Source organism: Gopherus evgoodei, chromosome 4 (genome assembly GCF_007399415.2).
Source record: "Gopherus evgoodei ecotype Sinaloan lineage chromosome 4, rGopEvg1_v1.p, whole genome shotgun sequence".
In the NCBI taxonomy this organism is placed as follows: Eukaryota; Metazoa; Chordata; order Testudines; family Testudinidae; genus Gopherus; species Gopherus evgoodei.
In genome coordinates, this window is record NC_044325.1 from 59567006 (window position 1) to 59688901 (window position 121896).

Sequence of the window (121896 nt, forward strand, 5' to 3'; positions counted from 1 at the left end):
CCAAACTACAGCCATGTTTTGGAAACCATGGGTGAAGGAGCAGAAAATCACAATGGAGGGTGGGAACACAGACACTATTGTTTGTGGTCCAAGCAATTGAAATGAAAACTACCACCATCTCCCCTAGGTGATTCTAGCTGATATCACTCTCCTGAGGGTAACAAAGGTGGCAAGGGAACAGATGTTGGATCCTTATGCTGCTATGCGGTGTGCTGCAATGATGCCAGCTGAAGAAATAAGGCAGCCTTCCCCAAAAACCTGCAACAGAATACAGAGTACCTCCACATAAGTTTCCTGGAGATCTCTATGTAGGATTCCCAAGCCATTCCTGTGTACATAAACCATCTTTTTCGTGGGGCACCCCCCCTCAGTGGGAGGCAGATAGTGACATTGTCAATTTTAATAAAAAATAGAATATAAGAACATTTGACCCCCAAATATTACTTGAAATTGCATACTCATCAGACGTTCCTTCCCCAGCATCACACTCAGCCATGATGCTGTCCTGCGACCCGCTGGACTGCTCTGGGGTTACAAACAGCTCCTGGCTTTCTGGGAGAATGGATCACCTGCTTACCTGTCTCCCATTCTCCTCCTCTTCCTTGTCCACAACTTCCTTCTCAGTGTTGCCTGCGCTGGCCTGGGACTCCAGCTCCTCAGAGGTATTCATGCTGCTCTTGGGGGACATTGTGGGGTCGCCACTGAGAATTGCATGCAAATCCTCATAGATGTCTATGTTTCTACTGCTGGTTCAGAGCTGTGCCTTGTCATAGTATCTTTCCCCAATCTGAACCTTAGAGTCCAAAAGTTGGGGTACCAGCATGAATTCCTCTAAGCTTCATTACCTGCTTAGATCTGATAAGCTGCCACCAATCAGGAATTCCAGTGCCTTATACACTCTGGTTCCCCCAAAACCTTCCCTGGGGACACCCAAGACCCAAACCCCCTGGATCTTAACACAAGGAAAGTAAACTCCTTTCCTCACTGTTGCCTCTCCCAGACTTCCCCTCCAGGTGTTCCCTCCCTGGGCTCCTGGAGAGAGAGACAGATTCACACTCCGTGAATCTAAAACAAAGGGATTCCACCCTTCTCCCCTCCCTTGCCTTTCCCTGTTAAGTACAGACTCAATTCCCTTGAGCCTCAACAAGGGGAGAAAATCAAACAGGTCTTAAAAAGCAAAACTTTTAATAAAAAGAAAGAAAAAGAGTAAAAGTTATCTCTGCAATTTAGATGGTAAAAGTTACAGGGTCTGTCAGCTTATAGAAACTGGAGAAAAAGCCTCCTCCAGCAGAAATACAATTTAAAATACTTCCAGCCAAATACACATTTGCAAATACAGAAAACAATCAAAAGACTATAACCGCCTTTCTTACTAAATACTCACTATTCTGAATATATAAGAGACTGTAGCAGGGAGATTGGCAAGAAACCTGGTTGCACGTCTAGTCCCTTCCAGGACCCAGAGAGAACAAAGCCAAACCCCAAAAACACAAACAAAGGCTTCCCTCCACCGAGATTTGAAAGTATCTTGTCTCTTGATTGGTCCCCTGGTCAGGTGTCTGGTTCCCTGTTTGTTAACCCTTTACAGGTAAAAGAGACATTAACCCTTAACTATCTGTTTATGACATGCCTGCACAGCCTCTTCTCCTCACAGACCAAGAAGATCCACCACTTCCTATGTAGTCCAGGCTGTAGTGTGTTTGGAACATGGAGCCACCATGCTGAAAAAACAGGAAATGGAAATTCCAAAGTTTCTGGTCATTGAACAGAGGAAAGGCTGTTGCATATGTACCTGACTTCTGTGCAGCAGATAGAGAACAGAGTAGTCACAGCGGAGTATTGTGGGACACCTCCTTGAGGTCAGGTAAGTTGACGTAAGTAACACAGTGTCTACACTGTCTCTACGTTGACCTAACAACATCCAATTAAGTGCTTCACCTCTTGCAGAGGTGGAGTAATTAAGCTGATGTAGCAGGCATGTTACATTCACCAAAGTGACCCGGTAGTGTAGGCACATTCATTATTAGGTCAACGTAAAGCAGCTTACATCGACCTAACTGTAGTGTAGACAAGGCCTCAGCCTGGCCTGGCCAGAAGCTGCTACTGTTTCATTGAAAAACCGCAGCATCTTCAACAACAGCAATAGGCTTTCTCCTCAGAGATTATAATAGCAGCAAAGAGTCCTGTGGCACCTTATAGACTAACAGACGTTTTGGACCATGAGCTTTCATGGGTGAACACTCACTTAGTCAGATGCATGTGATTATAATGTATCTATTAAATAGGTATGGCATTGCCAGTTTCTCCATTCTAGAAGTATCTGGCCCAATTTTGTCCTAACATGCATGGGAAAACACCAATAAATTCAGGCCCTTAAGGTGAGAACTTCTTGTCATCTCTCCTTGGCTAAGACTGCTGACAAGGTTGCTAATTGTGTCAGTAAGACTTGTTGTTCTTACACTGTCGCTTTTCTAACAACTGCACCTTGAGTCAAGTGCCATAGCAAGATGAGTTCTTAAGAACACACTTACTCAAGGCAAGTGTTATCATATTTAAGGTAGATTAATTTAAAAGTCCCATCACTTTGATAATGTCACTGTTTCACACTGTATTTTAGGTTGCACTGTGAATCTTTTGGCCTTTTCCAGGTACCTTTTATAACAACGTTTCAAATTGTAAATTTTCATAAGGGGTAGCAATTAAACCTTATTTTCAGGTGACAATGTTTTTGTAGTTAAAAATATTGGGAAAACATTTTCTTAAAGCCAGATTCAATAAATACCATTCAAAAATTATGTCCAGCTCCTGAAACAGAGAGCCTGTACAAATATAGTGTGGGAAATATTCAGTCTTTCATAGCTTCTTAAACACAGAAGCCCAAAAGTATTTCCTAGTGAATCAGCCCCTAGTATGTTTTGTGTAATATTATGCCATGTGGAAATATCAAATTGATTTAATTTTTCTTTTTTTAGCTCTTCACTGCCCTCTCTGGGTAATACTTTATTTGCCGTTTAAAAAAATAAACACAAAAACATGTCATTTGTTACATTAACAAAGAAATCTTGTGCTTTACAAATCGTGTGCAAATACTTTCATGTTTAGTATTCATTCTCTGATTTACTAATTATTTACACCTCAACCCTCCCTGCACAGAAATGATACTTGTACGTTAAAAACTCAACTCCAGAAGAGGGCAAACCCAACACCGTAAAGGTTTGAGACTTGGAGTGAAATTAATGTTTATCTGTAGTAGCCCCTCTAGTGTGCTAGGTGCTTTCCAAATAGAAAAGACAACACAGTCCTTGCCCCGAGAAATTCACAGTCTAATTACAAACTCAGAGAGGATGGGAAGAAATGATTCAACAAATATAAATCTACATATAATAAAATAGACACACACATTGATTTTCAAAAGGGTGCCTTAATTTTTGCATGCTCAGTCTGAGGCTCCTTAAAGGGGCCTGATTTTCAGAAAGTTTTGAGAACCTACCCTCTGAAAATCAGCTTCCCTTAAGGTGTCTCAAGTTGGGCACTCAAACCACTAGTCACTTTTTAAAATCTTGGCCTATAAACTATTCTCAAACTATTCCTCAAGCTTGTCATTGTCAATCAGCAAGTTTCCTATAGTCATCATGGCAGAGAAGGGTCTTCAAGAACCTGAATGTGGAGAGGGTAAGGGGCTTTCAGGAGAGCTCCAGAAGGGTGAAAAAATATGTATTATATTTTCAAAAATGAAGTCAGACAGCAACAGTAGCTTAGATACCAGCGTCATGTGGGCTTAGTCACCAGCTACACTTGTATTTAGTGTTTAAATTCAGAGTGAATTTAATCCTTCCAAAGCTTAATAAAAATATCTGGGGACAAGGTTCCAAGATACAGCCACTGATTGTGCCCACACCTATATATACATACTCGTGTTAGCATGTTCAAATGGGTGCATATGTGCATAGTTAAAGCCCTGAACAATTTAAGCCCTCAGTATGTAAACAGTAGACACACTTACCAATCTATTATAAATCTTTACTATAAAATCTGGTTTGTCCATTTAAGTGAGTGAAATTGGGGTATACTAATTATGGGAAATTGGTGGTTTATTGCCTACTTATGTAGACACTTCAGAGGCTGGTTAAACAATAATGTGAATGCAGAACTGGGCTGTGAGCAGAAAACCTACAACCACCTGTCCCATTACAAATGATAATGCAAGGTCACTTCACTGGATGGTGACCACACAACAATCTGAACTAATGTGCTCCCCTTTCTAATATAATTTACTTTAACCCTCTCAAGAAGAATATGAGAAAAAGTAAGCCCTTTTACTGAAAGTCTAAATTACAGTGCATCCAGGTATTGAACTTATTTTTCAAGATATGATCTGTACCATATGCCCACAGAGCATTTTGCAGAAGAGGAATGTGAGTTACAGACTAGTAATTTGAAATAAATTATTTCTGGAGATGATCAGAGATGATATATCAAGCTCCAGGTTCATACAGTGGTGTTGATCACCAGAGTAGCTAAGCTTCTCTGTCTTGGAGTGAAGAAGGGGCCCTGGCCCAGATCCACAAGGAAACCTGATTTTGAGAAAGTGCTGAGAACCCACGCTCTGAAAATCATTCCCTTTTAAGTGGCAACATTGAGTGTAGTAATGTCTAACTTTTAGGTGGCTAGGCAAACAGTGGAATTCACAAACCCTGAGTTAAGGCTATGCTCCCTGTTTGATATATGGGGAGAGACAGATGCCTGAGAATGGGATCCATGGAAGTTAGCTTGCCAGATGGGGAGCTGCCAAAGCTAGAGTGACCAGATGTCCCAATTTTATAGGGACAGTCCCAATATCTGGGGCTTCGTCCTGTATAGACGCCTATTGCCCCCAATGCCCTATCCCAATTTTTCACTCTTGCTATCTGGTCAACCTAGCCTAAGCTAGCCAATGTCTAACACCAACAAGGAGGGGAGGTGTTGTAAGTCGGGCACCTAAATTCAGGCTGGAGAGAAGCACCTGTCTTTTCCTGCAATCCACAGTTGGGAACCCCTCTCCCAGAATCAGGCACCTAAACCATTTCTTGCAAAAACAGCAGCAGTTCCACACCTAGCTCCATTAAAAATGGGAGGGGGAGGAGGAGGCGGAGGTATCCTTTATAATTTTAAGCCTAGTAGTTAAAGCACCCACCTAGTGTGTAGGAGACCCTGGTTTAATTCTCCCTTCTGCCTCATGAGAGGGGATGTGAACTGAGGTCCTCCACCTCTCAAGTCTCTCTTTGGCCCAATGCATATTAATTTATTTACTCTTTATACAAAGTGGACCAGATTCAACATAAGAGACTGAGCACCATATCAGAATATCCCATAGTCCAGAAGCTAGGAGCAGTGGGAGATCCCTTTTCAATTTCCTTTTCCTCATCAGGCAGAAGGGGGAGTTGAACTAGGTTGTCCCAATCCTGGGTAAGTACCCTAACCACTTGGATAAAGGTTATAAGGGAGGCTGCCTTTCTCCCAGTCCACTGTGTGTGGGTTTAGGTGTGTTCTAAGTATTCCTCCCAGACTGGGCCCTGCATGCAACACAGGCAAGGCAATGGCTATCTTCTCCACCTGTTTCAGGATCAGGCTGGGGTTAGAGGGGAAATAGGCATCTGGATGCCTGCTTGAGGCAGCCGTGCATATTCCCAAAGGCAGAAACTTAGGCACCTAGGAGACTTTTACAGGAAAAATTTAGGTTCATAATAAATTCAGGCATCTCCAGGGACAGCACCAGCTGAGCAGGGATTTTGTGCATCACAGTGGGGCCAAAATCTGGGACTTTGTGGATCTAGGCTTCTCTCACAACAGTGACCCAAACAAAGCACAACGGCCTCAGGCACTGAAGTAATACAAAACAGATAGTAACTTGACACATTGGAAATCAAGTGTGTTAGTTAGAACTGAAGTGGGAAGGATTAAAGAGGGATTCTCAGGGCTTTGTAAAAAACACTGAGGACTGCCAAAGAGAATATTACAGAGTATTTACTAATTCATTAAATCTTAGGTTTGCTTTTGCTGTATTTTATAATCTTCTTCTATAAAGTTGCTGGTTGTAAGAGTTGCTGGTAAACTGTTGCCAAGGCATTCACATTTATTTCTACTTCAGAACTCTGCTACTAATTCTTAATGAAAAGATAATATTCACTATTCTTATACTGCATACAATTAATGTCAGGTTGTTCTAGGCAGGCAAAGAATACATATTAAAGGAAGCTTTGCAGGTGTATTATTTTAATGCACTTTGAGCAAGAACACAGTAACCTCAAACTGTGGCTTCAAAAGAATACTTTAATAGAGAACATATTAATTAAATACAAACAATGGCTGGTATAAAAATGTCAAGAGTGAAATAAAAGATCTTTCTCTCAATCCTTAGTATAGTAAGGCATATCAGGTCAGTTTACACTGGAATGTCAGATCACTGCATATTAAGGTAATTGTATTCAGATCCTTTTTCTTAAGGTCACTGCTAAGTAGCATACTTCTTGAAGGAGCCTAGTTTAGAATGTACAAACATTGTTCACTTTATGATCAAATTTACCAACTTCCCACACAACCAAGATGTCATGCTTTTAATCACTGACATTTATTAAAAATGGGCCCAAGCTGCAAAGTTTGGATCTGAGTCCCAAACTGAATCCAGACCTAAAATCCCCCAACGTGCAAAGTTGTTTGGACTCTGGGTTTATTTCAGGCTCATCACTAAATTATTGACATTAGAAATGCTGAATCTTGTAAAGGAGGTGATCCATAATTTTATCCATGATAAAAGAAATGAAAGACATCTTGTTTCAAGCTTCCTCTCCTGCTGTGTGTCATTCATGTATTATGAAGGCTAGTGTCGTGTTTCGGAGCCTTAGCAAACTGAGAGCCATGCCAGTTAGTTTAGGTCCAGACTCTTATATCCATTAGAATAGTTATAAGCTGGTGAGAAAGTCTTACAGTAGTTAAATATAACAGGACTCTGTTTGGAGGTGTTTTGGTTAAGGAAAACTATCTTCAGTGTAATAATACAGGGTAGGATTTTCAAAAGAAGGGGCCCACTGGGTGCTTAACTCCCTTAAATTCTTTTGAAATCCCAACTGAAAAAAAGAATAGCTATATGTGTTTTTTAATATGGAATCTGTAGCAGACTTATCTGTTGCTATTTGATTGTGTTCTTAACCCACCCATACTAGGGCCTGATTTTTAAACAAGGGCAATTTTGTGCCTATAGTTAGTTGGAACTGTAACTAAGGTCATGTCTACACTATCACTTATGACAGCAAAATTTACATTGCTCAGGGATATGAATATTCCACCCAGTGGGCGACATCAGTTACGCTGGCATAAGTGCTAGTGTGCATTGTGCTATTTACTGGTACAGCTGTGCTGCTGCAGCACTGTCCATGTAGCCATGCCCTTAGTGTAAGCATAAATGCTTTTATTTAGATGTTTACCTCATTGTGCTTGTAAATCAGGTACTTAAACATCTAAATGGTAGTACTTACAGCAGCAATTAGTTGTGCCAGCAAAACTGGAGCATGATTTGAGACTTCTTTTAAAAATTGGCCCTATACTATGCCCTGCATGATGCTACATCATCTCCCCTCTTTAATTATGCACCTTATTACTTCTTCACGATCCGTATTATTGCTGTAGAGATATTCTGTAGTTAAGAATCAATCCAAAATGGAAACAACTCCTTTAAAGACTGACTTCCTAATAAACTTTCAAAATTATTATGTTTGGTTTTGGATTTTTTTTTTTAAGATTGAACAAAATATTAGCCTGGAGATTAACAGCTCAGAGATTAACCAAAGAAACATGCTAATAATTCTTGAGTCTCACCATATCAGTGAAGGAAGATTAAAATTTAACTTAAGAAAAAAAACATAAAAGCAGCCAGCCTTGCAAAGCACTTACAGAACAACAGCTCTTGCCTTGTTAATTTATTGGATGTGACCTGAATTAAACAGAATCAGCCTCTGTAAAATGTCTTTTGTGCTCAGAAAACAATGAGTGGCATTGTCTAATCTTGAACAGCAAAAGTGACAGGATAGATATTTCCACAGTTGAAAAAAAAAAAGTTTAAAACTATGAGCCTGATTCTCATGTACAGTATAGCCCCTTTACACTGTCATAACCATCAGAACCAAACCTCCCATGGATCCAGAGAAGCATTGTGATGGATCTGCCTGGAGGTGGGGCAGAGGGTGGAAATTCCATTCCCTTCTGCACCCTGGTCCCAGGGGCACATTTCCAATTAGGGAACAAGAAAGATAAACCTTCATGGAGACTCAACTCTGTGATCAGATTTGAATGGAGTTCCCAATGATAAAATGGAAATTTAATTTTCTTTCATTTGTTTTGTACATTTTCGTTTTAGCAAGGAAACTTTGTCATGAATTCACTTCAAGCTCACATGACCAAAGGCAGAGTAAACATCTATCTTTAGTAAAGGCAGCCAATCAACCTGATATCTTGTTAATTTCAAAAAATTAATTAAAAGTAGTATCAGATACTACAACTGTCCTTCAGTGCCCCTGCATGCAGTGTAGTTGTAGCCGTATTAGGTGCCAGGATATTAGGGAGACAATGTGAGTGAAGTAATATCTTTTATTGGCCCAACTTCTGCAATTTTTTTGTATTTTTGTACATCACATTTTCCAATTTATTTTTTTAAATGTTCATTTCTTCTCTATGGCTATGTGAAAGACTCACCTAAACAGTAGAAACTCACTGACTATAAATGAGAAACTCTGCAACCAACATATACAAAGTGCTGTTGAATACATAAAGTAAACAAACTGAAATATATAGTGAGACTCATAGACTCTAGGACTGGAAGGGACCTCGAGAGGCAGGACCAAATACTGTCTAGACCATCTCTGATAGACATTTATCTAACCTACTGTTAAATATCTCCAGAGATGGAGATTCCACAACCTCCCTAGGCAATTTATTCCAGTGTTTAACTACCCTGACAGTTGGGAACTTTTTCCTAATGTCCAACCTAAATCTCCCTTGCTGCAGTTTAAGCCCATTGCTTCTTGTTCTATCCTTAGAGGCTAAGGTGAACACGTTTTCTCCCTCCTCCTGATGACACCCTTTTAGATACCTGAAAACTGCTATCATGTCCCCTCTCAGTCTTCTCTTTTCCAAACTAAATAAACCCAATTCTTTCAGCCTTCCTTCATAGGCCATGTTCTCAAGACCTTTAATCATTCTTGTTGCTCTTCGCTGGACCCTCTCCAATTTCTCCACATCTTTCTTGAAATGCGGTGCCCAGAACTGGACACAATACTCCAGTTGAGGCCTAACCAGCACAGAGTAGAGCGGAAGAATGACTTCTCGTGTCTTGTTTACAACACACCTGTTAATGCATCCCAGAATCACGTTTGCTTTTTTTGCAGCAGTATCACACTGTTGACTCATATTTTGCTTGTGGTCCACTATGACCCCTATATCTCTTTCTGCCAGACTCCTTCCTAGACAGTCTTTTCCCATTCTGTATGTGTGAAACTGATTGTTCCTTCCTAAGTGGAGCACTTTGTATTTGTCTTTATTGAACTTCATCCTGTTTACCTCAGAACATTTCTCCAATTTGTCCAGATCATTTTGAATTTTGACCCTGTCCTCCAAAGCAGTTGCAATCCCTCCCAGTTTGGTATCGTTTGCAAACTTAATAAGCGTACTTTCTATGCCAACATCTAAGTCGTTGATGAAGATATTGAACAGAGCCGGTCCCAAAACAGACCCCTGCAGAACCCCACTTGTTATACCTTTCCAGCCGGATTGGGAGCCATTAATAACTACTCTCTGAGTACGGTTATCCAGCCAGTTATGCACCCACCTTATAGTAGCCCCATCTAAACTGTATTTGCCTAGTTTATTGATAAGGATATCATGCGAGACCGTATCAAATGCCTTACTAAAGTCTAGGTATACCACATCGACCGCTTCTCCCTTGTCTACAAGACTCGTTATCCTATCAAAGAAAGCTATCCGATTGGTTTGACATTGTCATAAACAGATAGCTAAGGGTTAATGTCTCTTTCACCTGAAGCACCTGACCAGAGGACCAATCAGGAAACAGGATTTTTTCAACTCTGGGTGGAGGGAAGTTTGTGTCTGGGTCTTTGTTTTCTGTCTGCCTGCTTTCTCTGAGCTTTGGAGAAGTAGTTTCTGCATTCTAATCTTCTGTTTCTAAGTGTAAGGACAAAGAGATCAGATAGTAAGTTATATGGTTTCTTTTCTTTGGTATTTGCATGAATATAAGTGCTGGAGTGCTTTGATTTGTATTCTTTTTGAATAAGGCTGTTTATTCAATATTCTTTTAAGCAATTGACCCTGTATTTTGTCACCTTAATACAGAGAGACCATTTGTATGTATTTTTTCTTTCTTTTTTATATAAAGCTTTTAAGACCTGTTGGAGTTTTCTTTTCTGGGAAATTTCAGGGAAATTGAGTCTGTACTCACCAGGGAATTGGTGGGAGGAAGAAATCAGGGGGAGATCTGTGTGTGTTGGATTTGCTAGCCTGATTTTGCATTCCCTCTGGGTGAAGAGGAAAGTGCTTTTGTTTCCAGGACTGGGAACGGAGAGGGGGAGTCACTCTGTTTGGATTCACAGAGCTTGTGTCTGTGTATCTCTCTAGGAGCACCTGGAGGGGGGAAGGGAAAAAGGATTATTTCCCTTTGTTGTGAGACTCAAGGGATTTGGGTCTTGGGGTCCCCAGGGAAGGTTTTTCAGGGGGACCAGAGTGCCCCAAAACACTCTAATTTTTTGGGTGGTGGCAGCAAGTACCAGGTCCAAGCTGGTAACTAAGCTTGGAGGTTTTCATGCTAACCCCCATATTTTGGACGCTAAGGTCCAAATCTGGGACTAAGGTTTGACAGACATGATTTGTTCTTTACAAATCCATGCTGGCTATTCCCTATCACCTTACCACCTTCCAAGTGTTTGCAGATGATTTCTTTAATTACTTGCTCCATTATCTTCCCTGGCACAGAAGTTAAACTAACTGGTCTGTAGTTTCCTGGGTTGTTTTTATTTCCCTTTTTATAGATGGGCACTATAGTTGCCCTTTTCCAGTCTTCTGGAATCTCTCCTGTCTCCCATGACTTTCCAAAGATAATAGCTAGAGGCTCGATACCTCCTCTATTAACTCCTTGAGTATTCTAGGATGCATTTCATCAGGCCCTGGTGACTTGCAGGCATCTAACTTTTCTAAGTGATTTTTAACTTGCTCTTTTTTTATTTTATCTTCTAAACCTACCCCCTTCCCATAAGCATTCACTATGTTAGACATCCCTTCAGACTTCTCAGTGAAGACCGAAACAAAGAAGTCATTAAGCATTTATGACACTTTACATGCTAATCTCTTTCAGTAATAGGTTAAAGGTATTGAGACAGAGGTGCAGTTTTAAGTTGAAAATTTCTTTTTCTTAGAGGTTGCTTAGCAGATGGGCTTGTTTTAATTGAAAAAAGGAGAAAAAACATTGATAATGACAAAGTAGGGCCCTTATCCGGCAGACATTAATACATTTGAACAGCCTTGTGTGCATCTTTCTACTTGGGTTGAGCGCTTTCCCCTCTTTTGAAAACTGAGCTGAAGAGAGTGAGAAGGAATTTTTCAGATAAACAGCAGGTGGAAACTGACTTGGCAAGAATGACATTTGATTGAAAAGAGGCAACTGCCCAGTCTCTACCCAAGCATGTGCACTTTGCTTTCTGGAATGTGTAAACATTAGAGCTGCTGAAACTGAAAAATCTTTATATCAAAAGCTTGAACTTGGTTTGGTTTATGCTGGAATGTGACACTCCACTGCAGCAGATTCGGGGCAATTTCATAATGACGTCTTCAGAGAATGTGCAAAGGAGGCTTGTGAACTTCTCTGCATCAGTTATGCTTGAGCTCAGTAACTGCAATCAGTAACAGAAACTGTTAAAAACTAGTGTTTGTTCTGCAATTAGCTTCTGGTTTTTCAAGCAGGAAGTCTGCTTTAAAAGTGGTGGTTTTTCTGCAGCTAACATAGCCAAGGTTTGATCTTTGCAGGTTTTTAAACGGGTATTTTGATGCAGTCAGTGGATAGTTCTATAGCTCTTGAGCGAGCTGAAAATATCTCATAAAGCAGCTGAAGAAGTTAATAAAATGTGGTACCCAGGGGTGGCTCTAGCCATTTCGCTGCCCCAAGCACGGCGGCACACCGGGGGGGGGGGTGCTCTGCCGGTTGCCTGTGCCGTGGCTCCTGTGGACCTCTCACAGACGTGCCTTCAGAGGGTCGGCTGGTCCCACGGCTCCGGTGGACCTCCCGTAGGCGTGCCTGCAGATGCTCCACCGAAGCCACGGAACCAGCAGACCCTCCGCTGGCACGCCTGCGGGAGGTCCACCGGAGCCGCCTGCCACCCTCCCGGCGACCAGCAGAGCGCCCCCCCGTGGCATGCCGCCCCAAGCACGCGCTTGGTGTGCTGGGGCCTGGAGCCGCCCCTGGTGGTACCTGTTTAGGAAGAACTCTTCTACAAAATGCATAATGCTGTATTCAAATGCTGTATGCATAATGCTGTATTCAAATGTCTTCAAAGCCTGTAAATTTGTCAAAGGTTGAACCAAATGGATGGAATCAGTACACACTGATTTTATTTAGCTCATCCAGGCTCCCAACTTTTGTCTGTATGGCAGACAAAAGGGGAGTTTTTGCCTGTTTACAGATTGTGGGATTTCGACCCTCTACAGGAAAACTTGATTAGGTTAAAATAAAACCTATCTAGCCCACAAAGAGGAAGGATTGTCTTGTGGTTAAGGCACAGTACTGGACTGATGAGACCATTCTTCTGTTCCTGATTCTAGAGAGACTTCCCATTTGGGTTTGGACAAACCACAATCACCCTCTGTTTCTATTAGAAATGGCTCCTCCTATTTCTTTGTCTAAACTGCCATACAAATTACAATTGTATAGAACATCCTTTATTTATCTGGATTTATTCCTTTATTTTTATCCTTTATTCCTTGTTGTTTTTTTTAAGGAACAAAGGTCAGGAAGACATTTTATTGATAGAACTCAAGCTTCACAAGAGACTGTGACAATTAAGAGTTGATTAAAATTGGATATAGAGTGGGAAGCCTAGAATGACATGTAGAAGTTTCTCTTTGACAACCTTTTGGTGCAGAAGTATCACAACAAATAAGAAGAACCAGCTTGAGCCTCTAGGAAACAAGGTATCATCACCCATCAAGTGGAAGGCAGGTAATTCTCCTCAGATATATTCTTACTTGGGTCTGATCATAACTGATGGACAAACATGAGAGAGAGAAATATAAAAAATATTGCCCTTTCCTAAGGAAGCATGAAGCAAAATGCCATGTGCTGTTTTGAGGAACAATTTACTAGTGTGTTGAAGATGAATGAGAAATTAGAGCCCTTTATTAAGAGCAATGCTGTAGGAGTGAGTCCACTACAGAAACTTCAAGAATGGTGATGGATAGAGATTTCAAATATGAAAAGCAGCACCAAAAATTGCAGACAATAAGGTCAAAGTAGGAAATTCGTCAGTATAACCATAGACTCTTATTTACCTCTAAAGAAGCCATCTCAAAAAAACTATTTGATTTTTCTATTATGAAATGCGGTCTTCTCTTGTCTGCCTTAGATGCCTACAAAATAAATTGTTACTTCTCAATGGGAATTTCCTTTTAAAATAATTGAAAATGTTTATACTACCAGATAAACAGCTTATTAAAGCCTCGATCCAATAAACACTTAAATGTGCTTAACTTTACTGCCTTAAGTACTCCCACTGATGTCAATAAAATAATTCACAGTAGTAAAATTAATCATGTGCATAAGAATTTGAAGAGTTTGGGTCTTACTCTGTAGGATCTTCAAGACAGGGACCACCTCTTACTATATGTATATTCAGCATCTTGTCCAATGGGACCCTTCTACTATTTGTAATGATATTAAATAATTACTGTACTACAAACTATAAATGTGTCCCTATTATATTCAGCTAAAATCATGCTATCCTTCTAATGTGAAGTGAAGTACAATAAAAGCTTTTTTATCTGGCATGTTGGGGAAATGGGGGGTGCCAAGAAGTGAAAAATTCCAGTCAACTAAGAGGGGAAGGAGTTTGGGTGTGGGGAAAGGGTTGGGGCACAGGAGGGGGTGCAGGGTGCAGACTCTGGGAGGGAGTTTGGGTGCGGGAGGGGGCTCAGGGCAGGTTGTTGGGTCAGGGCAGAGGATTCGGGGTGCTGGATTCAGGCAGTGCTCACGTTGGGTGGTTCCCCACAAGCGGCTCCCTGTACCTGCTGCCCCTAAACAGAGGGATATGGAATTACAGTGAACTATAAAATAATCATCTATAGATCTCAAAGCACTTTAATAAAGATGGTGCCTTCTAATCCTGTGGAGATTAAATTACTTGCCCCAAGTCACATGGCAGGACAATGGCAGAGCTAGGAATAGAACCCAGGGCTCCCAGTCCAGTGCACTGCTCACGAGAGCACCAAGAAATGAAAGCTCAGCCCTTGCTGATTGTAGGGGAGAGTGAGAGAGAAATGGGCTTGTATAGAAATTCAAAATATTGAGAAATGCTGAGATACTACAAAGAAGGGTGCATATAGAACATAGGTAGATAGGGTACACTTGACTCTAGACGCGTGCATCAGTTACCAAGTTACTGATTGCATGTATGTTCCCTGCATGGGGTGAGCCTGAGCAGCAGTAGCAGTATCATGTCAATTCACCTGCTCCTTTTGTTTCCTCTAGACCTCCTACATCTAAAACTTTACAATGGCTCCCGTCCTATTTCTGCTCCAGTTCAGCTGGATACGCGTGTGGAAGTACCAGGAAACAATGAGACAGTACTCACCAGCATAATAGGCAGTGGTTTTAGCACAAAAAGAGCCGAACTGTTTTCCAGTTATCAAGTTTCCAGTATGATTACAAGTCCTAATGTGGCAATGGCCTATAAAACCACTAATCAGCCATGAAACAAAAGCCTTATATGTTACACTCATATGCTTTGAGACTGCTCAAGTTTTTTGATTTTTTTCTAAGAACCAAAGGATGCTCATTGTGTAGTTCATAGTTTTAAGATTAATTTCTTGCATAAAAAAGATTTTTAAGTCCTCATCAGGAAAATAACTTGAAATCTTAATATCTTCCATTGACAACCCCATTTGAAGAGCAATTTTGTAGCATAATGATCCCTTATTGCATAATTTGGACAGGCTTTTGTTCTCTTTGTAATTTTCCATACGTGTCTCGCTTTCCCATCTTCCCTTCCCACGCCGATTGAAAGGAAGAAATCCAGGCTTTGAATATTCCTATTTTGCTGCAGAAGAGCTGCAATAGTGTGTTAAACTGAAAGGCACAAATAGGAGAGGTGGACGTGAGACAGGGAGCTCACATCAAGATTTGGATCCAGATTTGGACTTTACCAGAACTCAGGAGGGTATATAGCTGGTGTTACAGGTCAAACTCATCTCTTACAGATAGCTCACCTATAACAATTCAAAAGTAACCACAATAAGGTCATCTTCTTTTCTTCAGTATTGTGAAGTCTTTGGAAATAGAATAGAATTTGGAAAAACTTAATTGTTTAAAAAAGTCCCTGAGGGAAGAGGAGGTAAAAGGAAAAATACTTCATAATTGTCTCTGTGGTAGGGAAAATGTCCCCACCTTTTTGTAACTTTGGATTGTTATGGTTACCTTCCAGGGTATGTCTACACTGCAAGGTGGGGCGGGGGCGGGGGCGAGGGAAGGAGGGTGACTGCAGCGCAGGTAGACAGACATACCCAAGCTAGCTTTAATCTAGCTAGCTCACATACCAATAGCAATGAAGCTGTAGCACCACAGGTTGTTTGAGCCCACCTGGGACCCTGGGCAATTGCTTGGACATCTAAGCCACACTGAAGTCCACTGCTATTGATACCCAAGCTAACTAGATTTAAGCTAGCGTGGGTATGTCTACCCTGTTGCAATCACAGATCCAATGGCAGAGTAGACATACCCAAGGAGTCACCAGTGTAAAAAGAGACTAATGTGCCCATAGACGCATCATCTCAGGGCTGTAATTGTATCAACTCTTATAAGATAAGCAGTGTTAGACTAGGTCAGTATTTAGATAGGAGTTCCCCAAAGAAAACCAATGTGATGCAAGAAGAGATGTTAAATCAACAGAAGGCACTTTTTCTTCTCAGTCAATTCTGTCACAAGTGTGCAATTAATGAGCACTGTGCTGCTAAAAGTGCCACTGGATACAATGTAAGACTCAACTCCTGGTCTCTTGAAAGATTCATGGGACTTTTCACCAAGCTAGGAGCATGATCTTTGGTGTCCCAACTAACTTTAGATATAGATTCTGCCTTTCTCAATTCCCTCTGTAGTTTCAGCTAGATAAAGTAGTCTTCCTGTCCTGTGCTGCATGTCAGTAGTGGGGGAGGTGAATCCTATATATAGTTTATAAAGCACTTTAGATGACAAATGCTCTATAAATGTAAGACATTATCATTAAAATTTTAATTTCATTTTTCACATCCAAAATTACACTGGTCTGAAACTTTTCCTTTTTTACCTACCCAGAAACTTTAATTCCTAAAACAATTAGAAATTCAAGATGTTAATGTGCTTTCTCAATAAAGATCTGTTGACATGAGGATTGAGCTGGAACAAAACAGATAACATCCTCTGTCTAGAAGAAACAGTACAGCTTTTAGCTGGGATTTACCCACATACATCCCATTTATTTCAAGGGGGGTTGTGTAGCTAAGTATCCTAGAGGGCTTTTAAAATCAGTTTTTGTCTTCCAAGTGTAAACACAAGAAAACGCCTTTCATCTTACCATTTTGGCAGATGTGTCCTCATATGAACATCCAAATGTGGTCATGGGAAGTGGAGTAGAGACATTCTTGCCACATATGTGCACCAATTTTAAAATTTGAACTCCACTCTATCCTCTATACCACCATCTGTTAACATGAGGCCTGCCAAAGGGAAAGGTAGGGTGGTATATAAGGCATACTAAAAGTGCAATTATCAACCATTCTACTAAAACCCAGGTGTAGCGGGTCAGTCACCCCGCTCCAGCCCTGAAAGGGTTAAAAGCCAGCCCTTGGAGAGGGCTGTGGTGGAGAGCCAATCAGAAAAGGCTGGGAGGCAGCCAATCAGGGCCAGGTTGGGCACTATAAAAGGGCTGCAGGGCCAAAAGGCACTCAATCTCTCTCCAGCCTTGGAGTGAGATGGACCTGCCTGTCTGAAAGAAAGAGAAAAAGGTACTTAGCTCAGCACAGTGCTGGGGAAGGGAAAGGAAGGGAAGGGAAGGAGGAGCTTGGGGAGCTCCAGCCTGGCAAACCCTCAGCCAGAGGCCTTGCTGTCAGGGCCAGAGGAGGTGCTAGGGCTGTGAGGGGGCAGCCAGGGAAGGAAGAGGCAACAGGTCCAACCCCCTGGCTGATGATGAGTGGCTACTTCAGATGCAGTTTCCCCTGAGGGAAAGGACTAGATGAAGACTGGCAGTGGGTCACTGAGGTGAGGTGGAATTGGGGTTCCCTGGGGAGGGGAGGACCCCAAGTGTGGGAATACTGCTGCGGGCAGTACCTGGAAAAGGGGCACTGTGGGCCAGGAGGAATGTGGGGCCTGAAGTATAGTGGTGGAGATTGATAATGAAAAGACAAGTAGTGACAGGAGGAGAGAAACCAGCCAGCAGGAGGTGCTCTGAGGCTGGGATGAGCTAATTCCTGGATGACCAGCAGGAGGCACTGTGGCAATGACAGCCCAACCTGTTACACAAGGGAATACCTTGTATCTTTAATGCACTGAAAAGGTAAATGTGATTTACTCTGTTAAAGAATTTTGAGTTTCATCAATGTGAAGAAAAAAATGTTGATTCTTGTTTCCCATAACCCATTCAAACTTTTTTCTTTTGTTGTGGTGGTTCTTAGCCATATTTCTTAGTGGAACTTCAGAGGACTCTTCTGCAAAGATCATCCTTGCTAGTCAATTGTTTAAAAAGACAGTTCTATGGTCTGTGATTAGCAAGAATGTTGAACCCCAAAATTTGATATCCCCAGAATCCTCATTCTCAAATAATAAAACAAGGACACATTAGGACTTGAGCATACTTTCAAAATAATTATAGTAAATGTGAACATACTTATCTGAAATATGTTAATGTTAGGGTGTGATGGGGGTAGTCTGCCCCTTAATTAGTGCAGCTCATCCCATCATGTAATGTGGCCCTTTAAGAGATATTGATAGAGAGGAAGTGGTCCTGCAAATGAGTGATACTTAGGAGAAAATCCTGTTACTCTGTCTTTAAGGGCTCAGGGCCAGAAGCTATGCCAGGTAGGCAGGGCAAAGTTCCCCTCTCACCCAACCAATTAGGGATGAGCTGGGACAAATGGACTGATATAAATACTGCCTCTTCCCTCATAGCAGGGTAGGTACTAGCAGCAGAAGTCTACTTGCTGAGTCTGGGATGAGTCTCTCAAAAAGAGAGCTGTGGGCTTTCCAGTACTGAAGTGGGAGCAAGCAGACAGCTTATTAAGAGGCCTGTATGAAGAAGAGGAGGGTTGTTTGCCTGCTGGCCCATGGGTCTCTCTCAGCCCTGGGAGTATGGACAGGGTTAATGAGGGTTCAGCTCAGAGAACATAAGTTTTCAAGTACATAAAAGGTTGTTTCTAGGAGGAGGGAGAAAAATTGTTCCTAACCTCTGAGGATAGGACAAGAAACAATGTGTTTAAACTGCAGCAAGGGAGGTTTAGGTTGGACATTAGGAAAAATCTCCTACTGTCAGGGTGGTTAAGCACTGGAATAAATTGCCTAGGGAGGTTGTGGAATCTCCATCCTTGGAGATTTTTAAGAGCAGGTTAGACACCTGTCAGGAATGGTCTAGATAATATTTAGTCCTGCTATGAGTGCAGGGAACTGGACTGGATGACCTCTCAAGGTCCCTTCCAGTCCTGTGATTCTGATTCTAGGCTGCAGTCAATCAGAATCTGCAACACAAATCTCAGGAAGGAGGGCTGCAAGACTACTGACCTGAGAAACTGAAATCTGTGTAACTAATTGGTACACACCAAGAGGTAGACTGTGCGAACCTGCGAAAGGCTTGTACTTGAGGGGCAAAACACTAGTTCTTCTTAATAAAAGGAGGCCCTTACAAGTTTAAAGTATTCTAGGTGGAGAGAATCTTCTTAAAGAAGCAGCTGGGGGAGTAGAGGGTGGTGTACCTGCAGGACCATGCAGTACCAAAAGAAGGCATGCTCCCATCCAGAGTCACTGCTTCCTGACACTAATTCACCCCTTCAAGAATTTAACAGCCTGAAGCTCTGTAGTCTCCACAATCCAAGTATCATACAAAAGGCTTAAATATCCTTTAAACACACTCTGGGGGGATTCTAGAGTCTGTGAAGAGGCTGGGAAAGAAAGGGGTTAACCTTTCCCTCTCTAGAGGAAAGATTGTTTGCCCTGACTTCAGAGATGTGCAGGGTCGCAAGAGAAACCAGTTGTAAGGGATAAACCAACTTTCTCCTCCCCTCTCCCACCAACATACTACAAGTGGGATGTGCTGAAGGAAGGGCTGATTCTCGTGTTAAAAGGCAGCATCCCCAGAAAGAGGGTTAGCGAGCCCTAGGAAACTGAGGAGTTGGCTGAAGGTGGGCCATGCTTTGGAGTTGGCTGAAGCAAGCAATGTCTTATTGCTTTGCTCTGGCTGAGGTGAATGACACTCATATTTTTAAGAACATGGGCCTGTTCAGAAAATTACAAGCAGAGACTTCCTTTCCTGACCCAGGGGATTGCCACTAGGAATGTTGAAATGCCAATAGTGATCCTGAGGGACCCAGCCTACTGCTAGCTCATGAAGCCGTACACTGGCCACCTCAACAGCACCAAGGAGAGATTCAACTACTGGCTCAACTGGTGAAGGGTTACTGGATTTGTTTACTCAAAGATTGGATCTTAGTGATAAAAATATGCCAGTGGTTCTAGCTGCCTGCTGTGTCCTGCAAAATGTATGTGAAGGAAAAGTGTCCACCAGAGTGGAGGGGCTGTCTGCTGAATTTGAACAGATGCAAGGGCTATTAAAAGAGCTCAGCATGAAGCTATTCAGCTCAGGGAGGCTTTGAAAGACCATTTTAACAGTGAGACAGAGTAGCATGTGGTGGTGTGGTATGCTCTGTCTGGCTATGCTCTTTCTTGGCCTGACAGGAATCATGTAGTGGTTGCTGTACTTGAAGGAACAGAACATTGTCAGTGCAGTTATTTAATGTTTGTGAATGAGCCTATGAATTATGTGATACTGTACAGTAACAGGTAACTGCTTTCAGAACTACTCAGCAGCATATGTTATGAGCTAATAAAGACAAATTATGGTCCCAATAAAATTTTATTTTGTAACAATCAGTGCAATTTTAAAACCTACATTACAAACTTAATAAACTATGAGAACATTCATGTTCATTTTAGCTCCATATACACCAACTGTGGCTTTCACGAGTCTGTATGTGAAGCCGTGATTGTCTTTAATGTCACGTGGAGTGGTGGGATAGTGGTGTCACCCCTGATGCCATGTGCAGTGTTGGGGGAGCAGGGTGGAGGTCCTGATATGGAGCTCTCAACAGATTGTAGAGCAAGGTGAGTCTGGGATTGTTGGACCTGTGGGTCCTCCAGAATCAGTAGCATCTGTTTACTGCCTGAGAAGCCCCATTCTGTCCTGATGCATCTCCCTCTCCACTTCCTTCTGGGACTCCTGGGCTTTTCTCCTCTCCATTCTTAAGGCTGTTGGCAATTCATCCTCTAGGCCCTGTGGTCTCCTGCAATATCATTCTGAATCCTTTTTTTTTTTTCTTCCTCCTCTCCTCCTTTGGCTCAGGTGTTCTACTGGTGTGGAGGGGAAGACCTAAGGCTGCAGTGATAGCACAGAAGATAAAAACAGAGGTATTGTGAGCACATTCACAAAAGAAAGCAAAACTCAAGATGCTGAACTCACTTCCCTGAATTTTTAGTCACTATGTTCTCAATTCTGCTTGGGCCTGCTTGTGCACAACACTAGTCATTGCACCAGCCACGCTGAGTATGGCCCGCAAGGGTTGGGGGTAGGAGAAATGAGGAGGGAACACCTCCATTGCATGCTTCTAGCATATATAGGACAGTTGCACTGAATACTGGCACCACTTTCCCACTTTATTGTTTTCAGAGTGGAGAGAGGTAAACAGTGGTGTCCCCCAAGGGTCTGTACTGGGCCCAGTCCTATTCAACATATTCATAAAGGATTTGGAAAAAGGGATAAACATTTTCAGATGGTACCAAACTACTCAAGATAGTTAAGTCCCAGGTGGACTGCAAAGAGCTACAACAGGATCTCTCAAAATTGGGTGATTGGGAAACAAAATGGCAGATGAAATTCAATGTTGATCAATGCAAAGTAATGCACGTTGGAAAACATAATCCCAACTATACATCTAAAACAATGGAGGTCTAAATTAGCTGTTAACACTCAAGGAAGAGATCTTGGATAGTTCCCTGAAAACATCCACTTAATATACAGAGGCAGTCAAAAAAGCAAACAGAATGTTGTGAATCATTAAGAAAGGGATAGGTAAGACAGAAAATATTGTATTGCCTCTATATAAATCCATGGTATGCCCATATCTTGAATATTGAATGTAGATGTGGTTGCCCCATCTCAAAAAAGATATATTGGAATTGGAAAAAGTTCAGAAAAGGGCAACAAAAATTATTAGGGGTATGGAACAACTGCCATATGAGGAGAGGTTAATAAAACTGGGACTTTTCAGCTTGGAAAAGAGACTAAGGGAGGGGATATGACTGAGGTTTATAAAATCATGACAGGTGTGGAGAAAGTAAATAAGGAAGTGTTATTTACGCCTTCTCATAACACAAGAACTAGGGATCACCAAATGAAATTAAAAGGCAACAGATTTAAAACAAGCAAAAGGAAGTATTTTTTCACACAACACACAGTCAACCTGTGGAACTCCTTGCCAGAGTATGTTGTGAAGGTCAAGACTATAAGAGGGTTCAAAAAAGAACTAGATAAGTTTATGGAGGATAGGTCTATCAATGGCTATTAGGCAGGCTGGACAGGGATAGTGTCCCTAGCCTGTGTTTGCCAGAACCTGGGAATGGGCAACAGGATGGATCACTTGATGATTACCTGTTCTGTTCATTCCCTTTGGGGCACCTGGTATTGGCCACTGTCGGAAGACAGGATACTGAGCTAGATGAACCTTTGGTCTGACCCAGTAAGGCCATTCTTATGGTTTTATGAAAGTAACAAAAGCAGAGAGCACACTGCCTTTGAGCTCGATGCTGCTAGTGTCCCAAAGCCACCCAGGCCCATATGCTGCTAGCCTGCATGTTGCAATGGTGCCTACTGAAGTTATCGCTGAGTGACGGGGGGAAGCGTGTTACTGCGGTGGAAGAAATAAGGCAGCCCTCCCTAGACACTTTTGGCAGAAGATTGCAGAGTACCTCCACAGAACTTTCATTGATCTCAGGAGGATTCCAGGGACCTCCTGTACATAAGCAAACTACTCCACATGGCACCCGCTCCCTAACTTTAGAGAGGAATGAAAAGCAGATAGCTGCTCTACCTCTCTTGGTTGTACCACTGCCTCGTCTAACACAAGTAAATTAATATAAAAGTCAAGATTCTGTCCTGCTGCTTTGCAGGGGGACAATCTTGTGGATGACAATTTATCTACATTCTTACCTGAGGTTCCTTCTCTTGCATTGGGCTCAAGTGGCTGGACTGTGATCAAAAAAAGGTCCTCGTTTACCATGGAGGTAGATCCCATCATTGCCTGTCCCCCATACTCCTCCTCCTTCCTCATCCACCACTTCCTCCTACTTGCTGTTCACGACAGGGGCTTGTGATTCAGGCTTCTTAGAGGTATCCACAGTGCTGTTGGGGATGGTGGGGTCTCTGCTGAGGATGGCTTGAAGCTCTTAGTAAAAGTGCTAGGTCTGCAGCTTGGCCCTGGATCAATTATTGGCCTTCTGATATGCCCTATGCAGCTTCTTGACTTTCATGAGCCATTGTTGCTGGTTCCTGTCATAGCCCTTCTCCTGCATCCCCTGAGCAATCTGCTTGCAGGTATTGACATTTCTACAGCTGATTCAGAGCTGTGCCTGCACAGCCTTTTCTCCCCACAAATCCAGGAGATCCAGTATCTTGTGTCTACCCCAGACAGGAGCATGTTTGGAGTGTGTACCTGGCATGGTCAGCTGGACAGTTGTGCTCACCAAGCCAGGCAATCAGGAAAAGGAATTTCAAACGTTTGTGGGACATTTTTGGGGTGGAGGGGAGGTTGGTTGGGCTTTCAAGTCTCTGTGACACCTGGGCAGAGAAGTTCACAATAGTGACCAGAACAATCAGAGTAAGGCACTGTGGGACAGCCGCTGGAGGACAGTTAGTCATGTCAACCCTAACCCAGTGTCTACATTTGTGCCACAGTGACCAAAGTACATTGTCTATGATACTACACCACTTGGAGAGGTAGTGCTTCTATGTTGGCATTATAGGGCACTTACAATGGTGAGAGACAAATTTAAGTAGACACATGCACAGTTAGGTCAACATAGGGTTGATGCAATGCAATTTAATTTTGTGGTGTAGACAAGGCCTCGATAAACAAGACAGGAAAAGGATGTAACTAACAAGCTTTTTGAACAATCTGGTAGGCAGCAAATGCCACAGTAATGCCATCGTTTTTCTTTTTTAGGGGGTGGAGGGATACATGGCAGGAGGAAGCCTTTCTGGGGAAAAAAATAGATGAGGAACAAAGAAGGACAGTTAGGGGTAGTGGGGTGGGGAAAGGAGAAAATGGGATGGACAGATGAAATGAGGTTGAGATGAAGATTTGGGGGTGGGGGGAAGAATGGAGTGTGAGCAAATTGCCAAGCAGTGATGGGGAAAATACTGAGAGTGAAAACTATTAACAGTTGGACAGAATGTTGTCAGTGTCTAAAGGTGCCTGTGTCAGCTGCTTTTCTCAGCTCCTGGGGGCTGAATTTCTGGATGGCCTCTCCCAGCAGTTCATTTTTGAGTTCACAGCCTAGGCTCTCTTCTGCATGGTTCTGGGTAACCTGGCCGTGTTGAAGTTGCCCTCTCCATGATCTCTGCTCCTATTGGCTGAGGTCCTGCCAGGAACTGTTAATCTGCGTAGCTATTGTTGTGAGACCATTAAATCTGCAAAATCATTTATTTTATCAGGCCAAGATTCTCAAAAGCACCTAGTAATCTTGAGGTCTCAATTTGACAGCATAGACCTGATTTTCAAAAAGTGCTGTACACTTAAGGCATGTCTACACTGTAGTTAAAAACCTGTGGCTGGCCTGTGCCAGCTAACTCAGGCTCAATGGGCTGTTTAATTGCAGTGTAGGCATTCAGGGCTTGGGCTGGATATGGGGCTAGGACCCTGTGAGGTGGGAGGCTTCCAGAGTTCAGGCTGCAGCCAGAGCCCATCTACACTGCAATTAAACAGCTCCTTAGCCCAACCCTGGGTCAGTTGACATGGACCAGACATGGGTGTGTAATTGCAGTGTAGACATACCCTTAGGGTGAAATCCTGTCTCCACTGATCTCAGGAGTCTTCTCATTCGCTCCAGTGGAGAGTGGAATTTCCTCCCTGGCCTGTTTAAAAAAAAAAAAAAAAAAGGCCCTTCAAGATTTCTGAAGTTGAGCTCTTAAAATCATTAAACCCTTCTGAAAATTTAGGCCAAAGTGCTTGTTTTATCTCTTGTCTACTTCTAACTTAGATTTATTTTCTTGAAATGAAGTGGGTGAGGTAACATTGGACCAACTTCTACTAGTGAAAGAGACAAGCTTTTGAACTTACAGAGAATTTTCTTGCAAGTCTGGGAAAAGTATGCAGTGTGACAGTTAAGTACAAGAGGAAACAGATAGTTTAACATAAGTAGTCTGACACATATTATAATAGACCATTGAAAGGGAAATGGCCAGTTAACACCTCATAGGACAAAAAAGGGGGACTAGTGGCTAACAGATTTGTTGTAATAAGCATTAAATTCAGCGTCTTCAGTAACACCAAGACTTTTAGGGTCTAGCAATGTTACGAATTTTTGCTCACAGGCTCTGTCTCTTGAAGGGGTTGTGCAGGTTTCCTTTGACAATGAGGCCTGAAAGGTAAGATATGGAGCGATTGCTTTGTGAAAACTATTCACCCACAGGTGAAATGGATGGTGGGTTTTTGTCTTTCATCACTTTGCTGTGAGTTCATTGCTAATATATGGCTTGGATGGGCGACTGCAGAACTGCGAAAGTTTTATTCCATTTTTTCAGATCAGAGCTCCCTCTTGTGTGTGTCTTGACTATTGCAGTAAACTGGAATTATTCTCATTTGGGTTCATGTTATTTGTGTATCTTTATCTTGTTTTAAATATTATTTCTGGAACCAGAAGCTTAGTGGACATGTTTCTGAATAATCACTAACTACAGTTACATCTGAAAATGCTTATGTAATTTAGGGGGTGCTGATATGTTTATAATAAATTTCTGCTGCAAATTCTTACAGGCTGGAAATGTCTTGATTAGTCTCCTAATCCAGCGGTTCTCAAACTGGGTCAAGACCTCATTTTCATGGAGCCACTAGGGCTGGTGTTAGTCTCAGTGGAACCCAGGGCTGAAGCTAAACCCAAAGCCCTGCCACCAGGAGCTAAAGCCAAAGCCCAAGCAAGGGCTTCCGCCCTGGGCGGCAAGGCTCTGGCTGCAGCTTCAGTCCCCCACCCTGGGCGGCAGGGCTTGAGCTTCAGCCCCACCTGGTGTGGCTCAGGCTACCACCCCACTGCCTGGAGCTCAAGCTCTTGAGCTTCAGCTTCAGCCCCTTCCCTCCCTTGCTTCAGCCCTATGCAAGGGGGTGGGAAGAGGCATATAGTAGTTTTTACTGTCGGAAGGGGGTCATGGTGCAATGAAGTTTGAAAACCACTGTGGACCTAATCTAGTAGGTACAATCAGAAGTAAGAGATGTAGAACATACAACCCATTTCCCTGTTAATGAAGAATTGTTTCCTGTAATTGGTCTGATATAATTTTAGCTTTTGCAAGCAGCGGGTCTTGCACCATTTCTGTTGGTAGAATTCCTCACCCTAACAGAACAGATTGTTGAGAAGCCTCCCAAATGTAGCCTGATGTTCCCTTTTTTTTTTGTTCCACTTTATTTCTCAGTCCACCATACTATGCTTCCTTGGTGTTTGCAACTTTAAGTAGTTGTAGACCCATTTCTCTCTTAGCCATAATTGCTTAGCCAAGCTATACATATATTTCCAGAAAAATGCAGCCTAAGGTACACCATTAGCATGTTGAAACCTAAGCTCAAATGGTCATAAGCAAAGTTATGAGCAACTGAAAACCAGGCCTTATCTGGAAAGTGTCAGTCAACCTTAACTAGAGGTGGTACTCCAGTGTTGCCAGTAATAACTCTTGCGCCCTCCAGCCTCTCACTTCTAAAGTGTTTGCCATAATATGGTTACCAGAACTACCAACAATATCCCAGATGTGACTGTACTGGAGCCATATAGAGGAAATATTGCTTCTTTTCTCTTTGCTATCTATTATTGGCCCTAGGCCTTTGAGCATTACTGCTTCCTAGGTTTCTCCTTCCCATTATGTCTTGGGATCCCCTCCAGACTGTTGGCTTGAATTTTTTTCCAAATCTCTCTTCCATTCTTACCTTTTTTCCTCCTAATTCCTTGTACTCTAGATTTTTCTGTTTTGCTGGGTGTTTGCAGCTCCATAAGTGAGTGTAACTTTATTTGTGCCCAACCCTGGTGGCATTTGCTCCTCCAATAGCTAATATGACAATGTGTTGTCATTGGCCTTTAGAGTAAGTCCCACTATCCTCCTAACAGGGCACAGAGGAGCTCACAATTCTCAGAGCTATGGAGTCAGGCCATATGCAGCCCCACTGTATTAGTTAATTGATCCGTTCATATTTGCTATGTTAGCTTTGCAATCAGAAGGGCTTGTAATTGGGCCCATGTCTACAAAGGGATTTAGGTACCTAAGTCTCAGTTTAAGGTAGGGTGACCAGGTGTCCAGTTTTTGACTGGAACACCCAGTTGAAAAGGGATCCCGCCGGCTCGTGTCAGCAGCGCTGCACAGCAGGACTGGCAGGCTCCCTGCTAGCCTCCACGCCACGCCATGCGGCTCCTGGGAAGCAGCCAGCATGTCCAGCTCCTAGGCTTAGGAGTGGCCAGGGGGGTCTATGTGCTGCCCCACCCCCTGACCGCAGGCACAGCTCCCGTTGGCTGGGCAGTACCAGATTTACCATGGCGCTGGGCCCATGGTCCAAAGGGGCCTGGGCCCGGCCGGCTCTCCCTATCCCCCCCGTGGGGGAAAAAGCTTAGTGCTGCCAGGTCCTGCTGCAGCAGGGCAGGCTCTGCCGGCAGCCAAGCTCCTCCCCTACCTCTTTCCCCAGCGTGCTATGTTCCCTCCTCCCCCACTTCCCCACCGCCAATCATCTGCTTGCCAGCAGGAGGGAGGAGGAGAAGCGGAGCCTTAGCACGCTCATGGCTCCGGGGAGGAGGAGGAGAAGAGGCAGAGGCAAGGCCTTGGGGAAGAAGCTGGAATTGGGGTATACCCCCTGCGTGAGCACCCACAGTCCTCTGCCCACCCTGACCTCTGCACCCCTACACACACACCCAGCCCCTCTGCCCTGACTCCTGTCCCCCCTTCACACGTCCCCAGACCCCTGCCCTGACTCCTGCACTCCCCCACACAGACCCAGCCCCCTGCCTTGACCCAACCCCCCTTCACACACCAAGCCCCTGCCCTGACTCCTGCACCCCCTCACACACCCAGCCCCCTGCCTCCCCACACCCAGCCCCACTCTGACCCCTGACCTCACACCTCCCCAGCCCTCTGCACTCCCCATACCCTGAACCCCGTCCTGACTCCTGAACCCCCCACACCCCATCCTGAGCACCAAATGTGAGCTCCTGCACCCCCCACATTCCCACCTGCACCCTCACACCAAACAGGAGCTGCCCCAGGTAAGCGATCCACACCCCAACCCTGAGCCTGCTCCCTCACCCTAGCTCCTGTCCAGACCCTACACCCCAGCTTTTTTTACAATATTTGGAAAGATCATTAAGTGGTCCATCGAGACCCTCCGCAATTTTCAAGTGGTCTGTAGCCTTCTGCCTACCCCTGCATCCCTATCCACTCCCCATACCCCTCCTCTCTCCTTCACTGCCCCCTCTCGCTCCCACCCTGCTCTCGTCCTTGGCCTCTTTCCCTCCTCATCCTCTCTCCTCCACCCCGCCCCCTCATCTTTTCCCTTCCAGCCCACCATTCTCCCTTCCCAGGTGGGTGATTTAGGCAGCCCCTGGAAGAGTGGAGTCCTCCCAGGCACCATCATAATCAAAGAAAATAAAAAAGCAATAAAACCACACAATAAAACTCAGCCAGCGGCCTGGGGCCCAGGCAGAGCACAGCCCCCTCATTGCCAGGTGGCCAGCCTCCAGCCCTTCACCCAGGGGCTCAACCTTCATGCCGGGCACAGCAGCACTGCAGCCCCCTGGGTGAGGGGTCTGCTGGTACAGGCAGTCTCCTGCAACTAGGGTGACCAAGCGACAGAGGGAGGGGGGATGGAGTGAGCAGGAGCAGGGCCTTGGGAAGGGATGGGGTAGTGCCTCAGGGCAAGGGGTGGGACAAGAATGTTAGTTTTTTTGGAATTAGAAAGTTGGCAACCCCAGTTTAAGGTTTCACTGCAATCCACAAAACCCCCATTTGGCTACTGCCTAAACTAACTCGGTACCTAAATTTCAACTTTACAAGTTCTCTACTTGCCAAAGTTTCTGCCCCTAAGCATAGGCAGAGTGAGGGAGTGTCTGTCTCCTGCCTAAAGCCCAGCACAATTCATGAACTGGAGGAAGATGGGCATTCATGTACCCACATGGCCCATCAGTGACTGCCAGTAGCAAAAATGAACTGCTGGAGATGGGATGCTAGATGGGGAGATCTCTGAGTTACTACAGAGAATTATTTCCCTGGTATCTACCTGGTGGGTCTTGCTCACATGCTCAAGGTGTTACTGATCGTCATATTTGGAACTGGAAAGGAATTTTCCCCCAGGTCAGACTGGCAGAGACCCTGGGGTTTTTTTGCCTTCCTTTGCAGCATGAGGCACAGGTCTCTTGAAGGTTTAAACTAAATGAGGAATTCTCTGTAACTTGAAGTCTTTAAACCTAGGGTTGTCAATTTTGATTGGATGTATTCTTGGAGATTTCATGACATAATATTTAAAATAAATCTTTAATTCTTAGAGACTCCAGGCCAATCCTGGAGGGTTGGAAACCCTATTTAAACCATGCTTTGAGGACTTCAGTAACTCAGCCAGAGCTTAGGGGTCTATTTCAGGAATGGGTGGGTGAGGTTCTGTAGTCTGCAATGTACAGGAGGTCAGACTGGATGATCACAATGGTCCTGTCTGACCTTAAAGTCTATGAGCCTTTCCTGCCTGCAGGGCCCAATCTGGTAGGTGTGCTCAGAGACCATCTATAGGATAGGAGATGACAGTCATCTTATAACTCTCAGCCCAGTGATTAGAACACTTGTCTGGGGTTCGGGAGAGCCCAGTTCAACTCCCCACATTTGTCTGATAGGTGGGGGGAGTTTTGGAAGAGAGGTTTCCAATGTCTGAGTGCTTTAACCACTGAGCTATGGGATATTCTGAAAAGGGAGGGGAAGGGTGGCAGTGCTTTAGCTTTGCCAGTGTGGTTTAGCCCTAAATCTGTTCCTAAACTGATTTAGCAAAATCAGTACAACTCTTGTATGGAAGATATAATTCACCTCAAGAAGGCTTTACATCAAAAAGTAGGAAAAGCCATTGAACTGCTATCCCTATTAAGAACACAAAAGAAACATCCAAAAGGGAGACAAGGTGGGCCTACATCTTACCCCTTCATGTACACCCCACCAACACCATGTTTTTTCCACAATGGATTCTTTGTAAAAGGCTCCTGCCTTCCAACCTAACTGCCTTTCTTAGAAGCATTTTCACTGGTCCTTCATTCTTGGCATCTTTTTCAAACCTTTTGTAACTTTGTCACTGACACCTTCCTTTTCAATTAATTCTAAATGCTTGGGGTATGGCTACACTTACAGTTGTACAGCGCTGGGAGTTACAGCTGTCTTTGTACAGCTGCGTAGGGAAAGCGCTGCAGTATGGCCACACTGACAGCTACCAGCGCTGCAGTGTGGCCACATTTGCAGCATTTGCAGTGCTGTTGGGAGTGGTGCATTATGGGCAGCTATCCCAGCGTTCAAGTGGCTGCAACGTGCTTTTCAAAAGAGGGGGGTGGGGTGGAGTGTGACAGGGAGCGTGGGGGAGACAGAGAGAGTGGATTTTTGGAGGCGACACTGTGTCAGCTCCCTGCCTTGCAAGTTCTAAGGACTGGAAGATACACAGCACCAACCTGCAATCAATGTAAAAGTTTCGAGCCCTTCCCCCCCCCTTATTCACTAAATGCAAATTATGCACTCCTAAATAGCCTTCAGACCACATAAGCAGCTGCTCAACACGGACTCCTCCTTCCCCCCTCTGCCGTGTGACTTCTCTCTTCAAGCAAACAGCTGTGAACCTTCCAAAGCAATTCCCCTCCCTGCCTCCGCTCGATCGAGCAAACAGGAGCTGCGTTTGTTTTTTTAGATAAGCAGCTCGGGGGAGCTCGGAGTTCAGCCATTCTTCCGGTTTGTTGTGAGCAGGCATTCTGGGATACCTCCTCATATCCTGGAGGCCAATAACAGCGCTTTTGGTGGCCACACTTGATAAGCAGCGCTGCATCACCAGCGCTGCAATCGTTACACCCCAAGCAGACCAGGTGTACAGCCAGCACTGCAGCCAGGGAGTTGCAGCACTGGATGTGCCTTGCAGGTGTGGACAGTTACTAAGGCCATGTCTACATCTAAAACTTTACAGCGCTGGTTGTTATAGCTGTATTAGTACAGCTGTATAGGGCCAGCGCTGCAGAGTGTCCACACTTACCGCTAGCAGCGCTGCAAGCGCTGCTAGATGTGGCCACACTGCAGCGCTGTTGGGAGTGATGCATTGTGGGCAGCTATCCCACAGGGCACCTCGTCCCAAAGCGGCGCTGGGGCTTGTGGGAAGGGGAAGGAAGTATGATTGTCCTTCTGCTTCCTGTTCCTGTTCCAACGGCCAGCGTTGCTTTGGTACACATGCGGAGCCCTGTGGCAGCATTGTGACTCTAAAGCGTTTTTTCTGCATTTTCTTTCAAGAATGGATCCTCAGGTACTGAATGCCTTAATAATGACTATTGCCAGCACATCTCTCCGTACTGTTGATCTAATCCTTAGGCTGCTAAATATGCGTGTGACTGACATTGAGGAGAGGGACGATGGTACTGAATCGCATCAATATGCAGACAGTACAATGCTAGTGGCAATAACAGACGTGCTCTGCTCCGTGAACCGGCGCGTTTGGGCTCGGGAAACCAGCACTGAATGGTGGGATCACATCGTCCTGCAGTCATGGGATGACGAGCAGTGGCTGCAGAACTTTCGTATGAGGAAAGCCACTTTCATGGGACTTTGTGATGATCTCGCCCCCAACCTGCGGCGCATGAACACGAGATTTAGAGATGCCCTTTCTGTGGAGAAGCGGGTGGCTATTGCAATCTGGAAGCTGGCAACTCCAGACTGTTTCCGATCGGTGGCGAACCAGTTCGGAGTGGGAAAGTCCACCGTTGGAATGGTGCTGATGCAAGTTTGCAGGGCCATTAATCGAACACTGACAAGAAGAACCGTGACTCTTGGGAACATGCAGGACATTTTAGATGGCTTTGCAGAAATGGGCTTCCCTAACTGTGGAGGGGCAGTAGATGGGACGCATATTCCTATTATCTCTCCACCCCACCTGGCATCGGAGTATATTAATCGCAAGGGGTACTTCTCTGTGGTTCTGCAAGCGCTTGTGGATCACCGTGGGCATTTCACTGACATTTACTCTGGATGGCCTGGAAAGGTGCACGATGCACGCATATTTAGGAACAGTGCCCTGTTCAGGAGGCTTAGGGCCGGGACCTTTTTCCCAGATCACAAGATAACAGAAGGGGAAGTGGAAATGCCCATCGTGATTCTGGGAGACCCCGCTTACCCATTAATGCCATGGCTCATGAAACCATATACGGGGAAGCTTGACAGGAGCAAGGAACTGTTCAACTACAGGTTGAGCCGCTGTAGAATGACTGTGGAGCGTGCTTTTGGCCGTTTGAAAGCCCGCTGGCGCAGTCTTTTCGGGAAGCTAGATTTGATGGAAAGCAGCATTACCGCTGTTATATCCGCGTGCTGCACCCTCCATAATATTTGTGAAGGGAAGGGTGAAAGGTTCAGTGAGGAATGGACCTCCGAGGTTAGACGTTTGGAGAATGAGTTTGCTCAGCCAGAGAGCAGGGCTAATAGGGAGGCCCAGGAAAGGGCTTCAAGGATTAGGGATGCTATAAGGGAGCAATTTGATGCTGAGAGCCAGCAGTAATGTTTGGTGCATGTGTAGTGCTTTGCTTTACCTTGCTGTGTATAAGTAACCATTTCTATCACCAATAAAACATAGGGAAAGAAATACAAACCAAATCCTTTTATTTGTCATACAGTAAAAAACAGGAAAGGGGGTATGGTTGGTTCACAGTACATTCACAGGTTTTTCTATTTCCTCTTTTACTCAATTGTAACCGCCTGATGCAACTCACCATTACTTTGCTGCAGAATGATTGGGGTGGAGTGCACTGGGTAAGAATTAAACATATCTTGGTTACTAGGTGATCTTATAGGTGTTGGGGGCAGCTGAGGATAAAAAGGAACTGGGTGCTGCATAAAGGTATTTTGAGGATACACAGGGGGACAAGGAACAGTGCTTTGGGAAGGCTGTGGGATATCACGGTTTATATTTGTCTGCATGGCTACAAGAGACTCAAAAGACTTGGTTTGGCGAAACAGGAGTCTCATCATCTGCCTGGCTATTCTTTTGGCAGACAATTCCTGTCTCCTGCTTTCAGTCAGCCTCCATTCCTGTAAACTTTTTCTCCACGCCTCAGTCTTCCTACTTTCCCTGTCGTAGTGGTTCAGAACGGTCTTTATCAGCTCCTCTTTTGATTTTCTAGGATTGCGCCTCAAATTCTGCAATCTACGTGAGGCTGGTGACACAGCTGCATTTCTCGAGTTGTCTAGAAAAAATAGAGATAGAGACATGTAAAACACAGGGGCATCATTGTTTATTATCAACTTTTGAAGGACACTGGAAACTGTAGGTAGCATCCCTCTCACATACCTCACATAACACTGTAGAGCTCAAGAAAGCTAAGACATGTCTAGCTGTGCGGTGAGTACTTTTGCTTAAAATTCTCCCCTGTTAGTGGGATGCCTTGGTTCCTGCTTGGAAGGGGGGCCGGGTGAAAAGCACCCCGTAGGACACGGTTCCCGCTTGGAAGGGGGGTGGGGGACGGACAGAGCACACCGCAGAGCAGGTTTCACGTTTGGAAGGGGGGGTGGGGGACGAGCACACCGCAGAGCAGGTTTCACGTTTGGAAGGGGGGTTGGGGGACGAGCACACCGCAGAGCAGGTTTCACGTTTGGAAGGGGGGGTGGGGGACGAACACACCGCAGAGCAGGTTTCACGTTTGGAAGGGGGGGTGGGGGACGAGCACACCGCAGAGCAGGTTTCACGTTTGGAAGGGGGGTTGGGGGACGAACACACCGCAAAGCCGGTTTCACGTTTGGAAGGGGGGGTGGGGGACGAGCACACCGCAGAGCAGGTTTCACGTTTGGAAGGGGGGTTGGGGGACGAACACACCGCAAAGCCGGTTTCACGTTTGGAAGGGGGGTTGGGGGACGAACACACCGCAGAGCAGGTTTCACGTTTGGAAGGGGGGGTGGGGGACGAGCACACCGCAGAGCAGGTTTCACGTTTGGAAGGGGGGTTGGGGGACGAACACACCGCAGAGCAGGTTTCACGTTTGGAAGGGGGGGTGGGGGACGAGCACACCGCAGAGCAGGTTTCACGTTTGGAAGGGGGGGTGGGGGACGAGCACACCGCAGAGCAGGTTTCACGTTTGGAAGGGGGGTTGGGGGACGAACACACCGCAAAGCCGGTTTCACGGTTGGAAGGGGGGTTGGGGGACGAACACACCGCAGAGCAGGTTTCACGTTTGGAAGGGGGGGTGGGGGACGAGCACACCGCAGAGCAGGTTTCACGTTTGGAAGGGGGGTTGGGGGACGAACACACCGCAAAGCCCGTTTCACGTTTGGAAGGGGGGTTGGGGGACGAACACACCGCAGAGCAGGTTTCACGTTTGGAAGGGGGGTTGGGGGACGAGCACACCGCAGAGCAGGTTTCACGTTTGGAAGGGGGGTTGGGGGACGAACACACCGCAAAGCCGGTTTCACGTTTGGAAGGGGGGTTGGGGGACGAACACACCGCAGAGCAGGTTTCACGTTTGGAAGGGGGGGTGGGGGACGAGCACACCGCAGAGCAGGTTTCACGTTTGGAAGGGGGGGTGGGGGACGAGCACACCGCAGAGCAGGTTTCACGTTTGGAAGGGGGGGTGGGGGACGAGCACACCGCAGAGCAGGTTTCACGTTTGGAAGGGGGGGTGGGGACGAACACACCGCAGAGCAGGTTTCACGTTTGGAAGGGGGGTTGGGGGACGAACACACCGCAGAGCAGGTGAGGAAGAAGCACCCCGCCTGGATGCCTACGTGCTGGGAAGGGTGTGGGGGGGGTGGATTGGGGCAGAGGAAACAGACCGCCTTGCGCTGGGGAGCCGTGCTTCTAGCTACCTGCCCTCAATTATCCCTAAACTATCCACAGGCTTTCATAATGCCAGACATATCACTGCTGCGTGTTACCAAGGAAGAGCGGGAGGGTCTTCTACAGGAATGTGGATACCGCCCTGGCCCCTATGCAGCTCGCCTGTGTGCGGCCATGGTTCCCCCACCCCTCGCTGCACAGTGGATCGGACGAGTTAGCCTGAACGGGACAGGGACCACGGTGGCTCTACCTATAAACTTGTTAAAGCACATTGCCCAAGATCTAGCTGCAACTTTTCAAGAGATTACTCAGGCAGATTACACAGATGTCATAGATCAAATCAATGGGCTATTCCACGTTTAGGCATGCTGGCAGTCAGCCATAACGAGAATCCTGCTATCACAAAGCATTGCAGTCTACTTACCACGAGCACGACCCTCAGCTTCCTCATCAACGTCCGCTTCCAGCTGCTGGGACTGGCTAGTCTCCTCAGGGCTAGAGAAGAGCTCCTGACTGCCTGTGTCCTGAGACTCCGGGGTGTCCCCCTCAACGCCAGTAGTATCACTGTATTCATCCTCTACACCGTCCCCCACTTCTCCCTGCTCTGAACTCTCCATCGTGCTTCTAGGATTCACGGTGGGGTCACACCCAAGAATGGCATCCAGCTCCTTGTAAAACCTGCAGGTTGTGGGGGCTGCTCCTGAGCGTCGGTTTCCCTCACGGGCTTTGCAGTATGCACTCCTCAACTCCTTAATTTTTACTCTGCATTGCAAGGCGTCCCGTTCGTAGCCCCTTCTCATCATGGACTGCGATATCTGACCATAGGTATCGTAGTTTCTCCTTCTGGAGCGCAGCTGTGCTTGAACAGCCTCATCTCCCCACACACTAATTAGATCCTGCAGCTCTGCATTGGTCCATGCTGGGGCTCGTTTGCTGCGTGGAGGCATGGTCGCTGAATGATTGATTGATTAATTGCACTCCACGCCTGACTGAGCAAACAGGAAGGTGATTTTTTAAATTTCCCGGGGTATTTAAAGGAGGGGTCAGGTGAGCACAGGGCAGAGGAGTTTTCTTGATTACCAGAGAGGTATCCTCAGGTATGCTGGGATACCTGCTTATTCCACGGAGGTCAAGAAAAGCGCTGGTGAGTGTCTACATTGCATTACCAGCGCTGGATCACCAGCGCTGGATCCTCTACACCCGAGACAAAACGGGAGTACGGCCAGCGCTGCAAACAGGGAGTTGCAGCGCTGGTGATCACCTGCAGATGTGTACACCCTCAAAGTTGCAGCGCTGTAACTCCCTCACCAGCGCTGCAACTTTCAGATGTAGACAAGCCCTAAGTTGCAGCTCTGTAAACCCACCACCAGCGCTGCAACTCTCCAGTGTAGCCAAGCCCTTGGATCTTGATGTTTTATTTTTGCTGATCTCTGTTACCTGTCAGCTCTGTGTTCTTGGTGAACCAGGGTGAACGCAGTATCCAGCCTGTCTGACTCAGGAAGGATATCATCCACTCTCTGCTTGAATCAAAACCGATCAGAAGACTGACTTGCAAAAAGAAATGAAAAGGCACTGAAAGACACACCTAAACCCCTGCAGACAAGGGTGACAGGATTAAGGCAACTCCTCTAGCCTCATTTGCATGGAAGATGGGACAGGGAAGCATCTCCATTAGCATAGAGTGGAGAACAAGAGATTCCAAGGTAAGAACCGCACTGAACTCTGGGACCAGAAAAGCAGAGCAGCACTGCATAATGGGGATCTCTGCTCCAGATGTTAATGAACCCACACCTGCACACACCCAACTCAGTAGTTATCAGACCAATTCTAGTCTTACATCCTTTATTGGTATCCAAAATACTGAAGCTGCCTAACTGCATTCTGAGCTCCCTTGAAGGAACACTGCCCATAGCCAGGACTGATGAGTTCCTATTGTCTAGCCTGAACAAAACAACTTTGGTATAATCCCTTAAGCCATCAGTTTATCCATAAACAAATCTAGTGTTCCCCCTGGAACCATTGTTGTTTCCCTACAAAACACCCTACCCAGGCTCAAGTAAGTGTTCTGATGCCTGGATCCAAAATCTCCATCTGTTCCATTGGGACTTATCTTCTCTTGACTGATCATGCTGGGGGCTCTGCCTATCTCCAGCACTCAGCTACCACCACCACCTGGGAACCCTGACTGGTTCAAGCTTCACAGAGTGGTGAGAACCCAACTCTCTCTCTCTCTCCCCAATATAGCTTTCTAACCCTGACTTCTGTGATCAGATATAGTTTACAAATCTAATTTAAGGTTTAGAAATCTAATTTAAGCTATATTTAATGTTGTAACTGTTTTGTTTGTTTGGCTCACCTTGTACGGCTATTACCTGGCAATAAATAACTTCTATGGTTAAGCTGGTTGCTTCCCTCTCTCTCGTTTTTTGGCTTCCCCAGTTGCTCTGCAGCAATGTTCCTCTTATCCAAGCTAAAGATCCCTGTAGCAGCCAAAAATCCTGTGGGGTTTGCTCATCAAGTGGGTTACCACCAGAACAATTGTAACGTGAAAGTGGGGATAGGGACATGCTGAACCTGTGGCATAGGAGGGTGGCATCTTGGAAGTGCTGCTTGACCCAGCCTGCTAAGTCCAGGGACATAAGGGGTCAGTGTGAGAGTGCTGATTGATCCAGTCCGCTCAGACACACTCTGTTAATGTGTGTTCATTTGATGCTGGGGCTGGAGGAACCCAGCCCTGGGGAACCTAGGTCCTGCCTGATAGCTCCACTGGGAAGGAACTTGCAGAAGGGAGAAGTAGAGCTCTCTAAGAAAACACAAGTGACACAAGCAGTACATTGATAGAATTATAGAACCCTTCCTACCCCCCAAAGAGTAACCCTAATAAATTAGCATACCCCAAAGCAATGAGCAAATCTGGTAACAATGTCTTCCACAGACCACAGTTTGGGTGGTATTTCTATACAAAACACAGACAGAACCCTTCCCCCAACTGTTGGAGGATGGGTAAACATGATAGCTTTGTTCAAATGCTGCACAGATCACGAGGCAGGACTACATTGTCACTGATTCAGATACATGTGATATGCCCATATGTGGAAAGTATAAGTCTAGACAAATTTAGGAATACACCACACCAAACAGATCAGTAATGCATATAGCTTGGACTGTATGTGTGATAGCTGGATGTACTAGATGCCCCTACATGGTACAAGTGATACAGTACATGAAAAGGAAGTTTCTTCTAAACTCTATTTGGTCCCATAATAGAATGGGATCTCCTGTTAACTTACTTATGTAAATATCTTAAGAAAAGTGGCAACTGACATGGTTTGTTTCCCACTCTGTTGCATCATTTGAATTACTGAAGGGAAATCAATTATGTAAATTTACTCTGACAGTCTGCAAAAATGGCAAAATTCCCCACAATTTTCTGTTTTTCAACAGCCCTATTTTTTTTTAAGATACATGCCTGAGTTAGTGCAAGAGAGAAGGTGGGAGATTTAAAACAGACACAAGGAGAGGTAAAAAGAAAACAAATGAGTTCATCTCTATACTTTTCTCCCTCAATTTAAGAGCACAAGAGAGTTATACCACACTTGTTTAAAAGATGAGATTATCTGGTGTTTTATATCCATGCCTCCTGTGTTGGTGGATAAAATCAAGTGTCTCAGAGCATGTGGGGTTGTTTAAAATTGAAAGATCTCAGCTGCTGGAAAACACTTGACTGACATCTTCAAAGGGGAAAAAACAGAACTAGAGGTCTGTTTTAGAAACTTTCTTGCTGTTGATACACCCACCTTGTCAAGCGTTGGGAATGGGCCACATCCACCATGATTGAATTGGCCTTGTTAGCACTGCCCCCCCTCCCCCCAGGTGGTAAGGCAACTCCCATCTTTTCATGTGCTGTATATTTATACCTACCTACTATATTTTCCACTCTATGCATCGGATGAAGTGGGTTACAACCCACAAAAGCTTATGCCCAAATAAATGTTAGTCTCTAAGGTGCCACAAGGACTCCCTGTTGTTTTTGCTGATACAGACTAACAGGCTACCCATCTGAAACCTGTTTTTAGAAATGCTTTCCTGCTGCTTGTTGTTTGTAGAGGTCTAGTTACCCAGTGAGACTTTCCAAAGCGAGAGCTTCCACCATTAGCAAGAGAGCTGCGCTGGAGCAGAGAGCTGCGTGCGTGTGTTTGGGGGGGTGTTTAAATCCACCTCGGCCTGCTCGGAAGCGGGCCGGAGGGAGCGCTGCTGACCCTGCTCCCTGGCTCCGCCGGGTTCGGCCAAGCCCGGCTCTAGCTCGCCAAAGCTCGGCCTGGGCGCAGTCACCCCCTCACCCGCCTTCGCCTCGCGCCCGGCGGCCCTGTTGGTGCGGCGGGGGCAGCTCCGCGGGGATTCGCCGCAGGCCGCCCCACGCACCTAGCGCTGCCGCTGTCATTAGGGGCTGCCCGGAAGCCGGGCGCGCTCAGCCCTGCAGGGCCCTCCGGCCTCGGCCGGCTTGCGCGGGGACAGTGGGCCCGGACTGGCTAGGGAGGCGGGCTGGTTCCCGGAGGTGGCTGCAGCCCATTTCAGGCTGACTCAATGCGAAACTTCTGTCTCTACCACTTCCCCAATAGCGGCCTCTACCGGGTGCCGTAGCCCGCCACTGCTGCGACTAGGGCGATGACGCTGTAGGTAGCTCCAGCGATCGCCTGAAGATAACTGCGCTTCCTTCGGACTAGCGGCCCGCGCCTCGAACGCCGCGTTTCTGGGAGTTTTAGGGGGGGGCTCCGTACACGTTCCCTGCCGCGGCGCCGGGCCCAGCGGAGAGGCGAGACTCAGGCACCTCTCTAGTCGCCCATGGCTGGCCGTTGAGCGGTGGGGACCTGAGATTCGAACGGACGCAGCGGGCCAATCAGAGGCGGCGGCGCGGCTGAGCGCTGTGTTTGAGACGCGTAGGGAGGCGGGGACGGGGCTGTGGAGGGTCGGGGACGGTATGTCTGGGGGGTGGCGTGAGCAGGTCGGGATGGTGGCGAGGGGGTGAGAGGCCGGGCGAGGCGCGGCCGGAGCAGAGGGAACGCGGGGCGCAGAGGAGCCGGGATGGCGGGGCGCGGCCGCGCCGTGGTGCGCCTGGCGGTGCTGCAGCAGCTGCGGGCCGCGTATGGGATCAAGGTGAAGAGTGGGAGCTGCCGAGGGGCGGCGGCGACGCAGCCTGGGGCAGCGGCTGTAGAGGTAAGGGGTGCTCCGCTCGGCGATGTGACCTGCGGAGGGCAGCCGCCTGCTAGCCTGGGGACTGAGATGTGGGTTACCAGACTTGTACCTCAGTTAGGGTTACCACCTGGCTGGTATTTCGCCCACTTGACTGATTTTTTAATGGATTTGCTAGTTGCCAGAAAAATAAGTTAATTGGTCAAGTTTTCTTTTACGTGGGTCTTAAAATTTGCATTATTATCACACTACACTGGGATATTTAACGTTGAAAGTTTTTGGGTCTAGCTAAAGAAGCTGCAGTGTTCCCATTTCTGCAGTTTAAGCAATAACAGATCAAAACTGTTGAATATACAACAGCTGTCTGCCCACCAACAAGAAAACACATTGCCCAAGTGTTTGAGAGTGGGTTTGGGTCATGCAAGAATGAAGAGATTTTAGAGATGTGGGACGTATATTAAATATGGAAGATCAGGGCAATGGTGCCAGTGAGCCTATTACATCTCCTGGGGAAGGGGAGCTCACATTAGAAACTGCACATTCAGTGACAGCTGGCTAAATGAAAGGACTACAAAGACTAGCTGGCAAAATGTGCTGATAAAAAGCAACTCCCTTATTGTGATGTTATCAAGCTTATCTGTATAAGTTATCTCACTAGATACTATAAGTGGCTGTTGAAGGTGGGCTTGCCTTGGGGTTGAGGTTGTGGTAGGCTTGCTTTGTGGGGGGAGGGAGGTGCTGGGTTTCTTGGATTTCAGAAGTGTTGCAGGGGGGCAACAGTTGGGGTTCGTTTGCCCGGTGTGCGTATCCCCAACGACCACACCGGAGTGGAGAAGCAAGTATCTTTATTTGAGTCAAATAAGGTGCAAGGAGAGATACAATCTCAGATCATGCACACGTCACTATCCTCTTCCCCCCCTTATATACCCCACTTGTTTACAAAGATGTTCACAGGTGCCACAATTCATCATTTACAATTCATTAAGTACTGGATCCTTTAATTAAACTATATCCTTTACCCACACTACAGAGCCCCCCTTTGCTCGATTACATCTTGTACCATAAACAAAAGAACAAAAGAAAATGATAAATGATTACATGTACTCATGCTAGCTTTAAAGGAACATATTGATTAATCTAAGGGGCAATTCAAGGGCGATGGTAGGCCTGAGAATGTAAACTTTTAACCCCATGCCATATTGCCAGTTACCTGGAGCCCTGCACCCCCCAACAATCCCCCCTTTGAGAATACTTAAAGGCCTTTCGTTGAGTTTTCTCATATTCATTACTTAGAATAAGGTCAAAGGGCAAGCCACCTGATGTTGGCAGTGAGACTACCCTAAAGGGGTACATTTCTGTTGACTGATGGAGGGCAGAAAGACAACCTTTACAGCAAGGCACTCCTATCTGCAGACCACAGCAGAAGAGCAAACCAATTGCTATTACCACTAGCAGGGGGGTAAAAATGCTTTTAAGTCACCCAAACCAATTACCAAAACCGCAACAACCCCACCAATTATTGTCACTATTTTGCGTTATGTGAGTGACAATGTCACGCAACTTAGCCAGTCTATTTTCAATGCTTTGGCTGTGATCAGAAAGGTTAAAGCAATAGAGACCCTTAAATTCCTCACAGCCATGATTATGCCGTAAGAGGAGGTAGTCTATTGCAGCGTGATTTTGGAGTACCCCTTCTCGGCCCCCTGTGAGTTCCGAGGCCAAGTCAGAGATTAAAGTGGAAGTTAGATTAATGGACTTTGCAAGGGCACAGGCCACTTTAGCAAGCTGGAGCTCTGCATCTAAGGCCAGGCCTGGGACTCCGACCAATGAAGTAGCAAGGGCTATGGCCTGAGATTTAGACACCAGATTTACCTTAGAATCACATGTTTCATCCAGAGGCAGGCCACGCCGAGCCCTCTGGGTTTGGGTAGGTCCAGGTGTCTCTAAAACTAGAGCATGGCCAGGGACAACCCCCATGGTTAATCGTCCGAGAGAACGGGGCCTCCCGAACTGTTAGCTGGGACATAGGTAAATGCGGTTAGTCCGCAGAGCAAAAACCACCCACGGGGAAGATATAAGTGTGCATAAAAATAAGTCGGGGTTGGGGAAACAGAACAATTCATCTCATGGTTGGTTAAATTAGTATCAACCTTCCGTGCCCCTACAATAGTAAAACAGGAAGTAACATTTGAGGACACGGCCATTAGCCTAATCTGAAGATGATGCTGGTTTGTATAGGGCTTAGGACTTGAGATAGAACCAAACCGAGACGGATGCCCAGCTGTCAATTTAATATTGAAACCAGCAAGTTTAGTATATTTGTGAATTTCTTGCAAGGGCATAGCCACCCCCACAAAACAAGTAGTAAATACAGACCCTAAAGTGTAACCACTCCCTACGCAGAAGTGGGAAGAATTAGAGGCTGTGACTGCTAAGGGGGCCCATCAGTTATTTTCCAGGGAACGGAAGGTTAAAGGGGCAAGCTGTCCAGAAACAGTAAACACCCATACAAGTATTAAAAACATGGCCAAATTAGAGTTATTTGCATTTAAACAATAACTTGAGTCCCAAATCTTCCGATGCTCTGGTTCCGGTCGGCTGAACAGTCCACTGCTCGGGGTCTGGATTCTGTGGTGGAATTACAGCTTTTAGTCGGGAGTAGTGAATCCAGCTCCTGGGTCCCTCTACTTTAGCCGCCATGTGGGAAACCAGTAAGACGAGATAGGGTCCTTTCCACTTTTCCAGGAGAGGTTCGTCCTTCCAGGTACGGACAAGGACGAAGTCACCAGGCTGTAGGGAATGGACAGGTGCATCCAAAGGGAGTGGCTGAGAGTCCTTAACGTACCTGTAAAAAGAACATAAAACAGCAGACAGAGAACACATATACTGAGACAAATAGCCACACCCAGCCTCCCATTCCCCTAGCAGGATCGGGGCACCATTCATAGGCCATGCCCTTCCAAAGATAATCTCGAAGGGGCTTAAACCAGTTCTACCCTTAGGAAGAGCCCGAATGCAAAGTAAAACCAAGGGTAGGGCATCAGGCCACTTTAAAGATGCTTCCTGACATATTTTGGTTAGGTGCCTCTTGAGTGTCTGATTAGTGCGCTCTACCACTCCACTGGCCTGTGGCCTCCAAGGGGTGTGAAGTTTCCAATTGAGCTGGAGGGTATCCGAGACATTCTGGACAATTTTTGAGGTGAAGTGTGTTCCCTGGTCAGACTCCATCCATCGAGGCAGGCCAAATCTAGGAAAAATCTCTTTAACAAGTTTAAGAGCCACAGTCTTCGCAGTGTTCCTCGGTTAATACTGTGATCCTTCTTTTGATGAGCCTGTAGTGCATTACTGCTACCTTTAAGGGGAGTTGTACGGCTTCCAAAAGCCGAAGAATTTGTAACCCGTGCTTGACCAGAGAGACCTGAGCCATCAGTAATCCCCTTTGTTTCCACAGACCTGCGTGGGCATGTAGCACACCAAAAGCATATTTAGAGTCCGTGAAGATATTAACTCTTTTCCCTTTTGACAATTCAGGCGCACGAGTTAAAGCCACTATTTCGGCTACTTGGGCTAAGGTTCCAGGGGGCAGGCTTTTTGCCTTCACAGTTTCATGGAGAGACACAACAGCATAGCCCGCCCTTCTAAGTCCATTTACAACAGTGCTACTGCCATCCGTGTACCACTCATAGTCTGCGTTAGGAAGAGGTTGATCCTTTAAATCCTGACGGCTGGAATACTGGGCATCTATAACTTCCAAGCAGTCATGTTCTTGGCCCTCTGTTTTTGGCAGCAGGGTGGCCGGGTTAAGGGAGGGGCAAGCCTGCAGGGTAACTTCGGGGTTCTCTAAGAGCTTAGCCTGATACCGGGCTACCCGAGCTTGGGTGAGCCAGAGACCCCCCCTTTGTGTCCGGTAAGGCTTGAGTATAGACTTGCACAGCCCCCGCCCAAAGTCAGTTTTTCTGCTTCCTCTAACACCAGAGCTGTAGCTGCAACTGCCCGTAAGCATGCCGGCCACCCCTTAGCAACCTGATCCAATTGTTTGGAGAAATAAGCCACTGGACGTTTTCAAGAGCCCAATAACTGTGTAAGGAGTCCCAGGGCCACCCTTTTTCATTCATGTACATACAATTGAAAGGGCTTAGAAAGATCAGCCAGACCCAGGGCTGGGGCTTCCATCAATTTTCTTTTTATTAAGGTAAAGGCATTATTTGCCTCTGTTGTCCAGTAAAATGGTTTTTAATTGGTCCCTTTAACACGTTCATAAAGTGGCTTAGCTAGCAGTCCAAAATCTGAAATCCATATGCTGCAAAATCCTACCATTCCCAGGAATGCTCTGAGCTGCTTGCGATTCCGGGGAGTAGAGACTCGACAAATAGCTTCAAACCTCCCCCTTGAGAGCTGGTGTTCCCTTTATCTGATCTGGAAGCCTAGGTAACGTACTTCGGGGAGGGCAATTTGGGCTTTATTTCTTGACACGCGATACCCCTGCAGCCCGAGAAAGTTTAAAAGACTTACGGTTGCCTGGAGACATACTTCTGGTCCCACTGCTGCTATTAATAAATCATCAGCGTACTGCAGGAGAAGGACTTTGTTCTCATTTTCCCATCCTTTCAAGTCCCGAGATAAAGCTTGGCCGAAGAGAGTGGGGGAGTTCTCAAATCCTTGTGCCAGCACCGTCCAACACGGCTGCCTTTTATTCCTGTTTGCGTCTTCCCATTTGAAGGAGAAAATTTCCTGGGACTGGGGCATCCTTTAAATCAAAAACTGAGAAATATGAATACTGTCCCCCCACAGAGGCTAGCAGTGTGTATGGGTTGGGCACAAGGGGGTGTAAAGTCTTAACCCACTCTTTGACTGCTCTTAAGTCCTGCACCAATCGATAACTGCTATCCGGTTTCTGGACTGGTAAGATAGGGGTATTCCAAGCTGAGTGATACTCCTGTAATACCCCACACTGCAGGAATTTATCTATAATTTTCTGTAATTCCTCCCTGGCCTCCTTCTAAGCACTTTGCTCATATCTCCGTTCTGCTTCTGCCCGTGCCTTAGCTAAAACCTGGTTTCGCTCCACTTCAGAGAGGAAAGGCATTATTTGCCTCTGTTGTCTTTGTGAGGGGAGGGAAGTGCTGGGTTTTTTGGATTTCAGAAGTGATAAGCCTAACCATTCTTGGTGCTGTATAAATAGAGCTGTAGTGGCAAAACAGGCTGTGTGTTGTGAAACAGAGGGTGATTGTGTGCTACAAGGTATAAACTGGTCACTCACTGAAGGTGTCAGGAAAAACTTCTTTAATGTTTGCATCTGGAGAGGTACAATAAGTGGGTTTTCCCATTCCCTGAGCTGGTTACTGCAGCAGTCAGTCAGTTAATCCCAGTGGTGTGATTTGGTAAAGTGATGAGTGTGTAACTGCTGATATGCCCTCCTGGAATCTCTGCATTTTTTTTTTTTAATTTTAAAAAATTCCACCATCAAAACTTATCCTTTTAATACAATACAGCACTGTGTGACTGTTGTGTGATACAGTTCAGACAGCATTACTTCACATGACAGATTTCTTTAATAAGATATCTACTTCCAGGAACCTTATTTCCCCAAAATCTGGGAAAAACAATAGGTGAGTGCAGAGAACATAATTCTGTTTCACTTATTTAAGTTAAGAATCTTGCTTATGCTTTTGATAAGCTCAAGTCATTTGTTTGTAGTAAGACAACATGTTATCTAGACTTTGGTAAACTGGTTGCTGATCCTCCGAATTGTTGTGGTAATTCTGCATCGATGGAAACGGCTTGTTCTGTGTTGACTCCTGTCCCAGTTCATCATGAGAGGATCCAAGCTTGTTCCAGCTCTGGCTTTGGTAGTTATTGGCTCTCTTTTGACAAACAAAGTAATTGGAAGGTGTTGCAAATTCCGGATCTCGTTCATCTGCACATTTCTTTGACCATTGTCCAAAAGTAAATTTTCCCTTTATCCCACTCTCGAACATAGTGCACACCAGCCTTTGTATCTTTTCTCTCCTGAATGATGACCTTCACTTTTCTACTCTCTGCAACTCTTGGAGCCACAGGGGCTTCTGGTTCAGCTGGTAGTGGTCCAATAACTTCTTCCTCTTCTTCCATTTTCTAGTTTGTTTGCTTCTTCCTCTAGTCCGTCTTTTCTTAGTCTCTTTATCTTTCTTGCTTTAAGTTTAGAAACCTTGTTTTCAGAACTGCCTTTCGTTTTTCCTTTAAATGTTCACGTTTAGTCCTTTGGTCTGTGGTCTGCTCTCTTAGCATTTCCAAAGTCTCCATTTGCTTATTTCTCTGTGCTCCATCACGAGCAAAGGCAAAGTAGCCAACACCAAGTTGTCTGGCCTCGTTTTCTCTAATGTCCTCATAATGTATGGGTCCCACAGTTTCTTTAGGGCCTCTTCTTCCTCTCTTTTCCATTACTGCCGCTAAAGTTCGTCTCATATCTTTAGACAATAGAGTCTCCTCCTCAGTGCCTTGTTTTTTCCCCCGAAGTTCTTTATCCATTTTAAGCAGATTTGGCAAATCCTTCTTCATACAGTGTCTAGATTGGCCTAAGGAATCCACATAATCAACCCATTCTTCATTCGGATCCTGTGGGGGTGGTATTTGTATTTCTATTTTCTATCCCTTTATCGTCCTCCTGTTCTGATGCCTTTCTAGCAGCTTCACTCTCGCACAGATCATGTATTTCTCTCTGTTTGTCTATGATCTTCTGAGTGAAATCCATAAGGTACAAATCAGTTTCTTCATCTGGAAAGTCTCCTTTTGTCATCTTCTCATATAGCTTTGCTTTCTCTCCCAGTTTCTGCCTCACTTTCTCTAATGTTTGATCTTCTGTCTTCTGCTCAACATCTTTCTCAGCTCGTCTTGAAACCCCTGTGTTCTGCTTATTCCAAATGCTTGGTTTGTTGTTTGGGGTTTTACAAAGAGTCCCGCATCTTTCAGAAGTTTTTCTTTCTTGAATTCTTCTTGCTTTCAGAAGTGTTCAGCCTTTAAATCTACCAACGAGGCGACCGTGACCTCCAGTGGCTTCTTCCTACAGTCCATGGCGCCTCTGTGCTGGGGCACGGGAAACTGGCTGCAAGGCAGAAAGATCTTGAAAGAGGAGTTGTACTCTTAAACTAGTTCTTGCTTCCACAGTACTTAATATTTTCAATGAAGCCAAGTGTGCCAAAGGTGCTGTTGTATATTGCCAATTTGGTAAGCACTTTTTGCATTTTAAATACTTTATCATCTCTGATTCTAAATGACATTTTCTGCCATTTCTCATCTACTCAGAGTACATAGATGCTGTACTATTACCCATTACTGTGTCTCTTTTCCAATTATTTGATTCTCTGTACTCTAGCATTGAGAGGCTTTTCTTTGCATAATGACTGTACAGTTTCTTAATATTAATATAATAAATGTTCTTGCACTTTGAGTGCACTTCAGTATAACCTGAAAGTGAACTTTAAAGTGTTTGGGCTGAGTTCTAATGTAGTTTATTGTTACTAATTCTTCAGAAGTACATCCTCAGGATATTCTATTATTTGGTACCAAACCCTACCCTTCATTGTCTAAATTAGAATTTGTAACTCTCACATTAATAACCAGAAATGGATTTATTCTAAAAATTTAGATACTCTGAATATATTTTAAAAGAAAACAATTCCTTTCTCTCAGTATTTAGGTCAACATAAAGATATCATAATGCAGGTAACACTGTAAGATATCAGCTTGTGCGGGGCTATTGAAGTCAGAGCACAATGTTCTGTGATTACTCAAATACCAGTTAACTATATTTAGGGCCTTACCAAATTCACAGCCATGAAAAATGTGTCACAGACAGTGAAATCTGGTCTTTTTGGTGTGCTTTTACCCTATACTATACAGATTTCACAGGGGGAGTCCTGGGTTTCTCAATCTGGGGGTCCTGATCCAAAAGGGATTTGAGGGGGGGGCCACAAAGTTATTTTAGGATTGTCAAGTATTGCCACCCTTACTTTGGCACTGACTTCAGAGCTGGGTGGCTGGAGAGGGGGCACCCAGCTCTGAAGGCAGTGCCCCACCAGCAGTAGTGCAGAAAGGGTAGCAGTATCATAACATGCCATCCTTACTTCTGCGCTGCTGCTGGCGGTGGCGCTGCCTTCAGAGCTGGGCTCTTGGCCAGCAACCTCCACTCTCCAGCTGCCCAGCTCTGAAGGCAGCGCAGTAACAGTAGCAGATGGAGATGTGGAAAGTAGGATTCTAGGTCCCTGCAGAAATGTATCATGTTCATGGGTCTGGAGGGGCAAAAGAACGATGCTAGCTCTGTCCACATATCTATTCAAGTGACACCATCATAGGACCTAATCACATTAGCCACACCATCAGGAGCTCATTCACCTGCACATCTACCAATGTGATACATGCCATCATGTGCCAGCAATGCCCCTCTGCCATTTACATTGGCCAAACTGGACAGTCTCTACGCAAAAGAATAAATGGACACAAATCTGACATCAGGAATCATAACATTCAAAAACCAGTAGAACACTTCAGCCTCTCTGGCCATTCAGTAACAGATTTAAAGGTGGCAGTTTTGCAACAGAAAAGCTTCAAAACCAGACTCCAGTGAGAAACTGCTGAACTTGAATTGATATGCAAACTGGATACTATCAGTTTAGGCTTAAATAGAGACTGGAATGGCTGAGCCATCACACACATTGAATCTATTTCTCCTGTGTTAAGTATCTTGTCAAACTGTCTTAAATGGGCTATATTGATTATCACTACAAAAGTTTTTTTTCTCCTGCTGACAACAGTTCATCTTAATTAATTAGCCTCTTTGAGTTGGTTGGGCAACTCCCACCTTTTCATGTTCCCTGTATGTATATATATCTCCTCACTATGTTCCATTCTGTGCATCTGATGAAGTGGGCTGTAGCCCACGAAAGCTTATGCTCAAATAAATTTGTTAGTCTTTAAGGTGCCACGAATACTCCTGTTCTGTTTAGTAAAAGATCATCCTCGTCGACGTGACGATTCCGTTCGAGAACAGGACCCCGGCCTTCTGCAAAGCCCGAGCCCGTAAACTCGAAAAATATGCCCCCTTGGCTGACACCCAAAGGGCAAAGGGCTACGAGGTTTACACCGATGCCTTGATCGTCGGGGCGCTGGGTGCCTGGGACCCCTGTAATGAACGTGTACTTAGGGCTTGTGGGGTGGGCCATCGCTATGCACGGCTCATGAGACGTTTGATGGTCTCGGACACTATCCGGTGGTCTAGGGACATTTACACAGAGCACGTCACCGGCCACCGCCAATATCAGGAGTGAGCCGGTGTGGCTTCTTGCACCTACGGGGGGGAGACCACCTATAAACCCCCCCTACTGAACCATATCCCCTGAACCCACCGAACTGGATTCCACCGTGTGAGGGTCATCCTGTCCCCATTACCCGGCCCGCTTACTTATACCCATGACTGCGTGTAACTCACTGTATGAGCGATGTACCCTCACTGCTTCCTTACTGCTTCTTGATCCCACCCACCGTACACCCCGCATTGGGGACATTGCAGACTGTATATATTATATGCTAACCAATTTCCAAATACCAGCGTCCCCCTATATTCTGTATGTTACCCCAATGACCAATAACTGACGCTTCAAACTCTTTGTATCACCTGGGTTTCACATGGGACATGGGGAAGCTGACTCTAGATAAAGTGCTAAAAAATGGGCAAAATAAGCAAACTTGGAAAATAGGGAGTAATTTTCTAATCTTTGTTGTGGTAATTTTGGATGTTATCTGACATTTATTTACTGTTGTTTACTATTTATTTATAAGTAAGTATCTCTTTTTAAAGTTGGCGGTGTCCCTTTAACAATTAGTATGACATCAGTTCTTAGCCAGAACTTTTGGATTTCTCTTCAATTCTTGTGTTGTGCTCTATGTATTTGTCTATATTTCTGCAGTATTTGCCTAGTAAAATTTTCATAGCTGCTTGAGCAACATTAATTGAGTTTTGTGTTTTAGGGCAAAGTCTTTGGAATATCACTTCATTCGTTACCTCAGTCAGTTGTACCAGAGTATGGAAGTATTCCAAGGTCAGTAAAGATTGTGTGTTTTTAAACTGGAACCATACTTACTTTGGGGCTGTCTACATTATTTACCGATTTAATTTTGAGTGTCTTTTTTTTCTTCAACAAAAAATATTTTTCAAAGTAGAGAGGAATTCCACAATTGTTTTTCTGGGACTGGTCAGGCTTCTCAGGGGAAGAGAATTCTCTCTTAGAAAGAGAGGTTGGAAAACAGACAGGAACCTGTAAGGTTATCACTCACTTGCATTTACTTTCAGTTTCTTACTGTGATTGGAGAAAACAAACCATTTTCTAAAATACTATTTTCTGTGACATTATTTATCACAGGCAAATTGAACTGTGCAATGCTATAAAACATACTGTGACTTTCTTTCCTCAGCTTTCTTGTCGATGCTTGCGAATATTTAGAAGAGCATATTCACACTGAAGGACTCTTCAGGAAATCTGGATCTTTTGTTCGTTTAAAAACATTAAAGGTATCCTTTTTCTTCTTCTTGCTTTCCAAGAGTGATTGTATTGGACTTGAGCTAAATTTCACCTCCCTGTCTATATGTCTAACTTTTTGCTTCTCTTTAGAAGCAATTGTGTTTTGTTCTGGGAGTAGTTGGATCGTTCTGATCACTAGTCACTGGACCCCCTTCACCTCTCTCCAGAAGACAAACTTCAGTTCTTTGTGTACAGTTATTGAAACAACCAAAGAACTGTTTTTTCAGCTTTCTGGAGTGTGAGAGGAAGGGCATGAGATTAAACAAAAAAAAAATTATTTTTAGATATCATGGGAACTTAAACTTGGCAGCTTTCTCTCACAGCAAGGTGGGTGGGGGAGAAACTATAAATCCACAAATAATAAATAAAAAGTAGCTTTGGCTATGATTTGTCACCAGGTATCATTCTTATCTGAAAAAAATGGAGAATTAAAACTGGGAGGATTTGAGATAAAAACAAAGCATCTTGTCTGCTATGTGGCATGGGGATTTGGGCATGTAACTCCTTGTGTACGATAAGTAGGGCCCTACCGAATGCACTGTCCATTTTGTCAATTTCACAGTCATGGGAATTTTAAAATCATAAATTTCATGATTTCAGCTATTTAAATCTGAAATTTCATGGTGTTGTAATTGTAGGGCTCCTGACTGAAAAAGGAGTTTTTGTGTGTGGTGGTGGTGGTGGTGGTTTCTAAGTGTATTGTAGGGGGCATTGCTGTACTGCTACCCTGATTTCTGCACTGTTGCTGACAGTGGCGCTGCCTTCAGAGCTGAGTAGCTGGAGAGTGGCGGCTGCTGGCTGGGAGCACAGCTCTGAAGGTAGAGCCAGCAGCAGTGCAGAAGTACAGGGTCTACAAACCAACTGTCTCCAGCCACCCAGCTTTGAAGGTGGTGCAGAAGTAAAGGTGGCAATGCTGCGACCCTTCTAAAATAACCTTGCCATTCCCCACCGTTGCAACTCCCTTTTGGGTCAGGACCCATAATTTGAGAAATGCTGGTTTCCCCCAGGAAATCTGTGTATTGTGTGTTTTTCACCCTATACAAGTCCAGATTTCATGGTCCGTGATGTGTTTTTCATGGCTGTGAATTTGTTAGGGCCCTAATGGTAAGACTACAAACTGGTAAAGATAAGACATGTAATAAATCACTTTTGAAGGCCTCAATTTATGGTACTTATGAACCATTTCAGAGTCAACTGGATCAAGGTGAAAACTGTCTACCTGCAGCACTGCCATGTGATGTTGCAGGGCTTCTTAAACAGTTCTTTAGAGAGTTACCAGAGCCGATCCTTCCAACTGATCTACAGGAAGCTCTTTTCAAGGCTCAGCACCTGGAAAATGAAGAGAAGAACACTGCCACAGTGCTGCTTTCCTGTCTTGTGGCTGACAGAACAATAAATACTTTGCGATACTTTTTCAACTTTCTCAGAAATGTGTCCCTAAGGTAAGTAGAGAAATATAGGTCTGGTACTTGTAACCAACTCTGAGAATTCCTATAATATGTCTAAGATCAGAGGAGGGCTGTAACTTTCTCTGGTCAGTATTATGACTATAAATATTCTTAATGACATTCATTTACCGGTAATAATGTAAGCATTATGTCATTTCCTTAATGCTTCTGTTCTGATCGAGAGAATATAAAGACAAAACTGATACTTGCAAGCTCTAATCTTTTCTTTCTTTTTAATAAGATCCAGTGAGAACAAAATGGATAGCAGTAATCTGGCAGTGATTTTTGCCCCAAACCTCTTACACTCAAGTGATAATGAAAAGATGTCCGTTAACACAGAAAAAAAGCTTCGTTTGCAGGCTGCTGTTGTGCAAACACTTATTGATCGTGCAGCAGATATTGGTAAGATGACAACTGAATAACTTGTTGAAATAACTATGCATTAATTTATATTAAATAAAAATATGTTTATATAATCATAGTTTCCATTTTTTAAAAATTCTATAAACATCTAATTCAGGACGTGTACCAGAATTTATCCTGGAAAAAATACCTGCTATGTTAGGTATTGATGTTCTTGATTCTACTCCTTCACTGAAAGGCTATGAAGAAAGTGAATCTCCTAGTCAGTGTAAAAGAAGGAGAAGACGAAGTGTTGGGGGTAAGTACATAATACTGAAAATTTGACTGACTGCAGTTCAGTGAGTAAATATAAAAATAAACTCAACTGAGGGTTTAGTACCATGTAGAAAACAAAATCCCGCTTCTCCCTAAGTGCCACAGACTGCTGTATCAACTGGCTGTGAAGTTTGCGAAGCTCAGGTTGAAAATGGTGAACTTTTATAAAAGGTTTCACAAAGTTGGAAAACTTCTTAACATTTCTTAATTATTGATGTAAAAACTACTAGGTTGTGCAGTCATGCCATAACATTTCTTTTGCATGTCCTCTTCATTCTGAACAAAAAGGTTTGTTTTCTTTCAGGCTATGTGTGGCAGGATAAATGTTTAGCTTTTAGGCTCTGGAGACCTGGTTTCAAATCCTATTTTGAGTCGCAAATGAAAATAGTTTTGAGGTGTCTTCCTAGTCTTTAGTGAGCGAGAGTGTTCACATAAAACGACCACACAGCCTCTGGCACAGTTGGCATTTCTGTTCAAGAGTGGGCCAGGCCTGGAATAACACCGGTATTGTACATTGGAACACACATGCTCTGAGAAAAAGCTTATCCATGTTAAACTGGCTTTAGTGCTCAGGAAGCGAGCAACTAAAAATAGCAAACAAGCTATAAAGTCACAGAATTAAATGCACAGGATCTTTCTCTCCAACTATATATATTATAAAGCTATCAAACTTGACAGAATATTATGGCTATGAGATACTTATTTTCCCGTGTGTTGCTCACATGAGGCATTCATGTAGCTTGCAAAATGAATACGTGATACAGGATCCACAAATCCAGACAATCACATTGATTGTCCAGGTTAGTTGATTTGATTGCTTAGAGAAATTGATAGGCTTTCATGAACTAAATTATCATAGAATATCAGGGCTGAAAAGGACTTCAGGAGGTCATCTAGTCCAACCCCCTGCTGAAAGCAGGACCAATCCCCAGATAGATTTTTGCCCCAGATCTGTAAATGACCCCCTCGTGGATTGAACTCACAACCCTGGGTTTAGCAGGTCAATGCTCAAACCACTGAGCTAGCCCTCCCCCTGAATATTAAAATCAGGAATAGGTATGTTTATGTACTCCTGGCAAAAATACTCCTTAAACCAACACCATATTACTTCCTTACTCTAAAAATGCCTACTGAATTCTAAATTGACACATTGCATTTATTGCAGACTGTCTGTATTTTGTTTCCCATTTTAACCAGCACATATGTAAAGAATTTGCTAGCTCTTTCCCAAACCTCGCTGATCACTTTTTTTTAAATTAATCTTCTAACCAGCCTATTGGCCTCAATCTATTACATTACTTGGAAGATCTGAAACAAGGATGAGAATTGTACTAGTAGCCTTTTCCATTCAACAAATTAAACTAAATTGATTTAAGCACTCATAAATATTGGACCAATTTAACCTTATTGGTTTCTAATCCAATTTCGTTAAATCAGTCTGCAAACTATTTGAAGATGCACTGATACCTCTGAAATGCTCCCCAATTAAACCTGTTGATAAAGTCATTTGAGAAGGAAGGGTCTGCTAGTCCTTTCCTATGCATAGTGGGTAGAATTTTATTATTTCCAAAGAAAAATCCTTGATAGATGGGTGCTAATTATTAGGGTAAATGGGTGTTGTTAATAATTTATATATTAACACTGTCGATTAATTGCAGTTATCTCATGCAGTTATCTCATGCAGTTAACTCAAAAAAATTAATTGTGATTAATCACATTGTCAAACAATCAAATACCAATTTAAATTTAATTAAATATTTTTAGATTTTTTCTACATTTTCAAATATATTGATTTCAATTACAACACAGAATACAAAGTATACACTGCTCACTTTATTTTTTATTACAAATATTTGCATTGTAAAAATGATAAAAGAAACTACTTTTCAATTCACCTCAGATAAGAACTGTAGTGTAATCTCTTTTTCATAAAATGGAAGTTACAAATGTAGGGTTTTGGTTTTTTTTGATTGTTTCATAACTGCACTCAAAAACAAAACCATGCAAAATTTTAGAGCCTACAAGTCCATTCAATCCTACTTCTTGTTCAGCCAATCCTTAAACAAATTTGTTTACATTTACAGGAGATAATGCCCATATTTTCCCTTTAAAAATGTTTTAAAACAAACAGCACAGAGACTACTCTGATATCTTTGTCATCGATGGTGCCTCTTTCATATAAAATCATATCTCTTTTTAAAAAATAGAGCAAGACAAGTCAATAGTAAAGCTTGATTGCTTGGTATGTCTTGCATTTCAGATATTGTTAGTGGAGCATTGAATAAACTTAAATCTAACAGAACACCCTTTACTACACCTCAGCGAGACAGAAATGGTAGGTATTTAGTGTTTGTTTGTGCTAAACAGAGCCTCATGCAGTATCTTTAGACTTGTGGACTATATTCTAGCAAGGCTGAAACTAAATTTAGTTTTATTCCAAAGAGGTACCAATTTCTAAACAAAGTTTCTGGTCAAAATTGAATATAGTTACATTTTCAGTGAGGATACTGCATTTAGTCTTAGAGCTGCCAGCACTGAGCAGTTCTAGGATTATAAATTAATCTGCTTTTATCTAATAAAAACTAAGGCTTGAATACAGTAGGGTAGCATGCAGCCACGTTGAGTATTAGAGAATGAATTTATGCTTAAATTCAAACATATTTATCATCTTGCTTTGCTCTGTCCCTTTATAAACTTGCAAAAGGTAACTGTTTTCTTGCAATGAGGACTGCAGCTAAAACTCTTCCCACCTATATTAACTTGCTTTTTGGAAATTTATTAAATGTATTATTTTCTTATGGAAAATTTATTAAAGCTATTTGAGTGGCATTCCTGTTTTAAAATGCATGTGTTTTGGTTCAGTTTTGAATAACTGCTTCTGGAGAAACAAAACTGACTTACAAACAATATAGCATTTAACTTCATATGCTCTCAACTTTAAGCGCTTATTGCAGGTACAGCTTTATTAATTGTAGTCTTTCCATCAGTGACTCCATTGATTCTTACTCCAAGCACCAAGCGTAAACTTCCAACTGATTCTTCTCAAGGCTTCTCTAGCAAGAAAAGGCGGTCCCTGAAGCATAATTTTGCTTTTGAATTGCTCTCAAGTAGTCTTTTTAGCAGCGCCTCAACACCAGCATCAGGTACAGTGACTTAGATTGTATCTTGAAGGCTTTTAGTTTGTGCTGTTAGTGACTTGAAATCTATTGCTCTTAGTGGGTAGTCCATAGAAGAGCAATTGATTCAAATAACAATTTAATTACCTTTATTCCTTGCGCTTTTCACCTTGTCTGTGGGAGATCTTATCAGGTCTCATTGCTTCATTTATGATCTGTGCTGATAACTCTGATATCTATGTATCCATAACTGACTTGTCTCTATCCATCCAATTCTGCGTTTCTGCTTGTCTCTGTAGCAGCTCCTCTTGAACATCTTGTTATAAGCTTGAAAGGTAAAATTCAAAAGCACCCAATGAAAGTCGAAGATTTCGAGACTTAGGCATTCTGAACATCTACCTGAAATGGCCAAAATAGAATTCCTTTTCTTCCCTCCCCAGCCTTCTGTATTTCACTATTCACAAAACGACCATCTTTCCCGTTACTCACTCCTGTAATCTCGAGGGATTTTTTAACGTTTTTTCTCTCCTTAAATTACATATCTAAGTCATAGTCAAATCTCTCATATCTTGCCTAGAATATTGCTGCATTCTCCTCTCTGTGGTCTCCTAAACATACCATTGTCCTTTACGCTGTACAAAATGCAGCTGCTAAAGTAATCTTTCTTCTGAATCCTTTCACTGTCTCCCTATTCTCTATTGCTTCAAATTTAACCCTCTTGTCCTCAGCTTCAAAGCTCTTCTTAAATTTGCCCTACTGTACTTTCTTCCCTTGTCAAGCTTGTATTGACCTTATCTCCTCCATTACTGCCTGTGTTCCCAGGCTAGTTGTTCCAGGTTTGTCAGTTTTTCTCTCACAATCACCTCTGCCTTATTCTGTGTCACTGCATGTTACAATCTGAGTTTATCTGCAAGACCACTATCCTGGCTATGTTTAAGTCTTTAATAAAGACCCACTCTTATTAGGCTGCTTATTGTGAGCTGAGTTGAATTACATATAAACTACCTATTCCTGTTCTTCTAACCTCTTTGTCATTGTGTTGTGATCTTACAGAGCAGGAACAGGGCACTGAGTGTTAGCATAAATAGTGAAGATTCTTTAGTTAGCTGTACTTCACAGAAGATATGATTAAGTACTAATGTTTTAGAAGATGCTAGCAACACAGCTCAGCTTTCTGTGCAGGTTGATGGATAAAATACCATATCCTTCCTTATAATACTTTTTTAAAACTCTCTTCTGGCTAAGCGTTGTAGAACTTTTACTTGATCTAGTGTTGTCAAAAGATCAAGAGTGCCTCTTGTCATTTTTAATCTTAAAACAAAAACTTAAATTAATTTTGATTGTGTTTTATTTAATATTGACAATTTTTGAACAGTGATCTTCTAACTAATCTGTATGGAAATAATTTAAGATATGATACCAGCAGCATACATGTTCTCCCACCTCTCGGTGTCAAAACAAAGGTTGTTTTTGCGTATGGTGAATTCCCCCTCTTCTTTTATGTAAGACTACAAGCAAACAGAATTGTTTCTGTGTCAGTTCTCTCAAGAACATTGTACTGGACAATGATTTCTTTGTGGGTTTTTGTTTTGGGTTGTTTTTTTTTTTTTTTAACTCTTAGTTGCTAATGGTCAAGGTGAAAATAAGACACTTGCTTTAAAAAAAAAATAAATAGAAGTGGCATTAGAGGTTTTTATTTTAACATAAGAACACACCACCTAAACAAGAACCTGTTTATCATGTACAGCTGACTTTTTTTTTTTTTTTTTTTATTCCTGTAGCTCAGTTTGAAGCAAGCCCTTGTGTCTCTCTCGAGTCATCTCAGAGTTCACTGTCTCCCTCAGTCAGCAGTGAAAAGCATCTATCTAATACAGGAAATCGAAGAAGTAAAAGAATTGCAAGCAAAAAAATTTACAGGTAACTTGTCTTAATTCACAGAAGCTAAGAGTGCACACGGTTAAAGGTAAATTGAAAAGGAAAACAAAAAAGGATTGCCCTTTTCTCTCTTGAGATTATCTTATCCATAACATTATTATTATTATTATTATTATTATTATTATTATTATTTTAAAGTTTTTATATTGAAAAGATCATGTCTTTCCACATGTAAAGTGAATTGGTGATCTGCCAGGTCTTAGCAGCCAAGTGTCCATACCAAACTGCCATTACATTTGGGTTTTGTGTTGAAATGAACATGGACTAAAGCATTCATGTACGCATGCTCATATACTTAAAAAAGAATTGAATAATCAGTCAAGTTCCTTTCTCTTGTCATAATTCTAGTTAAACTGGACTAACTATTAGCTTTTCACTTTTTAGTATTTTAAAGACACTGATTCTTTGGGGATAGTGGAAGTGCTTAAAAATCTAATAAGCTTTAAAAGTATTTTTTTAAAACTGTCCATTGTCAAGGAATTGTTTACTTCTTAATTGCTTATTTCAGTTCTTGGTAGGTCCTGACCCCTTTTTAATATCTGTCCCTCTGTTTCTGTATTTTCAGTACATCATACTTCAGTCACATCCATTTCTAAAGCATACAAATGTTAGTTCCTTTTTCGGGAATAAAGATTAGGGTTGACAATTGTGATTAAAAAAAATTAATCTTGATTAATTGCACTTATAACAATAGAATTCCAATTGAAATTTATTAAATATTTTTGGCTGTTTTTTTACATTTTCAATATTGATTTCAACTAGAACACAGAATACAAAGTGCACAGTGCTCACTTTATATTTTTTTTATTACAAATATTTTCACTGTAAAAATTATTAACAAAAGAAATAATATTTTTCAATTCACCTCATACAAGTACTGAAGTGCAATCTCTTTATCGTGAAAGTGTAACTTACAAATGCAGATTTTTTTTTTTGTCTGATAACCACTCAAAAACAAAACTGTGTAAAACTTTAGAGCCTACAAGTCCCCTCAGTCCTACTTCTTATACTGCCAATTGCTAAGACAAAGACATTTGTTTACATTGACGGGAGATACTGGTGCCTGCTTCTTATTTACAATGTCACCTGAAAGTGAGAATAGGTGTTTGCCTGGCACTTTTGTAGCTGGCGTTGCAAAGTATTTACTTGCCAGACGTGCTAAACGTTTGTATGCCCCTTCATGCTTCTGCCACCATTCCAGAGGACGTGCTTCTATGCTGCTGATGCTCATTTCAAAAATAATGCGCCAATTAAATTTGTGACTGTATTCTTTGGGGGGAGAATTGTATGTCTCCTGCTCCGTTTTACATGCATTCTGCATATATTTCATGTTATAGCCGTCTCGGATGATGACCCAGCACACGTTCATTTTAAGAACACTTTCACAGCAGATTTCACAAAATGCAAAGAAGGTAGCTATGTGAGATTTCTAAAAATAGCTACAGCACTCGACCCCAGGTTTAAAAATCTGAATATCATCCAAAATCTGAGAGGGACAAGGTATGGAGCATGCTTTCAGAAGTCTTAAAAGAGCAACGCTCTGATGTGGTAATTACAGAACCCAAACCATCAAAAAAGAAAATTTAACTTTCTGCTGGTAGCATCTGACTCAGATGATGCAAAATGAACATGTGTCAGTCCGCACTGCTTTGGATTATCAAGCAGAACCCATCATCAGCATGGAAGCATGTCCTCTGGAATGGTGGTTGAAACATGAAGGGACATATGAATCTTCAGCGCAGGGATAGGCAACCTATGGCATGCATGCCGAAGGCGGCACACAAGCTGATTTTCAGTGGCACTCACACTTCCTGGATCCTGGCCACCGGTCCGGGGGGCTTGGCATTTTAATTTAATTTTAAATGAAGTTTCTTAAACATTTTAAAAATCTTACTTACTTTACATACAACAATAGTTTAGTTATACATTATAGACTTATAGAAAGAGACCTTCTAAAAATGTTAAAATGTATTACTGGCAAGCGAAACCTTTACATTAGAGTGAATAAATGAAGACTCAGCGCACCACTTCTGAAAGGTGCCAACCCCTGCTTTAGTGCATCTGGCACATAAATACTGTGCAACGCCGCTACAAAAGTGCCATGCGAATGCCTGTTCTCACTTTCAGGTGACATTGTAAACAAGAAGCAGCATTTGTTTGTGTGAATGATTGGCAGACCAAGAAGTAGAACTGAGTGGACTTGTAGACTCTAAAGTTTTTACATTGTTTTATTTCTGAATGGAGTTTTTCTGTACATAATTCTACATTTGTAAGTTGAACTTTCATGATAGAGATTGCACTACAGTACTTGTATGAGGTGAATTGAAAAATACAATTTTTTTGTTTTTTACAGTGCAAATATTTGTAATAAAAAATATAAACTGAGCACTGTACATTTTGTATTCTGTGTTGTAATTGAAATTAATATATTTGAAAATATAGTAAACATCCACAAATATTTAAAATAAATGGTATTCTATTTATCAGCACAATTAACATTTTTAATCGCTTGACAGCCCTAATAAAGATCTTGGAGTTTTTTGTATTACTCTATTTGCTCTTTGTACTTGTTCAATTTCTTGAGCATCACCTTGTTAGTGTCAGAACTTTACACAGTATTTTAAATAGAACCTTATTGGTCCTTTTTTTTTAGTATTTTAAATTATTTTATTTATGCTTACCAGATTTCTTTCTGTGAAGCACTACTGCAGAGCACTATTGCACTAAAAGTTAAAAATAAAGGATGTAGAAGAATATAAATTGTAAAGAAAGGAATATACTGAATTTATCTTTCCATGCACTTTTTAAAAAAATAAATAAATCAACTTTTCAGAGTTGAATCAGGAAAAACTGGTTGCTTCTCTCCAAAGATTAGCCGAAAAGAAATGGTTCGCAGGTCATTACGTCTGAAATTTAGTCTGGGAAAAAGCAGCAAAGATATAGTAAGTACACTTCTACTATCCTATTAATCTTTCTTGTAGCTTATTCTATGGCAGTGGTTTTCCGCCTGTGGTCTGCAGACTAAGCCTAAGAATTCCAAAGGAGTTTGCACCTCTATTGGAAATTTTTTTTAGGGATCTGCTAAAGACAAAAGTTTGAAAACCTTTTTAGGACATGTATTATTTTCAAGAAAGACCAAGTCATATTTAAGGACAAGTGTAGAGAGTTCCGTATACTATACGGTCCAGAACTGTAAAACCAGGTCTAACTTACTAAAATAATTTTTAATTAATATTTAAGAAGTTCACTTTTAGCAGTTGCTGCAAATTGGAAAAGTATTTCCTGAATTGTAGATGTCAAAATGAAAAAGGCCTAGAAAGTAATAGAAGATGTAAATGACTTCCCCATGTTCAGCTTTTTAAAAAGATTAAGATTAGTTTTCTTTTTTTCCTCCCCCCTAAGAATGTTTTAACTGGATGTCCAGTTGGTAAAGGATCTGAAAATATTGGCCGGCGACTTGCAAGTCAACATGACTTGGAAAACAGAGTTGAATGTGTAAAGACAGATACACTTTTCAGCACATGTGTCAGTGAAAAATTCTCAAATAAAGGTAAATGTCTTGCAATACTTGCTGAATATAACTAAAAAAAGAGAGCTTGTATTTTTGTGGGGGGAAGGATAGCTTAAAAGCCTAATGATTGTTTTGATATCTTTAGTTATTGAAAGCACTGAAAGTGAGCTGATAAAGTGAAAAGCAGTTAGACAATATTAAAGGTTCTTAGGAAGCAACAGATAATTTATATTAGCTATTTAGAGACTGTTTTTTTAATCTATAAAAACAAATATTTGCAGTATGTATGCCTTGCTTCTTTGACAATTGAACCTAATTGCTCTCTTTAATATTGTAACCTGTTTATGAAGGACTTTCATCTCTTTGAAAGAAAATAATATGTCTCAATTTCAGTAAATAGCATGGCCTTTAAACTCTTAATGTTTTTTTAATAACTTGAGTTATCGGCAAGAGTTTTTTGTCTGGTTTAGTTAATGTTCTATGAATACTAAGGCTAACCAATATTTTAAACAAATAATTCTATCAAACTTATTTCAAGGTTCACAAATAATGAGCAAGTCGGAGGAGAACTTGCTAACTCCAAAATGTGATAAAGCAAATTACCGAATGTCTTGGAATGGACCCAGTATTACAGATTCTCATGGCACCAGCAACAATGAGGCAAGTCTGATGGGATATCTTGAAACAGAAGGCTGTTTTTCAGAACCTGTTCTTGTAGTTGGAAAGCCACCTGCCATTCCAGATGACTTCAGGTCCACTACTGCAAATCATAAGCAAGATAATAGTCTAAGGGAGGATGAGAATAACTTGACTACAGAAACATTATTTAAAATTAAAAAAGCATTTTCTGAATCTGGAAGCAATCTTCAAAATTTAATAGATGATGCAAAGTCTTCTGTATCAGATTTAATAGAAGAAAAGTCAACTGAAACTCCCTGTCTGACAGGGGTTAGTCCAGAGAAGGACCTTGTTGAAACTGCAGCTGAAAAATCCAAGGATCAGTTTAACCAGTTTGCTAATAAATCTTATGCCACTAACAAATATCAATCAAGTAAAGATGAAATCAAGGTTGTGGAGGAAAACTGCTTCCAAAATCCTATCGAGATTGAACTTCACACACAGAAATCGGGCATAGAAGATGAACCAGAATTTAGTATGCCTCAGGTAATGTCCAAAGAGGACAGATTGACTTTTCAGAACAGTTATTCAAAAGATAATCTAAAGAAAATAGATTCCCTCAGAAGAAAACAGGGTGAGGAACTGGAACAATCAGAAAGAGTTGCTGAAGATTACGAGCTGAAGTCCTGTAATTCAGAAAAAGATAATACTGAGCCTCCTGCTGCCAGGGAGCTCCCTGTCTCAAAGTTGTTGGAGTCTAGAAACAGACCTGGCAAACAGAACTTGCAGACTGGAGGTTATGGTAATACTGTACCTAAAACTTTAGCAGTTTCTGACCGTGGAAAGGTTTCTGACCATGTACACTGGTTCAACAAACTTTCATTAAATGATCCATGTTCTGCAAGCAAAACTAAACCACCTCTTAAGTTTCAACGTACTCCTGTCCGCCAGTCTGTAAGAAGGATAAACTCCCTCTTAGACTCTAACAGACAATCTGTAAGCTGTAAGTTGGCAAAACCTGGTGATGTTTGTTCTGCTCTTGTTAAATCAGTAAGCTATGATACTGCACTATCCTCCTGTACAGAAAAGTTCTCAAAGAATTCCACAGTTTCATTGCTCTATTGTGAAACTACACACACACAAGTTTCTACATCATCTGAGCTAGACTTGGCATGCAAATCTTCAAAATTGATAAATCCACTAGAGCAGGCTGATGCTTCTGTGAAAACAGTTAGAATCTGCAAACAGAAAGTGACTATTGGTAACCCATCAAAATCTGTTCTAGAAGATCTAACCAATCATGAAGCACTGAAACCTGCTGTAAAAATGAACTTGAGTATAAACATTCCGATTGCTACACCAGATAAAAGTACCCTCAGGAAAAGTGCTGCAGGAAAAGAAAAGTCTCGATACAGGGGATCTCCAAAGAATCCAATATCAAAAGCAAAACTCCTGCCAACTGCTAAACCTGTAGACTTATAAGTACTAATTTGACTATTGACTTAATTGTTCTAGAACTACCTTAACATTCTTTGAGAAAATTGTCTGTATGAGATTCTTAGTTCTGCTTTTTTGTAAAATAGGATTTTTTTTCTTTTTAAATTGTACAAGTAAACTTTATTCTCTTTATTTTTCCATTTACTTTAGCTTCTTATGATTACTAGTCAGCTGCTCATTTTAATTTTGACTAGATTTTTAAAAATTAGAAAAATCTAGTTTAAAAACTTTTACAAATAAGTTACAATAGGTTATATATCGCTATCTCAGACACCTGAGTCAGATCTTTTTAGAAATAACAGGCAAGCCTGAAGCATTTCAAAATCTTGCTGCTTCCAGTCAAAAGAGTAGTAGTATTTCTTTAAGAGACAATTGTTAGATATTTAAAAACAAAACCAACACATCCAAAAGCAAAATGGCTTATTGCTGACCATCAAAACGTGAAACTTTTCCATTTGCTGTACTTGTCTTAATTCTCTAAATGTGTTAAAACACTACAGTCAAAAAGAGACTTGTCAGTGTTCAAACATCAGTATCAGTATAGACTTCACTACTGCTCCAATTCCTGTCTGGCCAGGGTATATATTGCTTTTGGTGTAAGTCGGGGTACCTGTGGCATTTTTCCCACTAGATAGGAATATATCTGCATAGACAAAAAATGCGCCCATCTAAGCATGCGTGCACACAAATTGGAGAAATGGTTGAGCATATGGAAAACAAATATGCAATTAGATACTGAAGTATTAAAAATGTTTGTACAGTACACTTGGCAGCATGGGTGTGTTCTGTTTACCTATCTTCATTTGCGTCAAGCTGTAAAATAATGTTAAGTTAATAGCATGTATGAGGCTATTAATTTTTTTCTGGAGCAATTTTATGTAGCTAATCATATGATGCAAAAGTAGATTAAAGAACACTGTCACTGAAATAATGGAAGACAAAAGTAAAAAGCCATACTGTTAAAAGTTCATTTGCACAAACAGATGTTTACATCTGTCTTAGCATTAAAACTGTTTACGTCTGTCATATTTGTTGTAAAATTATTTAAGAGTAAAAACTTGAAACTTTTCCATTACTGATTTCCGTATGTGTAGCTTGTTTGCTGGCAGAATTTAAGAGATTTTGCTATGTGCTTGGCTTTGAGTCTAAAAGCCTTTTTTGTCCATTGTTTGTGAATCTTCTTTCTATCACACTGATTTCGTGTTCTATAGAAAAAAAGACTAAGGACATTTGAGACATTGTCATAGTTTGTACTCTTTTTTTTTTCTTTTTAGTCCTATACAGGGCTCTACATCCTCTTGACTATACTTAAAAACACAATTTTTACAACTCCATCATTTTCACCAAACCTCTGACCACCAAAAGCCTACAGAAAATAGGCCATGAAAAGTCCTCATTCTCCTAATGCTGTGCTCTCTTTCAAAGCCAGGGAGAATAGATATGCTTCTCACTGTGTTCTAAACTTCAACAGATTTGGGCTCTTTTAGCTTATGGAGAGGAGTGAGGTCCAAAGCTAAATAGCCTTTATATTGACTGCCCTAGCAGCACACTCTTTATAGCAAAATGGCTGGAGCACAAATAAGTACTCACAAGTGCAAGAGAAAGCTATGGGCCAAGAAGTATATAGTCAAGTACCTAAGTTTCAGGCCCTTGAGTTCTAGCCTACAGAGCCCTCAACTTCTTAGGGTATGTCTGCACCCCAGTTAGACACACAGGGTTGGCCTGTGCTAACTGACTCAGGGTATGTCTACATCTAAAATTTTGCAGCGCTGGTTGTTACTGCTGTATTAGCACAGCTGTATAGGGCCAGCGCTGCAGAGTGGCCACACTTACAGCAACCAGCGCTGCAAGTGGTGTTAGATGTGGCCATACTGCAGTGCTGTTGGGCGGCTTCAAGGGGGGTTCGGGGAACGCGAGAGCAAACCGGGGAAGGAGACCAGCTTTGCCGCGGTTTGCTCTCGCGTTCCCCGAACCACCCTGCAAACCGCAGGGAAGGAGACCTGCTTGTTCGGGGAACGCGAGAGCAAACCGGGGAAGGAGACCAGCTTCGCCGCGGTTTGCTCTCGCGTTCCCCGAACCACCCTGCAAACCGCAGGGAAGGAGACCTGCTTGTTCGGGGAACGCGAGAGCAAACCGGGGAAGGAGACCAGCTTGATTACCAGAGGCTTCCTCAGGTATGCTGGGATACCTGCTTATTCCACGGAGGTCAAGAAAAGCGCTGGTAAGTGTCTACACTTGATTACCAGCGCTGGATCCTCTACACCCGAAACAAAACGGGAGTACGGCCAGCGCTGCAAACGGAGTTGCAGCGCTGGTGATGCCCTGCAGATGTGTACACCTCCTAAGTTGCAGCGCTGTAACCCCTCACCAGCGCTGCAACTTTGTGATGTAGACAAGCCCTCAGGCTAAGGGACTCAGGCTTAAGTGGTTGTTTTACTGCAGTGTAGATGTTCAAGTTCAGACTGCAGCCTGAGCTACAGGACTGTCCCACCATACAGGGTCCGAGAGCATGGGCTCCAACCTGAGCCCAAATGTCTACACTGCAGTTAAACCACCCCTCAACCTGAGTCAGCTAGCACTAGCCTGCTTAGTGTTTTTAATTGCCCAGATCGGCGATCGATCTATCGGGGATCAATTTATCATGTGTAGTGTAGACGCGATAAATCGCTCTCCCGTTGACGACTGAACTCCAGCAGTGTGAGAGGTGGAAGCAAAGTCGACTGGGGAGCGGCAGCCATTGATCCAGCGCTGCAAGGACATGACGTAAGTAACTTTAATTTGATCTAAGATATGTCGACTTCAGCTACGCTATTCTCGTAGCTGAAGTTGCGTATCTTAGATCGAACCCCCCCCCCCCCCCAAAGTAGACCAGGCCTTAGATTTCACTCAGACTCACAGGCAGCCATTGAAGGACATTTGGTAAAGTGCCAGCTTTTTCTGTTTCTGGATAGATTTTTAAAAGAGTTGCAATATCCTGGCTACATGTAACAAATCTGGTACCTGCACATTCAAAGGGACAGATATTCAAATTTGCCACAAATATGGTTGTTTCTCCCAGCCTCTTTTGCTTTATCTAGCTCTAGGCCTTTTCTGTGTCCTACTCAGCCAGATGCTGCTTACGGGCAATTTATTGCTTTGCTAGGTGCCATTAAACTGTATTTGGCACACTGAAGATGATAAAACCCAGATGTGGTGAAGTGGGAATTTTTTATGATACTTTTACAAGTTTGTGTACTTCAGTTTTCTACACATTGTATTGCTGCCTGGTGGGGGAAAAAGGATTGTTTGCTCTCTGTGCCATTTCAGATTTTGGTACAGGGGCAACTTTAACTGTGATTCCAGAGGCTACTTAGGTACTGGAAAACTCTAAATTTAAACTTCAGTTTAGAACAATCAGGAGATAATACAGCAAGATATTCTTAATCCCAAGCCTCGAGGTATCCATTTTAGAGCCTTAACATAGATATCAGAAACACAGCTTTGATACTTCGTACACTATCTTTAGCAGAGAAATAAAATCTGCTTAAAATCTTTTTACTCCTGCAATTTTTAAATGGCTTATCTTCCAAATTGTGAAGAGAAGAATTAGACTGTTCCAGATATGTTTAAAGGTAAATAAATTATTGAAAACAAATAACACTTCAGACGAGCTAAAACAATGGATAATTCTGTGGTCTCATCTTGACAAGACTGTCAATGGTCTTGTTGATATCTAAGTGTTTGAAGCTTCACATTCACAGGCACTTAGGCTAAAATTAGCAAGTCGCTTATCTCCCATTGTGGATCTTAAGTAGTCCTTTACACTCTTGAGCACAGAAAAGTACCTCTCATTTGATGCTGTAGAAACTGGATGGTTCACCCCACTATCTACAATACACAGCAGGCTGGTAACCCCTTGGTAAGTCTTTGAGAACATTCCAGAATTCAAAAATTGAAGTACTTGTGTGTGTGCATGCGCAATGTGCTTCTTGGCAACTTTGATTTCTCTATCCAGATCACCAAAATTAGGTGCTTTGTGAATCTGCAATTATTTTCAGTTTCTCATAATCAAGAAAATTTTCACTCTGGATCACAAGCCGTGTAGAAAGCAAACAAATTTTCTGTTTGGATGCTGTGCCTTGATTCCTATTGCTGTAAAATGGGAATAATTATACTTGCCTGTCTGCCTGCCTACCATAGGGAATTATAAGGATTAGATTGAGATCTGTGGGGCTGGAATTGGGCCACCTTAATGGTGGTATGGTGTCTAGCACAATGGAGGACTACTGATTAAGGTCTTTAGGGGCTACTGTAACATTAGTCAGCTGTTGAGATGCCCACTGGTGGTAGCTGAAGGGGGCTTACCTGGGTGTAGGATGTCAGTGGATTACAGGTTAGTCTTTGTATTGGCCAGTAGCACAGCCTTCATCCCCCACAAGCTCAGCACCTGCTGGCAGAAGTTGAAGCACAGCATGGACACACACCTGTCCTTGAAGCTTCAACCACTGTTGGCCATGATGGCTCTTGACCAGAAAGGTCTAGCCTGAGTGTCTTCTCAAAGAGAAGTAGGGAGTGCTCCCTGCTTCTTTGAGAGGTCAGACTAGATGATCATAATGATCCCTTCTGACCTTAAAGTCTATGAGGGTAAACTGACTCCAAGATCCACTTACCTGCTCCTAGCTCCCCATCCCCTGAGGGTCCTTGCCCCAGGAACTGTTCCCCCTCAGCTGCTCCTCTCACACTCATTACTCCCTGCCTCAGGGGCCAGCTGTATGCCCTCACCTCTCTCTTTTCCTGGAGAATGACTCGCCTTCCCTCTCCCCAAGCCTGGGGGCCCTGTGCTCCCTGTGTTCTTCCCACCACCACCACTGGGGCCCCTGTGCTCCTGCTCCCATGCTGACTGACCCCCTCCCCACCTGCAGTGGCCCTGGTCATTGCCCCTCCCAGGGACCAACCCCCTTCTCTTTGCCCCAGGCCAGTTAAGTCACTCTGTATCATCTCAGCAGCTGATTGGTGGAGGCAGACAAGCAGGCATAGTGGGTGAGCTAGCTCAGCAGAGGGAACTGACCACAGTGGCAGTAGCTGGAGAACCCCAGCTTCTGGAGGAGGGGACCTTGCTGCACTGTGCTGCAGGTAAGAGCTCTGGCTGGGTCTGGGGCATGGGCTACAAGCAGACTTCTGGTACAAAACTCTGGGAGGGTGGGCAGGTGCACCCCTGCCCTCCCTAAATGGTGCTGCTGACAGGGCAGTCAAGGGGGAATGAATGAGATCTTCCTTTGAGTTGTTAAGGAACTGGCTGAAACCGATCCAGATCAACAAGGGATCCAAAGAGACAATGCAAGCTCCAATGATTTACGAATTGACAGTCAATAACAGGATCTACGGCAGGACACCAAGATCCAGGTGTATAAGACAATTGTTATTCCTACACTCCTTTATGGATGTGAAACCTGAGTGATCTATCGACGGGTCCTCGAGGCTGGAGAGGTACCACCAATGATGCCTCCAGAAGATTCTTCACATCAAGTGGGAAGATTGCTGCACTAACACCAGCATCCTCAGTGAAGCCAAAGTCACCAGCATTGAAGCAATGATCTTCATGCACCATTTCTGCTGGGCTGGATATTGTGTGCAGATGCCAGACTCTTGCCTCCCAAAACAACTCCTTGACTCTCAGCTCACACATGGTCAGAAATCCCGTGATTGTCAGAGGAAACTCTTTCAGTGTGCCTTTGTAGCATATCTCAAGAAAACTGATGTGGACATCACAAGCTGGGAGGAGTAAGCCACCAACCGATCCCAATGGTGCCACGTCCTCCAACAGGCAGTGACCCGCTTCCAGGAGAAGCACCTTGCCTTCAAAGCTGAAAAGAGAGAGAAGGAAGAAAAAAGAGAAATTTTTCCCAGCAGGCAGCTGGCCCGCCAGGGAAATGTCTGTTCCTACTGCCAGCAGATCTGTGGTTCCAGGATCAGATACCTGAGTCATCACAGGCCTCATATGTAAATCCGTGGTAGAGATCATCCTTGAATCGAGGGATCGCTGCTGCTGATGATAATAACAGGAAGCTTAGAGGTGGGGAGAAGGGGGGAAATGTGAACTCAATATGGCCCAACCTAGGGGAGAAAAGGACTGAACTGTGACCAGGGGACGATAAAGAATAGGCTTCTGGAAGAGGCTGGAAGCTGGAAGGGACCAAGGAGCCAAAGTGAGGGATGGAGTCCACCGCAGCTTGGATTGGATGGGCTGTGGCATAACTGCTGCCTCTCTTTGCTAACCTAAGGACTTCCAGGTTCAGTGTGCTGGGTGACTGATAAATAGTTACCTTGTTTTGGAATGGCTGCTTGTGTCGCTGTAAATACTGGGAGCATTGAAGGGGTACAGCATAACCCTCCTGCAGGAGTCTGGATTAACTGCAGGGAGCCACAGAGAGAAACAAGGATCTCTGGCACCAAAGATCCAGTCTGAGTCTTGGAGGCCCCAGTCCTGCACCTATAGAACAGTGTAGGTTCTTGGAGCCTGACACGTTAAAGGGATCACTCCCAAGAGACTGGTGACAGGCTGAGATATAGACTATATCAGTGGTTCCCAAATGGGTTCGTGAAATGTTACAGGGGGCCCTTGGGGGGGGGGAAATCTCTAATGGCAGACAGACCTGTCCCTGGGGACCCCAGGCAGCACTGGGCCAGCAGCCTGGAGCCCCTGGACTTCCAAGAACTAAGCAGATCAAAGCAAGCAGATCTATCACACTGAGGAGATTTAAACTTTAAGACTCCTTATAAGAAATGGAAAGGGGGATGGATATTTTTTTGCTGTTTTTAAAATAGGCAGCTACTATTGTTTTTAAACATTATTATGAAGAACAAGTTTAAGCTTTGTTGTAACATGCGTTGTTTGCCTGGACTGCTCAAAATCTGAATGCTTGTGTAGGAAGAACTCTTTGAGTTGGCTTCTTAAATATCTTCATGCTGTTTCACATCTGATACTGTTTGATGAAACATAGGAGCCTTGTCTTATAACAGGCTTATTCAAAGTCATGCAAAATGAGTTCTTGGAAGAGTGTTGCCGTTTTCATAATGTAATAAAAATACTGTAATGATAAATAATAAATAATATGAAATAAGCATGTCATAAACAAATTTCATATTTCCAAGATCACTGCTTTTATAGTTTATACTCAGGTAAAGGAGAAAATCTCTGGAAATATTCAGTTTTAGGAGGGAGTTCGTGAGACTTGACATTTTAGTGAAAGGGGTTCACAGGTTATTAAAGTTTGGGAACCTCCACTGGACTAGACCCTGTGGATATGTGACTGGAAGCAAAGGCTAGTTACTTAATGTACCAAGCATATTTTGCAATAAGTGACTTGCAGCACTAAAAACAGAGGAAATAGCAAGAAAATGGCCTATACCCACCTCCCTAAGAAGGACACTGCTGAACTGTGTGGGTGAGAGGGCTAAGCACTGTGAAGTTAAGGCACAGCTAATTGCATGGCTGAAGCAGGATGATTGGGCCTAGAGCTGAGGTCAGCACCCAGGCAGGAGTCTAAGAGAGCCCAAGAACAGTAGCTACTAGCCACAGCAGCCGGATATCTGCATGGGCCAGTTCCTGAACTCTGACATTGGAGTGGCAAAGGCTAAAGCTAGGTGCAGAGAGGCTCTATGTAGAGAAGCAGAGTCTGGAGATTGAGCCCCTGGTTACTAGCGGAGAGTGGGAAAAGGAAAAAGGATAATGAAGAGCAGCAACAACTTGAACTGCACACAGAGAAGCAGAGGAATGAGAGACAACAGAGAAGGGTAAGTGGGGAGAGACCATTGGAGTGTCTATCTTGCAGGGACAATAGGGGCTAAATTGTTGGCCTCATTCCAGGAGGGAGGGAGATGTAGATGCCTACCTCACCACCTGTGAGAAGGTTTGTGAACTGAACCAAATTCCCCCATGCTTCCTTAGGGGAAAGATAGGACCCTCCATACAACACAACCTGCCCCCAAAAGAAAATTAAAATAAGTCAATGGAAGTACGGCAAAACATCTTGGTATGCTATTCATGCCGTGCCTCCAGTTATGGAGGCTGAGTGGCATAAACCTTCACAACTCAACTGCCAGAGTCTTTGCCTGTGGCAACATTGTTTCATGCTCTCAGCTAGTCTAAGGTAGCCATCAAGGGGTGGTAGCTGGCCAGGCAAATAAAGACCTTCAGAGAAGGCTCTAGGGGCTACGATAATACCCTCCATCACCCCAAAGGCCTTTCTTATCTCAAAATCCAGAATACTCCACAAATATAAGGACGCTTCTACATTCACTCTGCCAAATTACCATTCTCCCTCAAATTTTCCATTTCACATGGAGTTTTGTAGGATTCTATTAGAATTAATGCACTAATTTCACATAACATTTAATGTCATTACATGCAAAATACTATAGACCCACATAAATTGGCTGTGGAAAACTCTCAATCACACCATGTACTCCCTCCCCACTGCAGGACTGAGATCTACTCTGATTTTTCCAGTTAAGATTCAAGTAATCTTGGGTTTCTGCCATTTCCTTTGGTACTAATCAAGAAATAGCCTGTTGTATAATGCATCTAACTTTTTTTTTTTGCTTCATGTCATGGATATGTTACCTATCTCCAGATTTTCACAGACTGGTTTGTGTTGTTTGCTCCATGCAGTCGGTGTGTGTGTGGTATGTGTGTGACAATGAATGCACATTGTGTGTGGGTGTATATATGAACTATATGCACACTTCACTGTGTTGTGTGGGTAACTGGGGGAGGTCAGCTCTTGTATGTCTGGCCTGCATGACCCACACATAGTGTGGTGTATACAGAGGGTGCTTGGTGCCTAGGCTGCCCTGTGTGTGTCGAGGGAGCCGATTGGCCCTGCTATGTCCCTGTGCGGCAGCTTCTCGCTGAAATGGATGCTGCTGACATGACAACCTTCCCTCCAGGGACCAGGCAAGGCGGGGGAAGGGGGCTGGGACTGCGCATGAATGGTCACAGCACAGGCCACCGCCTCCTTCTGCTCGGCGCCTCAGTCAGCCGGTGCCACCCCACATCTGCCCAGCGAGAGCTGCCTTCCCCAGCGCCGGGCGGTGAGTGCCGCGCATCTCGCCTGTGCCTCAGCCGGGGCGGCCCCCATGGCTGCTTGCAGGCAGAGGAGCGGGCTGAAAGGGCTGGGTGGGGCGTGGGGGACGGGCAGGTGTTTCCTACCCCGATGCTGCTCAGCCCTGCGGATGTGGTTACCGCTGCGCACAGGGAATAATCCGCGAGGGCTTTCGGGGGCGTTATAAGTTTAGGATTCCACTGGGGTCGGAGAGGAAGGGCACAGGCTGTGCGTGCGTGACAGACAGACACAGGAGGAAGGTAGATTTACCCCTTATCTATCTAGTAGCCTGAAAGGATCCGTTTTTCTTTCAAATGCCCAAGGTTGTTGCTAGTGAGAGGGGTGAAGATCGGGAGATCAAGTGACAGAGCAGAGATGTGGGGCATTCTGGAGCCATACAGAGGGAGGAAGAGAATCTCTCTTCTCTCTTTCCAATTTTTTTTAGGTGGGATTTCTCTGCCATTATTACCTCAGGGCTCAAAGCCATTTTACTGTACATTATTATATTAGGGGGAAAATACCATAAAGGGAGAAACAAGATCTTTAAGTCTCTGGTTTGGAAAACCAGGACAAGTATATAATATAGACTTTTATTAACATAACCAATACACTGATAAATCTATTTTCCTATGACAGCAGCTGACCAAAAAGGACAAGCAGGTTGTTTAAAACGTAGTCTTATAAAGAGAATGACGTTACTGGATTCTGTGCCTGTCTCATGCGGGCAGAGCAGCCATTTGGTGAAACCTATTCAAGTGGAATAAATGAAGCCTGTTTGTTCTAGATGGGGAAAAATGAAGAGAGAGAGGAAGCCTGTGTGATGGGTTGTCAATCTGTGAGGGAGATAAAAATGTTATACAACCCATTTTTAAAAAAAACTGGGAGTATTTCATTTCTTAGAGCAAGTGGAAGAGTAAAGTTTGAAAAGCAAAGCACAAAACTGAGCAATTCCTAGTATTCCCACCTTACATGTATGACATACTTTAAAATACCAAATTAAAACAGGGGAGAAGGAAGAACCATGCATTCTCACTTTACCTAGCTAATTTTTAACCCTTCAGTTTTCCAAGTGAATCAGTGGGTCCATTTTGTTTTATCATGGCAGAAAGGTCATTAATAAATGCTATGAATCAATGCTATGCAGAAATTAAGTTTACTGACTCCCACAGTTTTCTCCCCCAAAATTATACCTCCCTGTTTGTAAAATTCTTTTAGCTGATAATGGAACCTGACCTAACAAGTTCTTTGAGATACGCAGTCAGTATTTTACTCACTTTATCATTTATTTAATGTATTTTATTTTCACAGGTTAAAAATGGCCATCAGAATGACAACTACGTTGCTTTATAACATGGTATTTTTGCTAGCATTTGGATTGGCTTTGGCTTCTAGTCACAGTCCTAGGACCCCAGATAAAGTTTCCGAAGCAGATATTCAGAGACTCCTTCATGGGGTTATGGAACAATTAGGCATTGCCAGACCCCGAGTAGAATATCCAGCACACCAGGCTATGAATCTAGTGGGTCCACAGAGCATTGAAGGTAGTTATTTTCTACGTTGCATTATTTTATGTTTCTTTTCATTCCCTTAGGCTGTGAACAATTGTTTTATGTGTATGCAAATGTTCTGGTAGACTTGGAAAAGTCATATACTATGCAGTTCTCCAATCTGGGCCTTTATTGTTCCTTGATTTAAATCCCTAAATCTAGCCTCCGTTTTGTAATTACCCTTTCTTTTGAGACTAACAGTGGTGCTAACCTATAGATTGCATTGACAAGAGGAGAATGTGGCGGTTTGTGTGCACCTGCTTTGGACACCAAGTAATGTTGTCTTGGTGATATCTTATCTACAATGGCTGAAAAAGGGAGTTTCTGGCATAATCTCCTGTCTATTTGTTGCTATGTTTTTGTGTGAAGCAAATTCATTCTGTAGGACCAAATTCTGGTGCTCTCTACACGGGCACATATGGCCCAAAACAGCTTACAACTTTCTGCAGTGACAAGCAAGATAAAAACAAGAGACCTTATGCAGGTGGACTTTTCCTGTGTTGGTTGGAGTTCTGTGCAATTCACCCTAGAAAGGTGGGCTGTGGGCATGGAGAGTGGGTTTCCATATAGTGTGAAGTGAGTCAACCATAACCCTGTGTATTGGGGAGCAGCAGGCCACATTCACCATTCTCCTCCATATCCTGAGGTAGTGGCCAAAACCTATTGCATGGACACCTGGGCTGGTTGGGGCTGAGGATCCTGACCTGCAGCTCCACAGTGTTTGTCATGAAGAGCAGAACTTGGCATTTGTTCCTTTTCAAAGGGTTTGGCCTACATTTCTGAGCTGATTTGGGTGAGAAGTTTCATTTGAATCATAATTTTCTTTAACTGTGCAAACTGTCCGAAACATCTGGCTCAAGGGTTTGTTTTATAAGAGGCAAGATATTTTAAAGAATTTTAAATACAATAGCACTATAAAATTATGAAGATTTGTGCTGTAACATAATTGTTTTTTCATCAGAGTGCATAATTAATGGTCAAATATATTTAACATAGACTAGCCCTTATTAATAAAGACACATTAGTATGTGGTTTGATGAGCTAGTGGAAAAATAAGGCTTTGATTGTGGCAACAAAATGTGCTCTCACTCAATTAGGCCAAAAGTAAGTGTTCTACCATAGTTTGATGCTATTTTTTGCCAAAAATGCTGAATACAGGGCGAGCTTCAGCATTTTTGCTGCCCCAAGCGGCGCAAAAAAAAAAAAAAAAAAAAGGCCGCGATCGGCGGCACTTTGCCGCCACTTCATTCTTCAGCCACTTCTTCTATTCCCCGCCCCGCCAAGCACCTGCTTGCTGTGCTGGTGCCAGCCCGGGCTGAATATAACTATTTTTTCCATGATGACTCCTTGTCACCCATATTTAAAAGGAATCCCCTAGTCAAACAGATGACGTATGGTTGGATGGATAGGGGCTGAGAAGAAATAATTTAATTGTGCACTTGTAACAGGCCCTGTAGACCTCTCATTTGTATCTCTGCTAGTGAAATTTTCATGGCAACTTGTAGTTTTCCAAACCACTTAAATAATTTGTAATAGGGAATGATAGGGGAAATTGGGATTGTCACTTTTTTTTGCTTCTTTATGATGTATTCACAGCACCTGAAAGATGTGGAGGTGAACTGTTACTTTTTTATGTTGTTGTTTTTGGTGGTTTTGTTTGTGTGTTTTGTTGTTTTTTTCCATACTTGTATTTTGCTGAAATTTGAGGAAAAACAAGTCTCTCCTCTACTTGGACAACCAGAGGACTGGAGTGTTTTAGCCCTTAATTACAGGGATGATGAAGTTTGTATTTTTAACAAGGACATTTTTCTTCCCAACTGTTTGCCACCACCTTTGAATTAAACAGGTATTAACAAAAACAACTAGTTTAAAACTGACCGACTAAAAACCCCTTCTCCCAATTGTTCAGATTTCACTTTGTGTACTGGTGATATTAAACCAGTTCTCTAGTCATCCATAGAGACTTCAAGTGAGAATAGGGTAGACAAGTCTTGAATTTCTAATGTGTGTACGAATTCTTTCAAGATTTTGTTTCTTCTTTATACATCAGAAAGAGTAAAATAAAAAAGTCACAAACCCATTGTCTGTCTTTCTTTTCCACATCCCATTTAAAATTCCTTATAGGTTAGCTAGGCAGTTTGGTCTTGCAGCACAGTTAGTGAAACTTAGTATTTCATATTAACTTCAAAATTCCAAGCTCGTAGAAGACTAGGGTTGGGCAAGACCTCAGGAGGTCATTTCGCTCAACCCTCTGCTCAAAGCAGGACCAACCCCAACTAAATCATCCCAGTCAGGGCTTTGTCAAGCCGGGCTTTAAAAACCTCTAAGGATGGAGATTCCACCGCCTCCCTAGGTAACCCATTCCAGTGCTTCACCACCCTCCTAGTGAAATAATTTTTCTTAATATCTAACCTAGACCTCCCGCACTGCAACTTGAGACCATTGCTTCTTTTTCTGTCATCTGCCACTGTTGAGAACAGCCTAGCTCTATCCTCTTTGGAACCTCCCTTCAGGTAGTTGAAGGCTGCTGTCAAATCTCCCCCTCACTCTTCTCTTATGCAGACAAAACAAGCCCAGTTTCCTCAGCCTCTCCTCGTAAGTCATGCACCCCAGCCCTCTAATCATTTTTGTTGCCCTTTGCTGGACTCTCCAATTTGTTCACATCCTATCTGGAGGGAAAGGGAAGAGCAAAACTGGACACAATACTCCAGATGTGGCCTCAACAGTGCCAAATAGAGGGGAATAAACACTTCCCTCCATCTGCTGGCAATGCTTCTAGTAATCCAGCCCAATATGCCATTAGCCTTCTTAGCAACAAGGACACATTGTTGACTCATATCCAGCTTCTCATTCACTGTAATCCCTGTTCTTTTTCTGCAGAACTGCCGCTTAGCAAGTTGGTCCCCAGCCTGTAGCAGTGCATGGGATTCTTCCATCCTAAGTGCAGGACTCTGCACTTATCCTTGTTGAACATCATCAGATTTATTTTGGCTCAATCCTCCAATTTGCCTAGGTCACTCTGGACCCTAGCCCTACCTTCCAGCATATCTACCTCTCCCCCCATTTTGGTGTCATCCATGAACTTGCTGAGGGTGCAGTCCATCCCATCATCCAGAGCATTAATGAAGATGTTGAATAAAACCGGCCACAGAATTGACCCCTGGGGCACTCTACTTGATACTGGCTGCCAGCTAGGCATAGAGCCATTGATCACAACCCGTTGAGCCCAACAATCTAGCCAGCTTTCTATCCACCTTATAGTGCATTCATCCAATCCATACTCTTAACTTGCTGGCAAGAATACCATGGGAGACCATATCAAAAGCTTTGCTAATGTCAAGACATATCACTTTCACTGGTTTCCCCATATCCACAGAGCCAGTTATCTCATCATAGAAGGCAGTCAGGTTGGTCAGGAATGACTTGCCCTTGGTGAATCCATGTTGACTGTTCCTGATCACCTTCCTTTCCTCCAAGTGCTTCAAAATGTGTTCCTTGAGGACCTGCTCCATGATTTTTCCAGGGACTGAGGTGAGGTTGACTGGTCTGTAGTTCCCCGGATTCTCCTTCTTCCATTTTTTAAAGATGGGTACTGTATTTGCCTTTTTCCAATTGTCAGGGACTCCCCCGATTGCCACAAGTTTTCAAAGATAATGGCCAATGGCTCTGCAGTCACATCTGTCAACTCCCTCAGCGCCGTTGGATGCATTAGATCTGGACCGAAGGACTTGTGCATATCCAGCTTTTCTAAATAGTCCTTAACCTGTTCTTTCACCACTGAGGGCTGTTCACCTCCTCCCCATATTGTGCTGCCCAGTGCAGCAGTGTGAGAGCTGACCTTGTCTGTGAAGACTGAGGCAAAAAAAGCATTGAATATTTCAGCTTTATCCACATCATCTGTCACTAGGTTGCCTCCCCCGTTCAGCAAGGGTCTCACACTTTCCCTGACTACCTTCTTGTTTCTAACATACCTGCAGAAAGCCTTCTTGTTACCCTTCACATCCCTTGCTAGCTGCAACTCCAATTGTGCTTTGGCCTTCCCTGCATACTCAAGCAATATTTTTATACTCCTCCCTAGTCATATGTCCAAGCTTTCCACTTCTTGTAAGTTTCCTTTTTGTGTTTAAGCTCACCGAAGATTTCTCTGTTAAGCCAAGCTGGTTACCTGCCATATTTGCTATTCTTTCTGCACTTTGGGATGGTTTGTTCCTGCACCGTCAATAAGGCTTCTTTAAAATACAGCCAGCTCTCCTAGACTCCTTTCCCTCTCATATTAGTCTTCCAGGGGATCCTGCCCATCAGTCCCCTGAGGGAGTCAAAGTCTGCTTTTCTGAAGCCCAGGGTCCGTATTCTGCTGCTCTGCTTTCTTTTGTCAGGATCCTGAACTCGATCTTCTCATGGTCACTGCTGCCCAGGTTGCCATGTCATTTTTAATTTTCGTTAAAATGGCTAAAATAGACATTACTGGTTCATTTGTTCTTTTGCAAACACAACAAATGCTCTTAAGATGAACAATATCATTCACATTTAAAATGTATGTTTAAAGCCAGATATTCCTGTCAAACATTTCTTCTGGTAAAATGTGTTAGATAATTATCAAGCCTTTACTTTTGTTGTTTTGTTTTTTTCTGGGGGAGAGGAGATGTTTGTTTTTGGTGATCTGTTGATTCAGATATGTGATTCAGATAATACCAAGTAAAAAAGCCTGCATCAGAGAAATTTATGGCAAATTAAGGTTCCATCCACAAAATTAACTTGGCCATATTGCGCATACATAGGATTTTCTGGTTTTGCTTTTTAAAAAATGAAAAGCTTAATAAGTCTTATGCAATGTTTTTGTTTTTAAATGCAAGTAATGAAGTAGAGGATGTGCAATTCAACCAAGTTAACATTGCCATGGATTGTGTTCCTGGTAGTGATTTTATTTGTGCAGTTTTTACATTGTATTAACGTAGTTTTCAGCAGTTTGAACACCAATTACTGATTCAGTAATTAAGAATATATCATTTTATAATATTTTTATATCTATGCTTTCTATTTGGGGAAGAACAGCATTATGGGTCTTGTTTTCTATTAGTGTCATTAGTTTTTAGGAAAACAGTTTTTAGTTTTAGTATAGTAATTAGGTGTGTTCGAAATATTGTGCTTTGTAGGAGATCCCAGTGTGTAATTGTAATGTGATGGTGGAAACTTACTATATTGCTAATGTAATATACTTAGTTCTTTCTAGTGGTGAAATGGTCATGTTAATCCTAGAATACCACCTGCCAGCCATACTATGGTGTTACATCAGTTTTGGAGAATCTTCTTGATTTCATTATAGCTGTTGAAAGGGGACTATACTTCAAAGGAAGAAGTAATGACAACAGAGGACTGACCAAATAGCTTGGCAAATAACACAGTGTACTGTCATGCACGCTAGGAAATTTTATTTATTCAGTCACTGAATGGACACTAATATATGTATGCTAATTTTGTGTTAATATTGATTCTTATTTAAATCAAGACTACTACTGATTTGTAGCACTCCATTTACAGATAGGAGTAGATATATATTTTTACACACGCGCGCGTGCGTGCACCCCCCCATCCATGTGAAAAGTCGCACCTTTGACCATTTTTCTTGCAGTCTGCCAGCTAATCCATCATTGCCAATTTATTTCTGACATTCTAAACTTCTGAGTAAAGTCAATCAGTCAGTCAGCTAGCCAGCAGACATTTTGCAGAAAAAGCAAAATGGGAAATGTATTTCAAGCAGGAAGCCTGTCTCATAGTGAGAAATGAGGCCGTAAGGCACTCAAACCACAACTCCCATGACCACCATGGCACCTTAGGCAGATGTGCTTTAATATCAAATTGACTCAAAACAAAACATTTTGACATACCTGAATTTAAATTGTCCAGATCTTTTAATTCCACAATTTTTTTCTTTTTATATTTTGACTGTCCCATTTTGGGATGAAAACAAATGAAAATACCAGAATTTCCTTCAAGACAGAAATTCCAATCTTCTCTCAGTTCTATATAGGATCTTAGTTTGTTTTTAAAATGATGCAATTAAAGCTGCCTTAATTTAAAAAAAAATTGCTAAGACTTGCCTGGTCAATCAATGGCTTTTGACTGAGCTGTGGGGGAAATTATAGTATGTAGGTGAATTTTTAGAATACATAGTGAATATCCTAAAGAGCACGCCTATGAGTTCCCAGTTACTATTGCTGTTGGTCATGATTGTGCAGCAATCTAAACAATTAAAAAAAACAAAAACCCACCTGTAGCTAAATGGGGGAGAGTCACCTGAATATAAATAGGAAAAGTTTAATATTAAAGGAACATCAAAATGGCTGAGAACTTGTAAATTGGATGGCAATGTAGTATATTTATGATGAAAAGACTCTTATATAAACTCTTTATTATGAACAGAAACTATTTACGGAATAAGGTAACAAACGTCTACTCCTCTGTGTAGCTGCAGCCTACAACTGTCCTGACCTGGGCTTCTTTGTTTCTAGTCCCAACAGGGAGCGTGTCACAGGAAGTTCTAAAGACTGCATGAAGAGTGTGCAGGAAGTGTGGCATCTCCACACTTCCCAGAGAACTTATTCAACAACACATCTTCTCTTTTTTTTAGATCCCTTTCTGAATTGCTGATTGAACTAAAACAGTATTAATTTAAACTAACAAACTATAACAAATACAATAACTAATTTAACAACCCTTCAGGTTGCTTTAGCACAACCTTAACATATATTGATCAGTCTCTTAGGGCATTTCAGCAACCTTTCTGATCTGCTGTACTGCAAACCCTTTTAGGGGACTCCTTGTCTATAGCAGACAGTTTAGACCCATTGTCAGTAACAGGGTCACTTTGTGAATTGTTTTCACCTTGTATGTCTTCTCTTATTTCACTTATCTTGGCCAAGTTTTCAGGTGTTTTTAAGAAGATGTTTACAATTTCTTGATAAGATTTTGCTTTCATCTGTGGTCACAGAGTTTGAGCAAGGTGACTCCTCTTTGATCACTGTAGCTTTGCGTGGCCAGCACCCATCTTGACAAAGTCTCACTCAGTCTTTGTCTTTTAACTGTGAAAGAGGTCTTTCTCCTTTCTTGTAATATTTTGTCTGTGTATGTACTGTCCCGGTCTTTTCATCACTATCACAGACTCCTTAGTCATAATTCGTTTTTGTCCCGTATCTGGTATTTGAGTATTTATACATATGTTGCAGAGTAGTGCAGTGGATGACTTTTCACAGTTCAGCAGGTGTAGCTGTGTAGTTGAGTAGTGCTAAATATGGATCTTCACTTACATTCATGGCTTTTTTTTTTTTTGAGCAAGTTCTTCTCTCTCTATATACTCCACATTCAGCTAATCCAGTGTTTCCCAAAATTGAGACACCACTTGCGTAGGGAAAGCTCTTGGCAGGCCGGGCCAATTTGTGTATCTGCCATGTACGCAGGTCCGGCCAATTGCAGCTCCCACTGGCCGCAGTTCTCTGCTCCAGGCCAATGGGAGCTGCTGAAAGCGGCGCAGGCCGAGGGATGTACTGGCCGCTGTTTCCCGCAGCTCCCATTGGCCTGGAGCAGCGAACCGTGGCCAGTGGGAGCCGCGATCAGCCGGACCTGCGGACGTGGCAGGTACGCAAACCAGCCCGGCCTGCCAGGGGCTTTCCCTGCACAAGCGGCGTCCCAAATTTGGGAAACACTGAGTTAATCCATTGGTTTGAGGAATCTTGGACTAGATGTCTCATGATGAAAGTTGTACATTTTAGCAAAGTCCAGGAAATCCCTATTCTTGAACTGCGGAACGTTGTCAGTTATTACTATTCTTGGAATTGCATGACGTACAATACAGATTTAATGTGCCTGACAACTGTTGCTGCTGTGACATCTTCAAGTGTGACTACTTCTGGGAAATGGATCAAGTAGTCCATTATAAGGAGATTATGTCTTCCCAGGTGGAACATGTGATTTCTGACTTTGTCCCATGGAGTTGCAGGTTGTTAATGTGGTATCATTGATTCTTTCTGCTGGGAATCTCTGTACTTCTGATATGTTCTCCCCCAACTCAACACTTCTTTAATGTCGCTATTCATCTGTGACTAGAATATAACTTTTCTAGCTCTCCTTTTTAATTTGGCCAGTCTCTGTTCTCTTCATGCATTCATTCCAATATTTTCCTGCTCATCACTGTGGGAACTGTGATCTGTCCCCTCAAAAGCAATCCTGAGATCACTGAAAGCTCATTTTTATAGTGGGAACGGGCAGACGGGAAGTGCTGATATTTTCCCCCTCTCCTTTAAATATAGCTTGTATCACTGCCTGCAGCTTTTCATCTTTAGCTGTTTCTGTGTCCAGTTCATCCCTTATGCTTGAAGATACGCACATGACCCTTTTATCATGTTCATTTGTACGTTTACTGCTTGTTCAATTTCATCAGGCTGTGTGTTATGAGATGGAACATATTGTCTTGAGACTGTGTCTGCCATTATTAAGTGACTTCCACGTTGGAACTCCAGGGTCATATTATACATTCATGTTTTGTGTATCCTGGATAGTATTTCTCCAAGTCTTTTGTGTGTGTGTATGGCAGTCAGTAGTTGGTGATCAGTTTCTGCTTTGACCTAGTATTTTTTTTTTTTCAATTTGTGTGCACTTCATCTCTAGGCTTCTCGTAGCCCTAGATGCATACAAGGCTGGCAACCAGTCAGTTCCATGACACTGAAATAGTACAGCTCCCAGCCCTCCTTTTGAGGCACCTGTGGAATGTTTGATGTCTTTCAATGGGTTAAAATATTTCAGCACTGAAGCTGATGTCATAAGATGCTTTGAATTAATGAACTCTCTTTTATGTTCTGGCATTCATGCCCATTCGGTGATTATGTGGAGAAGATATTTTAGGTGAGTTGTGCAAGCTGAATACTTAGGTATGAACTTGCTGACATAATCCAACATGCCATGCCTTTAAATTCCCTTTTTATCTTCAGGTCTCAGTATGTTCAGTATTCTCTGAATCTTTGATTTATCAGGCAAAATTCCTTTTGAGGTCAATCTCTCTTGCAAGTATTTTTTCCCCTTATTTAAAATTGATATTTGGCCTTATTCAGTTTAAGATTGTTAGCCCTCCCAATTTCCATTACTCTCCTCAGTCATTCCTGATGCTCAGTGGCAGTGTTGCCCCAAATTATTATGTCATCAGTGTACACTTTCACTCCTGATAGACCCTCTAGCATCTGGCTCATTGTACAGTGGAATCTTCTGGAGCCAAAAATATTACTGCTTCCTAAGACTGCCTTTTGTAGTTGCCAAATGGTGTGTTGAAAGTGCAGCTCTTGGAGCTCCAGTGTTTAACAGGATCTGCCAGAATTCTGCTGATGCATCTAATTTGTTGAACATTTTGGCTCATGCCATCTCTAACAATAGTTCGTTTCTTGTGAGGGAGTGAAAGTGTTTTCTTTTTATGGTTTTGTTCGGCTCCTTGGGGTCCATTCACAGCTGTAGTCCCCCTCCTTTCCTCTCTGTGATTACTTAGAAGTGAACCCAGTCTGTTGGTTCTTCTATTCATTGACTAATACCTTTTGCTCTCTTGTTTTGCCGCTCTTCTTCTAGACTCTGTCTTAAGACTTGTGGAACTTTTCATGTAGCACATCCCACAGGTTCTAAATCATTTCTTAACTGTATCTTATTTGTTATAAGGAGGCACCACTTCCTGAGAATCCATTTTCATATAATCCTATTAATACTTTCATACCTAGTTCTGTGTTGTCATTCTGTCTATCTGTAGCATATATTCTCTTAATGAGACCAAGAAACTCACACCTGTGTAGGCCAAAGACTGGTTGCTTGTCTCTGTGTAGCACCACAAACTCTTTTGTTTTATCATTTCCCTTTTGTATCAATGTGCACTGCCTCAATTCTGGAATTGTTCCTCTATTATAGTTTTTCACATACTCTTTCAACGTACCCACTTTTATGTACTTCATACATATGCCCATTCAGTTTCTCTTATTACATTTACTTGTGCCCCAGTGTCTATTTTGATTGTCATGTAAATGCCATTTCTGCACATTTTAATTAGCTGATCTTTGGGTTTTTAGCCTCCTCCATTATTGAGCTTAGGAACAGCTCTTCCATTTCACTTACGGAATCCTTTTCTGTACTTAATACAGACACTTTTCTGCTTTCTCTGTACACGTTAGCATAATGGTTGAGTTTATTAAAGTTTCTATATATTTGCCTGAATGCTGGTTGCCATAGTGCTGGCATTTTTTCCTGCTACATTTCTGTCTCTGGCCAATTTAATTTCTGTATATTTCTCCCCTGCTGGTTTAGCCATAGTACTCATGCAGGGCCAGCTTTAGGAGTGGGTGGGCTCGGTGGCAGCCCATGGTGGCCTACTCAAGAGAGCACTTGGTGCAGAGTTTGGTTCCTGAGTCCCACCTGACCACCAAGAGCCTGCTGGGCCCAAGGAGGGAACCAGGCGAGCAGCAGCATCTGGAGAGGGCAGAGGGACCCAAACTGCAGGGGGGCAGTTGGACAGCCAACCAGGTGACTCTGCTAGAGCAGGGGTTCCCCTCCTCCACGTTGCTCCACTGCCGTGTGCAGTCACTGCTGCTTCTGTCCCCATCTCCTCTGGACCCACTCCTGGCCAAGCTGCTTGGGACTGAGAGCACCTGTCTTTTGTGCAGAGTGGGTGGAGGAGGGGCAGATGTTGGGGGTGCCCCTTCTCCCACCCATGTACACGGTCTCCGCTGCCCTGGGGTGGTGAGACAATGGGGAACCTGTCTGTACTGCTTTCTTTCTGGGTCCAGAGTGGGAGCTGCCAGTGGCTGCTGAAGTCTGAACAAGCCTTCAGGCTCCTGATCCTGACTGCTTTCTGAAAGAGACAGCATAACATGCTGCCTTTCACACACACTTCCCCAACACACACTGTCTCTCATACACTCCCCAACACACCATCTCTCTCACATACACACACTCTCTCCAGAGGCGGATTAAGGTTTCCTGGGGCCTTGGGCCAGAGCAAGTAAGGGGCCCTCCACATCCTATCCACCTGAGGTCCTGCCTGCCTTCCGCCCCCTCTGCCTGTGGTCCTCCCCATTCTTCCCCCCTCTGCGGCCCCGCAACCCATTTTCTACTTTCTCCCCCAGCCACTGCGGCTCCAAGACCAGAGAAGTCTGTCCCCTCCACCATAGCCCCAGGCTGCAGTGTGGAGTGAGAGCTCCCCCAGCTCTGAGGCCATGGCAGGTAGCGAGAGCTCCTCCAGTCCCAGGGCCACAGTGGTGGTCCAGGTGCTGGGGCTTCCCCCACAGCCGCCTGAGCTTCTTGGGGGGACCAGGGTCAGGGCACTGGGGCTTCTCCCGCCTCACCCGGTGCTGCTGCCAGGGCGCCACTGACTCATACATGCACACTCTCTCACGCTCTTCCCCAACACACCTTTTCTCACATGCACACAGTCTGTCATACACTCTCCTAACAGATACACTCGCACACACTGTCTTTCACATACATGCACTTTCACTCACTCACAAGGTTCCCCCCCACAGTTTTCCCAACATATAAAATCTCTCTCACACACACACTTGTATTGTTATTGTTGATGTTACTTCCTTTCAAAATATGCAATGCATATATATTCTCTGTAATTTTATTCTTTCAAAGTTTGTTAAGAATTACAGAACTGTTGTTTTAGTTTTTTGACTGGCCTGTGCATTTCCTAATTTTATTTCTCTCCTATGCTTAAATTTAATTATTTGAGTGGTGAGTTCTAAAATGCCTAACCTGTCCTGGCTGGAGGAATTATCATTATTACTTTTATTACCACATTGTGCTTTTGTCATTCAATTTTTAAAATGGTACAATCAACTAATATTATCATTCTAGGATGTAAATTTAGCTTGTACAAACCTTAGCAGTGCCAGTTTAAAAACAATTAGCTAAACACATAACTTTAGACACTGAACAGATGAAGGCTGCCTATTTTCAAATTGTATTTTTAGTTATACTTGCAAAGTAACTTAAAATTCATACAAAAATAAATGTGGTTCCAAATCTGATACTAATAGTAATTATAGAGTCAAATGTTAGTGAGTCATGTACATGATTGTGATTGGTAAACATAAATGCCAAAATAATTAGAAAAATGAATTCCCTCTTAGTAAAAGAGGGAGAGAAAAACAAACAAACAACCTTTAATCATGTATGTTAAAAATAAGTAAATACATTTTTAGTGGAGTGAAAAACAATTGACTAAAATAGAGTAGATAATGGCAGGAACACTGAGTGTGTCAGAGAAAGTAAGCAGATTTTATTTCTACTAAAGATAATGTACAAAGTATCAAACTTGTGTTTCAGTCAGGGCTGTCAAGCGATAAAAAAAAATTAATTACACGATTAATCACACTGTTAAACAGTAATAGAATGCCATTTATTTAAATATTTTTGGATGTTTTCTACATTTTCAAATATAATGATTTCAATTACAACACAGGATACAAAGTGTACAATGCTAACTTTATATTTATTTTTGATTACAAGTATTTGCACTGTAAAAAAAATAAAAGAAATCGTATTTTTCAATTCACCTAATACAAGTACTCTAGTGCAATCTCTTTATCATTAAATTTGAACTTAAAAATGTAGAATTATGTACCAAAAACTGCATTAAAATATAAAACCATTTAAAATCCACTCAGTCCTACTTCTTGTTCAGCCAATCGCTCAGACAAAGTTTGTTTACATTTCTGGGAGATAATGCTGCCCACTTCTTGTTTACGTCACCTGAAAGTGAGAACAGGCATTCTCATGGCACTGTTGTAGCCGGTGTCACAAGATATTTATGTGCCAGATGTACTAAAGAGTCATATGTCCCTTTCTGCTTCAACCACCATTCCTGGGGATGCAGCAAAGAATCCTGTGGCACCTTATAGACTAAGTTAGTCTATAAGGTGCCACAGGATTCTTTGCTGCTTTTACAGATCCAGACTAACACGGCTACCCCTCTGACACTTGATTCCTGGGGATGTGTGTCCATGCTGATGACGGGTTGTGCTTGATAACAATACAAAGCAATGCGGACCAACATGTTCATTTTCATTATTTGAATCGGATGCCATGTGCAGAAGGTTGATTTTCTTTTTTGGTGGCTCAGGTTCTGTAGTTTCTGCATCAGTGTGTTGCTCTTTTAATACTTCTGAAAGCATGCTCCACACCTCATCCCTCTCAGATTTTGGAAGGCACTTCAGATTCTAAAACCTTGGGTCAAGTGCTGTATCTATCTTTAGAAATCTCATATTGGTACCTTCTTTGCATTTTGTGAAATTCGCAATGAAAGTATTCTTAAAATGAACAACATGTGCTGGGTCATCATTCGAGACTGCTGTGACATGAAATATATGGAAGAATGTGGGTAAAACAGAGCAGGAGACCTACAATTCTCCCCCAGGAATTCAGTCACAAATTTAATTAATGCATTATTTTTTTAACAAGTGTCATCATCATGGAAGCATGTTCTCTAGAATGGTGGCTGAAGCATGAAGGAGCATACGAATGTTTAGCATATCTGGCATATAAATACCTTGCAGTGCCCGCTACGAAAGTGCCATACAAATGTGTGTTTTCACTTTCTGGTGACATTGTAAATAAGAAACAGACAGCATTATCTCCTGGAAATGTAAAGAAACTTGTTTGTCTTAGCAATTGGCTGAACAAGAAGTAGGACTGAATTGGACTTGTAGGCTCTGAAGTTTTACATTGTTTTGGTTTTGAGTGCAGTTATGTAACAAAAAAAATCTACATTTGGAAGTTGCACTTTCACAACAAAGAGACTGCACTACAGTACTTGGTGAATGCAAAAATACGATTTGTTTATCATTTTTACAGTGCAAATATTTGTAATAAGAATAATACACACTTTGATTTCAATTACAACACAGAATACAATATATTTGAAAATGTAGAAACACATCCAAAATATTTAGTAAATTTCAATTGGTAGTCTGTTGTTTAACAGTGCAATTAAACTGCAATTAATCTTGATTAATTTTTTTAATCGCGATTAATTTTTTTGAGTTAATTGTGTGAGCTAACTGCGATTAGTCTACAGCCCTAGTTTCTGATATCTGTGTTAAAGCTTCAGAACTGATACTTCAAGGTTTGCGATTGGAAATATCTTGCTGTATTATTTCCTGACTATTCTAAACTTACATATAAACTTAAAATATGGCTTTAATTGGTGTTTGCATATTTTTTTTCCTCTCTTTCTATAGGACTTAGATACAGTGGTTTTTGTCAGCTAATGTTTAAGTTATCTGCAAAACACCTAGTTTTTGGATGCCAAAGTAGCCCCTGGAATCACAGTTAAAGTTGCGCACACACATACACACGCAAATCTGAAATGGCACCCCTAGTGAGCCAGGAATGGCCATAGGGCTGCGGGAGTGCTTTGGGCTCTGGCAGGATTCAGCCCCGTGTGACAGCGCAAAGACTACCTTGCAGGCTGAGCACCAGGCACTACAAGCACAGGAGCAGCACAGAAGCCACTCTTACTTCTGTGCTGTTGCTGGTAGTGGCGTTGCCTTTAGGGCTGGGTGCCCACCCAGCAGTCACTGCTGTCTGGCCGCCTAGCCAGTGCTTAATTTATGCTGGGGCTGAGCTCTGGCTCCTCTTTCAACGCAAATTAAGCACTGGGGGAGGCAGCAGGGCCCAGAGATGATGAGGGGTGGGGAGCTGTGGAGGGCCAGAGGTGATGGGGGAGTGTGTGTGCTCACAGGGTCCAGGTGTGCCAAAATACAAGTTCGCCCAGGGTGCCATTTCCCCTAAGGCTGGCCCTGGTCATACACTTTGTTTCTTTATCCAAGTTTTTTAGGTGTGTGTTTGGCTGCATGCCCTTTGTAGTGTCAGGTCCAACTCCCTTAGTAATAGTTAACATATTTTTTTATTGTTACATCTCAGGACAATCTGGTCATTAATGAGAGTGTCTTTTAATATTCAGTAATCACAGGACAAACTTTCTAATATTAAGTCTGTGACAAACTCCTTGTATTGTTTCTCCTTCATTCTGTGTTCTCTTCCTCAACATGCATCTTTCAGAAGTAACATTTTTTCTAGGGACACAATGAGCCTCAACATTTTCATTATTTCTGTGAAGCTTTCTTCTCTTCTCTACCACCTGCACAGAACACACCTACGGCTTCTGTGCCTGCCACTATTGAGAGCAGGGGATTCTTTTGCTCATCCTCTCGTGTATTTGCCCCTGTGGCCCTCATGTCCAGTTCAAATTGTTGTTTCCAGGCATATTCAGCCTTCTCCCTGATTCTCAGGTCTTATGGGGGAGTTACGTGCAGTTGCATGGGCTCTGTAGCAGCCATTTCACTGTTACCTCTCACTGGATCTTCCAGCACACTGTGCCCTCTCGTGTGCCTGATGCCATGTAGTACCATACTGATGAGCAGAGTGGTGTTAAGATAAGCCCTTTGTTATGAACAGGGAACTATGTACAACAATGAGGTAACAGACTTCCTACTGCTCTGTGTAGCTGCAGCCTGCTACTGACCTGTCCTGTGCTTCTTTTTCTCTGCCCCCAGCAGGAAGGGTGTAATGGGAAACCAATGACAGCATCAGAGTGTAGTGGAAGTCTGGCATCTCAGGAGGACTTACTCTATAGCATATAGCACTGATAGGGTGACCAGATGTCCTGATTTTATAGGGACAGTCCCGATTTTTGGGTCTTTTTCTTATATAGGGTCCTGTTACCCACCACCTCCATCCCGATTTTTCACATTTGCTGTCTGGTCACCCTACACACTGAGAATCCCAGCGATGATTGAAGCTGGTGATATTGTAAACAAAAAGAACTCTCAGCCTTGTTTCTAGCTGTTTTCATTGCTTCACACTGAGTTAACAGACATTAAAGGCTTCTGAGTGACACATAGACAGTGTCATACATTTGACAAAGTGGGTATTCACCCACGAAAGCTCATGCTCCAATACGTCTGTTAGTCTGTAAGGTGCCACAGAACTCTTTGCTGCTTTTACAGACAGAGTGACAATCTTGGAATCTTATTATATAGACTAAGGTGTTGCTGTAGCAGACTTTTTAAAGCTGCATTAGCATGGTGGAAACAGCAAATTCCACTGGAGTAAATTTGAACAAAATGCAAAATTTAGAAATCTAACTCAGAGAGCTTACACGTTATCAGTGACCAGATGGTGCACTCCATGCTAACTTCTGGTAGAAGATATATGGATCCTGTATGATAGTGATGGGATAAGTGCAGCTGTAGTATAATAAATCCAAGTTCAATGTTACCTTTTAAACTTTCTAGGAAGCCACACGTTCTTTGCAGTCCACCAAGCAGATTTTCTTTGCAGATGTGCTCTGAGTCCGTAATAGCATAATAATCCCACATTAAATAAACACTCAGGCATTTTCAGTCTCACCATTAACTCTCCTTGTTATCTTATCTTCTTACGCAGTAGCAGGGTTGTTGCTAAGGAAAAAACTTGAAAACAGGTGGGAAAAAAATAAAGGAAAGTCTTATTGAGTTTTTTTTAATAACCATTTTAATTGATTACTGAAGTATTATACAATGAATGCTCTCTGAACTTAAGGAAGTACAGCACGAGGAGAATAATGGTATCCTGTCTGAATTAATGCATAATAATTGAAACAAATTAATCAGGTTTGAACAAAACAACATTATATTATCATTTATCAAAAGCATGACATATAGACATAGGAAAGCTCCCCAGCATTTCAAAAAACATTATTGTATGCTTAGTGTTATCCAGAACATAGAGGAAGACACTTTCCTGTCTACAACCTCAGAGACAATGCAGTCTCCCCGGAAATACCTCTCTGTGTTTTGGTGGTACAGCTGTAAAATTCATGCAAACTCTTAGGATTAAAGATTTTTTTAAAATATTGGAGTTCTGGCGTTATGTACAAACTAATTTTAAGACTAATTATATTATTACACATAGGAGAGCAGTAAAACCACATTTAAGCACATGGGGGCACCAGCAGCTTAGCTGGAGCATTTTATAGTTTCCCATTCACAGTAATAAGAACAACTGAAGTCTTATTTTAATTTTGAAACAATTGTCTCGTCTTGATTTCTTTTTCATTAGGAAAGCACTCTGCCTCCTATTCTGCCAAATCACATTTACAACAAAATGTTAAGCAATAGATATTTTCTTTTCTGTCCTCCAAAGAATTTTTTGAGTGAATGTAGTACAGATGAGACGTGCTAAGCCCTATAAGACTGAAGACTTGATCCACAAAACTGATACAACACAAGCTGCAGAAGTGAAAGCTTCTCCACTATCTGACCTGACCACTTTGCAGGGATAAGAACATAGTTATGTTTTTATTGATGACTAAGGCCTCGTCTACACTTGGAGGGGAGGGGTGGGGGCGGTCCATGTAAGATACACAACTTCAGCTATGAGAATAGTGTAGCTGAAGTCGACGTATCTTATTTTGACTTACCTCCCATCTCATGGTGCGGAATCGACGGCTGCAGCTCCCCGGTCGACTCCACTTCCACCTCGCCCTGGTGGAGTTCCGGAGTCAACGAGGAGAGCGTTTGGGGATTGATTTATCGCGTCTAGACGAGACGCGATAAATCAATCCCCTATAGATCCATCGCTACCCACAGATCCTTCAGAGACTACTGACCTGGAGGTTTTTTGTTTGTTTGGGGGAGAGTGTTTAGGCAAGGGAGGGGGATGTGAATATCTGTCCACTGATCTCAAGCTTAAGACAACCAAACTCATGTCACATAACCCACTGAACAACCTTTTGAGGGTAGATGCTTTTGTTTAATGAGTGATGGCTCAATATCTAACATACAACATCAATATCTAACATAACATCCTTTAAATTTGTCACGTAGTACCTTGCAGGAAATCTTATCTTCTGAAACAAGTATACAAATAGGCTATGCAGATTAATATTATACATTAATAATTATAGGAAGAAGAATCCTTTACCCTTCAGTAATACCAGATCTCAAAGCACTTTATCAATATTAATGAATTACTCTTTCCCCACACTGGGAGCAGTGGGAAGTACTCTTTGTTGTACATTTGACAGATGGGAAGACTGAGACAGACAGTGCTAAATTGCCTGACCTGTGCCATAACCATAAGACTTATTTTTCTCATACATGGACAATATTGCTTTTTTACTAGAAAATGACCAAAAATATTGTTCGTGGACAGGTTTGTTAAGACTAATGCAAAAGTGATCTTTGCATTCCTCTGATTCTGGACTGTCTGTGTGCTGGTCCTCTGCTGTAACTCAGAGTAGCCTTTAGGTTACATCTGCTGAATATGGCCCCAAAGGTCATGGGAACATGACAGCTGGAGATCAGCAGACATACGGATATTATGGCTGTGTCCTCTTTGCTCTAGTAACATTTCCTATGCTAGGAGCTGGGGGAGGTGATGTAGGATTCAGTGACATTGTCATTGTATTGGGATGGACCTCCCACAGCCAGTTATACTGCTTTAGAGCCACTTTGCACTGTCAACATGGTGTAAAGAGACCACGTCACAGTTTGGGATTTGGGTTATTGTATCTACTCTTGGTTGAGAGATTTCTGCTGCATATATGACATAAAATTGCAATCGTAGTAGGACTGATTTTGTTAAAGCATACATGATTATCAGTGTGCTAGGGCTTTGTGCACTTTTTAAAAAAAGCCCAACTTTCTCTGAGACATTGTTCTCTCCTTTCCATTTTATACAAATTTCTGAGAATACACAGTAAGTGAAGTTATCAAATCAATATGGTTGTGGGATTTAGGATACCAAAGCTTTGGCACAAAAATTGAAAAGGGGGCATTATATGCTTTTTATCTATAAAAATAGGTACTGGAGTTAACATCTGGATATTATATAGGTCTAACTAAAAATACCTAACAATATTTTTTCTTTGTATCTCTTTCCAGTTGAGTTGGCCAAGATAGCCAAGGAGTTTGATTGTCTAGTGATGTTACATGTTGTACATGTTTTAACATGGCAGCTATTAAAAGTTAGGAGCCAAATGGCACTGAGAGAGTCACTGTGGATTATGGGTAGAATGTACATCCCCTTTCTCTTGATGTGTGACAAGGCTCATGACACTTGGAAGAATTTGCATTAAAATAAATTATATCTGCATTCATGCATATTGGGGAATAATGAGGTCGTGGGAAAATAAGGAACTGAATCCCAGATATTTAGGCACCTAGCTCCCATTGGGATGTAATATCACTAGACACTCAAATTCTTCGGCTGTGTTGGACAGCCCAAGTGGAAAGAGAGACAGAGAAAAATTATAGTAGAACTTCTTAGTGAGACCTGTGCAATATCCAAATGTGAACTACAGGGAGAGTTAGATGCATAAATACCTTTGAGGATCTGGGCATAATACATTTATTACAGACAAGACCTGTTCTTGTGGATTGAGACCTGGACAGGAGCAGAGCCAAGAACTACTGATCAACCATTTCTGCTGATCCTCTTTGGCCTTGGGCAAATCACATAAGTGAAAATTTTCAAAAGTGACTCCTAATTTTGTCTTCTTCTCTTTTCAGATGGTCAATTTAAGATAGCCAGGGCCTGATATTCAGAGAACTGCCAGTGCTCATGCTTCTGAAAATCAGGCCTGTATGTCTGAACTAGGCACCCCAAATTAGAAACCATTTAAGAAAATGTAGCCCTTAACTTCTTTGCTTCAATTTTGCCATTTATAAAACTGAGTCAACACTGATTACCTCACAGACTATGGCAAGAACTGATTAATGAGAATTCACTAGTTAATTCAGTCTTCTTCTTAGTGTATGCGCAACGTGCCTGAGGTGGCATGTGACCAGAATTCATCATTGAATTTGGTCTGCTGGGTGGATCATTAGCTTCCCCGCCTGGGATGGGTATTGATGGGGAGCACGTCATGAACGCTGAAGTTATTCAATTAAATGATATTTTGTCTTTAGATAGCACCTTCCATCCAAGGATCTCAAAGTGCTCTACAACCATTAGTGAGTCAATCCTCCCAAAACACTCTGTGAGGTAGGAAAGTATTGTTATTCCTATTTTCAAATGAGGAAACTGCTATAGTGACTTGCCCAAGATCATGGGAACCTAGAAGACAAAGTGGCAGCTGCTGTTTAACAGCAGGTCATAAACAGAGTGGGTTTTTTGTGTGATAGGATTACATGAACTTACCTCTATAGATTCAATACTATCCATAAAATCATTTAAAAAATCTGTCTGGGGTGCTTTAGGGGTTAGAAGTAAATATCTGTGTAGTGGATGATCATGCCCCAAGGTAAGAGGACTTATTTGAATGGGATTTGGCGAACCACTACATAAGGAAAGTATTAATTCTTGAAGAGACAGGCAGAAGTAAATGAAATGTAACAAAGGGAGCTGTTGAGGGATCAATGTTCTTTATAGGGTGGCTTATCCCTGCTGACAGTTGTAATATCTGACTCTCAAATTAGCAAATTAAGCCCTTGGCATGCATTGCAAGATTTTATACCTTTTATGTCTGGTTTTCATTCATGTTCATTCTCCCCCCTACACGTCAACACAATTCACTATACAGAAAGTCATTTTTATTTATTTTGTAGAATAGATGTTTGAGAGAGGCTAACAGTGAAATAAATTCTTGCTTTTCTTGGCTGTGCTGTGATGAGGAGTGGAGCTGTGGCAGTCGAGTGGATGTGTCCTGAGCCATTCTGCTTGCACTTCTTATGGGAAGTTCACTCTGTAGTGTCCTTTTTGCTGTTTCAAAAATGAGCAACATGTGCTCAGCCACTGAAGAAATGTGAGGGAAGGCATAGCCTTTTCCCTCTGAGGTTGTGAAGTACCACCATGTGCAGTGGTCAGCATTCCCATTCTAGAACTAAAGAAGGTCCACATTCTATCTTTCTCCTCATACCCTCTTCTCCAAGTCTCTTAATTCTGCCTAATCCACAATGCTGACCACTGTCTTTTGTGTCCTCTAAAGTGCTGAAGCTACTAGCACTTTCTCCTTGTGCATGGAGGACCCATGTCTTGACTCAGTCTACTTTGACTCTACTGTCTAATCCTTCAATTCCCTCCATTAAAACAATACTTTGGGGAGTCTCACAGGCCCTAGTCCTTCCTTCAAGGAAGTGTTAGCTAAATAGGTGACCTAAAAAACCTAATCAAACAAAAATCATTGCACCACCCTGGCATGTTAAATTTCAGCTCCAGTCTGTATGATGGCCATTTAGGCCCGAGCCTTGCAGACACTTAAACATGTGCATAACATTACTTCTCTGAGTCGTTATATTGAAATTAATTGGCTACTGACAGGAGTAAAGTTTCATGCTTGATTTAATGTTTTCAGGATCAGGGATTTAAGGAATGTTGGCCAGTGATCTTGTCCTCATATTTACGTGCAACAAATTGTCTTTAAAATGTCTAGCACATCTTTAGCATTGCTATATTTGTAAGAAATAATAATGATCATTCTATCATATATAAAATTCATTAGTTGGCAGATATTCCAGGTGTATTGCTGATCTCTGTTTCAAAAGTGTAGAAATTCACTGAACGGCTCAGTCGGTTGGTTATATATAGCCCATAGGTGTGAGGAGTGTTTTAGAGGTGAAAATAAAATATGGAATAAATTCAAGTGTAATTCAAGCCAGTAAAATTCCCAACCTACTGGGAATTTTACCTGTTTGAATTATGCCTGAATTTAAGATAGGATGAATTTGAGCCAAAGTCCCAGAGGATCTTACAAGCTGATTAATTTTTCACTCAGTTCCAGAGATGAGTTTGTGTGAAATAGTCACAGTTCTCATAGAATTATATTAGGAAGGTATTGATTTGGAACAGTAGCATTCCATCGTATTTGTGTATTAAAATAAGCTGACTTTGACTCTGGGAAAGACTCTGGTGGGGGTACTATGTAAGTTAAGGGGCACAGATGATGCAGCTGACAGAGAGCATCTCTGCCTCAGTTTCTCCGAAATACAAGCAATATGACACAAGCATTTATACTCTTTTGTGGCATGCATTAATTGAAAACATCCACATTTTGCTTATATTATATCTTGTCTAATTCAGCATTTTCTCGCTTTGACTTCTCAAAACATCGTTATCTCAAGGCTAGGTCACACTGACTCTGTGCTGCTGTTTTCCCACTCGTTTCTGATGTGAGCCCTGCTTCTACAGGTCCTGCAATATTAGACTAAGACTTAGCATAGCAGTTGCCCTGTTTCTAACAAATTAAAATGGCTACACTTAAACCCTCTCTTTCTTTCCTGCTTCCACAAGAGGCACAGATGATGCAGATTAGGCACTACTGTATGTTCCAAAATACTAGGGATTAAGGTTGATGTTTCTAACTACACATATCCAGTGCCAGCTTTTGGCATTCAGAGATTTTGGGACACCCAGAGCATGAGGTTTCTTCCCTGACCATCTTGGCTAATAGCCATTGATTGACCTATCCTCCATTAATGTATCTAATTCTTCTTTGAACCCACTTATACTTTTAGCCTTCACAACATCGCCTGGCCATGAGTTCCACAGGTTGACTGTGCACTGTGTGAAGAAAAACTTCCTTACATTTATTTTAAACCTTCAACCTATTAATTTCACAGAGTGACCCCTGATTCTTGTGTTATATGAAGAGGTAAATAACACTTAGTCACTTTCTCCACACCATTCATAATTTTATAGACCTCTAGCATATCCCCCTTTAGTCATCTCTTTTCTAATATGAACATTCCCAGTTCTTTTAATCTCTCCTCATATGAAAACTGTTCGATACCACTCATGATTTTTGTTGCCCATCTCTGTATTTTTTCCAATTCAAATATATCTTTTTGAGATGGGGTGGCCAGAACTATACACAGCATTCAAGATGTGAGCATACCATGGCTTTATATAGTGGCGTTTTTTGTCTTATCTATTCCTTTCCTAGTGCTTCCTATCATTTTGTTTGCTTTTTTGACTGCTGCTGCACATTGAGCAGATGTTTTCAGGGAAGTATCTACAGTGACTCCACGCTCTCTTTCTTGAGTGGTAGCAGCTAATTTAGACCCCATCATTTTGTATGTATAGTTGGGATTATGTTTTCCAATGTGCATTACTTTGCATTTATCAATATAGAATTTAATCTGCCATTGTGTTGCCCAGTCACCCAGTTTTGTGAGATCCCTTTGTCGTTCTTCACAGTCAGCTTTGGACCTAGCTATCTTGAGTAATTTTGTATTGTCTGCAAACTTTACCAGCTCACTATTTGCCTCTTTTTCCAGATCATTTATGAATATGTTGAACAGCTCTGGGCCCAGTATGGATCCTTAAGGGCTCTTTCCACTGTGAAAACTGACAGTTTATTCCTACCCTTTGTTTCCTATCTTTTAATTAGCTACTGATTTATGAGAGGACCTTCCCTCTTATCCCAGGAGTGATTAATTTGCTTAAGAGCCTTGATGAAGGACCTTGTCAAAGGCTTTCTGAAAGTACAAATACAAATATCCACTGGATCACTCTTGTCCACAATTGTTGTTCCTTCTAAGAGCATGCCTGCCAGCACACCAGAGAGAGAAAAACCAGTCAGGCCAGATAAACTCCTCATAGAGAAAAGACAATCTTGGAGAGCCACTCCTGATCCTTAAAACGTCTTGCAAGAGGTATATTGAAACCAGTGGGATAGCGACAAAGCCATTTGTCTCAGATATTGTTATTTATTTATTTATTTATTTATTTATTTAGATACACACAGGATCAGATTCTCTAATGTGGTATGTCCTCTTTGCACCACTACTTGAACCTAAAACAGCCAGAAATGGCTAGAAAAGAATTTCCCCTGTACAGGGAACTCTTCTCCAGCATAGCTGCCTCCTTCCCTGTCACCTCCAATCCCTAATAAGGTGTGGGAGGTTGTGGGGAGGAGGTATGACAGAGCAGACTTCTGACACACCTGATCTTTGACTAACATAAAGTTCCCCAGGGACCATATATCAGTGTGTAAGTTAGAGCTGCTCCCCAGTGGCTCTAATTTGCACTGGGGCTGAGTGGCTCAGGACCATGGAGCTGCAGCTCCCTGACAATCCCCCTGCTCACTGCATATGTGCAGAGCTTGGACACATTCAAGAATCTGCCCTGCCGTGTTTAAAAACATGCACACAAATTAGAGTGAATAACATGAGTTTGGGAATGAAGGTTTTAAAGGGCTTTCATGTGGGATCTGGGATTCATCTGGGATATTTACTCATCAATGGTATTCATGATCTGTTTTATTGTTTATTCTTTCTTTTCTAACACTGGCCAAATCACCTCTTTTTTTTAAATAATCCCATCTATTTGTCTTTAAAAATTCTACATTAATTGTAAGTTTCAGTGCAGATGATGAAAGTCTGCTGGTCACTTGTTTTGTTAAATTGACTCAGCGGAGGGAAGTGTTCCCTGTTTGTAATTGACAGGGGTCATTGCTCCTACGGATGCAGATTCAGTTGGGTTGTGCTACTGGTAGATGGGCAGCAGCAACTAGAGCAAGATTTAAACAAGACAGGCTCACTGAAATTGTTGCTGGCATGTGGTATCACGAGAGGGCATTCAACATCATAGTGGGGAAATTGCTGCACTTTGTGGTTCTTTTCAGAGCAGGGTGGTTATTCTGTCCTCCCAGCAAGTGTGTTGCAATTAGTTCTTTGGAAAAATAGGGCGAAATTGTGTAATTTTTTTTTCTGTTTGTAATCAATTTAATTTTTGTTGAAATGCTCTGACCAGCGTTAGCTGCAGTGATGGCAGCAGCAGGGAAATAGATTTACTCCCAAACTTGCATTTCTTTTGTAGAAACCCAGGCCGCATACAAACAAATACCAGCTTCAGCAGCTAGCTGCATGTATGCAGCATTTGAAATTGATTTTAAATATAAATATTGTCAAGGTTCCTTCCCCACTCTGAACTTTAGGGTACAGATGTGAGGACCTGCATGAGAACCTCTAAGCTTAATTACCAGCTTAGATCTGGTTTTCCTGTCACCACCCAAATCATTTAAGAGTTATTTGGGAAACTCTGTCGACCTCCCCCCAGAATATCTCCCTCCACCAATTCCCTGGTGAACACTGATCCAAACCCTTGGATCTTAAAACAAGGAGAAATTAACCATCCCCCGTTCTTTTCCCCCACTAGTTCTTGGTGAGTCCAGATCCAAGCCCCTTGGATCTTAAAACAGGGAAAAAATCAATCAGGTTCTTAAAAAAGAAGGCTTTTAATTAAAAAAGGGAAAGGTAAAATATCATCTTTGTAAAATCAGTATGGAAAATAGCTGTACAGGGTAATCAAAGAGCCCAGAGGAACCCCCTCTGGTCTTAGGTTAACAGTTACAGCAAACAGAGGTAAATCCTCTCAGCAAAAAAGAACATTTACAAGTCAAGAAAACAAAGATAAACTAACACGCCTTGCCTAGCTGTTACTTACAAGTTTGAAATATGAGAGGCTGGTTCAGAAAGATTTGGAGAGCCTAGATTGATGTCTGGTCCCTCTTAGTCCCAAGAGTGAACAACCCCAAAACAAAGAGCGCACAAATACAAGCCTTCCCACCACCAAGATTTGAAAGTATCTTGTCCCCTTATTGGTCCTTTGGGTCAGGCGTAAGCCAGGTTAGCTGAGCTTCTTAATCCTTTACAGGTAAAAGGATTTTGGTGTCTCTGGCCAAAAGGGATTTTATAGTATTGTACACAGGAGGGCTGTTACCCTTCCCTTCCTAGTTATGACAAATATATATAAACCTCTACCCAGGGCACCTAAAGCAATGCTCTGCTTTCTCATCCTGCAGAAGAAAATGAAATACAAGCAAGCAGATCTGACTTATTCTGACTGTTAAAGGGCTATGGTAGAAAACATTCCGCAGAAAATAGAGATGGAAAAGACCTAAACATTCATCTGGTGCATCCCTCTGTCAGTACCAGATTATTCCCTATGGTTTATAGCATATTTTTCTAGCACTTTGTCCAGTCCAATGACTCAAACAATGGTGCTTCCACTGCTTCCCTGGGAAATGTAATAGATCTCGCTAATAAGCAGTGGTTTTCTGATATTTTGTCTATTTTCCTTTGTTTTAACTCCTGGTCAGTACCAGGTTCAAGAGGGCAGTCTTATCAGGGCCGGCTCCAGGGGTTTTGCTGCCCCAAGCAGCTAAAAAAAAAAAATAAAAAAGTCGCAATCGCGATCTGCGGCAATTCAGCAGGAGGTCCTTCGCTCCAAGCAGGAGTGAGGGACCCTCCGCCAAATTGCCACTGAATCCCTGAAAGTGCCGCCCCACTCCCGAGTTGCCACCCCAAGCACCTGCTTGATAAGCTGGTGCCTGGAGCCAGCCCTGAGTCTTATACTATCTTTCCTGGATGATAGTGTATATGTTTATATCACATTACTGAGAGTCTGTAGCACCATTGTATGTAACCATCAAAATCAACAATATTACAGTGCTCAAATTAATGAAGTTTGTGAATTACTGTACATAAAATATCTGTCTGGTACACTCAAATCACTTCATTTTGACCACTTCAGTCATTGCTGGATATGCTATTTATCATGGTTTAAAAGAAATTAACTTTGCAAACATGAGTAAATCACTCAAGTGTGCAAAAATATGGTATTAGAACAGGTGCAATTATCTGAAAATCTTTTGGAAAGAAGAAAAATATCCTGACTACTGACACCGAAAGACAACAATCCTTTATATTAATATTAAAGATTGCATTGTACTTAATCAAGGAAATGTTTGGCAGTCAATTTAAGCATTATATATATTTAGCACACTGGAGCCTGTTAAATACCTCTGTTTCCTTTAGGGACAGAGCTTTGGTGCCAAGAGGTCTGCACCATGTACAAGTATAGATATGCTTGTATCTGCAAGATTGTCCCATTATGAACCAAACAGCATACATGGATGTACAAACACATATTGATTATGTGGTTCTGCAGTTATCTGGCTATACTGAAAGAAGGACAGGAGACATTTGACATAAATTTAATCAGGCTGCAACTTTATTATTAGATGTCTGGGACTATCCGGTAGATAAAAATGTACAGTGCAGGTAACCCCATGTTTATTCCATAATTACCCAAGGGGCTTTTACCAGCTCCCCCTCTTTTTCCATCCAGGTCCCGCTAGCAAATCCATTGCTGGAACCTTGCCATCTACTCCTACCCCCTCGTAGGAGGGTTAAGGTGGGATATAATAATGGGGGTTGGTTCCCTGCTCTACCAATCATAGGAGTCCCCAATGGCCCCCCGTTTGCTCCTTTACTGAACACCTCTTTTTAAGTCCCTTTTTTCCAAGCTATTTATCTGGTCACTGAATACCTTTCCTGTGGAGTACCTGCACTGGACATCCACCACAAGGAAGCGCCAGCCATTAGCTTGGCTGCCTTAGCCTGCTCCATACATAAGGGCGGGTTAAGGCACAGGGCTGCCCCTTTTAAACTCCTCATTCTTGGGGGATGAGACATATTTTCTGTTAACAATTTGGGCTTTTGTTTCTATTATTTTACTTTAGGAAAGCACTTAAATTCAGCTTTAAGAATTATTTAGCAGCACAAATATATTTTAGGTTATAGTGTATATAACCAGCTTTACTATAACATCTGAGTTCCTTTCATACAACTGAATTTATAAATTTATCTTCAAACTGTACACACAATGCTGTTTCTTTTTTAACTTTGTCTTCTTGGGACAATTCTGCCCTGCAACATGATTACTGTTCACTGTCATGAATGATATCATTTGCAGCTGAAGATTACAGTATGGTAAAGGTGTTTTCAGTTCCACTATTGTCTGTAACATTAAATATTTGTTTCAGTATTTTCCTACCTATCTCTTATGTATTTATAAAAAACGCGGACCAAGGTTTTCAAATATGAATGCCTGAAGTTAGGCTTCCTAATCCATTTTTAGGCTCTAACTATGTGGCCCAATTTTCAAAAGTGCTGAAGAAGTGCTAAAAGTGGGGTTTGGAGCCTGAATGAGGCTCTCTTTTTGAAAACCTTGGCCTGGATTTCTTGGAAAAACTAAAGCAAAATCTTCCTTTTAACTTTGTAATATTATGTGCATGAATCTGTCTTCATTAGGTGGTGCTCATGAAGGTCTTCAGCACTTGGGTCCTTATGGCAATATTCCAAATATTGTGGCTGAGTTGACAGGAGATAATATACCAAAGGATTTCAGTGAAGATCAAGGCTATCCTGACCCTCCAAATCCCTGCCCTATTGGAAAAACAGGTTATTCTATTCTATTCTATTCTGTTCTGTTCTGTTCTAGTTTATATAGGTTCTTTATACCATGCTCATCATCAAAGTATCTGAGCACTTTCCAATAGTGCATTAACCCAGAGGTTCTCAACCTATTTTGAATCATACTCCACCTGAGCATTTTTTATTTTTTTTTTACTCGTGGCCCCTTCACTTCCTTACAGTAGTGGGAAGTGTGGTGCATGGGGTCACAGTGCCATTCAAATTTGGCCCAGCCAACCCTCTGCCATGACAGGCAAGTGTAGGTCTGTTTACAGGTACCCTCAAGGCAGAGATGTAGTAGTACTGCAAGTTAAGGGGGCCTTCAGGACAGAAGTGCAGGGGGCCTTGGGGCAGGGGTGTTTGAGGTGCAGGTGAGTGGTCCACTGGGGGTTGTGCAGGACCTAAACTCTTGTTTTGTAATTGGTTTGATATTAAGCAGGCAGCAGAGTCCATCACCCTCCAATAACAGCTGGATTACCCCAGCCTCATTCATTCAATCCCCAGGGCAGGGTGGGGGTAACGAGCTCCTGCACCCTAAAGCTGGCCCCATCTCAGAGACCCTTGGAGACCCAGTGGAGGAGTTGCAATGATGGAGCTCCCCTGTCCCAGAGCTGCACACTGCGGGAGATACAAACCCCAGCTTCCACCTGGTGCCACTCGCTTGGGCTCCCCCGAGCCTATCCCTGGCGCAGCCAGGCAACCATGGAAGGCAAAGTCATCACGAGGGCTTGGCCTGTACCACCCAGCAGAGGTGGAACTGTACCTGGGCGAAGCGTGAGACCAGCACCAGGAGGGCCCAAGCCCAGGTGGTGGTACTCGATGTGGAGCCAAGGCAACAAGCAGGGCAAGTCCCCTGGGGAGCCTGGTCCCTACCTGCAAGGATCTCCATCCCCCTCTTTCTCCACCTCTGCCACTGCCTCCAACAAGTCATGACAGAGAGACAGCAGGACCAAATCACGTTTGCTCTCTCATCCTCTCCCCTGTAGGGGGAAGTATAAGTAAGGCTAAGATTTTGTCACAAATATTTTTAGTAAAAGTCATGGACAGGTCATGAGGAATAATAAAAAATTAATGGAAGCCCATGACCAGTCTGACTTTTACTAAAAATATCCATGATATAATGAAGAGCCTGGGCAGCTGCGGGTGGGCTGGAAGCTACAGGTTCCCCCTCCGTTGGTGGCTCCAAACTCCGGGCATTCCCCCTGCTGCTCGCGGTGGCCGGGAACTGCGGGAGTCCCCGCTGCTGCCGATGGACTGAGCTGGCTGAAGTCACAGAGGTCTTTAGAAGTCACAGAATCTGTGACTTCCCTGACTTCCGTGACTAAATTGCAGCCTTAACTATAAGCAGAGGAGTGTTTTTGTTTTGGAGTTTGTTTACTCACACACAGACTCACAAACACACACACTGCTTGTTGTTAGAGAAAGCAAGGTTTGCACTTACCATAGGTGGTACTGAGGTTTGTGATAGTTCTTAGTTTCTGGAGATATTCGTTCCACCATCTTGGACTGGCTCCCAAGAAAACTTAGTTTCCTGCATGAGCTTTACCCTCATGGTAGAAAATTCCATTGTGCCAGAAAAACAAAGTGGTCTTCATCCTGGAGCTTTAGCTGATCCTTTCAGATACCCTGGCCACAATTCATGTGAGTTTGTAGTTTACTAAGGGACAGATTCAGCTGTGGTGCGCCCAAAGGGTTCCAGCACTGAAATCAGTTACTAAAATCTGGTTGTTTTGCAAAAGGAGTTGAATAGGCTCTAATGGGAGTGATCACTATGTCATTTAAACCATATTTTAAATTTCTGAACTTAGATGTACTTTCATAATTGAGAAAAGTTTTCTGTGTAGTATTTAGTAATGATATTTGGATGAGATACAGTAACACAATTATCCTTAATATTTTAACTAAATTTTCTGACTAGCTGTAGAGCTGTTCAGAAAATAAAAAATATTTTTCATAAAAATTTTTTGCAATTTTTTCCTAATTTTTTGTCAAAATTCTGAAAATTTCCAAGCAGCTCTAATGAAAACTTTATATGAAATGTATGAAGAGCTTCCAATTGCTGCTATGTCAAGAGAGGCAGAAAGTATGGTGATTGCTTCTCCTTGAAATAGTATCTTAGGTTGATATTCGGTTCAATGAACATTTTGTCTGACAGGTTTAGATTATATTTTTCCCCACTGCAGGCAAATTTTGTTTTATGTCTATTTACCCCTCAGATCTTCTGCTAGTGGTTAGAAGAGCAAGATTAAAATTGGGACTTCAATGGAATGATGTTTAAGAGACTTCCTTCTATTCTTTTTCTTAGCTAAATAACCATGATTTTGCCTAAGATGATGCATCCAGATATGAGAATTGAGAACATTCCTGGAAAAGTGCTGCTGACTGTGAAATGTTCTTTCATGGATACATTCTGAGTGGAGATTATATCTACTAGTATCTCAGTAGGATGGTTTTCAGAGCCTTAAGTGGAAACTCAAATCTGTGTCCAAGTGGTGACTGTTAAAACTATATTAAGCAAAGAAATTACTAGAGAAGTTCCTCGTTGAGGTTTGTGGATTTGTTTAGTGGAAAACAAATCTTTCCAAGTTATTGTTTATACAGTAACGCTGGTATCCATCAGTGCTGGATTAAGGCAATCTGGGGCCCTGAGACAGGGTCACCACAGCCCTGCTACAGCCCTATCCCTGGATTGAGGTGATAGTGTTGGGTCACCCACGCACAGTCCTCTGCTTGGAAATGGTTGAGTAGCAGTACCCTACACAGCTCGGGTGTGGGGTGGTGCAGAATGGTGGCAGAGAGCAAGTTACAAATGATTTCTGTGCTTGGGTGGGAGTTAGGATGAGGGGCACAGTGGCAGTTCAGGAGGGTTTCTCCCAAGGAGGTGAGGAATAGCAGTGGTGGCTGGGGCTCCCTTTCTCTCTGGGCTTATCCCTAACACTGAACACATCTACATTGCATTATAAAACCCGTGGCAGCATGTCTCTGAGCCTGGCTCTACAGACTCTGCCTCACACGATGGTGCTAAAAGCAGCAGTGTCACTGTTCAGGCTCAGGCTGGAGCCTAGGCTCTGAAACCCAGGGAAGGGAATGGGCTTCAGAGCCTTAGCTCCAGCGCAAACCCACAGTGTCTGCACTGCTGTTTTTAGCACCACAGTATCGTCATTAATTGTATCCTCTCATCTCAAAAGTTATTGGTTCTGCATCGATGTTATTAGCTTTTTTTATTTGCCGATTCAACTACTGCTAGTTTACCTCGTTATCTAGTGCCATAAACAGGCCATAAGCACCTAGGTCAACAGATAACAGATATGCCTTTTCAAATCTCTGAACAAGTGGCAGAAGAAGCTCCATGCACTGTCCTTCATGTGGGTCAATATATTTCAACACAGTTGTATTCGAGAAGGATTATGTTGGGTCAGAAAAGGTTTCAAGGCCATGCCCAAGTCTGTTTCTGTCTCTATTGTTAGTTTTTGTCTTAGAAGTTGTTTGAAAATGGCGCGTATGCTTCTGTAATACTGAGGGCCACCCTCCTCTCTTGGGGATGAGCTGTCATCAAGGAGCTAGTCTAGGATTCAAGATCTAGGTCCAGTTCTCTGCTCTGCCACAGACTTCCTGTGTAACTTGGGCAAGTCATTTAGTGTCTCAGTTCCCTGTATTATTAGGGGATAACAGCTCTTTGCCTTCCTCAAAGGGGTGTTTTGAGGATACATAAATTACAGATTGTGAAGCACTCAGCTACTTTGATGATGGGTGCCATTGAAGTATCTGAGATAGAGATCTCATCATAACAGCTTTAGGTGGAAAATGGCCTCTACAAAGTCCATTTGTTCTCTTGTGATGACACCAAGTTCAAACAGCAATACAACCCACTGACAAACCTAGCAGACAGGTTTTCTGAATATCAATCCTGTTGACGTTCTGAGATGCAACTTCAGGAATTGTCCATTGTATTTCAAATGAGGTTGGCTGGACATGTCAGACTCTTATTTGAACTGCAGAATTGCCTTTGCTGTGCAAACTTCAGCCTCAAACGGCATTGAAATAGGGGGCAAGTGCCATGTTAAAGATCTGCAGTTCTCCTGAACAGAATGGCTAACCAGAAATGTAGCTCCATTCAGGTAGCTGCTTATTAAAGCAGATTCTATCTGGGCTAACATAGGCATCCTGCCATGGGCTTCCCAAACAGAATTGTTGAAATCTCTTCACCAGAACCAGTTTGTCTCTAGAGAAAGTCCCTGTGGTAGTTGATAAACTGCACAGACATCTCTTTAACACAGGGGATTTTTTTAAGAGTTGGGAGAACACAGTGTTCTGTCTAAAAAAAATTAGTCTGTGCCCTTGATTGGGAGTGATGGAGTGTGGTGGAGGGTAGGGAGAAGAGGAGTGGAATTGGAAAAGAAATAGATTTAACTTTCAAGCTTCCAATGGGTTGAATTTAAAAATATTTCCACAAAAATTAAAAATACCCTAATCGAGTCCTTTCAGAGAAAAGCTGTGTAGCATTTCCAGTATCCCAGGGTTTTTTTTAAAGTTTGTATTGCATAACTGAATTTAAGAAATGTTGAACTAAATATGAGTTTCTCATAGTGCACTTTGCAAGTTGGTAAGCAGTTAGTGCTTTCTAATTGCTTTTTGCAGCTGACGATGGATGTCTACAAAACACACCAGACACAGCAGAGTTCAGTAGAGAATACCAGCTGCACCAACACCTTTTTGATCCAGAACATGACTATCCCAGCCTCGGCAAGTGGGTGAGTAAACTATTCTTATTTATTTTTGCTGAGTGATGGAATGACTGCTGGGTCCGCTAAATGGTACCGCACAACTGTAAGAAGAAAGCTGTGGATTCCTTTTGCCTGAAAAAAAGAATCATTTGAAAGGAAACTTCTTAAAGAGATGTACCTAGACCTATTTAAAAGAAATCAGTGTCAAAATAATGGCAAAGAAAAGGTGAAAAATATATTACCAATCAGAAGGCAATGAAAATTACAGAAAGTAGAAGCCTCTAGCTTATCACCTGTCCTAAAGCATGATGATTAAGAACCTATTAAATCTAACGACCCAAATGGATTGTATTCCTACTACAAGGCACCGACCACCAAACCTATTTATACGTTTTTAGCACAAAATTTCGGGTCACAACTATAGACCAGGGCCCAGATTTTTAAAGGTTTCTGGTCATTGCTTCATTCCGCATTTAAGGCCTAAGGCCCAGATCTTCAAAGGTAATTAGGTGCCTAGTTCCCAGTAAAATCAAAGGTGCCTAAATACCTTTTGAGGATCTGGACTTATGTGACATAGACAGTTCAGTCCCATTTTCAAATGTGACATAGGCATCACTGACTTTCAATAAGACTTAGGCTCCTAAGTCACTTAGACCTTGCAATGCTGAGCAGAGCAATGCCTAAATACCTTTAAAAATCTGGGCCCAGGAGACAAGTAATTGGAGATTATACTGTTAGCTAACAGTCATTCATGACCAGTTGCCTCTACTCTTGCGCAAGCTGAGTGATAACTTTTAATATGACTACATGCAGAGTGATTTCAGCGGACTACTCGTGGAGTAAGGTATAACTCAACATGAACAAGGGTGGCAGAATTGGGCCTGTACACACTGAATTTTATTATTAATTTAGTGAGACCAGGATCAGGCCTTAACATTACCCAGTTGAAATATCCCCACTCTGAAACTTCCATCATTTAAAAAGAGACTCTTTCAATAAAATTACATTGAGACGAAGCTGTATTACTAAATGAATTGAATTTTTTTGGTCCATGACCAGTTTTTGAATATATCCTGAAAAACAAATATAGCAAGCAAAATAGGGGCAAAATCTTGCTCTGTTCATACAAGTAGTACAATAACTTCAGCAAGACTACTTACATGAGAACGCAGGCCAGATTTGGTCTGAGGAGAATTCCGCTTCTTAATCTTAAAAGACACACTACATCAATTTGATATCTAATACCAAATCCAATGTAAGGTACCATAAAGACAACAATTACAGGTCACCACTAGTACTTGTAGAACAACTCAAGAAATCTCATACATAGTTGTAACTCTTTAGTTTAGCTAAACTTATGCTAAACCACCTTTCCATATGCAGATATTGATAAACAGACATGCTTGGCAGCGCCTTCTTTTGCCGTAATCATGAGACAATGATACATCATTTAGGACCAGCCCAGTTTAAGATTTATAGCCTTAATTACTTCACTTATATTATCCCTAAAATTCTAGACAGAGTCAAGCCAAAAATCCAAATATTGGAAACTCTTATTGCAGTCTAAGTAATTAGCATCAAAGGTTGTAATATTAAAACACCATATGATGAACTCAGTTTACTATTTATGCCAGATAACATTGTTAGTTTTCTTATTTTTCATACGTAATTTATTTTCATAATGCCACTCTGAAGACGATAAAAACATAGCTGCAAGTTTTTGGACTATAATAATATGTCAGAACCAGGGTACATCAAACTAGGTTGTCATTAATGATATACATGTAACAAATTGTAGGCAATCATTAGTTAATATTGTAAGGTACCTTATCTTGAGCTTTTTTGGGTTATTTTTTTAGTTTTCCATCAGTTGCACTAATTCAGGAAGAAACTTCCCACATATGGATTAAAACAAATTGTTTGCTCCCCAACCAAAATTATATGAGGCAGCAGCAAAGCCAAGTCCAGGTCTTTTAAATTAGAGATGAAACTGCTGCTAATATCCATGGTCAAATGCTCTGCTGAGATCCAGGGGATCCCCCAATTGCTTCCTCATCGTACATTGCTATATATTAAAAAGATAAAGAAATGCAGTGAATGCTGCTATTGTAAGTGGATTTTACTCTGGGAGAATTATAGCTGAAGGGCAGTCTAAAAATGACCTAACAGATTTTAAAAATAAGAGCCAGGTGATGAAGTGGTACAGGCCGTTCAGTTTTAGATCACTGTTTGGAATCTGGCTTAGATATGAAGTGAGTGACCAGAACTAGTTGTTCATAGCCTGTGAGTTGTCTGGTACACAACTATGTACACCCACATCCTCTGACTCCCCACAATATTACCATAGCTGCCTTTAGTTGATGCATGTGTTGGCAATCTCAGCAGAGGGACCAAGGATGGTATAGACATAAGGGGTGAAATATTGTATTATTCTAAACCAGATTTTCCCAAATGGTCTATGTTATAGGAGTTTGTAGATTCCTGTAACTAAGAATCACCAATACCCATAGAATCAGGGTATCCTCTATATCAGCACAAAACCTGGCCCACTGTCAAGGGCACATAGGGCAGGGACCAACACCTAACCCAAGCCCCTTTTTTGATCTTGGCACCAGTGGGTCAGTGAACTACACTGTCTGTTCTGGGAGCTGACAAAGGGAGCACAGATAGACAGCATGTGTTCCTCTCATATTAATAATCAAAGCCAAATGATAGTTGCAGGTTAAATAATGTTGATTTGTTTACGAAAGAGAGGGAAGAAATAGATTTTTAAATAATAAAATAATTTACTTGAATGCTTGTGTAGTTGTGGAACTTGTATATTACTCGTGTGTGTCTGAGAGAGAGAGAGAGACTGTTACTTCACGTCTGAAAACATCATTTGTAAAGGTTAAATAATGGTAGAAATAACCTCATATGGCAGAGTCCACAAGTCCATCTTTGTGCCAAATCTATATAGTTCAGTTATTTAATGGGGATACTAATATGTAAACAATGATAAACTTATCTGATCATATGTAAGCATCTGTGTCAATTCATATTTTTTGTCTGAAACAGAAATATCCATAGATTGGCTTGTTCACGTCCAACTCTTATAAATAGTGATTTTTATGCTTCAGAGGGAAGGGCTCCTAAAAGTATGATGGATTAATTTTTCTTGCCATGGAGAAAATGCTTTCTTTTTCCTTTCCAGCCATAGACCACCTGAGGCTGGTGAGACAACTGAGGTCACATGAGTCAGATGGCTCCTGCATGTAACTACTGGTTCTCCATTCTCCTAACTTCTGGCCAGAGAATGTTTTCTTTTTTCCTTTTTCTTCCTTTCTGGTCAGACCTTCTTTTGCAATAGGGAAGTATTTTCTGTCTGAACTCTGCTTCTCTCTACCCTACAGCTTATCTCTTAAACTGGTGACATCGATCTAGAGAGGTGCATTAGCTGTTGCTGGCTTCCAGAAAAACTTCCACTGAGATGATTTGTCTTTCACATAGGAATATTCTTAGACTGACTGACACCAGAAGTTTTAAACATGCTCATGCTGTGAGAGGCAAGGAAAAAGAAGAGGCAATAGAGTTTAGTCAGGCTATCTGACTCATAATGATACATGTGGAGAATTAAGACAATGACATTTTTGAATAACATTTGTTTGTACTAAATAACATGAATTTCCACCTCATCTTGAGGCTAGAAACAGTGCTGGTTTAGTTTATCAGTTAGAGTGGGTGGACCAGAGCCAGTTAAAAAAAAATAAAAAAAGTAAAAATGGAGAGTGGGAATGAAAGTGCACCAGAAGACAGAGACCTCAGTATGAAAGAAATTGCCATCCCTGATCCTTAGATCTTGTTCCTGTAGCTAGCACTTTAGAGATTTCTGTTTGTACTGACTTTGTTATGTTTACTTAATATCAAAAGATGGTGGGAAGCAGAACAGTATAATATGATAGCTTAATCTCATGCTGTTGGAGCTGGAGTCTGCAAGTGTTGAAATGAGAAAAGGTGTAATTTTTGGACATCTCAGAAAGATCAGTTTTTTGCTTTTAAAACTTGACCTTGGGTGGTGATTTTGTAAGCCACACACCTCACCTCCTGGGTGTGGTGCTCTGTCCCATCTAGTGGCACCAAGACCACTTAGAGAGAGAGTTAAATGAGTCTGCTCTACAGCCTTAGCTAACATCCAGTTGGGTTTTAGCTCATGTGGTAGAGGCTCATGCACTAAGCCCCAGACGTCCCTGGTTCAATCCTGCCCGCTGACGACCAGAGTCTGTTGTGTTACACCTTTGTCTCTCAGAAGGATATCTCTTCCACTCATCAGGGATGGTTCTATGTAAGCAAGTGTGGGGGAGGATATCTGTTCGTATTTTTATGGTAGCCCTGTCAGGCTAGTATAACCGAAAGCAATTGCTGTTCAACAAGGGCAGGTGGCATGAAATGTTACAAAAGAGGTGTAATTCACAGCTGAGTTAGAGGGAGGGATTCTCATCAGTTTTGGCACTGCTTGCTTACAAGAATAGAACCGTTGAGCAAAACATCGGGATGGTGTGATTGCAGTACACCCTGCCATTTGGCTTTTCATCAGTGGATTGTCCATCTAAAGAACAAGGAATTTGATCATTTTTCAGCCTGATTCTGAAGGCAGTTGGATGTTTTAAAATAGATTTTTAGAAATATATGTACACAGTTATATGTGCATTTCTATGGTAATTGTGCATGCTAACTTCCTGTTATCAAACAACTGACTTACAGCAAGTGTAATAATCAGGAGCACCAATTATGTGGATACATTTTTGCCCAAGCGCATTTCTAAACACTGGAGCAGCAATAATGATTATTAGGAAGGGTTACATCAAGGATTGTTGACCCTTTTTAATGTTGGACAGTAACAACAGATTATTCAGTTCAATTTGGTATATTTTTATTTGGTACTGTACGTAAAACTTCAGATATGAAGACTATGTGACCTGGAGATTCTGAATTGAATGATAAAAAGTATTCCTCAAGGTAGTAAATGTACTGCATTGCTTTTGCATGTTTCCTTTTAAGTAAGTTCCGCTAAATGGTCATGTAAATCCAAAGCATGGAGGTGGGCAACCTCATTTGCTTGAAATTATCACCAATAAGATCTAAGGAGAGATTCCACCCTCCATGCACCCATCTATGGCATTAGCCAGGTTGGTTACAAACATCATAATTTGAGTACTTAGGCCCCAGTTCAGACCCTAATGCCCAGATTAAATAACTGGGCTGGATGTTAGGGAAATGCACAGGGAGAAGGGGAAGGAAATCATCCACCCACCAGGTTGTATGAGCTGTATGCTGTTCTGAGGCCCAAACACATATGCCCCTTCACAGGCACATATTTTCAGATTTCCTGTTACTATATGAACCCAATTTTAGATCATGATCCATGACCCTATCTGCTCTGTGCTACACATTATACTTAAATGGAAGTTATGGTCTTAAATCATTTCCAAACAGACTAAACAAAATATGATCTTGTTGAGCAGGAACAGTTCAATCGTGAGGAATTTTCCTGCCTGATACGAGTGTTAGCTTTAGTAGCCATGCACTTTTTTCTGTGACAGAAACTCCACACCCCCAGTGAAAAGTATAAGGTCAAACAGTGTTTGAAGATAAACTGCAAATGGTGTGCTGGTTCCTATAGGGAATAATTCACACATCTGCCTTTTTTAAAACGTTAAATTGACGTTTTCCCCAAGTGAGTTTGCATAAATGATTGAAGCCAAGAATGTCTCTCTTTGGCCAATTTCCTCTCTGTTCCTTTGCCTTTCTGGCACACCCCAGATGAAATAGTTGAGGTTGGGCAAGAGATATGCCTTGTGAATTTGGGTTTAATGAACATGAAATGTACAAAACAGGCAGTTTTAGCAAATGTCATTGTAGCTCTCTAAAATGTTTGTTTTTTTCATATCAAGGCTGCACGAGGGTAGAAATGTTTTGTGAATTTGTCTCTCATCCTCTCTTTATATGATGAATGTTAGGTCAGTTGTTTATAGCAGAATTAATGGCATTGTTTATATAATGTTTGCCTTTAAAAATGTAATTCTTCTCTCACTGCATTTTCAGGTTGCTTCTTTTTTTTTCTTTTTTCTAAAGTATAATCAGAATTGAAACAAAATCTGTTGAGCATGTGTCTGATATTCCAGACCTTATTTGAGTTCACTACATGTATGAAATATAGCAATATGTGGAAACACTTATACAAACTGTGGTCACAAAGTCATATTTTTTTCCTCATCATAACTTTCCTTTCTGCCAAGACATTTTTTGGCAGATTTTAAAAGGTTCACTCTATTAAAAATGTTATAGACCAAATGGTTTTTAGAAACTTTATTGGGGGCACTATTTAAACAAAGGAAGGATTGGGCACTGAAAGAATTTTAGCAGAACTTCTTTGCATAGAGAATAGTAAATATGTGGAATAAAATACTCACAGAAACAGTACGAGTGACTAAGATAATGATATTTTTAATGGAATTTGGAAAGCATATATAAAGAAAAACTTAAACAGGCACAATTATCATTTCCAAAAAAAAAAAGGAAGAGAGCTACAACAGACTGGTATCCCTTGGATTTTTTAATTAATAATTATTTCCTTGCTCACTGAGGCCCTGTACGCACACACACACAAAAAATTACAGTTCAGTATAACATCTCAGACTATCTAATATGCTTAGGTTTAATTGTTGATGACACTGACTATCCCTGAAGAATAGCAAAATGTAGTATTAATAGCTGCAGTAATCCAAATGTTTCCTTGTGGTTTATCTTTCCAATAACATGACATTCTAATCTAAACTAGTTTCTGAAATGTTCATATTTAAATAATATAGTCTTGCTTTAAAAGAAGAGTTAACCAAATTTGATCCATATTTATATTTTTTTGTAGAATAAGAATTTTCTCTTTGAGAAGATAAAGGGTGGACCAAAAAGAAGAAAAAGGGTAATTGTCGGAACGCAACTTGTTTCATTTTAATATCTTGTTTCTGTGTAGAGATGATAAAGATTAAAAAGGTAAAATCCTATTGCTGAAATGAAGAATTGGACTAATACATCTGTATTATTACTTAGAATACTACTTCAAGTCAGGACATTGCTGAGATAAACTACAGTGCCTGCTTCCATAACAGTCCACTAAGCCTAAATTTTATTATTCTATCACAGCCAGCTGCATTGCATTCAGAAGATATATTCAGGTGAAAAGCTTTCACGTAAAATCTAAGAATTATATTAACTGGCTTTTTAAATAGGTTTTATTTTGCATAGGAAAAGATTTTGAATAACATGGATAATTTCTCCTTCAAACTGAGAGATATGTGTAAAATCCACTACCAATGCTAGATCCCTATAGAAAAGAATTCTGCCCTCAGATGCCTGCGTCAACATGCTGTAAGGGTGTAAATCAAGGCAGATTTTGTCCTTATAATTGATGTAGTTCCATTAGTTTCAGAGAAGTTACTACTGATTTACCCCAGGTGTAAGAGGAGAATTAGGACCATTATTGTGCATCCAGCTGTGTCACAAACACAACGGAATGGGTTCTTCTCCTGATGACTTAACACAGAGTCCAGAGATCATGCAGAATTTTTGCATCCTCCATCTCTCTAACCCCTAACTTCTCTCACTGCTCCCGTCCCTTCCTCTATCTCAGAAAAGGTATTTATCATTCAACTTTGTTGCTGCTGCATTTGTCTAAGAAGAAAATGGGACTTTGAAATTTAAAGTGCATTTTCACACTGAAAAGTGACCTTGTTGAATATGGCATCAGGGGTTCCATATTTATTAGAAAATGAGTAGTTTTTATTTGGAAAAATTGAAGCACAAGTAAAAAATTGTTTTTCTAACTTCCTACCCTGCAATCTGAACCAGGAAGCTGGAAGTCAAGTTGAGTTCTTTCTGATTCACACATCACCAACAATAAACATTCCACAATCAGAATTAGTTATCAATTCTGATGATTACTACATGACCCAGAAGAATATCCACCTCCCTCTCCTAGAGTTATGTTGGTTTTGCAGTGCTAACAGGGAGAAAAAGCATCAGTGCATTGTAAGTCAGTAAAGTAAGCAGATGTGCCTCTGGGAGCAGATACGTAGCGTAGTTTTACATAGTAGAACTGCACTTTAAGATAAGATTAGTGAAATGTGCACATCAAAAAGAAAGAAAGATGTTCTCTGTTTGCATGCTGCATGAGTTAACAGGGAATGTAATGCTTATCATCCTCATATGAGAGGAAGGGTGGCTCAGTGACTAGGGCACTAGCCTGGAATTTGGCAGACAAGGATTCAGTTTTCTACTCTGCTACAGCCTTCCTATGTGACCCTGAGCAAGTCACTTAGTCTTTCTATGCCACAATTTCCCATCTATAAAATGGGAATAATCATTCCAGCACCCTGTCAGTCCCCGTTTTCCACTGAAGAGAAGAGAATCGAGACATTAGCATTTTATTTAGATTACACTAAAGTTTCTAGTCAATCCTCTAATTTATTTCTCCACTTTGAAGGACTGCACAATAGGTACAAGACCTTTATTCTTTTCAGTGGAATAAATTATTATTGCATTAAAGCTTATTTAGGGGAAAAATTGATTTATAAATATTAAAATCTTTCCCTGGGAGCTATTTGTTTCATGCACTGAGAAGAAAAATTAGCAACCAGAGAATGAGTTTTAATATTTGCAGGTCAATCAATTATTTCTAAATAAGCCTTGTGTCAACATTCTCCTCAAAGATTTGTAAAGCTGCTTGATGAAACTATATTATATCCTACTTTTACTAAACATTACAAATTAAGACCCTAATCACATAAACACTGTGTGCATGTGAGTAATCCGTTGAGTTTATTTGATTTCTTTTCCTGTTCAGATAAAACACATATAGTATATTACTGGTTGGTCTGGTCTGGTAGAAGCTTAGGGTTCTTATTTTCCATATAGTGGAACTAGTTCAGAGGTAGGCAACCTATGGCATGTGTGCCGAAGGTGGCACGCAAGCTGATTTTCAGTGGCACTCACACTGTCCGGGTCCTGGCCACCAGTCCAGGGGCTCTGCATTTTAATTTAATTTTAAATGAAGCTTCTTAAACATTTTAAAAACCTTTTTAAGTTACATACAACAATAGTTTAGTTATATATTATAGACTTCTAGAAAGAGACCTTCTAAAAACATTGAAATGTATTACTGGCACACAAAACCTTCAGTTGGAGTGACTAAATGAAGACTCGGCACACCACTTCTGAAAGGTTGCCGACCCTTGAACTAGGCTATGCTGGACTGGAATCACTAGAGCAGTGACAAATACACTAGAGTAATCATATGGAGGGCGCAAACATTCCAAGAGTAATGATATTGGCATGCCTGCTTGACTGATAGATCATTGGGAAGGCAACCTATCAGTTTACATTTGACACTCAGATCAGTAAAAATTGTTTTATATGTCCATTATTGCTAGTTACCCTAGGATATATTTTCTCATTCCTAATCAGTATCTTTTTAATTAAAACATTTTTTTTTCAGAGTCTGAACCCATATCTGCAAGGACAGAGACTGGATAACGTTGTGGCAAAGAAGTCTGTTCCTCATTTTTCAGATGAAGACAAGGGCGCTGAATAAGCACAATAAAAATGAATGATGAAAACTCATGCCACCCTCCCGTAGATCATAATATTGCTTACATATAATCAGCTATTAAAATCCTTGCAATGGCAGCATGTTTATTATTTATATAATTATGGATGAAAAACAGATGTATTTATAACATTGTTCTCCTGGATAATGAAAATATGATTCTGCTTTCTGTTAAATTATGGTAATAGGACCTTTTAGTTGTTTTTGTTTTCATCATGGAGCGAGTTTTTAAAATATAGTCATTTTAGTAACTAACATGAGTTAAATAGCATTAAACAGCAGCTTGTAAAACAGAAGATATAAAAAATTGTCCAGTTTAATTCCAGTGTTTATTCTTATATTTTCCCATGATTGACACATGAAAATTATAGTTTTATTTTTTGTTGACAGATACTGTGATTTAACAAACTGAAGTAATGATAAATGTTGTTTTATCCAGATACTTTCAGCTTTTGGTCTATTTTAATAAATATTCAAGCAATCTACAGTGTTTACAGAGTGACATTTTCCACAGTATTTGGAGGATAATCTGCCTTAGCTGTTGCTGTGCTAACTAGAAAACTGTGGTTTGAATCTATATACTGAAGTATTTTTCCTGATCAGTTTTTATCATTTCACTATCTCATCCTTCCCAGATACTCACACTCTCACCTTGGCTACCTGCTGGTACTTCTTTAGTTTGCAGACTATGAAATCCAATTTTTTTTGTGAGTGGCTACTGCATTTGCATATTTAAAAAGCAGCCCAATTCATACTCCTGTGGAATGCTATGACTGAGGAAAATAACATTTGTGTCTGATAACAAAGATTTCAAGTCAGATGTAGCTTATTTGTAAGTGGGAGGCTCTCCGTTGTTTTTGGACATAAGGTGTCCTGTCAACCTAAATTCCAGGTCATGGGCCCCCTCTAATAAAACAGGGATGATCTTATAAAAATCAGGACAGGTACCAACCCTACCTGGCCCCAACCCAGCACTTTAAATATTCAGTATGACCCTTAGCCTCACCGCAATACAGTCAATACAACTCTCATCATCAGTCAGCTGATTGGCAGTCAACACATGCACCTCTAAATATCCAAACTGGGCTATAGTGCAGATGAGATTCCCAGCTGTAGGCTAATCAATAGACCTCATCCTGGGCCTTCAACTGTACCAATAGTCTGGCGATGGTAAGCCCCATATCAGGCTACGTAAATTACTTGCTTTGCTGCAAGAGAAAAAAGGTGAAAAGGGACCAGCATCTATTTCATGGGCATTTAATACTCCTGTGGAAGAAGCCAGGTGAAAACCTGAAAACCTGTAGTCCCTGCTTAGCAGCCTAACCGTTGGTGCTCCACCACTGGTCTTTAAGTTGCAACTGGTTAGCTCACCTCAGACACCCTTGTCATGCTGGTGGACTGGAGGAGGATGCTGTTTCCTTCCTAAACCAACAAATTGATATCCACCTTACAGTCAGATGAGCTGTGATGGGGCCACCAGATCCAATTTTGTTACTTCTAGAAGCTATCTGGCATTGCTTTCCAACCCAACAGGCCACATTACTCACTTGATATGTATTTTTCCTACATATCAAATGCCCTAGATTTTATAGCAAATGGGCTCACCTTATATTTATAAACCTCAACCTGTGAGACAAGATACACCCCACTCAAAACAAACAAACAAACAAAACAAAACAGAACAAAAAAGCTCAACAACTTAGATTAAACAAAATGAACTAGGTACAAGACTGACAAGACTGATAGGAGCTGAAATTCTACTTGAGTTTATATGCAAGTTCACCAGATTTCCAAAAACTGGACTGAAGTGAATTTTGAGTTTCCTATTGTAGCAATTAAAGCTGAACAAATAATTAATAATATATTATTTATTCACTGATTTCTTGCCTCTCTCAAACTTTGCAAGCAGATTGCAAAACTCTAGAATTCACTCTACCTTCTGAATTCATCGTGCGTTGCTTCCCAGTCTTTCATTTCTTACAAAGATTGTATGAACAGAATCTTTGAGTTGAAGGGAGTATGTTGTAGGGTGAGATTTGTAATTGGATAGGGCAAGATGCTGAGCAACCTCAACTCCCAAAAACTTCATCAGACATTGACTGTACGCAGGATTTCACAGGGTCAGATCCATACTTCCTACTTATCAAGCTTACTCAACCCTTTAACTTGTTTTCCTGCTTATTCTCCATTCAGACCAGTAGTACAAAGAAATGATTCATTATCATAGGTTGGCTCTAAAATAGAAACCAAGGGCTATATGTCATAGCATCAGTTTCAGAGCAGAACTTTCCATTGATTTCACTGGCCCAAAATATATCCCTAAGCTTCTAGCTTTGCGCTGCCTGCTGTGGCCAGACAGAATTGTAGCAAGACAAGGTGGATGAGGTAATATCTTTTATTGGACCAACATCTGTTGGTGAAAGAGGCAAGATTTCAAGCTCCAGAAACCCGGAGAAGAGCTCTGTGTAGCTCAAAAGCTTGTCTCTCTCACCAACAGACATTGGTCCAATAGAAGATACTACTTCATCTGTGTTGTGTCTCAAGTAGCCGGGGACCAACATGGCTACAACAACACTGACAGACAGAATTTGAGTTAGTTGAGGCCTTTCCACACTGTTAGGTCCCATAGAGCTGGAAGAGTGTTTCTTCAGATACCTCCCTACCCCATGCCTTCTACACTGTTAGGAAAATGGTTCTACAGGGTCTCCAGGTTTACCATATAAAGAAAGCCCATTTAATTAAAGACTCAACCACTAAAGTGACTCATTTTTTCAATCTTTTAATCCCTTTCATATGCCATTCCATGTTATTTGTACTTTGTAAATGCATAGCATATAAAGGGAAGAGTGGGATGTGTGGTTTGCTTAATACCATCAAAAAAAACCTAATGTCTGGTTCCTTTAAGAGCAGCAGGCCTCAGTCTCTTTATCCACACTACATGGTGATGTGATAATTAGGCACCACGCACCAACTAGATTACTTCTGAGGTACCGTCTGATAACTGTTTACAACTTCAACAAGGCTTGAGAAGCTGAGCCTCCCTCAGTCATAGATCTGTATGGAGATGGGAAAACAAGTTCTAGAGTGGTGGAGGGTTGTTTGTTTGTTTGTTTTTAACTTTTTTAAACTTCATGTTACCACAAATTCCTTAAAGGAATTACCTGCTAAATGAAATCAAATTTATGGCAATTTGCTGAGTCCATTAAGCCCCTTTGACTGTATATGAAATTAGGACACCCCCAAAACACTATTGAGAAACTTTAACCTGTGGCTTTTGTATTCTTGATAACAGGATTAACAATTCTATCTTCAGCTCTGTGTATGGTCTGCCTTTCTGAAATGGGATAGACAGGTCCTTTCACAATCAAAAGAGACCAAAGATCCAAAAAGAATTGTAGTTTTACATAAAGACCCCTCAATATCTTCCTCAGACATGCCATATTTCCGCTCTTATGGAGTCAATCAGGAAATATGTCAAATACCTTTTTTTTCAGTTAATTGTGCACATTGCTCAAATACAGTAATATAGTTATATGGCACATCAGTCAACAGTAGTTGAATTTTGGTTTGGTTTTGGGAAGTGGAGTTTCTGAAAAATTTGAATTCAAACATTTATGATACTTTAGAACTCAAGAACCACTTTATGTTGCTACAGTTGTTTTATACTTCAACTCTTTAGAATTAAAAACTTTACATTGTTAGGTATTTTACAAATGTCAAGGGGCATAATTAACTCTAAAGTGTTTTAAGATACAATTTGTATGCAAGAAGCTGTACAAAATAAAGTGTATTGCATTGCAATGAAATTTTTGTCTGGTAAAAATATCTAAGAACTTTCTATAACATTTGAAGTGTTAAGTAAATGAAAGGATATAATTTATGCCACAGTATCCTGTGTGTGTTTATGTGTAAAATGCAGTATTTTTGTCATTTTAAGATATATGATAATTGTTTAATCAAATCAATTGTAAAGAATATAAAGATGCTAACCTGCAAAGCAATCTAAATAGTATAAGAACGGATAATGAGTTAACTGATATAATTTATTTTTATTGGCACATTTGTGTTTATCTAAACAAAGTCCCTTTTGACAACCTTATTCAGTGCCTGATAAGGGACCTTTAAACAAACTGTGCAGTAGCTCCAGCTAGTGCGAGATGAGATCTAGTAGGGTTTTAGTGAGAACATTTTTCTGAAACTAATGTTTTGTTGCAGCATTTTACAGAGACCTATATTACTTCCTACAACCCTACCATTTGCCAAGAAGCTTTTCAGTTGTGTGAATCATGGGAGAATGGCAAGGAATAGGACAGGGAAGACTGATGACAGCTGGGTTGTTAGGGCACTGATGTTGAAGACCTGGGTTCAAATCCCTGCTCAGCAGGATTTGAAGTGATCTGGGATGCAAAACTCTGAATCAACCAGAGTAGAACCATGAAGCTGGGCCTCCCACGTACCAGATCAATACTCTGGCCACCCAGACCATTTTCACAAAACACATTTGAAAAATTTTCTTCACTATGGACCAAAACCAAATTTGAAAGTTGCGGTGGACTGGAATTGTTCTCTGGTCAGCTCTAGTTGTAAGATGGTGGGTACAATTCCGATCTCATTTACAGCGGTGTAAAAGTGGTGTAATCCATTGCCTTCAATGGCATTACTCCTGATTTACACTGTTGTAAGAGACCAGAGATCAGGTCTTTGGATTTTTGGGATGAATGGGACAAAGAGTTTAGACTGCTGTAAAGTTCTCAGGTGCGGGTATATTTACAATGTGCTGTGTGGAAAGAGACAGGGAAGGTGGGTAGATACAGAGGACACAGCCAGTAAAATCAAACATCAATCCATGTCAGATATCAATCTATGTCTACTACTGTTCTATTAGCTGATGCACCACAACCAGGTTTAAATTCCCTCTGGATCTATTCCCTCTTTTGTGCAGGATGACACTGGATGCCAGTGAAGCAAAGGATAACATTTTCAGTCATGCAGGACCTCACCTCTGTGTCTCAGGTCAGTAGGGTCTGGCACTGCCTCTCTCTGAAATTAGACACACATCCTGATCTATACAAATTAAAAGGGAAGGAAAACCCTTTAAGAGGAACTGAAATGCTTTGAAATTAAAAAACAAAAACAATCCTGCACAAGTGCCCAAGTCCCAGTGCATGTTGTGTGTGTACATTAAAAATTGCCAAATACAGTTTTAAACAAAATAACTGGAAATTTGTTCCTCCTTTACTTACCTAGCAAGAACTGTGTTCAGGTTGCCATGCTTCCCA

At 42.1% G+C, this 121896-nt stretch overlaps 2 protein-coding genes and 1 pseudogene across 7 annotated transcripts; 1 reads left to right on the plus strand and 2 right to left on the minus strand.

Moving 5' to 3' along the window:
• The first annotated feature begins 20709 nt into the window (after positions 1–20709).
• LOC115650046 (neuroendocrine protein 7B2) lies at positions 20710–120480 on the plus strand. 6 transcript variants are annotated; one of them, XM_030559401.1, is made up of 12 exons: positions 20710–20944; positions 50005–50075; positions 50449–50545; positions 51744–51997; positions 52245–52405; positions 52524–52664; positions 54942–55016; positions 55669–55824; positions 57579–57714; positions 60566–60674; positions 61135–61282; positions 61782–64384. In XM_030559401.1, exons 5-12 carry the CDS (start codon positions 52261–52263, stop codon positions 63341–63343), a joined length of 2472 nt encoding a protein of 823 aa, XP_030415261.1. In that variant the 5' UTR covers positions 20710–20944; positions 50005–50075; positions 50449–50545; positions 51744–51997; positions 52245–52260; the 3' UTR covers positions 63344–64384. The 6 variants fall into 6 exon arrangements, with proteins under 6 accessions (XP_030415261.1, XP_030415258.1, XP_030415259.1 ...); XM_030559398.1 differs by lacking the exon at positions 20710–20944 and adding an exon at positions 39915–40026; XM_030559400.1 differs by lacking the exon at positions 20710–20944 and adding an exon at positions 47110–47205.
• On the minus strand, positions 43019–44501 carry LOC115650048. The gene has a single exon (XM_030559405.1). The coding sequence runs from the start codon at positions 44003–44005 to the stop codon at positions 43274–43276; it is 732 nt and encodes a 243-aa protein (XP_030415265.1). The 5' UTR covers positions 44006–44501; the 3' UTR covers positions 43019–43273.
• LOC115650047 lies at positions 45646–91535 on the minus strand (annotated as a pseudogene).
• Positions 120481–121896: the final 1416 nt, after the last annotated feature.

Excerpts from the sequence above, each read along its gene's own strand:
- LOC115650046 (XM_030559400.1), top strand. The coding sequence starts at position 47,161 with ATGAAGCCAAGTGTGCCAAAGGTGCTGTTGTATATTGCCAATTTG. Across the intron at positions 50,076-50,448 it reads GAGTATGGAAGTATTCCAAG|CTTTCTTGTCGATGCTTGCG; the intron begins GTCAGTAAAGAT and ends TTCTTTCCTCAG. Across the intron at positions 52,665-54,941 it reads GAGAAGACGAAGTGTTGGGG|ATATTGTTAGTGGAGCATTG; the intron begins GTAAGTACATAA and ends CTTGCATTTCAG.
- LOC115650048 (XM_030559405.1), bottom strand. The coding sequence starts at position 44,005 with ATGCTTACGGGCAGTTGCAGCTACAGCTCTGGTGTTAGAGGAAGCAGA.